This window comes from Candoia aspera, chromosome 2 (genome assembly GCF_035149785.1).
Source record: "Candoia aspera isolate rCanAsp1 chromosome 2, rCanAsp1.hap2, whole genome shotgun sequence".
In the NCBI taxonomy this organism is placed as follows: Eukaryota; Metazoa; Chordata; class Lepidosauria; order Squamata; family Boidae; genus Candoia; species Candoia aspera.
Genome location: NC_086154.1, coordinates 110,088,309 through 110,230,892, shown reverse-complemented (window position 1 = coordinate 110,230,892; position 142,584 = coordinate 110,088,309). Strand labels below are relative to the sequence as shown.

Below are 142,584 nucleotides of genomic sequence, written 5' to 3'. Positions count from 1 at the left end.
AGAAATTGGGGCACAGAACGGTCCTAGCATTGGCAATCAATTTCAAGGTTTTTCCAACACCAGTTTGCACTAATTCAGTCCCTCTTAGCAACCCAGAATATAAGAATATTAAATATTTCAGTAAAAGGTAAGATTGTGGTCTCATCCATTTTTAAGTTGCTAAAACCAAGACTGATATTAGAGTTGCTTATGTGACTTATCCAGGGACAGCCAATGGCCAGTTGAGAAAATTGCTATTTGTCTTCTGCTCTTTTCCCCAGCTGAGACCTCAGCTATTGTGAGGGTTGGATAGCTAGTTGCCTGAGGTTAATTCTGCTCCTATTTTTTTGTTTAAGTTGCATTTGGGCCCAGTTCATGTTGGAATCACCATGTAAATCATGGAAAAAGACTGATTTCCCACTCCCACCCTGTTCCCTGAGCCACTTTTATCTTCAACAATTCCCTATCAACTTCTGAAAGAAGAGTTCAGGACAGTGGCAGGACGGATTCTGGATAGCAGCCACTCCAGCTAACCTGTTTGACATCCGGAGCATGAGAGTTAGTTGCTATGATTTAACTCCACTTCACCATCCAGGTTTAATCAGCAATGGAATAATGGCTGAGGTACACCCCCTCACTGGTTGTGTATTATAGCTAAGATTCTGCCAAAACCAAAATCTTGGACCCAGGGGCCTCCCCTGTGTGGGAGGCTGAGATGGTGGCAAAAAAAGTCAAAATGGTGATTCTGGCCTGCAATCAAAAGCCCCCTGAGGTGCATAAAAAAGGAACAGGTTTCTATCACACAGCTGTGGCTGCCATTTTGACCATTTTTTTTCTCCTTTGACATTCCTGCTATAGTAGGTTTAGACAATCAGCTAAGCCTAGCCTTGGGATGATTTAGCAGGTTGTACGAATGGAATTTATGCTGGTCCTGGTAATGTTGTGTTATTTTACTACCTTTTCTTTTTACAGATTGATATGAAGAGGAGAGCCATTCTACATGAATTAGTTCTGATTCTGCCAACTTTTATTCTCTTCTTGCTGGACATGGCTATTTCTTATGCTTTTGCCTCTCCCACAGAAAAGATTGCCTTCAAAGTGACCATGATCTTGCAGGTCTCATTTTTGTCTATGATGCTTAATGACAAGCTACCAGCAACGTCAGATCATCCACCAATAATAGGTAACTACCTAACCGTGTGGAATACTCAGTAGTGGAAGCCTTGGAACAGTTAGGGGTAATCCATATTCTTTTCTTTTTCTTTTCGTAATTTGTATGCCCACCCCTTCCCTGGTTTGTTTGCAAACTCCATTTTTGTTTTGTTTTATATAGTTCGTTTTTATTTCCATTTCTCTTACTGTTAACATAGATAGCTGTCATTGTAAAAGCTTAATTTGTTGAGCAAAGCTTCTCTGGAAACTTCTTTAATTCTTCTTCTCTCTTTATCTCATCCAAAATAGCTTTTGTTTTTTCCTGACTCTTCTTTTTGAGTTCAGTACTATGTTGTATAAAATAACCTCTAATGAAAGCTTTGCTTGTGTCCCAAATCATTCTTAAATCAGTACCTTTATCTGAATTATTTTCAAAAACTTATTTTAATTTCTTTTTACAATCCCCCACTATTGCTTCTTTTTGTAGCAGCATTTCATTTAATCTCCATCCAAAAGAACATTTCCTTTTATAAACCAAACTCACAGGATACTTTATATGTGTTTGTATTCATTTCTGTCTGTCATCTATCACCTGTCATCATCATCTATCATCTCTGTCATCTGTCTGTATCTATCTTCTTGTTAGACAGATGATGCCTGTTTCTTGTTTTCTTCAAAGGGTAGAAGAAGAGTGGGGATCATTTACCAGAGCTGTTTCTTCTTCTCCACAGCAATGTTTTTTATCGGAATCTTCGCATTTATGGTCCTTGGCATCCTAGAGAATGCCTTTGTTGTGTATCTCAAGGAGCAGAAGTCAAAGCTCCCATCCTTCAAGACCAAAAACTTTATAAGTAGATTCTTGAGAAAGGAAAAAGAAAAAATAAAGGACTCTGTCATGGATGTAGGTAAGCATTAGCTGCCATGCAAACAAGTGGCAGATGGAGAAAGAAAGTGTGGGGGGACGCGGACAGGTCTATGAGGGCTAGGGGATCCATTTGGCAATGTGAGAATGGGTGTTCTCACAAAATGGGTGCCATAAGGTGGTTGCCCATGTCATTAATATTATTTATAATTTTTTAGATTTATATCTCGTCTTTCCTTTAGGAGTTCCCAGCTGTGCTCATAACCAGTCCTCCTCCCATTTCTCTCCACAACAAGCATTCAGTGAGAGGGTAGATTGAGAGAGATGTGGGTCTAAAGTCACCCTGTGAACTTCTGTGTCAGAGGGTGGATGTGAACCTGGATCTCCCCCTTCCTAGTCTAATATCTTAAGTACTACTTCACTAGTATTCAGAAATAATGGCCATATTGGGCATTTGCCAGATGGCAAACTGCTGAGGTTGCTCCCTCCACTGGTGAAGCGCTCCTCCCCAATTGCTTGCTTTCTGATGCCTCCCATGCAAACCAGGAAGTGAACATCACATCTTGGAGGCTGAAGAACAGTTGAAGAGCTTCCTTACTCCATGACCGTGGCATCTTTTGCAATGGGCACACCCACCAGAGCAAACTCCTTGTGAACAGACCAACCCTCTGGCATGTCAGCCATTTTGTGTGGCATGCAATTTGCTTTAAAAATGCTAGCTGTGGCCCCTGGCCTGGAAAGAATGGGTCCCCTGATTCTGTTTATCATTTATTTTATCACAATAATACTGTATGTCCTCTTTCCCATAAAGGGGATGAGATACTCATGGAGAACAAGCCAACTACGGCGCTTCCCTTGGCTGAAAATGACATCACAGACAGCCTTATGCTTCTGAAACAGCTGAACATGGAGCTGCAACAGATCAAGAAGCACCTGGCTCTGGAAGAAGGCAAGGAGATTCCTGGCCCTGCCAAACAGGACAAACTTATCCAGCTGGAGAAGTATCTTTATTATATCCGCTTGGTCTTATCCCTCAGTTTTATAGCCTTTATTATAATCGAGTGGAAAAGCTGAAGTTCTTTGCGGTATGGAACTAGCGCACTGTATTTGTTGGCCAAGTCATAGAATGTACATGTGCAGTACTATTGGGTTAATTCCTCCATCATCACAGTATGACAAACAGCCTCTGATCTGTGCTCACATCACACGTAGACTACTGTATTTTTAAAGATGAGCTTTCAAGCTTCAGCTTCTCCTACAGTTGAAACCCTATGCACTGGTGTACGTGACACTTAATTGCATTATAAACACTTTGCTGCCTTCATCAGTATATGCTCCCAATCTAGGATGAGGGGAAATGCTAGCCCAGCAATGCCTTTAAAAAATGGAATGGGTCTAACCTGTAGATCCTGTTCAGAAAAACTAAAGGCACCTCAGACTCCACTCAGACCTATACCTTTCTTCCTTTTCCTCTGAAGGTGCCCATTAATTCACAGTTCTCAGCCAATAAGCTCTTCTTCAAGAGTTCTTCCACCTAAATGTTCATAACATGAATGCCTAGGTATCTCTCTCCTGGTGTCTTGCCAGCCATCCTTGCAAGTTAATGCACATAAAAAATGGGCGGAGCTTTGATTGCACCATCATGCCCACATCTTGACTTTTTTTTTAACCATACCTTGTGGACACCCTTGTCCTTAACTAGCTTGAAAACTTTAGCCCCCTACTTGATTTCAGTGGCAAGACGTGAGGAAAGTATTATAAAGAAATAACTTGTATTTATATCTTCTGAATGCAAAACGCTGCAGGTATTGATATCTGTAACTGATCCTTGAGGATTTGAACTACTACTTCATCCTTCAGGCAGGGTCTGAGTGGCTTCTTTACTTCTTCTGACCATTTTTGGTGCTGCTCCCTTTTCTTTTTTGCTATTTCTTTAACTGCACATGAATATAAACCACATTATGAGGCATATGTGAGCATGTGGGTGTCTAATGCATGATTGAGGCAAATATAAAAGATCTCATCAATATCATGTAGAAATCATTTTAAAAATCTATTTGCTAACCTCAGTATCATTGTAGTTGTTTCAGGTGTATCACTGTTTCAGCTCAAACCATAAAGCCTTCAGGATGGACCACCTTTAGTAGATGAAGGTTATACAAACTGTGGCATTGGGGACCAAAACCCGCACTAGATAGGGCAATGTTATCAAAGAGTCTTGGCTATGCCCTCAAAGATGATGGGTGGGGTGAAGAGGAATTTTTTTAAATCCAAAAATTTCTCAAGGAACAGTAAGGGAAAAACACTGAATGTAAATGTAGGATAAAATATTAATACATATATAAGAAAATACATATGTAAGAAAAACAAGTCTTGTGCATATTTGCTTCCTAAGTGAACTTTTTTTTTCAGTAATATGTAGTTTATAGTTGAAACCTGACAGACTGAGGCTCAGGATAAGAGAGCTCCTTTCAGAAATCAATGAAGCTAATCAAGTAATAATCATTACAATGTGAAAACTCATTCAAATATGGGTACAGTGACCATATTTTCTTGGAAAAAATAAAGGACAAACCTGAAAAAGGGGCAAATCTGAAAGAGGTTCATAAGGATAAAAAAAAAATTGTTTGTGTTTATAACTGCTTTACAAAGAAAAATTCAAGAGCAAAACCAAGAAAATAAATAAATAAATAAATCTAAAGGACAGCTTTCTGAAATAAAGGACTGTCCTTTATAATAAAGGACATATGGTCACTGTACATATCATTGATAAACTATTTTGTCTAATGGTTTATTTAATTAATTAATTAATTTATCCCTGCCCATCTCCTCCCATCTGGGCAGTAATGATGTCAGGAATGTAGTCATTCTAGATTTAAATAAACTTTTCCTGAAATGTGTTTGTTGAGTTATTTTTTCCCTCAGAGCTTTATGAAATATATTGGGTTCTTTAATATGGTGTTCCACATTTTGTCTTTCCAGACTGATGACAAATTTGTGAAAACAGATTGCTTCTTGCAAAAAGAGGGTGGGAAAGTGGGTGTAGGAGAGGTTTCCATATTTTAATATGCTGTTGTTCAAGCATGCCCCAGAGGTCCTCAGAGACCTAGTGAATAATGATCGAGAGAGGATCTCTCAGCAGTGGTATCCATTCTCCGTTAATGCTTGGTTGGAACTGTTTCTCTGTCCCTACTTGTTCTCCCTTCTCTCAGTAACTGGAAGAGAAGGGATGTGGCCTTCCAATCATAGAAGAGTGAGGAGATTTTAGAATTTCCACCTTTTAATCCTTATTCTAGCCTAGAATCTCTTGGAAATAAGGGTTATCAGCAAGGTCCCTTTCAAACAGAAATCCAGCAATGCCATCAGCAACCCATGTCTAACTATAGCCTAACCAGTAGGATGTTAATAAGATAGTGAAGAGCAGATTTAATGTATTACAGTGAATTGAGGAATCAGATTCTATAAATGATTATGGCAAGTTTTCTTACCTGGCCAGAATGCTATTTGAATTATGGCACCTTTGTTACTTTGTTCTGCCCTTGTTGTCTCTGTGCGTGCATGTGTGGGTTGGCCAGAGCAGCAGCTGAGGTAACAGGTCATTATTTATTTAATGTTCAGCTTTTGTTCTTTTAACTCCAATTTAGTTCTTTCATCTTGATAAATAATAAAGATTTTAATTTGTATTGAATCATTGTCAGCCCCACTAGGTAGACCAGACCAAGAAATCAACGGTACAGGAAGACTAAAACCACATTTATTGAGATTGGCTATAACAAGACAATCCTGTGGGTCTAATTGTGCTGGATCTCCTTCCCTTTCTTATACTCCTGTGAGATAGGGAGGTGTCTGTCTGAGCCTCTTCCAAATGGTACCTGTGTGCTGTAGGCTTAAGACATGTTTCACCCTTTCTTGCTTTGATAGAGGAGCTCACATGTCAAAGTCATCTCCCTTTCTCTCTACAATCACTGACTCATTCTGAAAGCAATTTAACCTTAGCACATGCTTCAGCCCTCCCTGTTAAACTACTGAAAGGACAGAAAGCAGAGAAAGGAGTCTCCCAAGTAATTCAGCACCTATGAGGATTTCTCTGGGAAAAAGTTCCTGGTTACGGTTCTTACTGGAGGGGGTGAAGGGAGAAGGCTTAGAGACACTTTCTCATGTTGGTGGTTGGGGGGGCAGACCCACTACATCCCAGGCAGGCACATGCATGCACTCTGCTACATACACCAAACCAGTTAATGTTGTTAACAAATCTTGGCTTAAAATGATGAACAAAACCATCATGATTTAAAACATATCACACTATGGTGCTAGGCTTTTATACTGAAATTATTTTGCCCTTTCAGAATTTCACAGGAGACTGTTCTGCACTATTGCATTAGCATGGTCAGCTAAGCTGATCATTGTATAAAAAAAGGCAATCAAGTTGATTTGGCAAAACTTATTCTGGATAAGTTCATTCTGGCTCTTGAGAAGCAATGCATTCCTTTCCAAATCTTCACAAACTGACAGCTCAGTCATCTGTCCAGAGTTTTATATGGACATCAAGATGACCCGCCTGTAGTTTGCCAGGTCTGGGTCCCCCCCCTGCTCCTTTTTGAGGACAGGAAATCCTATCTCCAATTCTCTGGCACCATGCCAGTCCACTGTGATTTCTCTAAGTCCACAAAAAAGGGCTCCAAGATAACATCAGCAAGGTCCTCCAAGACTCTTGGCTGTCACTGGCCTGATCCTGGAGCCTTACATTCATTCCTGTTAGTCAAGTGCTCCTTACCTTTTGTCAGCTGCACTATATAATTCCATTTGGACCCAGTTCCCCTTTGGGAGAAAAGATCAAAGCAAAGGAGGAGTCAAGGAGTTCTGCCCTCTTCCAGTCACCTGCCTTTTTTCCTCTCCTCAGTTGAATTCCCCTGCAAAACTGTGTCTTCTCCTTTGTTAGCTCATTCAACTGGCCTGATTACAAACCTCATAATGTTGCTAGTAATTCAGAAAGCTGGTCCTGAGAGAGAGCGAAGTGCTATGAGATACTCTCTTTGAATTCTTCATTACACCACTTTTTCAATAGAAGCTGCACAAGCCTCTGTGCTTATGTTTTTTTTTTAAACAAACTTGCCCATGGATATCCAAACCACCCATTCTATATTGGGCTTCTGAAGAACCATGAAGACCTGGCACTTCAGGAGGGGGCTGGGGAATGCTGAGGATTAGCCCCACTGCGTTTGGTAGTACTTCTAGTTGATCTTTGTTATGACGAATGTTTGATAGTCACAATGTTTTTAACTCTATGTACTGGTTTATATCAGCCACTCAGACTCTTCAAGAATTGAGCAGCATAGATACCACAGTAAGTACTTTAAGTAAGTAAGTATATAATCTCTCACTGCACATGAGCTTGGTGCTTTATGAACCTGACTCTTTAGAAAAATAGGTTGGAATGACTGTTCCTCCTTGTTTTCAGCAACTAGTAAACTAGGTTTTCTATTGTTAGCTGAGTACTGTTTAGGGTCTTTTTGTTAGCAACGTGCCCCTTAAGGATGTTTCTAATAGCATAATATTTATAACAGCTACAGCATACAGACCCACAGTTATTAAATGCAGGGGAAGTGATACAGAGTAAAATGTTTATTATCTAAGAGACTTAGAGAAGTTCTGGGAGGTAAGCCCGGAAGTTAACAGCAATTTCCACTATAAAAAAGCAAGCTTGGCAGTGGCTAAATAGCAATTAACCTCAACAAAATTATACTGTTGAAGCTGAGGAAGTAAGTGGAGCACGCCTCCATTATCTCTTGCCATCTGATATGCTGCCTGTCCCTGATGGGAACTGAAGCTGCAGCAACGGCTGATGTATAAAAACCTTTGCCTTTTTTTACTGATGAAACAGGGGAAAGCACCTAGTTTGCCTATCAATGTGAGAAGTCAATTTTATGTGCTTTTTCAATTAAAAACACCCCAGAAGTAGTATTGAAAAGTTAGTACTGAAAACATAAGCTAAACTGGAACTGTTTTGGTGATTTAGACTGTAAAGGGTGGACTGTTTGCTGATTTAGCTTTTCCCAACTTGATCCCCTCCAAATACAACAGGACTACAATTTTCAGAAACTTTGCATATGCAGCTGGATAGGAATTCTTAAACGCAAAGTTGGAAAAGACTGCTCTTCTTTATAATAGGTACAGAAAGACATGTCCTCCTGGGTTCTTGCAATATGCTCTGTCTCAACTGTTTAGTGAAACCAAACTCAATTTTTTTCTCCTCCAGCAGGACTGGACAAAAAAGAAACTTGTTGCATCAATTTTTTGAGTGTTAGGATTCTTCTTCATGACTGCATCTGTGCTAAGGTGCATGCCTCCAGCCCTTGAGTCAGCTGAAAAGTATACAGCATAATTTGTGCTAACCTAACAACCAAGTTCTAATCTGCCTCTGTAACAAGACTGGCAAGTGGTCCTGTCTTTACAATTCTGTAAGGCAATTTCAAGGTAGCAACTGGTGGATCCAGTATCCCACCCAACTTCATCACCTGGTGGGAAAGCCACCACCAATAAGTTTCCTTGAAGTATGACGGGGCAGGGTTCAGCAAGAGTAGGGTGATGCCTAGGATGGAGACTTTCAAGCTGCCTGAGTTACCGGTCACCTGTATAGAGGTGTGCCATGCTGGAAATAGCCTGTCACTCAGGATATATCCAAACATAGGTCTACTGGTCTTCTGGAAGACAGGAAGAACTGTGTCCAGCTGACACGAGTGGAGCCAGGAAGACAGCAGAGACATGGGAAAGAGAAACCTCCAACCCAAAGACACGCACCTCAGCAGCAGACAGCGAGAGAAAATGGCAATTCTTGGAGCTGCAAGACCGGCTGAGAGGCATTGCTGAGAGACTGAAGAAGAGCCCATCCCAAGCAAGCCCATTGCATGCAGTAGCCCAGGTGCAGAGCGCCACAAACCAGCTCCAGAATGCTGGGGGGGGGGGGGGAAGGCTATAAAGGAGTGAAAAGGGTTTTCACATGTAAATGGACTGAGATTGGCTACAAGAGCTGAAGACCTAGGGGAAAAGGAAAGATTAAAAGAGCTAAGAACTAGTTAAGATAGGAAAACATAGTGGTACAAAACAAAGAGATAGGACATATGGACAGAAATTTATAGATTAAAGACAGACAGTAGAATAAGAAAGATAGGAAAATAGAAACAAGCATAGGATTAGCCTTAATTTTAGAAGGCTAGGAGTTTAATTTTGTATGATAAAACATTTTTTGTGGGAAAAACAAATGTGGTGTGATCTGTACCATATTTTTAAAAAAAACCTAATAGGGATATATTGCTAGGTTAAATATTCAAAGGGTTAAAGCCTCAATCCATAAAATATTGAGAGTTTTATATAAGCATATTTGGCTTTTTAATAGATTATAATCCATATTTACTATGAACAAATCCAGTATTATTGATCCCAGAATATACAAGATTAAGTCAAATCCAAAACCAGTAACTGAAATGCTCCAGCTTTTAGGACTCTAAAGCAGACATGTTAGAGGCAACAATCCCATACAATCTTGGTAGTGATTAGCTAAATTGCAGGATTCTTAGGGAAGAAGAGGCAGATTTCTAAGGCTCAGGTGCAATTACTTTATTTAATAGATTCCTGAAGAAGAATTGATGTTGCACAATGCTTTTGAACAGCCACTGCTTATACGTCAGAAATAAGCTTGTGCGGCCAGTAAGGATATTTTTCTGGGTTCAGTGTAGGATCCCGGAATTTTTCAGGTAGATCTTCGTAAGTCATATTTTCAAAAGGAATCATGTTTCTCAATTCCTGAAGCTTAAGAGAAAAAAACCCACCATAATTATTAACAGATGATAAAGAGAAATGCTGAAAACCAAAAGCACACAAGTTATTAGGAGAAAATACAGATCAATGCAAAAGCCTATTTGTACAAGTAAAATCACTAGCTTACCTCCTCCTCATATTTAACAATGCGGCTTTTAGAAGCCAGTATGAAGTCAGCAGCTTGCTTATCCTGAAAGAAGAGAGAGCAACCTTATGAGAAACTTTGGTTCCTGAGAAGCTATCCATGGATTTATGGGGGCAGAGATCTGATCACAGAACCTGCCTCCCAGTGCCTCTCAAAAGCTCCTCCCCTCATATTTCTTTGATACTTGTGGGGTGGGAATGCAGGGAGGAAGGAAAATGAATCAGTGGGCAGGATTGACTATTTTAGGGAACACTGGATTCACAGTATCAAAAACATCCCTCAATATGCTTTCAGCAAGCAATATATAACAGGCTGATCCCTTTCACTGCTTGTGAGAAGAAAGAAATAGCTTTAAAAAAAGAACAGCTAAAAAACAGCAAAGGATACAGAACAATAAACTAACTGACCCTGACATCTGGCCTCTAGAAGGAGCCAAGCAAGTCTTTAGATTCCTTGGCTATTCCATCATCCGAACTCTCCATGCTGAGAAAGCATCAGAAACTCTGGGTTTGGACTTCCGGTGGGGAACATGGCTGACTGAACAGCGTCGTCCATGAGCTCCATGGACAGAACTGACAACGCCAGGGTTTTTTTCGGGCTCAGCTTTTACCTGCAGCCCAGAGCTTTTTCATAAGTTAAAAAGCTTGGAATCATCCCATTTCGTCCTCCAAAATGTCGCCTTGCAGCCTGAGAATCGCAAGCAGCGAAGACCTGGTAAGAGACGACGGGAGGCTGGGGAAGCCATCATTTCCAACCCGCATTTGTAGCCTTAAAGGGACATTAGATCAAGCCCCTCCCTTTCTAAATCACTCAATTTATATTTTTAAGTTTTCTTACTCTAAGAGAGGCTTTCTACAACAAGAAAAAGCCGACTCTCTTGGTGCTTATCATTATTTCTGGATTAACTTCAAAAACTTTTTTTTAGTCTTTGGCTTACTTCCCATCTAAATTTTAAGGAGGACTGAGAATAATTAATCATCTCCCCGTTATGATTTCTGTATTTAATTTGAAGGACTTAATTTTTTCCTACACGTTGAACTTGCTGTTTTGAGTTTCCATTTTTCTGTTCACTTTCTGTAGCTGCTGATTAGCACATTTTTCTTTGTCTATTTCACTTAAAAGCTTCCCAAGCCTTTCATTAACTCATTAACACCTATCTGCTTTGTCAAGTATCCCGGGGGCGCCATAATCTACTGCCTGACATATGGACAACCTTAAGGAAATCTTCTCAGGGCTTTGTTCTGGGCTTCGTAGTGATTTCAAAGAGATTTTCCATGAGACCTGCCAAGCCATTCTGCAAGATATTTGGGATATTGCAGAAAGTATCAGTTCTAAAATGTGTCAACTGGCTGAAGATGTTCTGTGGGGGGAGAAAGAAGTTTATCAAGAGTGGGATTTTTTCCCTGACAGTGACAATGGATTCTCTGAAGAAATGCCAGGTGACGAACATACTTTGGTGAAGGAGTTAAAGTTTGACTTGCAAGATACTGACCAGGCTGTTTTCCTGAAGGATTGTTTTGAGAAAGAAATGGCTATGTTATGTGGGAGGATTTTTGCTAAGAAGTTTGGTTTATTAAGGGGGGCAGTTGAGCTATTTAATTTGTTTCATTTTTTTATGAAAAATGCCTTATGCATAATATGGAGACAAGTAAATGTTCTGGTATATTTCGATGTGGATAAGAAATTAAGAATGTGTATTTGGATAGATATTAAGGCTTGTATGATTCCATTTTTCTTTAATGACTTCAAGTTTGTTTGATCTTTTAAGATTTATAAGATATAAGAATAAGTGTTTGGTTTTAGGTTTAATAGAGTTAAGATTGTTATAGTATTCTTAAGTACAAAAGTAGACAATTTAAATGTATAGTGGCCAGAAATACATAGAATAGTGGTAGGAAGGAAAGATTTAAACAAATGGGTTCTTTTTGTGGGGGGGGGAGTTGATTTAGAGGTTTATATATTTGTTTATTTTTCTTCATATATAAGAGGAACAAGCAATTGTCTTTAGTGATTTTTATAATCTGTCTATGGAATGATTTATAGAAATGTGATCTTGGTTAGCTTTAGAATAAGGGATTCATTATGGAAATTGCTATATATTCTTGTTGTTGAAAGTTGTAAGTCATCTTGTAATCTCTTTTAAAAACCTCTTTTCATTTTCTGTTTTCTCACTTTTTTTTTTCTTTTTTGTAGTTTTTTTCTTTGCTTTAAACTTAATAAAATTCCTATTTAAAAAAAACTCTGGGTTTGATTCATTTTATAGTTCATTAGAACTTGATTTTGTTATACATTTTGATCATTAGTTCATAAAGTCATAATAAGGAATGATGAAAATGTTGAACGTATTTTAAAATTTGGAATATGCCTATAACAGGCCAGCAAAATGTAGATGCTGGAAATACATTCCTAGAAATCTGAATTTCTCCTGCACTTGGCATAAGAACAGTGCATGTTGTAGACTCCTACAGCCAGTAATAAAGTCAAGAATACCCTGCTCACAGTGGCACGGATTTACACATGCCATTGTAAATAAATATCAATGTGTACATAAAACATGTATTGGGTATAGCTAGTTCCCATAATCCTTAAAAAGGTAAAGGTAAAGGTTTCCCTTGACGTAAAGTCCAGTCGAATCCGACTCTAGGGGGCGGTGCTCATCTCCGTTTCTAAGCCTTGGAGCCGGCGTTGTCATAGACACTTCCAGGTCATGTGGCCAGCATGACGACTCGGAACGCCGTTACCTTCCCGCCGAAGCGGTACCTATTGATCTACTCACATTTGCATGTTTTCGAACTGCTAGGTGAGCAGGAGCTGGGATTAACAACGGGAGCTCACCCCGCCGCGCGGTTTCGAACCACCGACCTTCCGATCGACAGCTCAGCGGTTTAACCCGCAGCGCCACCGCTTCCCCCCATAATCCTTACCCTGCCTTTTTTGAGATTGAAAGACCAAAGCTACCAGATCTCTCAGACATTCATCCATCCCATATACTTTATCTGATGGGTGCAATAGCAAATAGATGGTCCCATAATCATTCTAAAAACCAGCTTGAGTCACTGCTGTTTAGAGCAGATAATTATATATAAAATAATTATACACGCAGCACAAATGAACTCTACAGCATTCTCAAAATAAGGAAATTTGTTCCTTTCCCTCATTTTTGCATCCATGTTTTAATTTTCTACTTTGCACCTCACAAAATGATATTTATTATTTCAGTTTTTGACCCTGGAAATGGAAGGTCTTCACCTTGTTCTTCCAGACAATTTAAGACCTCCAACTCTTGTAGTTAAAATTGGCCACTGTCAGTGCCACAGTTCCAGCAGTGAAATTCCTAAAGGTAGCAACCCATAAGCAGATGGAATGTGGGGAGCAGGGAATGATGTTCAACGTAATTTAACTAATGGCATTAGCAGGACACCATGAGTAAAGATTAAGACCAGGAGCAATCTGCTAAGATCCCAAGCTGATACCTCTGCAAACATCATTTAGGTGCAATGAAAAGATAACACATAACAGGATAGAGGAACACTTACAGTCTCTTTTTCTTGTGCATCCACTCTAGATGTTTCAGTATCCACAGGCTGAGGAATCTGCAGTGCCTTAAACTGTGAAAATTGAGGAAATAGTAATTGAAACGTGTAGCTTCTGGTTTCTAAACCTGTACCATGTGTACCTCCTTCCCTCTGTCAATGTTTCTAATTCAGCAGTAAAGTACATAATTTCCACTGTCTCTGGATTAGGCTCTTGTGCATTTATTGCACTGCTGTATAAACAGCTTTAAACCATAGGAACTGAGTTCTCATTTCAAATACTTATTGCGGACTAACCTCCTTAAATATCTAGACTCATGTATACATTATCTCCTACAAAAATGCACCATTTCATGGGATTTAATGGAACAAGCATGAAAAGTCTCAATCGAAGCTCCTTATGCTATTAGCTCACACCCTTCTCTTTCTCCATTAGTTCCCTAAACCACAGACAGTTTCAAAGTTTAGGAGTTATCCAGTGGGGGGGGGGGGAAAGCAGCCATTTTGTTGAGAAGATCTCGTATTTTTAAAATTTAGTTGATATTGCAGTCTAGTTTACAAGAAGAGACAACAAAGCACCAAGGCCAATTTTATAAAGCTAAAATCTTGTGGTATCACAAATCTTACACAAATGCAGTGTTCCTACATGGTATTTCACAAGAACCGTGGTTGAGAATGCTTACATTTCACCAGATCTATGGATCCAGAGTGTTTCTGTGGTTTTTCCACCCTTATTGCACTGGGTAGCCTGTCGTCTGGAGCCCAGGTTAGAGTGGCTAATTCCCTTCTAGGGAAGGGCCTACAGGTAGAACTCCTGCCTGGCTGCTGTGACCAATTAGTCCAGGATTTTGTCAATGAAGTTGCTCAGATTTGCATAAGTCTTGACTCTTCATAGGTAGAGTTCCCTGAGGTGACTGCAGCATTGTTGTGTCATGTTATCTGGACTCCTCCTGGTCTCTGAATGCGGATTAAGTGGATAGGGTACTCTCATCTGGCACAGGCTACTTGACACCTGACTCTTGCCCCTTCTGGCTCCTTTGGGGAATCAAGAGGAACATGGTTAACATGTCTCTCTGGGAGAGGGTGGTGCTGGCAGCCTTGAAGAGGCTGTGGTTCATCCCCTCCTAAGGAGGCCCTCCCTAGATCTGTCTGCATTTGACAACTGTCGCCCTATCTCTAACCTCCCCCTTTTAGGGAAGGTTATTAAGACTCTAGTCAGGATATGCCTACCAAGCACCCTAGAGGATGCTTTTCTATCAGGTTTCAGATCAAGGCATGATACTAAGACGGTAGAGGTCACTCTCACCACTGTTGTGATCTGGACATGGTACTGTAGTCTATCTTCCCTGGTCCTTTTGGACTTTTCAGCAGCCTTCAGTACCATCACCCGTGGTATCCTTCTGAACCATCTATAGAGGGTTGGGGATCAGGGGCATTTTTCTACGGTGGCTCCACTTCTTCCTCAGTAGGAGGAAAGGGAGGAGGAGAAGAGGATCAGTCAAGTAGTTGCTCACTTGTGGGATTCCACAGGGCTTGGCTTTTTTTTCCCCCGATTTTTAGCATTTACATGAAGTTATTGGGGTACAGTATCATCACACAGCTTTACATGGCTATCACAAGTTAGATAAAAGATACTGCCAATGTCTTGATCCACTATCCGGAGGCTGTGAGGATTTGGATAGGATGAAACAGACTGAAGCTGCACCCGAGAAAGATGAACTACTGTCTGTTCATCATGGTTCCCAAACATTTCCAGTACTTCCCTGCCCCAATGGAATGGGTCTGCTATTTGTGGAGATGGGTCTCCACAGCTACTACTTCATGGGCACGTGGAAGCCATGATCAGGGGAGCCTTTGCCCAGCTTCAGCTGGTGCACCAGCTGCATCTCTACTTGGAACAAGAAGACCTTGCAACAGTGATTCATGCCTAGACCCTCACTTATCTGAACAACTGTACTCCATTTTATACAGAGATACTTCTGAATATCCTTGAAAGGTTTGGTAGGCCCAAAATACAGTGGCCTGGTGCTGACAGGTCCTTGACATGATTACAGTACTTTGCTTTAGGCCTTGACGTGAGTACAGTAGCTTGCTATTAGTTTCTGAGTGCAATTCAAAGTGCTACATAGCTTGGGATGAGAGTACTTATAGGACCAATTTTTCCACCCATTTTTGACCTGCCAGACTTAAATATCTCAGGAAAACTTGCCAGATATGAAGTGTGGAGGCTCACAGGCACATCTTCTCTGTGGAAGCACTTACATCTTAGAACAGCATCCTCCCACAGATTTGATCTGCCCCTACTCTACTTGCTCTGTGTAAATTGTTTAAAAAATGGAGGTATTTTAGAAAAGCTGGGAGGGATAAATTGGTGCCATCAGACTGAGTAACACTGTAATATTATTTGTTTTTCATCTTTTTACTGAGAACTTTTTATTGTAGTTTTATTGATGTTCATGAACTGCCAAGTCTCTTTTGGTTGCAGTGGAATACACATCAAATAAACAAAAAATTAAAACTGCCTCACCTTCTTTTCAAATTCATCCACTAGGCTAGGATTCGCAACTGCAGTTCTGTAGAAAGACCAGTCAATGGCTGGTGGTGTCTCTGGCAAAGATGCAAGCCTATTTAGATAGAGACAAGAACATCAGAACTATTGGACACTTCAATATTCCTTCTTCTAAAGTTGTTTTTCATTCTTGTTCTTCAAAACAAGAAAAGTCAAACAAACGTCCAGGTATTCTTTGTTATCAAGGTAAAAATAAGTAGTTTTTCAAAACTACTCCAGGATGGGAAAGTGGGTTTGGCCAAGGAGCAAAATCTAGCCTTTTTATTTGACTCTACAGACCTCCAGATATCTTTCTCTGTGGAAGTTGACATGAGGAACCATCACTCCCCATGTTTTCTATCACAGAGAAAAAAGTTTTGTCCAACACATGCCTCAACCCATCAAGATGCATAGTGAATGAACTAGCAGGAGCACACAGCTCCTTCCCTGATCAGAGAACATGAAGGTCAACCTCTGACAATCCTGCCTACATCATCCATGCCTTGCTCTTCACTTGCAAGGACAAAATTGGGGTGAGGGGAGGGAGAGAATGAGAACAAGCTGAGCACTCCCTGGTGCTTTATTCAGAAGCTGGTACTCCCAGTGTTTCTCTGACACTATTGGCTACGCCTCATCATTCCCTTCTGATGACGTGGATGAATTAGAAGGTGAGGTGAAGGCAAATAGAACAAGGTCAAGTGGGCCTTGAGCAAGGAATGTTATGCTTAAAGAGCTGTGGGATGGACAGGATTACTGCCTGGGCCAAAGATTCCCATGCCTGGTGTAATCATATTTACTAACAATGACTGAGAGTCAACCAATATAGTCTCACTGTCATTTAGCTATTTAACTCTAGAATAGTAAAATCATAGAAACAGTTGTGACCAAATATAATAAAGAGATTTTATCAGATCTGCCTATTTGAATAAACTGAACACCTATGCCTTAAAATATGTATTTTACTACATTGATATAAGAAGCAAGAGAACAGTTTAGCAACACAGTCTGGAAACATGTGTTTATTAATGTAATCCAAATAATGCCACTGATGCATCCACCCATCAGAAAGATATTTTTAATGTCTAATGGTTTAATGTCACTCCTCTTCTTCCTACAGTGCTCTTTACACACTAAGAAATATACTCACTTGGCTGCAATAGCATCACTACGGGATTTAAAAGCATTAAACATAGATTTCTGATCAGCTGACACTCGTTCAGCAAATGCCGCCCAATCTATTGCTTTCAGAGCAGCCCTGCGGACAGCCATTGCTATCACCTAGAAAATGGGAAGAGATAAAGAGAGTAAGGAAAAAAGGAAGTCAACAAGAAAATAACATAGCAGGTGAGTTGTGAAGGAAGCAAAGGACAACATTTATAAAAACAGAAATTTTTGTCTAAGTGAAGTCAAGAACTACAACCTACAAACTACTATACATTTATTCAGGAGTAAACCTGAAGTTTGGTGTAGTGGTTAAGGCGCTGGGCTAGAAACCAGGAGATTGTGAGTTCTAGTCCCACCTTAGGCATGAAGCCAACTGGGTGACCTTGGGCCAGTCCCTCTCTCTCAGCTCTAAGAACGAAGCAAGGGAAAACCACTTTTGAAATCTTGCCAAGAAAACTGCAGGGACTTGTCCGGACAGTCACCAGGAGTCAACATCGACTCGAAGGCCCACGTGGGCGCGCTCGCTCGCTCGCTCACACACACACACACACACACACACACACAAACCCTACAGTCTCACTTGAAAATAAAAATAGACTGGAGATGTTTCAAAACCATGCAGTTTTGATTCCATTTTTTAAAAACTGATAAAAAATATAGCTTTTGTTACTGATAGGATCAGTTGCCCAAAGACATCAAGCAACGTTTTCATAATTATCCCAAACAAAACAAGCAACAAGCAAAGTTTAATGCTTTTAAACTCTCGATTTTAGCATCTACTTTCCTATCTAAGGGGAAGACAAATCAGAGAACAAATTTCTGTCCCTGGAGGGCTCCTTCAAAGAATCCCAACCCACGCCATAATGAAGTGAGAAGCATTACGGGCAAGAGAGGGAGGAGGAAAGCCAGTTAACAAGCAGGGGTTATTGCCAAGCTAGCCACCCTCCCAAAGGACGTCGGCTCCTCACCTTCAGCCACCGGGTAACCGCACCGCCGGAAAAGGCTCCCGGAACCAAAGCCTGACACTGACCAACGGGCCCAATCGGGGAGATTCTCTCCGGAAAAAGGGCGGCCCTCGCCGTCTCCTAGAGAGAGCAAAAGACAAGAGCACAGCCTGCTCTGCTCCGGGCGGCAAGCAGGGTCGGGCAAACTAATGGAGCAGCCTTAGGCGGAGCGGCGATACTTCGCTTCGCGCGGGCTTGGGACTGGCGGGGCTTCAGGGGTAAACCAATTGAGCTTTGCTGCGAATTGAAGTTTCGGGATCTGCCAGGTGCTTCCGGCGAGTAAGCCTGTCATCCCAATGAGTTTCCTCGAAATATCTTCCATTTCTGTCCTTCGCAGAACTCTATAATTGTATTACCCAACCCATAATCTCTCGACATTACCGAATATCCAGCCTGGGCGACTGTCTTCTGCTCGATGACACGGGCGCGCGTTTAGCTTTGCTGCAAAATCGGGTCTCTGCGCTGTTGCATTTCATCGATGACGACTGAGTAAGCTATTGCTCTTAAAAGGTTTTTATTAGAACTAAGATCATAATACGGAGTGTTTGCAAATAATATTGGGGGATGGCAATAACCCAACCTTCTGTGGAGGCATCTAAAAAAAAAGTCTACCTTTTTAGCCACCTCTATTCCTACCCGCCCTCCTCGCGATTGCAGAGCAGGTATAACGTAAGTCTCCCTTTTCCCTCTCTAGAGGACGGTACAAATCTTATTAAACCGATTTTTTTCCCTTCTCCGTGAAGCAAATTGGCAGCGCAATTTCCAAACATCGCCTCCAAAAGAGAAAGGATTTTTGGCTTCAAATAGTGTTTGTCCCACCAGCAAACTAACTAGAAATGTTATCTGCAAACCAAGAAGCGCCGATCTGGACTATTGATGTCTATGGCACTGCTGCCTATGTATTTCCTTCCGGCGGCTCTCTGGAACCTTTTCGAATGTTATTTTCATTTCTACTGATCGCATTTACTCGTTCCGATTCCCTTTAAGGGTGGAACGCCTGGAACGAAGCCGGGGCCAGGGGCAGTCCTTCGACTCGGAGAGGCGGTTGATGACCCGGAAGAAACTCTTCATCCCGGAAGTCCGGCGTTCACTGTCAGCGGGGACTGAGGGGATGGCTGTCGAGCCTCGACGGGAACAGCTCCAGCCTTTCCGCCCCGGCCGCTGAGCTGAAGCGGCCGCTGACTGACAAAGGGACCGCCGTCCACCCGCCCAGGGAAGAAGCCGCAGCCGAGCATGGCGGAGTTGGCGGCTGGGGAGGGGCCGCCACGAGGCCGCACGCCCAGCCCGCTCCCGATTTCGGGGCCGCCAAGCCCTCGTCCAGCCGCGGCTCCCGCCTGCCCAGCGCGCAGTCCGGAGCCTCCGGCGCCCGAGAAAGCTGTGGCCGGGAGCGGCAGTGGCGGGGGCTCCAAGTGGGTTCGGCTCAACGTGGGTGGCACTTACTTTGTGAGCACACGCCAGACCCTCTGCCGCGAGCCCAAGTCGTTTCTCTGCCGCCTCTGCTGCCAAGAGGGGCCTGAACTGGGCTCGGACAAGGTGAGCGGGCGCGGCTGCCGGGCGCTAAGTCGCCACTGGCCTTTAGGCCGTTGCGCCCAGAACGACGGGCATGCTCCTCCGGCGCTTTAACCCTCGCCCTTCCTTTCCTTTTGCTCTCCTAGCGGCCCTTCCTGCCTTTTTTGTGTAGTCGAATTTCTAGAGGGAGGCCAAGCTCCTTGCAGAACTCCAGTTCCACCATAACCACAGATGGAGCCTTTAAGTCTCTCTTGATAAAAAAGCGGGAGAGAGGACAGGGGATGGGCTGCTGTAAAGCTCAGTGACATTCATCTAGACTGCATGTAAAAATGGGGCATAGGCTCTTGGCTGTATATATGTATACAGAAAGAGAGAGTCCTTGATCTTGCTGTGCTGCTCTCTTCTGTACTGATGTTTACAGAAGATGCTGAGCCATTGTTAATAAGCAATACAGATTTATAGTATATATTAATGTGGTTGCTGCTCACAACATTTAAGGTATGACATGGTTTGTAATGATTTGTCTTAATCATTATGGCTGTAAATCATTATGTTTAGCATATTCTTTAAAACTTAGGCAAAGCTTGAACACAGAAACTATTAAAAGCACTGTGTTCGTATAGCTTTTGTATATAATCCTCTTAACTGGCCTGTTTATTTCCCTATCTAGATGTGAATATTAGTCTTCATTTCAACAAATGAAGATATTGTCTGTAAACATCTTGAATCTAGTCCATTTAAATGGGTGCAATGGCTATAGGAAATGGTTTATTAAAACAAAGCATATATACATTTATGTATAATGTTATACATAAATGGTATGTATTTATAACATGTGTATATAATGTATTCTGTATTCTGTATCTTTCTGAATCAAGATTCTGATAATTTTTACTTCATCCTTTTTAGCCTTTCAGTACTGTAAATGCATTGAATAGGATTTCAGTCCTAATGCTTGTAGAGGAGAGCTTCAGTTGTCCTTTACAGTTGTCCAAAGCCCTGTTGGTTCCACTTGCTAATTCTTGCTTTTTCTGCTGGCAAGGTTGAAGTGAATAGGGAGTAGGGGCTGTTTTCCCATCCTAGAATGTTTTAATCATTCTCTCTCCCTTTGAAACCAAGATGATGGGGCCTACAGTCAATACACCAAAAGAATTTGTTGTCTGGCCCTAGCATGCTTCCTTTCCTACCTTTCAGCATTAGAGCTAGACTATCAGAAAGAACCAGATTCAGAAATTCCATGAGGTTTAGAGAGGTCAGACCTGCTATGATATATGCTATGAACTTATGATTGCCAATTCAATGACCTCCCATTCCATTTTTCCCATTCCATCTCACTTCATCTCAGTAGTAGCAAGCACCCTTTCTATGTTGTCAGTATAGCCATAATATTTGCTAAACGATAAAATTAATCTTAACCATTCATATGGAAAAAAGTAGCATAAAATCATTGAAAGTTATGGGTGACAAAAAAGTATTTTAACCCTCTTCCTAAACAGTAGAAAGAAAAAAACAGCCTCATTTCCAACAGCAAATTGTTCCATAAGAGGCCTTTCCTGTTCTTTTATCCAGAGCTATCAAAAAGCTAGTTCAGTGCCTTGCCCACAGACCCTATAGATAAATTATATACTGTACTTAAGACCTAACGTTTTCTCTCATATGGCTTTCAGTTTCATGCTTGTAAAAGAAGTAATGATTTCTTTAAAAAAATCAATGTTTGTATACAAAGCAACTCCTTTCTCCAGTGCTTAAAGCTGTGTGCCAAGATAAAGTATATTTAGAGTGGTTGCTTTTAGCATATAATCACTTATAATGTCAATACAGAGGATTCTGAATGTCCTGTAAAAGATCTTACGTAATTGTGTTCCTTAGAATTTAATTTTAAATACAGCACTTTAGATGATAGTATAAAAGTTACAATAGTTATACAGAGATACCAGATTTGTGGTCTTTATTTACAGTTCTGCTGGGTGATACAATAAGTATCACTCAGTAAGTCCCATTGAGATCAACTGTTTTCACCAGAAATAGGCTGTATTTATACAGACTGCAAGTTTTCATAAGTGGAGTCTTGGGATCAGTCTCTCCAAGATGAGTAGCAACTCTGTTAGAATATCTACTGAGAAGTAGGTCCACTGAGTTCAGTAGGATATATTCCCAAGAATGTGGTGTATAGGATTGTAGCTTTAGTGAGTTTTCTAAAAATAAATTTGAGCCAGTAGATTAAATTTTTTTTAAATATTCTGCATTTATATTTGTGAAGAATGTTTTTTAGGCTACCAAAAAGCACTGATGTAATTTAGGCTCACATTCGTCAGACATACAGGATGAATTACATTTCAAGTGATAAAAATCTTTCCTAGGGATACAGTAATAATAATCAATGCGTTTATGCTTATTTTTACCTGTGCATTAATTTAATTTTGGTGAAAAGCCTGTGACGTAATATAAGAGCAGATAATTCCATGTAAATATATAATTTTCTAGTTAATTAGATAGCTGCCATGGTGTATAGGTCCTGAACTATCTTTTTTAATTATGTCATAGAATCAACTAATACAAGCAAATTAATATATCCAGTGATGTAAGAATTTGGACTCTTTCACAGAGAACCAAATTCTTAGATTCATGACAGTAGATGCCATGTCCAAATGTCTGAACTCCATTGGAATATCTTTCTTTAGCATTAGAACATAACAGAATTATGTCTCTAACAGGATGAAACGGGGGCATATCTCATTGATAGGGATCCCACATATTTTGGTCCAATCCTGAACTACCTCCGGCATGGAAAACTCATAATAAACAAGGAATTGGCAGAAGAAGGTAAGAAAAAAACACTTTGACAAATGTGTAAATCTCTATTCTTGAAAGCTAGGGGTGCTTAATTCCACCCAGAGTTGTTGAGAGTCGGGCAGCATACAAGTTTAATAAATTATTATTAGCATTAGTATTACAGTAGTAGTATTAATGGAGGTTGGTCTTGCCTGAGTCCAAAACTAAATGTATATAATTCCATTGATTTCATGATCTGTGTGTCTTTAAAATATTATTAGAAAGTATATGTTACTCCAGTTGATCTGTGGAAGAACAGTACAGAATCAACTTAGTTCATACAGGCATGTATCTGTGACCATACAGGGAGGTATCCTGTGATAGTGCTTTCTGTCTAGATCAGTGTTTCTCAACCTCAGCAACTTTAAGATGGGTGGACTTCAACTCCCAGAATTCCCCAGCCAACCTCACTCATCTTAAATTTGCTGAGGTTGAGCAACACTGATCTTGAGCATTCTGTTAGGGACTATTATATTAGCTTTTGCTTTCTAATGAAACATAGCCTACGAAAACAAATTTTCTTGAATTTCCAGGTTATCTTCATAAGAAGGACTATAAATTCTCAACATTTTATTCATGAGGTGCTTCTTGATTGTGTTCAGTTTTGTTGGATTTGTGCCTAACAACGTATTTTGATATAACATCTTTGTTGATTTCCAGATTAATTATTGAGTTAAAATAAGTGCACAGCACTTGAGTGTCATTTGACTGCCAAACAGCATAATCTGGAGATTATGCTTTTAGAATTTGGCAACAAGAATTATTCTGAGAAATTGGAAAAACAGTAATATTCCTGATATTAAGGATTGGTTTCAAGAGATATGTAACATCTGTTTTTAAAAAGGCAATTTTATCTACTAATAAAAAAATGACTCATTCTTTGGCATAGATTTTATGACATTTTATAATATTAGAGAACCATGATATTTTAAAACGTAAATTTAGAGTCTGGTTAGACATTTGATGAAAATGTGATATATGTCTATATACAATTTTCCCCTTCTTGTTTTTGATTTATTGTTAAGTTGGCCGTTGGGGTTCTTTTTTGTTTTTCATATATTTCTCTTTCTCTTTTTTCCTTTTTTCCCTACTTCTTGTTGTAAAACTTGTTAAAATAAAGCTAATTTAAAAAAAAAAAATTTGGTACCAAGATAATCAAATAATCAGCAGTGCAGTTTTGCCTCTGGGATGCTTCCTGTTCCCATCCTTAAAACCTCTAAAGGGCTGAAAAGCGTATTTTTCAAGGTCTTTGGTAGCTTTAAGGATGGAAATGGGAACATCTGCCTCTGAGAGGGTTCCTGTTTCCATCCCCACTTTTAGATTTTCGAAACACAAGCTGAAAAGATTCAGCTGCACCTATTCCACTAACATCACAACATCACTAGGTGTTCCTCAATGGCTTTTCAGAAAATAAAGAAGCTGTGGCATACAACTCTTCAAATACAGAATGTCCTGAATTAAATTATAAATTACGTATATTGCCCAATTCCAGACAGGCAGCAGGATCAGATCTGAAAGTTTTCTGATCAAGAGATTTTGCAGTTAACATGGGTGTATGGCAGTCTTTCCTTCTTATGAATCCTGAAATCGTGTTCTTCATTCTTATTCTTAGGTGTCCTGGAAGAAGCTGAATTTTACAACATTGCATCTCTAGTGAGGCTGGTGAAAGAGCGTATACGAGACAATGAAAGCAGAACTTCTCAAGTAATTCATATTAGAAAGAAATTTCATTTATTGTGTCCTTTATGCTTTAATCACGTCATAACATGTTACCATTTGATATGGTATGCCTGTATCTTCTCTGTGGCATAAGAGCCATGCTATATCAACCTGCTTCTCAGGATATTATTGGTTTCTAAGTCTTTCACAAAACAGACCACTTTCCCTTTCTAGCTTTTAACAACCATGGTGGCTAGAAGAATGCTTTTAAACATTTTTACAAATGTTTGTTTTCATGGGCCTGTTCCATCTTAATATAAAATAGTACTGTCCTTCATTTCAAAAAGATACCATTATTTAGAAAATTCACAATCCTGATTTCTAATTTGTTAGTTTCCCTCTTTTTACCCAGGGACCTGTCAAGCATGTTTATCGAGTTCTGCAGTGCCAAGAAGAAGAGCTCACCCAGATGGTGTCTACTATGTCTGATGGATGGAAATTTGAACAGGTATTTCATGTTAACAAATTCAGAAGTTGGGCCAACTCACTGGATATATCATAACAATTGCCTGTTGTATTACGTCCAATTGAAAAGAAGTAGAATATTTGAAACAGTGAATCGTGAGTGTATATGTTTCATTATTTTGCTGAAGTGTGAAGACTGATTTCTGAACTTGATCATTTTCTGCAGAAGCCTGATTTTTAGTCTTCTTTTGCATTCTTTTCTTCATTTTACCATATCAGTTGATCAATGCTATCAGTTTAGTGGCCATCAAATTCAGCACTATGTGTACATCTTATGACAATACTATATTGTAGAAAATCTACTTTGGTTTATGCTCCCTATCTTTAGATTGTTTTTATAGGGTTGACATTTGGTTTTGTACAGCCTGATTATTAGGTTTAATTTCCCCTTAATGAGGTAGAAATCTTTTTTTTTTTTCAGATTAGAACTATTATAGTGACTAACCTTAGGGGGTTTCATAGCACAAGAAAATGGATCTTTCAGGACAGTAGCCTCCCGTACTGTTTCATTCAAGTACAATAGGTCTTGTCTCTGAGCAGCATCCCAGGAAAAGACAAGTAATGATTTTCTCTCCTCCCTCTGATACATCATGCTTAACTCAGCCATCATATATTCAGTGATGGTTCCTATCTCCTGTGTCTTATTGAAGACCAGCATAACTTGAGTTGGGGAGCCAGCCTGTGGTATGGTGGCAGAATTCAGTATACTGAAACAGTTCATTTGGTTTATGTCTTCTGAGTTACACTTTTATCTAATTAAACTTTATGGGAAGACAAAATAAAAGTATTTTGATTCCTGTTTAACACATATAAGCAAACCATTCTTCATCAGTCTTACAATTTGCAGATACTAATGAAAGTTCTATTCCCTACAGTCTAAAACATTCTCTTGATTTTGTTTCAATCTGATATAACTGCTGGGTTCCTGTTTTTGTGGTTGTTAGAGCTGCACAAAGATGTGAATTCAAAGGGCAAAATATGTTTCAGAGCACATACAGTTGTAATCAAAATTATTCAACCCCCATTGCAAATCAGGTTGATTGTCAAAATGTACAGACTTTCAGCTGTTTGCAGTGAACAAGTAAAACAAAAGCAATTGAAATAGCTCAACACAATGAATTGTGAATAATTTCACAATTGAATAATTTCAAATACAACTGTATAAAGACGAATGTAGCACCTTCCAGGAACTTCTTACAGCAGCCCTACACAACTGCTACATGATCTCAGGAAAAGACATTTACTTGAAGGTGTTCCTGACTGGTATTGCATGCATGGCTGGTGCTGCAGCTATAGCCAAATCTCTGCAAAGCCCTGTTGTTTATTATCTTACCCTTTTCTAGTGTTTTTTTTTAACACTAGCATACATGAGCAGCTATTTACCCCACCAGCATGGTACATTCCTAAAGTTTAGTGTTTTACCCAGATGTTTCTGGAGCTCCTAGCCACATAATTGTTTTCTTTATTTTAAATAGTATTGATTTTGTAGAATGATACTATAATGCTTAAATAATGGTAGAAAGAAGGAGGGAATAATTAATATGGAAGTGATCAGTGCGGTATCTGCAAATAGAATCAACAGATGTACTGGGTGTATCAAAAATCAGGCTCCATAAACAGTTTATTATGTAAATCACATTCAGTGTTCAAATTGGTTGCCATTTTCTTCTAAACACACTCTTGCTCATTTGATGTATGATCTTTGAACATTCCTAAATACAGTAATATTTCTCCTAAAATAAGATTAATTAATAAAACATACTGTGATTGGCCTGTGAGGCCTGACCTCTGGAACACCCTGCATATAGCCGCATAGCAAAACTGAAAGTCTGCTTGATAGTATTTTGGTGTGGCAGACAAGTCACATGATACTTTCTGTACATCACAGTATTTTTAGAGTTCAAAGGCTTAATATGAGTGTTTTCACCTTGAAAATGTTAAGAAAGGAAGTTAAAAGATACTTAACTTTTGTAAATCTGTAACTCTCAGTTGTTGGAGACCAGACATAAGCTTAAATAATACTTTAGAATGAACTTATAAGACTGATCTTATAATGTTCATCTCATATTGCTATTTTTAACATTTACATTTTTTCCTTTTTAACAGTTGATTAGTATTGGATCTTCGTACAACTATGGAAATGAAGATCAGGCAGAATTTCTCTGTGTTGTATCACGAGAGCTCAATAACTCTACCAATGGCATTGTCATAGAGCCTAGTGAGAAAGCAAAGGTGAGAAGCCTGTTGTGCTTGGAACCCTTCAATCTTCCTATTTATTGAATGGCATAAAAATAGATAACAAGAGGATTTTTTAATAATAATTTTATTAAACATTATAGTTAAACAGATAAAAACGAATACAAACTACAAAAAAATAAAAGAATAAAAAAATAGAGTACAGGAAAAAATATAGGTAGAGAAATAAAAAAGAAAGAAAAAAAAAATATAGCAGAGGAAAAGAAAAGAAATACGTAAAGAAATGACTTCCCCCTTCATCACAACAAGTATAAACAATTTGAACAACTCGTCACCTTCTCTTGTTCCTGATAATTGAAAAGCAATTAATAAGCAATTTCCAAAAGTGATTAAGAGATGAGGCTCGGCAGAACATTGTGTCCATAAGGTTACATTGCAGTTATGAGCTTGGTGGATATCCTAGATTCCCAGCTGCTCAACTCACGGACTGGCTGCAGAAACCTCAGTCCCTGCAGTTTACTCATGAGGAGCAGCTGTCCGGAGTGCAAGTGAGCAATCTTGCCGCAACGCCACCTCCACTTCCTTGGAGACATCTAGTTCACCATGGGTCCTCACTGGAAGTCAAAACAAGTGGATTTTGACAGTTTGTAAATCCCCACTTCTAATAGAGCGTGTAGAAATGTAACAAATCATTGAAATAAAAGAAATAATCAGGTGTAGGTATGGCCAATATTTTGTAGTGTTTCAGTTTACTTCCAACATACAAAAAACCCAAACCCTGTTCAGAGTTACCTTTATGTTCTGTTAATGACTACCTTCAAAAATATTTCATCTCCTGTACTCCAAAATTTTAGGGTTAGACAGAGTTTTAAATGTTTGCAGTGCAATTCTATATATGCAGGTCTATTAATCCTACTCAGTTTAGTATGGCTTACTCTGAAATAAGCATGTTTATTAAATTATAGCCTTAGATTCAGTGAGGTTGATACGTTCTCTGGCATGGTGCTCTTTTGAATTTTGACACAGAAGAGCATATCTTCCTTTGATACTGTCAATATTGTTGCATAGAGGTCTAAACGTTTGTGAAAATATTTTGCTATAATCATTGTAGATAAATGTATAGTCGCACTTAAATCTTAGAAGTAATTTTGATAGAATAATGGATAAAAATGATATCTGTGACTGTATACAGGTAGTCCTCATTTAGTGACTGCAATTGGTTCTGGTGAAATGGTTGCTAAGCAAACCATGTGATTGAGAGACAGAGTGACACTGCAAAGATCGCTGGTTGCTGCTGTCTCATTCAGATAAAGTTCTGTCCTGCGCCTGACCTGTTTTTTTTTTCCCCTTTTTTTTTTGCCCCCTCGCAGGGTGGGGAGATTGCTTGAAGTGCAGTGCTTCCCTAAAAAATGCTAAGGGCAAGTTAACAAGCTCAGCTCTGTGACCTTAAAGTATTTTATTAGAACCCTAACCCTGCTGGCAGCTGCTACCTAAAACTGACCAGACCTTAATCAGTTTTACACTGAAGGCTTTCCTTGTCATAAATGCATGCATTGGCCAGAAAATGAATTTTTTATTATTGTTTATTACCTTTGTATTTGCAAATGGTCACTATCCAAGACAGTTGCTAAATGAGGACTACCTGTATACAGATTTGTTCAAGCCATACAGGGTTCTAGTGTAATAGCTGATGTATTCCCCCCTTGGCATATAACTCAGTTTCATCTATGACATCAAAACTTGAAATACCAGCCAGTATGTTATCTTTCTGATTGCCTGATTAGGATGGAACTTGGAGGCACTTTTATAGTGGCTTTGCTTATTTTTGGAGAAGCAGTTTTAGAAGTTGGCACTGGGGAACTCCTGTTCACTACCATGACTGAATCATGCCTCTGGGTTCCATCTTTTCTTATGCTATTTAATATACAGATAAAAACTGCTGAGAGAGGTTGTTTTTCCTGGTAAAATCCATGATTCTGAATTGGTGTCAGATGTCATTGTTAAACTACTTGAGAGCAAACAAAATGAAGTTTAATCCAGACAAGACAAAGGTATTCCTGGTTATTTGAAAAGCAAACCGCGGTCTAGAGATTCAGCTTGTGCTTTATAGGGTATGCTCCCCATGAAGGCTTGCATTCAAAATTCATGTATACTTCTGGATGCCCAAATATTGACAGTGGACTGGTGTGTTTGTATGGTTAAAATACCAATATCAGGCTATAATAACACATACAGGTAGTCCTCGAGTTACAACCACTTGTTCAGTGACCATTTGAAGTTATGACAGTGCTGAATGAAGGGACTCACAATTGGTCCTTGAAGTTCTGGCTGTTGCCCCTGTGGTCACATGAACAAAATTCGAGTGCTTGGCAACCAGCTTGCACTTACAACTGGTTGCAGCGTCCTGCAGTCACATTCTGTTGAATTTTTGGTGTTTCTGTTCACAATATGCTAGTCATGACATACAAAGGAAGCCCTTTATGATTTGGAATCAGGATATTAGAAATACCATAGGTTCTCATACAAACTTGCCTGTGCTTCAAATCTTGAGAGAGAGAGAGCATGTTTTCCAGCTCTCTTTTTCATTGTTGTAAGAAATGCTTCTAAAATGTTAAAGGAATGCTTTTCTTTTTTCAGATTCTTCAGGAGCGAGGATCACGGATGTAATCCAAGCATTTAACTTTAAAACTCCCAGATGTTAAAAGAGCAATTTTGCTGGGCAGAGCATTTCTCCTGCAGTCTAAGCTTGCTTTTGTACAGTAATAAAACTAACACAAAGCAAAGCTGAGCCTGTCCTGCCAGTGGAGAATTAAATCCTGGTAAAAACCAAAGGCTCATCCCACCCCAGTCACAGAAAGCTAAGAGAAAAGAAGAGAATCTTCCAGCTGGAGAGCACCTTTGCTCTGCTCTTTTTTTTTTTTTTTCTTGCTGTCTTGGCATTGACATTTGCTTGGAGGGAGATATCTATATATATACACTCTTTGAAGTCTTTTGTGAAGTCTACCCCTATTTCTGTGTTCTGGGTTATCTTAGCATCACGGGCCTGGATAAACAGCAGACGTTTGGTTTAATACTGCTATTTCTGATGCTTTAGTTAGGAAATTTGTCCTAGTTAGAGTCATTCAGATCCAGTGAAAGTGGATTGGAAAGTGAATAATTAAATATTCTTCCTCCATTCTTCCCTCACCAAACTTTTTTTTTTTTAATATGTTACTGGTTCAGAGCTGTTAAATAAGAAAGTTGAGTGAGGAAATCATGCACACTGTGCAACATTAGCTGAAGGGTTTTTCTTCTGATAACACTACAAATCTAACTCTAGGCATTTCTTGCAATGTAGTTTGGTCAGCATTCTTCATGCTTTTAAAGTGTCCAGTTACCTGTGAGTTTTAGATTTTGTTGTATTGTTTCTTATTCTTTGTGAAAAGAGAGAGAAAGAAAGAAGCTTATGCCCCATTTCTCCCACCAAAGCTAGAATGTGTCCTTTGGGTTACTTCAAATACAGTAGTTCTTTGATATGGAAGATTTGTTCCTGCCAAGTTCCACTTTGCCTTGTCTTCAACAGCATGAAATTATTCCCTTGTTCCCTTGCTGTCCTGCATTAAAGCAGGTTTTCATTTGTACTCTAATTATTTTGGTAGGCGTTACCAACTGTTACCCAATACATCCGGGGATAGAGAGTCTTTTATTTACACATTATGATTCTGTGCTGGAAACTTCTCACCCCTCCTTGTGTCCTCATACCCAAAATGACAAAGGAGCATTGCACAGGTTGGGGAGGGGGGTGGGGAAGGGAGGTGTAAAATGATGACAGTTGCCAAACTATTGTGATGTTTCTTGTCCAAAGTGATTTGTGAACCTCTGTATTTTTTTTTCCTGTTGGAATGCCTTGAATGGAAGTAACAATGTTGTGCCTCTCTGAATTCTAATCTTAGACAAACGGGACTTGCTGATTTTGTCAATAAATTTGTGCCATCCCTTATCAGCAAAATGTCCCTTCTAGTTGTTGGTAAATGGAATTCCTGAAGTATTTGCTCTACATTCTGGCTTTGTTTCTTGTTAGTCATCTTTGGCTTCTGGGCCTTTGAACTGAGCCCTGAACATAATGAATCAAAGTATCAAAGAAACGGCAATGCTTTGGTTTCCCCTAGGCAATAATTGAACCTCCCATATTAGTCTGTGATTAGAGTAGGATCCCTTATATTCCAACTGGTTAGCTTGGGATTTCTCAGCACGGAGTTGCACTCAGTGTCTTTTTCATGTTTCATGGTGTGTGGTAATGAGGCTTCCCATTTTATTTCTTCCTTGTCACAAAAGGAGTGGGAACAGAGAGGATAGTGAGTGGTTACTGAAAGCATGGAAGATATAATGCAGACGAAGCAAAAAAGTTTTAAAATGAAGTTTAACAGGGTACCAAATTATCCTGCCCCACATCCTCCATTACTCTTCAGTGTTTGTGTGCATATATCACTGAGCTTCCCCACCATTTTGCCAACATACCTCCAGTGAAGTTTTGGTGGGTTAGGGCTTGAATAATGTACAGTATTCAGTCCTTGTAGCAACAGACTGTACCAAAGGTCCTGAGGTCAGCTCCTGGCTGCTAAACTCAACTGGTTCCATACTGTATGGAATTCAAGCAACTTTCTTGTCCTCCTTCACCCTTGCTGTTTGTAATGTGTTGGTATTGGCATGGTCAGATAGTGTACGTCATGGCTGGATTTAACTAACACTGTGATGTGTACATAAATCTATGAGTATCTTGTTCTTTCAGCCATTATCAGTGTGTGTCCACAGCTGAGAAATAACCAGATGTGTGTGTGTGTGTGTGTGTACTGTGAGGAAGTATAAGAACCACAGATGTATAGCATTCGCACATATCCTCATAATCTCTCCTTTCAGGGAAGGGAGATTGTTGTGGCATGAACTAGTTGGAAGAAAAATCAGAGGATGCTGCCATTTCCAACTTGGCCTAACCCAACTCATTCCCCACCTTGCTGGGCACGTAGCAGTGTTAGGTTTGCTTGGAAGGAAATCTTAACTGTGTAGCTTTAGTCAACTAAAACAAATACCTCATTGATTTATGTTATGATCACCAGAAACACCATGCATGGGGAAGCCACATTAGAAGAGTGCCTGATGTCAAGATAATGAACTGGTAAAAGTAATCTCATTTTGTTGTACATGTAGTGCCGCTGCAAACAGCTCCATTTAAATCTGGAATAGAATCAGATTTGAGATGAGGCTGCTCTGTTACAGCAAGATTGGAGCTAAATGCAGAGAAAAACAGTGTTTCTGCTGAATAAATGGGGCCACTGTTGTCTATATTACACTTGCTGCTGGCAAGTAGTGAGAGATTTTCAGTAAATCTGGTTTTTCGTTGGAACATGATTGCCTTCTCTTTTCCTTCCCTTGTTAAATATTTCCAGTTCTAGTCATTACGGTTTGGGGGACCCTCCCTGAAGCAATGAGCAGTTTAGTTGGAGACAGAAACAGTATTAGGGATTGGGAAAGCTCTCAGCTTTCTTAATATAAGGGCTTGAATTCCAGCTACAGCAAGACACTATTCTAGCTCACCCACTGGGATGTTCTTTTCTCACGATGAGAGGCCACCTTCAGGCCCTGTTAAATTCAAGAACTGGCTTTCGTGTTCTCCACCAGTTGTAACTTTGCCTTCTTAGCAACAGGGCTCTTCCTTCCATTTGCCTTTATGTGGTTGAGTCTAAGCTAAAGCTGGAAAATGAATACAGATGCTATTTCCCCATGAAAGGCAGTAAATGGCAAAGGAAGTCAATGGCAGGATGGCTTTTCATCTGAGTGATGTGCATCTCTTGAGGTTTTTTTAAACCATTAGCTAGCCCCTGGGGACCAGTAACTGGCTCAGAAACCCAGTGGCCCAATTGTTCCGTTACAGCAAGGTTGGAGCTAACCTTCTCTTAAAAGTGTCTTTGTTTCTGCACATTTTTAATCAATTTTTCTCAGGGGTGACTGAATGGTCCGAGGGGGAGGGGGTTATTCACAAAGGGGTGGGGATGGCTCCTCAGACCTCCACAGCTGGGCCGTGGGCTCCTCACCCTCAGGTTTTGCTTGCAAGCCTAGAGGTTTTGTACAGTTTGTCACATGTCAGTGCCCTTTGCTACTGTTCCTCTTTGTTTATTAAATGTGTTTGAATAATAATGGAGATGCTGTGATGTTTTTTTCCAATAAAGATTCTGACATGACTTGAGCATCGATTTTTTTTTTCAATTTTATTTTGTATCTTCCTGCTTTGCTGATATTAAAGTTTGAGGGGTCTTTTATACAGAATTTATCTGGATGCACCCATGTTCTGTTCTTGTTTTTAATTAAAAATCCTTGTTATCAAAATAAAAGTATTTTTAGATATTATTTTTAGTGAAGACTTGCAGCTTCTTTTCACTGAAAAGGAGAATGAAGCCGATATATTGTATATGGTAATTATAGGTTTGTAACTAGAGTCTTAAATTTAAAAACCATCAGTGTATTCTGCAGCATGCATATAGTACATGTGTGTGTGGGGGGGTAATTTTTGGAAAATAGTTTTTACAAAGAGATCCCATAAGTTCAGCTAAGTATGTATGATGATTTTAGTTTATTCCTTGCTAACATAATAAAATTGCTGTTAGGAGTATTGTGGGCTAAGGGATTCTGTTTCAGAATAGCCACCTGTGATGGCAGTGATTCTGACCCTACAAACAATAGGTATGTAATATGGCCAAGCAGGCTGGTAAATAGGGCAAGTTACCATCGTACTGGAGATACAGTATAAGGCAGAATGATAAACCCATACAAAATGGGTTCTGCCATCAGAAAATGAAAGAAACCATGGGTAATTGATTTCTGTGTTTTTGAGACCAACGCAACAAGATGTTTCTGTGCGTGCATGCTATATTAAAAACCCTGCAGTAGTGTTGTTTCCTTTTATCTGGGATGCCTATAATCTTGAAAGGGCAGAGCAGATAGGTCCTTAATGTTTTTATTTAGATGAGCCCGCCAGTGACATCATAACCAAAGTGCTTTACTCCCTCCTCCTCTGTAGTTTGAACTGTGATGTCACCTAGCAAATTCAGACCCCATGATTGGCTATAAGCTAGTAGAAAGTCAAGGGGAGATGCTCTTTGGGGCAAGAAGACCACAGCTGAAAACCTGAAAACCTCTACTCACTGGAACTGTAGTGGAATACTATTACTATAGTTGCTAATTTACCAATGCAGCAACTGAATTTGACTTTTAACAGGTAAGTGCAGATAATAACACAGAGAGAAATCAGCAGAATTGTAGGGATTTAAGGAATGTAATGATCTAGATGAGCCCCCTCCCCATTGAGTATATTCTTTTTTTTCCAAATAATTTAAGTAATTATCTTGAATGTTCTAGTTTCTACTCACAACAATTCCTAAATAAATGTTTGCTTAAGTAATTACTCTGAGCTTGTTTTCTTACAAGGAGACATGCCAAAGGCAGAAGTCTGAAATGAGCCTTGCTAGTTGTAAGAACAAAACATACCTTCATACTGGGGAATATAGCTCCATGGTAGCACACATGATCAGAAAACTATAATATCACCCAGATATAGAAAATCAGTCCTGGCCTTGCACTCTTGAGCAAGTTGCATTCAGTTGGTGACAACAGAGGCAGTGGCAATGGGCTCTGGAGTTGGGGAATGTTACCATCCTTGCCATGGACAGATCACTCCCTGTTGGCTTTGGAGGTCTCTGGTGCTACATCTCCCTGCAGGGAGGCAGGACCTATTTGAATGGTCTGCCCAGGCATCAAATGGACCCTACTGGGAGCCTGGGGTTCTTCTTGGGGCTCTGGTTCATGGTTCGGCTGATGCTTGAAATGAGAGGGTAGCCACATCTACATAGCCTCTATGCGTGTGGATCCCAGAGAGCCCCATAATTTTCAGAGGAGCTCAGGGTGATGAAGCAGCATAAGAGGCAACTAGAATGCAACTGGGGGAAATGAAGAGCGTAACCAATCAAACACAGGTAAGAGCCTTTCTTAGATACTACCTCGTGGCAAGGGCAGCGAAGTAGTTGACACAGTGCCAACTGGTGGCCCTGTTCAGAGGTTTGACTTGTGCATCAATTGCACCAGTTTCTGAACTGGGAGGCTTTGCTCACAGTGACTCAGGCCTTCTCAGTCACCTCCCATTTGGATTACTGTTCTACGTGGGGCTGCCCTTGAAGAGCATTTGGAAGTTGCAGCTGGCCCAGAATGCAGCAGCGCAGGCAGTTTTTGGCGTCTATTAGCCTGTTAGAGCCTGTTCACCTTTCATAAGGCCCTGAAGACCTAGCTCTTTCCCTTAGGCCAGGAGGTTAGGCAAGCTCAGTTCTCGATGCAATTTTATGATTGGAAGGTATTTCGGTGACATGGCTTATTGTTTTTAATTGTTGTGTTTTTAATCTTTGTACACCGTAACAGAGTCACTGTTGTGAGATAGGCAGTCATATAAATTATTTAAAGAAAAATAAATAAGAGCAATGAAGAAATGTTCCATTGATTCATATACTGCAGTGGCTGTTCAAATAGACAATGCCATTTTGTGGCTGGGCTTTAATGTCAAAGGAGTATGGATTGTTAGAAGGCTGAGCATTCCCATATTGCTGAAATACATCACTTTTTAATTTTAAACTGGCAAAGCACAGGAAGGATAAGAACTCACCTCTGTATAAATGGGATTGAGCTGCTAGTGCTCTGAGCAATTGGGGTGACCACAGCCAAGCTCACATAGAGAAAAATAAAAACCTGTGGCTTGCCTTTGTTAGAATATATTTATTTCATCTACTAAAGATGCTCATAGGCAAGTAAGTTTTAATTGCTTATATTTAAGGTAATTGATAGTGCTGGGGATGGATAGCTAAACCTAACAGCTTGACATAAAAAGCATGGCTTGAAATCTTTATTTTTAATCCAAGTTTCAAAAATAAGTGGGGAGAGTACGTTATTTGTCACGGGGTTACGAAGATTCAGCAGACCAGATCCCTCATCAGCTGATCTAGGTCAAGGGGCCTAGTCTCCATCCCACTATTGTTGGTGCAGCCTGATGCACATTTATTATGATGTATTGGCTACAGTGAGATTTATTTCTGAATGTAAATAGAGGATTGTGGATTGAACTGTGAATCTTGCACAAAAAAAGATAATAGGTGACTTAATTAGCAAATAAAGCCTATTCTGATCTGAATTTGTTTTAGAAAATACATTTGTTTTTCTCATATGGCTTTAAATTACATTTTATCAATTCTTCAGATTGTGTTGATTCTATTTTCGGTAGCAGTAATGGGCTGTCTAAGACCCAAAGGCTACATAAAGCTCCTAGCCATAAAATATGGTCTACAGGGGTAACCAGAATCAAAGGAAAGAAACTCAGGCATTTCTAATGACCCTGTTCAAGGCTGCTGGTTTACCTCAATGAGCAGCCAACTGCCTGCATCACAGGGCTGGTTGGAAGATTCATAGCTTCCCTCTCAGCAAACCTACTCAAGACCATTGGAGGGGTAGAAGTAATGATTACAGTATGTACGGTAGATGTAAGATTGGAGAGCCACTACATCATAGTGGTTAAAGCACCAAGCTAGAAACTGGGAGATGGTGGGTTCCAGTTCTGCTTTAGGCATAAAGCCAGCTGGGGATTTTGGGCCAGTCACTTTCGCTCAGCCCTAGGAAGAAAGCAAGGGCAAACGACTTCTGAAAATCTCACCAGGAAAACTGCAGGGACTAGTTCACACACACACACACCCCAAAATAAGAATGGATTTGAGTGGCATCTGAATGTATAAGTATAAATTTGTGAGTCTCAGCTTGGTAACTAATGTGCCCTTTCAGGGCCAAAAGTCCCTGTTTTACAGATTCCTTTTTTAATAGGTGACTGACTTGGACATATCTGAAAGTTGTGGGTGAGCCTTTATACATAAGCTGAGTCCAAGCCAAGAATAGAATTTCCTGTTTCAATGCAGAAGATTGGCTTTCTTTTCCTTGAAGACAATATTGTTTGTCCAATATGCCTTGAGGTATTCAGAGATCCAGTCACCACAGCCTGTGGGCACAACTTCTGTATGGATTGCTTGCAGGTTTACTGTGATCACCAAGCTCTAGCTGGGGAACACCCTTATTGCCCTCAATGTCGGGAGCCCTTCAGTTCAAGACCTCAGCTCCGCAAAAATATAACCCTGGGAGAAATTGCTATGAGATTTTCACGGGAAGAGTCTCAAGGTCCACAGAAGCCGGCTAGTTCAAAGAATGTCCCATGTGATTTTTGTTCCCCGCGGAAGCTAAAAGCAGTCAAGTCTTGCTTGCAGTGCATAGCTTCCCTATGTGACAACCACATTCAGTCTCACTACAAAGACAAGATCTTCAAGAACCATCAGCTGGTGGAGCCACTCAGGGACTTGAAAGGCAACATGTGCTTAAAACATCGTAAGCTGCTGGAGCTATTCTGCAAAGTGGAAGGCAAATGTATTTGCCGAATCTGTGTCCAGGAAGAGCATAAGAACCATGAAGTCATCTCTCTGCAGAAGGAAAGAAGCAAGAAAGAAGTAAGCAATTTTCATATATGTGTGTGAGTGTTTGCATGTGGGTGTATACCATGTTTGCCCTTGTTTTTATGGAAGGCAACTTTGAGTAGTAGAAGTGAGTCAGGCTGAAACCTCAGCTGTTCAGCTGCTATAAAAGTAGCCCATCACAGGTAGAAAGTTTTTCATGCACATTATACTCCTCAGTTGATATGAACTGGGGGTTGTAAATAGATTTCATTCAACTGTTGGTGTTTACACACTGCTTTCCTTGTTTCCCTTTCATGCTTGCTATTTCTGTTCTTTTCTGCAGCAATCCGTTGCTCTGTAAGGTTCATTCATACATCAAGATTCCTCCCATGCTTTGTGGACTGTACTTTAATGTTTCTGGTTGTGCCATATTTTCACTACCAGCCACCCTGATATGTTGCTCAGCCACATTGCGGAGTGCCAGAATCAATCGCTGCAATGGGCTCTCTCTATGGCACTGGCCATTTTTTCTTTTAGCCTTAGGCCATGATTTATACAGCCTTATCTTTCAGTTTTCTGTATCCAAAGCACAAAGGGGAGGAAGAAAAAGAAAGCTGAAGACAAAAAGTATTCTCTCAGCTTGTTCTAGTGCTACAGCAGAGGCTGGGTTCTGCAAAGAGCCGCTAGTGAAGTTCTTTTTTATTTCCTAACTTTAAAGTCCTTAATTTGTATGAAAAACAGTCTTTGCTAGCCTGTTGCCCTACAGCTGTATTTGACTTCAACTTCCCGATCTGGAAATCTATTTGCAGGATCCTTTAGAAGGGAGATGGGCGGTAATAAAATTTGATAAATAAATATAAATAAAAATCCTAGACCAGGAAAAACAAAATAACAAACAAAATGTCATGGTATTTTGAAATAAGGAAGCCCCCTGCTGATTAACAATAAAGAAAAGCTTTTAAAAATTAAGACACGTTCTCACACTTATGAGAGAAAACTCATCTGATTTGCAATGTAAAGGCAAAATATGTACAGACGCTCTTACAGATGAGATTGGAAGTGTGGATTTTGGCAGCAGGAGCAATTGATCTAATGCAACTTTTTGGAAATATTTGTTACTTTGAGAACATGCCGTGGATTCTAAAAGAAATTTGCTGCCGCTAACTTCTTGCTCAGTCAAAATGGCTGCTTCAACAAAAGGGGTCCTAAACTTACATTTACCAAAAGGCAAACGTTGTTCTCTGCTACCTTCTCTTACCCCCTAGGATACTAGTAGCAGCCCCTGGATCAGCTTGGTCTTTTGGGTGGGCATATTGGCACATTGGTAAAAAAAATACCTATTAGGCTCTGCAGAATCCATGAGCATTCCTGGAGTAAAAATGATTCTGAAGACTGGTGCGATGCTTTGCAACCAGCTTTTTAAAACGTGTCTTTTGTTTAAAATGATTTTTTAAAGGAAGACAAAGATGAAAAAGGAGAGTTGGTGAATGCTAAGGAAAGTTTTTGCAACCACACTGGGCTCACAGACACCAGGTTGGCATGCTCGATAATACAATATGGTTTTTGTTTTGTTTTGTTTTTTGGCAATAGAAACTTAAATTGAGACCTTCCAGAAACTTTATGGCTGCTTGGCAAAAAGACATTTTCAAGTATGCAACTCAACTGATACTTTAACATATGAAGGAGCAGCTCAGCACCCTGCATTCTGTGTCCAATGTTGGCACTTCCACAGGCATCCCTGCATTTGGCATGAATTTCTATAGGAAAGGAAGCCTTTGCACAGTAGAGCCTACATACTGGGGAAACAGATTCTGCATATCTCTGATGGCTGTGGGATCACACGAGTCTTCTGTGTCGATTTTGACAGAGAAGTGTTTCTTTCCCAGGTGGAAGTCCAGAGAATACATGCTAATGTGGAAAACCAGACCCTGATGTTGGCAGAAGACCGTCAGAAGCACAGGGCAAGAGTGCATTACCTCATGGTGAGAAACAGCTTCAAGATGAGGAAAGTGGATGAAAAAAGTTGAGAGCCTCATAGTTGAGGGTGGGGGCAAGCAACCTCCCCAAGAGCAACAGAGGAGGAAATAGTAGAAGATAAGGTCAGAATTAGCATCTAGGCCAAAAGTGCATGTCTGACCACTAGGATGGCTGCTGCTGACCACAGCATTTTTTCACAGGCTTAGTATCAACAGATTGGCTAACCATGTATAGTATGGCATGGTGATGGTAATGATGAAGATGATAATGATTTAAGTATAGCAACTTTTTTAGAAGGCAAGGGTGTTATTTCCAGACAAAGGCATTTAGCATTCCAACAGGCAGAGTTTCTTTTGACAAGGTCTTTTTCCCCGTATCAGGGAATATAGAAGCACAAAATGGCAGGAGGTAGGATTGGGGAGGGGAGAAAAGAATATTAATAGTGGATTTTCACCCTGAAGTCATGTACATGGGTGTTTAAAAAGGATCTCCATAAAACCTTTCAGTCCTGGCTCTAAATCACCTAACTACTTACATAATAAGGCAGTATGTCAAATACTGTAGTACTTATTGCCATTCAGTATTGTCTCTCTCCCTGTGGTGGTGTCTCCTTACAGATTCTGAAGTCACTAGCTTCACAGGTGCCTTTGGATCCTGTAGACAAGACTTTAGCTAGCGATCCTGAGGCTAAAAGCCAGTGCTAAATATGCTCTACCTTGCTCTACCTGTTACTCTGTGGAAGGTCAATTGCTGCTTCCCAGATATTTTGGTCCTCAACCCACATCTTTGCCAGACAGCATGGCCAGTAGCAGAGGGAGAATTAGTTTTAACATGTAAGATCACCTGCTTCAACACTTATCTGCCTTTTATAAGAAATACAAATATACACCTGCATTTTGCAACTACTCTGAGAATTTCAGATGCATGTACTGTGAAAGCTGTTTTATACTGGATCAGAACTATGATCCATTAAGCCTGACATTGTCAACACTGGCTGGCAGTGACTTTATTTTTTCAGATTCCAGGATGGAGCTTCCCCAATAACCCTGGAGATGGCAGAGGCTGAACTTGGGACCTTCTCCATGCAAACCATGTGTTTTCCACCACTGAGAGAAAGCTGTCCCTTTTGAAGGGCTGTTCCAAATGGGCTAGAGATCTATCAGTGGAGCAAGTGGAGCCTTCTTCCCTCCGTTATCACACCACTGGGTGTGTGTGATCATGCCAGTTTCTGTCTATCTCTTGCTTCAGTTTAGGCAAATAAAAGTTATCAATTTCCCAAAAACCACAACAGGAGGAAGCTAGAATGTGGTGTAATCCCACACATCTGGTGATGAGACATAGGTACACCGGGAAGATAATCTCATTTCACTGATGGACCTACAGTTCATTCTGGAAGAGTCCTAAATCAAGATGGGCAATAGATGAACATATGCTATATTTTGTTTTTCCATTCTTTACAGAAAGTAGTGAACAGTGCCAGAGATGAAGTGAATTGGGCCTTTGCTGAGGTATTAAAAGAATTCAAGCGACTGCAGACCAAGGTGATGGACTTCATTGATCAAGAGGAAAGGTCAGCCTTACTTGGAATGGGGAATGCTATTCAGTGTAGGCAAGAGCAACTTGCAGAACTCCAGAAGCAGAACCTGTGGCTGACAAATCTGATGGATGATCCAACTGACCATCAATTCCTGCAGGTAAACTTCACTTTCCATGTTGTAACTGAGATCATGTATCATGGTCAACTGCAATTTGATTAACCATGGTGCATTGAATGAATCATGATTGATTGATTTCATACACTGCACTAAGCCATTTAATGAGCCAGTTTGGTAGTAGTTAAGGCATCAGGGTAGAAACTGGGAGACTGAGTTTTAGTCCTGCCTTGGGCACAAACCAGCTGGGGGACCTTGGGCCAGTTACTCACTCTCTCAGCCCCAGGAAAGCAATGGCCAACCACTTCTGAAACACTTTTCTAAGAAAACTGCAGTAACTAGTCCAGGCAGTCACCAGGAGTCAAAAAAATGACTTGAAGGCACACACATACAAACCCCTAAGCCAATAGTGAAAGTTATGCAATTTTCTTCTAAGTCTGATAATTGTACTAAATCTTTAAATAGTATATCATGAATCAGGAGTCCCAAAAGCAGATGGGATGGGTTAAAAAAAGTTAAAATGAATAATATTTCATTTATCCAGAATCATAGAGTTACTGTATAGATTTGAATTATAGGGTTGGGAACATTTAAGTAACCAAATCGAACTTCCCGCTCAATTTGATAATCCAAATTAAAGCATCCCCAGCAGATGGCTGTCTACCCTCAACTGGAACTTAACCAGTGAAGGGAGGCCCAGCACTTCAAGTAACTGGTCCCACCATTAAACTACTCATACCCTTAAGAAGTTTTTTCTAATGTTCTTTTGGACTCTGCCTTCCAGTAACTGAAAACCATTATTCCTGAGAAAAGACTTTGACTACCTTCTGGAGCTTATCTACATTGCCTCATTGACACATCACTAGAATGGGCTGGCAACTATTTCTGGAGGGGTGAAATAGATGACATTACCCTCTATTAATTCCCCATACACTGTTAAAGTAACTTCAGGGCATATTTTTCTGCTCTGCTTTTGATATAGACTTTCAATATAGACTTTCAATATAGAATTTCCATACTACCATATATCATCTCAAACCTCCTGTCTGTTTTTAGATAGTGCACCTCAGTTTGTTGCAGGATAACCCCAGCCATTCATTGGCTACTTTGAAGAGGCAGCAATGTCTCTTCAAGCAACTCAATGCTTACCATTCTCCCTAATATCTTTTAAAGCTGCCTTTTACCATGAATCCTTTAATAGCACAAGAGTTATAACCTTTGCCTTTGAAAAAGAAGGTTGCTAGGAGGATTGGCTTCTGGTGGGAATGGCGGACTGAATGGCTGAGCCCGCTGGATCAGCAAGTGAAGCGGACAACAGGTTAGCTTTTTTGGGGCTCAAGCAGGCTTTCCTGAAGCCCAGAAACGTTCTCTGGATTAAGGAGAATACTTGGAATCATCCCATTTGCCCTCAGGATGGTTGTTTGCAGCCAGAAGATCGCAACGTTTCAGGGTTGAAGGATAAGAGCAGCCCAGAGGCAGGGATTTTATTACTTTCCAAGCCGTGCTGTAGCCTTAAAGGAACACTAAGACCGTCCAGCCCATTTCTAAATCACCAATTTGCATTTTTTTAAAGTATATGTACCCCAAGAGAGGCTTTTTACAGCAAGGAGAAACTGGCTGTCTTGGTGCTTAACATTATTTTTGAGACTAAAATTCTGTTAAATTTTGGATTTCATTTTCCTTCCAAAGGAAATTCTAAAGATTGAGAGTAAACAATTGTCTTCCTGTTATTATTTTTGTGTTAAATTTGAAGATATTAGCATTTTCCTACATGTTGAATTGGCAGATTTGAACCTTCAGCTTTCTGTTCACTTTCCCTTGAGAACAGTCTGCTATTCTCTCTCACTTTAAGTAAGCAACTTTTGAATATCTTTGACTTTCACTGATTAAGCTCCTAGGGGGGCACCATAATTTACTGTGTGAGACATGGAGGAATTCAAACAGATAGTTTCTGACCTTCACCAGGATCTTAAACAGATTTCTTCTGACTTCTATCAAACTTTTATGCAAGACATCCAGGACACTGTGGAAAATATGAGATCTAAAATGTGCCATCAGGTTGAGGATGTGGAGGATGAAAATGCTCTGGTTTATTTTGAAATGGGAAAAGGGTTGAAGAATGTTCATTTGGTTTGCTTTAAGGATTTGACTGATGCTATTTGCCTTTAAAGATTTGGATTCACTGTTTTGAATGTTGAGATTATTATAATTGTTGTATTATTAAGTATAATAGCAGACAATTTATGTGCTTTTTAAATTGTTTGTTATTATAAGACAGAAATGTATAGAATAGTGGTAGGAAGGGAATAATTAAATAGGTTTTATCTTTTGGAGGGGAGAAAGATGTTCAGGGGGTTTATATGAATTTTCTTTTTTCTTCATTTTAATATAAGGGGGTGGAATAACTGTGCTTAGTGATTTTTATTATGTGTTAAAGTGGAATGACCTATAGAAATAATGTGGTGTTTTGGTTTAATAAGAGATTGGTTTAGTAAGAGATTGATTATGGAAATTTTCTATATCCTTGCTGTTGAAAGTCAGAAGCCATACCTTTCTGTAAATTAAAAAAAAATTCTCTTGTGTTTCTGCACTTTTTTAGTTCTTTTTTCTTTCTTTGTAGTCTTTTGTTTTTTGTAGTTTTTATTCTTTTCTTGAAATTTAATAAAATCCATTATAAAAAAAATAAATAGAAGGTTGCTGGTCCAAGCCTGGCAAAACTGTTTTTAATTACTATTTTTCTTTCTAAGAGCTTCCTGCTTTTCCTGTACCTTTTTCTTTAAAAAAACCCCAGTGGTACACCATTTCACTGCTTTTCCAGTCACCTTGGATAGAAGTTCCCAAATAGCCCAATAGAGACTTTGTGTTTGGCAGGCTATGAAAGCAGAGTTGGCACATTTCTGACTGGGGATTGGAAAGTGGAAATAGTGTCATGTAGAAGGGTCTTCTGAAAACAAAAAAGGCTAGTTTCCATGCTCCAATATCCAAATTCTCTGTTATAAAAAGATTTTGCTGGACTGTAATCTCTCCTCAACCTTGTTTGTTACCACAGGAATTCCCAAAGATAAAGGTCATGACAGGTTGCTCAGAAGCTTTGATTGGGCTGAAATGTGAGGAACTCACCAGTTTTGTGGGGATTAAACAGACACTGAGTGACTTGAAATCCCAAATCTCAATGATTGGACTCTGCTTCATCAATAAAATCCTTCAGAAAGGTGAGTAAACTGACCTGAAGGCCAGAAAGATCTTCTTGCATGTGGTATTCCTAAATTCAAATGAACTTATTCTCACCACATAATTCAGTCACTTCTGTCTCAAATTAAAAACAGGAAATCCTTCCAAATGATACTAGCAGGAAGAAAACACGAACATGGGACATCGCACTTTGAACACATGTGTTTAAATTACTGTATTTACCCCAAAGGAAAACAATCCTGACAATAGCTCCCAAGAACGAAAAGTTCGGAGAAAAACACATAAAAATAAACACAGGCAAAAATCCTATGCAGTGCTCAGCTTCTCTGCTTGACTACCTAGGATTGCTAAATTGAAACTGATCAGATTCCATCTGCCTTATAAATGTGTGCATGTGACACCCTTGTAAATGTGTATGAATATGTGTATGTATATGACCTTACTCAGTTTTTAAAGTCTGTGAGCCTATGGATGACAAAGAACAGGGCTCAGCATAACCCAAACAAAACTGTGTGGCTGTGGGTTTTAGGGCCCCTTGGATCTGAAGACTTTCCATCTTCAGTTTTGAATGGAATTGTGCTCCCCCAGACTGAACTATTGTACAGTTTGAGGGCTCTCTTGAAGTGCAGATGGCAATCACGCACAATTCCATCTTGTGCACCAACTTTTCCTGAACAGGGAGGCTCTGCTCACAGTCACTTGTGCCATAATCATCTCATCATAAAAAAATGTTTTTTACCACAGGCATTGGTCCAGGGTGATGGATGAAGCCATCTGGTAAATGGTTTTTGGAAAGTGAATATGCTGCCATTGGCCTCAGTTGTGATATATTGTGTTTCTGTGACTCTGTGTTCATAGGTTATTTTATTCTTTGTTTTTAATCTTATGTTAGACCCTCAGAGCCACTGGTCAAGTTGGGCAGCCGTATAAATTGATTAAATAAATAAGCTTATTTATTTATTTAGACAGACTGGAAAACTCAAGGTGGCCTACATTAAAAACTCAGTGAAAACAATCAGAATGTAAGAGGCATAAAAATTAAACAATGCTCTGCGTGAGTGTTGTGCCTTCAAGTCAATGCTGACTTCTGGCGACTACCTGAACTAATCCCTGCGGTTTTCTTGGCAAGATTTTGGAAGTGATTTGCCATGGCCTCTTTCCTAGCACTGAGAGAGAGGGACTGGCCCAAAGTCACCCAGCTGGCTTCATGCCTAAGGCAGGACTGGCATTCATAGTCTCCTGATTTCTAACCTTATGCCTTAACCATTAAACCAAACTGGCTCTCTAAACAATGCTATAAGGGAGATACATAAAAAACAGCTTTAGCCACCTCCGAGCAGGTTCACAAAACACTTTGGTCCATGGCCTATTAAAAATGCCAGGACTTCAATGCCTTTGTAAAGCAGAGCAGGGATGGGGCCAAACAGACCTCTGGGGAATGGTGTACCAGGAGGACAAGGGCAATGACAAAGAAGACATGACTCTGGGATGCCAGAAGGTGTCATTGTTTATTTGAAGGTGCCCATAGCGTGTTCATCCTGTCAGCTCTTCTGGGGCAAGTAGACATTTGGAGAAAAGTGGTGCCATTGGAAACTGGGCCTTCAGCCATACAGGGCTTTAATGTTGACAATAAGCATCTTGACTTGCACCCAGAATCCCACAGGTAACAGTGAATCTCGCATAGCTTAGGTGTTCCATGAGATGCACTCCTAACTGGTTGAGTGACTGTACTTTGGACCAGCAATAACTTCCAAGTGATCTTCAAGGGTGGCCCCATGTAGAGTGCCTTACAATAATCCAAACAAGAGGTGACAAGGCATGAGCAACCACAAGCAGGGTCTCTTAGTCCAGGAAAGGGTGAGCTGGAATTTGGGTAAAAGCCTTCCTGACCATGGCTACCACTTGCTCTTCAAGCAAAGCTGAGACCCATGAGGCCCCCCAAATTGCACACAGGTTCTATCTGGAGAATGCAACCCCATCTAGAATTAAAGATAGAAAATTCCTGAGCACAGTGGAGGATGGGATTGATATGCAGAAGGGGATTTCTTAAGCCAGCTTCATTTGCAGCCAGCTTACACATGGGAGAAAGAGCTTAAGCCTACAGTGCAGAAAAAGCCCTTTATCTTAATTTTCAACTAATGATACGTGATTATGTTTCCCCTGCTTAGTAGGCTACTTTTCAGGAGTGGCTCCTGGGAATTTAACACTTTAATGAACAGTCATCTGTTTGGATAGGCTTTCTACCCACTATAGCAACCCTTGGTAGAACCCAGCCTTTGCTCTGTAGAACAACCTCCTTGGCCTGGCTGTCTTCACTCCCCTCTATGTTTCACAGTTGACAGGCAATTGTGTACTGAAAAAAGCAGGGTAAGGCTGCATCAGTCATGGCCTGGGCATGAAAAATGGCTGGTGTCCTGAGGACAGGAATGTAAAATTGGAGTTGCCACAGCCAGTCCGTTCCAGATGTGTCATAAATAACTCATGAAGAAAGGCTCTTTAAAAAGATGATGGCTCTTGAGCTGAGCTTAGCAACTAGTGACTACATGGACATAGAAATTGGGGCGGGGGGCAACAATACATAAGTGATTAACCATTGCCACTTTCTGGTTTGTTTGTTTGTTTACCTCCCTGTCTAATTTATAGCCTTGTGTCCTGTTCAGACTATGCAACCAGGCAGAGTAATATCAAAAATATTCTTTATTAAATAACTATTTACAATTCAGTAAGAAAGTCCTTGAAGTACAAAGAGCTGGATTCAACAAGCCCAACTGGGCCACAACTAGGTAGTGGAACAGGACTTTCTAATGGGAACTGGGAGACTGGAAGAGACTGGCACACAAGGTGCTACTGAAGCTGAGGACTCAAGACTCGAACTAGAAATGAGGCTGGACTCAACTAGGAACTCTAGACTAGGCTGGAGACTTGGAGCAAGCCTGGAACTCGAAGCAAGGCTGGACTCGATTGGGAACCCTGGGCTAGGCTGGATCCTCTGGACTGCAGACTTGAAGCAGGGCTGGGAACTCGGAGCAAGGCTGGACTCGGCTGGAAGCCCTGGACTGGGCTGGATTCTCTGGACTGGAGACTTGAAGCAAGGCTGGCAACTCAGAGCAAGGCTAGACTCGGCTGGAAGCCCTGGACTGGGCTGGATTCTCTGGACTGGAGACTTGAAGCGGGCTGGGAACTCGGAGCAAGGCTGGACTCGACTGGAAGCCCTGGACTGGACTGGATTCTCTGGACTGGAGACTTGAAGCAGGGCTGGGAACTCGGAGCAAGGCTGGACTCGACTGGAAGCCCTGGACTGGACTGGATTCTCTGGACTGGAGACTTGAAGCGGGCTGGGAACTCGGAGCAAGGCTAGACTTGGCTGGAAGCCCTGGACTGGACTGGATTCTCTGGACTGGAGACTTGAAGCGGGCTGGGAACTCGGAGCAAGGCTGGACTCAGCTGGAAGCCCTGGACTGGACTGGATTCTCTGGACTGGAGACTTGAAGCAGGGCTGGGAACTCGGAGCAAGGCTGGACTCAGCTGGAAGCCCTGGACTGGACTGGATTCTCTGGACTGGAGACTTGAAGCAGGGCTGGGAACTCGGAGCAAGGCTGGACTCAGCTGGAAGCCCTGGACTGGACTGGATTCTCTGGACTGGAGACTTGAAGCGGGCTGGGAACTCGGAGCAAGGCTGGACTCAGCTGGAAGCCCTGGACTGGACTGGATTCTCTGGACTGGAGACTTGAAGCAGGGCTGGGAACTCGGAGCAAGGCTGGACTCGACTGGAAGCCCTGGACTGGACTGGATTATCTGGACTGGAGACTTGAAGCAGGGCTGGGAACTCGGAGCAAGGCTGGACTCAGCTGGAAGCCCTGGACTGGACTGGATTCTCTGGACTGGAGACTTGAAGCAGGGCTGGGAACTCGGAGCAAGGCTGGACTCAGCTGGAAGCCCTGGACTGGACTGGATTCTCTGGACTGGAGACTTGAAGCAGGGCTGGGAACTCGGAGCAAGGCTGGACTCAGCTGGAAGCCCTGGACTGGGCTGGATTCTCTGGACTGGAGACTTGAAGCGGGCTGGGAACTCGGAGCAAGGCTGGACTCGACTGGAAGCCCTGGACTGGACTGGATTCTCTGGACTGGAGACGTGAAGCAGGCTGGGAACTCGGAGCAAGGCTGGACTCAGCTGGAAGCCCTGGACTGGACTGGATTCTCTGGACTGGAGACTTGAAGCGGGCTGGGAACTCGGAGCAAGGCTGGACTCAGCTGGAAGCCCTGGACTGGACTGGATTCTCTGGACTGGAGACTTGAAGCAGGGCTGGGAACTCGGAGCAAGGCTGGACTTGGCTGGAAGCCCTGGACTGCACTGGATTCTCTGGACTGGAGACTTGAAGCAAGGCTGGGAACCCGAGCAAGGCTGGACTCGGCTGGAAGCCCTGGACTGCACTGGATTCTCTGGACTGGAGACTTGAAGCGGGCTGGGAACTCGAGCAAGGCTGGACTCGACTGGAAGCCCTGGACTGGGCTGGATTCTCTGGACTGGAGACTTGAAGCGGGCTGGGAACTCGGAGCAAGGCTGGACTCAGCTGGAAGCCCTGGACTGGACTGGATTCTCTGGACTGGAGACTTGAAGCGGGCTGGGAACTCGGAGCAAGGCTGGACTTGGCTGGAAGCCCTGGACTGCACTGGATTCTCTGGACTGGAGACTTGAAGCAAGGCTGGGAACTCGGAGCAAGGCTAGACTGGGATACGGGTTCACAAAAAGATAAGTGTAAAACTCCTGAGCAATGCTGAACATCTGAAGTATGGTTGGACTGCACTGAAGGCAAGCCACGGAACTGCAAATCAAAGGCACCAAGAAGTTGCGCAGCAAAACACAGCACTTCAAGGCTGGAGGCAAGACTGAGATCGCTGGGCACGGTGAATGCAGAATCCTTGATGACTGCAGAGGCAGGATTGAAGTCTTCTTCAGAGCAGAAAGAAGGTGCTGATTCCTCTTCAGCAACAGATGCTGTCTCCAATGCAGGTAGGGACTCTTCTGCTGAAGCTGCAGGCTTGGAGGATCAGTTGTCTCCAGCAGCTTGCTTTTTGCACGTCTGCCTTTTATCCCGATCCTTCACGTGCCTGGACCCTTTTGCAGCCAATCAGGCTGCCTTTTCTTTTGCATGCTTTTTCTGCCTGTCGTTGGCGTGTGCTGATTGGAGGATTCAAATCCTCCCTCAAATCCAGGCCAATCAGCGCCTTGGACTCTTCCCACGGTGCTGACTCATCCTCGAGTTTCATTTTCCCAGTTTCACCCCAGTAAGTTTCTATTTCCTCCTCTGACTCAGAAGTAGTTTCGCTTTCTGAGTCAGAGGCAGGCTTGACTCTGACACCATCCCCCCAGGATCCCCCTCCCTCACAGTTTTCGGGCCTGGTTTCAGGGGGTAGCGTGAATGAAACTGAGCTACCTTCCTTGGGGCATGTACATTGGAAACCAATTCCCAAGAATTTTCCTTGGGACCATATCCCTTCCATAACATGAAGTCTACCTCGTCTCCTTCGAGAATCTAGAATTGTGAAACTTCATACTCTGGTTCCCCATTAATGTATACAGGTAGCAGAACCAGCTTGGATCTTTGCAATGGACTCGGAGCAGCGGCAGGAACCAACCCAAAATGGCCCGCAGCTGGGTTGTCATGACACCAATGAAGTATTCTTTCACGAAGTTCCCTAGAGGGAACATAATATTGACCTCGGAAGCATAGCAAGTCGTGGTTCCAATTCCATAATGCTGCTTGTTCAGCTGGAAGTTTGGGTAATTCTTTTCTTTGTTTCTTTACAAAGGGGTCGTTCTCTTGCTGTTTCTGGAGTTGTAAGAGCAAATCTCCACCATCTTGAGTTGCAGCGAATTTTTCTACACAGATTATTGGATGAGGAGGTAGGGGGCAGGCCCCCCTCTCATACTCAGGCTTCCTAGATAAGGCGCCAGCTCTCTGATTCTGCCCGCGAGGAATATACGTGACTCTGAAGTTGAAGCGTGAAAAGAACAACGACCAACAAATTTGGCACTGGTTCAGGTTCCGTGCCATTTTCAAGTGCTCCAAGTTTCAGTGATCAGTCCTCACCTCTACTATGTGACGAACACCCTCTAAATGATGCCGCCATATTTCAAATGCGATCTTAATGGTTGACAATTCTTTTTTCCAAATAATATAGGACCCTTCCACCTGTGATAATTTCCTTGAATAATATGCACAGGGGCACAATATGTCAGTCTGGGCATCTTTTTGCAGAAGGATGGCCCCAGTCACCACCTCAGAAGCATCTGTTGCTATGACAATGGGTTTATCTGGATCAGGATGTCTAAGTATAGGCTGGGTCAGGAAGGCAGCCTTGAGTTGTTGGAAGGCCTGTTCTTCAACGTCGCCCCAATGAAATCGGGATCTTTTCCTAAGTAGGTCCAAAAGCGGAGCGGTAAGCTTCGCAAACTGAAGAATGAACCTTTTATAATAGTTCACAAACCCCAACAACCTCTGAATGTTCTTAGCCTTACGAGGAGGTTGCCAGGGTTGCAAGGCCTTGACTTTTTCTGGTTCCATTGCCAAACCAGCAAAAGAGATTCAATGTCCCAAGAAATCTTTGGCGAACTGACATTTCTCCAATTTGGCATATAAGCGATTCGCCCAAAGCTGTCGCTAAACTGCATATACATGCTGATAATGTTCTGACAGGGAGGAAGAGAAGATTAAGATGTCATCAAGATAGATGATTAGGTTATGATCTAGCAAATCCCAGAACACATCACTCATGAAGTGCATAAACACATCAGGAGTGTTCGACAACCTGAAAGGCATGACCGTATATTCGTAATGTCCATACTGGGTGCAAAATGCAGTCTTCCACTCATCACTCTTCTTTATCCAAATGAGGTTGTATGCCCCACGTAGGTCCAACTTCGTAAAGACTCATGCCCCTTTAATTCTTTCTGATAGTTCCGAGATCAAGGGCAGCAGGTACCGATTCTTGACAGTGATTTCATTCAAACATCGATAGTCACAACAAAGACACAGCTCACCAGATTTCTTTTTGACAAAGAGAACTGGGGCAGCTAAGGGAGAGGTGGAAGGCTGAATGAATCCCCTTTTCAGATTAGTATCTAGGAACTCTCTCAGGGTGGCTCTTTCAGGCTCTGACAAGGAGTTGATGCTCCCTATAGGGAGCTTGGCACCTTCAATCAGGTCGATGGCACAATCATACAGGCAGTGAGGCGACAACTGATCTGCCTCCTCATCAAAAACGTCTGCAAAATCTGGCAGTTGAGGCAGAATCAAAGGATTCAGAGGCTGTATTCTACTAGACACCAAGGTACTGGGAACATGAGAAGGGCAACAAGGGCTTGGAAATGAAATTGCAGTCTTAGCCCACTCTATGCAGGGCTCGTGAGCCTTCAACCATTCCATTCCCAACATGATAGGAAACTGGGTGGTGGCAGCAAGGAGAAATTCGATTTCTTCTGAATGATCTCCAATGCTCATGATTAGACCAGTGGTCGCATTGGAGACAGGACCAGAACTCAACAGATGACCATCAATAGTATCTACGAGCAGAGGAGGACAAACAGGTTTCTGAGGAACTCCCCATTGTCTAGTGAATTCAAGGTCTATGAAATTCATGGTGGCTCTGGAATCTATCATGGCGTGAGCTTGGATATCCAAAGCCTGAGGTAGATGCAATGACGCTTCTACAACAAGATGCCTGGAAGAAGGGAGTCGGGGCAGCTGAGTTTTATCTGAAGCAGATTTAGCCCAAACTAACTGCCCCTCTAAGTTGGGTGAGGCTCATTTCCCGGTGGCAGCTGTGCTTTCTGCTTAGCAGGACAATTTCTGGCCAAATGACCAGTCCCAACACAGTACAAACACAGGACTTCACGTCTTCGCTGATCCTTTTCTGAGGAGGTCAGTTTAGACCTGGCTCCCCCTAGTTGCATCGACTCTTCTGACATCACAGCACAGGCTTGATGAGAGCCTATAGGCAGGCCTCTCCAAGCAAGCTGAAATGCCTTCCTCTGTTGGAGGTGCTCATCATTTTTTAGGCATAGCTGCATAAGAGCAGGGAGTGAAGGATAATCTGTGTGCATGAGTTCATCCAAGATTTCCACCGACAGGCCTTGTTGGAATTGGTCTAATAACGCATCGTCGTTCCATGAAGGTCCTGGGCGAGTATGTGAAAATCATTGATGTATTCAGCTACGGGTTGCCTTCCCTGCCTCAATTCACGCAGCTGCCTACTGGAGGTTTGAATCTTAACTGAGTCTTCAAACATCATTTTTAGTTGTTGACAAAACCCGTCAAAATTGTCCAGCAAAGGGTTGAGTAATAAGAGGGGAGACCCACTTGGCTGCAGAGAGATGACTAATGATGAACCCAACCTTATGGTGATCTGCTGGAAAATCTGCTCAGAGGCTTAGGTATAACTGGCATTGGTCAATGAAAGCTGGGAAGTCTTTCAATGTTCCAGTGAACTTCTCAGGTGTGGCAACTGGACATTTGTGACAAGAAACTGACTGCAGTGGCAGCAGGTTGCTGGTTTTGTAGTTGGTTTAGTTGGGCAGTCAGCAGGGCAACTTGCTGCACTAATTGCACATGGTCCATGCTGGCTGCTCCCTCAGCTGGAAACCATCTGTCCTGTTCAGACTATGCAACCAGGCGGAGTAATATCAAAATACTCCTTATTAAATAACTATTCACAATAAGTAAGTCTTTGAAGTACGAAGAACTGGATTCAACAAGCCCAACTGGGCCACAACTAGGCAGCGGAACAGGATTTTCTAACGGGAACTGGGAGACTGGAAGAGACTGGCATGCAAGGTGCTACCGAAGCTGAGGACTCAGGTCTTGAACTGGAAACGAGGCTGGACTCAACTAGGAACTCTAGACTAGGCTGGAGACTTGGAGCAAGCCTGGAACTCGAAGCAAGGCTGGACTTGACTGGGAACCCTGGACTAGGCTGGACCCTCTCGACTGGAGACTTGGAGCGAGGACAGAAACTCGAAGCAAGGCTGGACTTGGCTGGAAGCCCTGGGCTGGGCTGGATCCTCTGGACTGGAGACTTGAAGCAAGGCTGGCAGCTCGGAGCAAGGCTAGACTGGGATAAGGTTGAAACAAGATAAGTGTGAAACTCCTGCGCAATGCTGAACATCTAAAGCACGGTTGGACTGCACCAAAGGCAAGCTGCAGAACTGCAAATCAAAGGCACCAAGAAGTCACATGGCAAAACACGGTGCTTCAAGGCTGGAGGCAAGACTGAGATCGCTGGGCACAGTGAATGCAGAATCCTCAACCACACAGGCAGGATTCAAGTCTTCTTCAGAGTGGAGCGAAGGCGCTGATTCCTCTTCGGCAACAGACGCTGTCTCCAATGCAGGTAGGGGCTCTTCCGCTGAAGCTGCAGGCTTGGAGGATCGGTTGTCTCCAGCAGCTTGCTTTCTGCGTGTCTGCCTTTTATCCCGATCCTTCACGCGCCTGGACCCTTCTGCAGCCAATCAGGCTGCCTTTTCTTTTGCATGCTTTTCTGCCTGTCGTTGGCGTGTGCTGATTGGAGGATTCAAATCCTCCCTCGAATCCAGGCCAATCATTGCCTTGGACTCTTCCCACGCTGCTGACTCATCCTCGAGTTTCATTTTCCCAGTTTCAGCCCAGTTTCAGTAAGTTTCTATTTCCTCCTCTGACTCAGAATTAGCTTCGCTTTCTGAGTCAGAGGCAGGCTGACACCTTGGTATTCCCTGCTGGTTTCCTATCAGAGTACTTACCAGATCTGATCATGTTTAGCTTTCAAGATTATCAAGGTTGACTAGAGGCTGTCACCTGTTGGACTGAAAGATTGGAACTGTGGTCACCTCATCTATGCAGGTTTCTTGGCATTGTCACCTTCTTTTGGATAACTACCAATCTAGCAACAGATAATCCCCTACCCAAGTACTCAACCTCCTTAGTCTCCAGAACCAGCCAAAGTTAGCTAGGTACTGTAATCTGCTGAAGTGAAGGCTCTTGGTTAAGAGTAAAAATGATTCAAGATCATGGCTATGCCTGCCATTGAAGGCATTCTTGTTCTTTAATATCAAACAGAGATGATTCTGGGTCCAGTCACTCAAGCAGTGTCAACTGATGGGACCCAGGAGATGTGTCTTTTCAGATGCCACACCTGCCTTATGGAATAGCATTCCTCCCAAAATCCAGATGGCCCTGCCCCTGTCTGCTCTCTGAAGGGCTCTGAAAACCTGGCTTTTCCCACAGTCACTCTGTTTGGAGGTTTTATGAGCCTGTCTGAATTGTTCCAGTTGTTTGAATTGTCTGTGGCTCATTATATTTTATTTTATTTTATGCCTTGTTAGTTGTTATTTGTTGCTTTTAGTCATATAAAGCATATGCCAGGTGGGTGTATATATACGCTGAATGAATGAATAAATAAATAAATACATTTTAAAAACATGCACCAAATAAATAATTCAAATATCTTTAATCTTTCAGGAATCACAATGGTGCCATATGAAGTGATACCCACACCCGCAGATCGGAAGAGTCTCCTAAAGTGTAGGTGCCCTTAGTTACATTTGTTTCCCCAATATTGCCCTCTGGAATGCTGTTGGCTGTCAGATCTTGGCAAGTGAGCCTTGTTAAGAAAGTATCTCCTCAGATGACCAGAATGCCTAAGGTGGATGGACATTGTACGAAGAGACCCATGTTAGTCCATGGTAGCCAAAATTCAAACTAGTTTTATTAAAAGGCATAAGCTTTTGTGAGATATCTTATGCCTTTTAATAATATTTGTTAGTCTGCAAGGTGCCACCAGACTCCTGAATTTAGGGTTAGAGGAATCTTCTAGGATGGTAAAGAATGGATTCTTTCACAGAATCTAATTTCAGGGTGTGAAAGACAATGAACATGGAAAGTGAGGGAAGTCAGTCGGTCAGTCCTAGTTTGGTCATAACATAAAATTAAAATAATACTTCAAGTTAGGAAACATGCTCATGCTTAGTGAAACCTGCTCTGATTTATACTGCTGCTAAGGCAAGGAAAGCATGTATAGAAAAAGCCAGCATGGCCAAATTAACCTTACTCTAGAATCAACTAATCCAGCAGTTCTTGGATTTTTTTAACAATAGTTTTATTAAAGTTTACCCATACAAAGAAAAAAACTAATACAAACTAAGAAGATATAAAAAGAAAAGGAAAAGGAAAAAAGGAACACAAAAAATAGAGAGAAGATATATAAAAGATGACCTCCCTTCCCCTCCAGACAAGTACAAACAATTTCAGTAACTTAACACCTTCTCTAGTAAGAAAAGAAGAAAATAAACTTAATCTCTTCTTCTCATATCACATCCCTTCTTAATAATCAAAATGTAAGAAATCATCATTTAATCCTAATTAGCAAAGATCTGTTAAAAGCTACCAGAGCTAGCGTACAAAATTTTAACCTTAATAAAAAAAATCCATTTTATAATCCAACTTATCTCTTTCTCTAAAAAATAACGCTCTCTTCATTTATAGACAAATCCATAAAGCCTTGTCATACAGTCCTGATAAAAAAAAGACCCATTAATAACTACCAGATAGCACAACATATACAGTTTAACCCTGATCAGATAAATTTATAGAGCTTCTGTTTACTTTTAAAAGGCTTAATCCTTAACCCTGTCAAATAATGTCCCCCACGTTCATTTCTTATCATGTCTTTGTTTCCTTTCAGGAACAGTTCCAATAATTTCTGTTTGTCGTGGGTTTTTAATGGCAGGGAAAACATAGTTGCTATGTTTTCCTCATTCCTGCTCTCAGCTGTTCTCTCCAGTCCCCAAAAATATATTAACAACTGATCCTCTGCCTGCAGGCTCCACGTGGTTGACTTGACATCACCAGTAACAGGAAAGTACCCAAAAGGAGATTCCAAACACGGCCAGCTGAAGCTGTAAACCAGCTGTTTGGTTCAATTTCCTGGTATGGGACTTGAGCTATTTGTGCATTGTTACATTATAGTCCAGGAGCACCAGAACCATTGTCATCCCAAGCTTCTGACAAATGTGTACTCTAATTATATGCCAAAGTTTAAATTAATGTTCTAATAATAGGCTGACCATACATCCCGTTTTGAACGGGACAGTCCCATTTTTTTCACATTTCCAGACGGTCCTGTCATTTTAATATAAATGTCCATTTTGTCTTGTTTTCTTAAAAACCTTACTTAAAAATTTGAAAGTTCCTGCGAACGTGTCAGAATGCAGTCTGACTTTGAATGGAAGGAGGGGTTCCTCAGCAGAAATGGCAGGAAAAAAGCCGCAGAGCTCAACCTGGCAGAAAACCTAAAAAGAAAAAAACAGGATCAGCTGATAGGCGGTGATCAAAGGGCAAGCCGATTGGCTCCTGCCTTGAAATGGCAGGAAGAAAAGAATGTAAAAGCACAGCCAGAGGAGGAACGGCTTGTCAGGGACAACCGTTCACTAGACTCTCCAGCCCAGCCTTGCCTCTTGCAAACGAAGGAATCCAAAGATTCCCAGCCCAAGAAAACCGGAGAAGTTCCTGCCTGCCGATCCAGCCCGTTGCCCAGCCCTGCCCCGTTTTGCCATCCCAATGTCCTGTTTTTGACCCCATCCCATTTTGCCATCCCAATGTCCCATTTTTGTCTCAAGGAAATATGGTCAGCCGATCTAATAACCCTCTCTAGGCAGTCACTTTGAGAGACAGAACCAACAACAACATCTGTTATCGAACTGCAAGAGCCAAAAAGGGAAGAGTTTACTCACCTTTACTCACCTTCAAAATGTATGAAACGTTACCAGGAGGAGCAGGAAAACAATAATGGGCAAATTGGGATGAGCAAATGAAGACTTGCAGCTAGCTAGCATTATTCTGGTGACAGAGCCATGCGTTGAATAGTTGGGCAGTTCTTTGGCACTTTAATGGTATAGAGATTGCATTGCAGTAATCAGCTACTCCCATTTGGGTTCCTGATTTCAAAGATCAGCATTTGGGATGTAAAATGTTTGAGGGATGGGGATGCAGACAATAGAGAGCCAGCTTAGTGTGGTAGTGAAGGTGCTGGGCTGGAAACCAGGAGAGCATGACTTCCAGCCCTCCCTTAAGCATGAAAGCCATCTGTGGGACTTTGGGCCAGTTAATCTCTCTCAGCCCAACCCACCTCACAGGGTGGTTGTTGTGGGGAAACTAGGAGCAGAAAACATGTTTATCACCTTGAGTTGTCAAAAAATAAAGGTGGAATATAAATCTAATAAAATATTAGCTGCCAGGCCAGCTGCATGTCCTGCTCTGCTTACCTAGGCATTAGCTCCTCATAATGTGGTAGGGCTTGGATAGTTCAGAATAAACCATGTTCTGCAGGGTGGTGATCAAGGGCAAACTCCTTGACTACTGTTTCAAAAGACTCGTTTCCCACACTGAATTGAACTGGATTTTCAGCTGGATCTAGGTGTAACTAAGGTCACCAGACTCCATTATCCTCATCCTGGTGCCTTCTGAAGTGATGGGTACTATAATTCCCAGGATTCCTAACCTGCATGAGGATACCAAGTGCTACACTGATCAACCGAATCATTTTCCTTTGTTTTTCCTTTCCCTCCTGCTGACTTTTAAAGATTATTTGATTTATTATGTTTTATCCACGAACTTTAATAGGGTGTTTTATTTGTAAACTGCTTTGAGATGACTACTGTACTTAGGAAGTGGTATTAAAAAATGATTTAATATCTTTGCACTCCCTGAACTCTGAGTCTCTGAACTGGCTTTTTTTTTTAATCAGGAAAAAGCTGGACAATATGATTCTGTATGGTCAAGGTTTAACTTGCTTAAAAATTGAGGTGTAGTAATTTTTAGATAAATGTCATTATATTTGTAATGTAGTACTGCACAACAATTCAGACATTTTGCTTCTGTTTTTCTTTATATTCGGGTTAGTTTTTAGCTTGTTTTATCAAGCCATTTCTATTTTGTTTTGTATGTATTTACATACTATGGATTTTAAAAGTTTGCTTGTAGTTGTAGGCAAAGCAAGACCTCTATTCTTTTTACTGGTTTTACATTTTCCACTTCTGTGCCTCTTACCTGCATTCAAGCAAATTAAATGAATGGCTGACCAAGGAGGTGAAGGCGGCAGGGCAGACCCACCTTGGGACATAAAATGGCATGACAGGACACATTTCCTCATTGTCATGCACTGCCTACCGCAGAGTAAAACACTGACGCTGATTCATGCGAGAGCAGGTTCAGGTTTATTTCTTTACGTAGTAACAGTTGCGAAAAAAGCTGAGAGTGAGAGGAGCGCGCCGGTGCGGGGTTTAAATACCCCGCGCCGGTCAGTGCCCCCTCACCCTGGGTTACGTCATCCCCCCTTTGACCTGCATGCTGTCTTGCCGGTAGGTGAAGGGTTGCGAGGCCCCAGCTGGTGCCTCGGGATCGCCCATCATCGGTTTCCTCATTCAGCCGGTGATTGCTGTCAGCTGGGCGATCTCCGTTGTGCTTGTGCTATCAGCTTGGGTGTGCCTCGCGATCCGCTTAGCCTTTGTCTTTTCTTCTCTCTCCTTTGTGAGCTGATGGCTGCTTCCTCCGGCTAGAGTCTGTGGCTGTTGTTGTGCGTGCTATGCTTATCTTGTGCCCCTTCCTCTGCTTCCTCGTTATTGTCATGTGTGCCGTTGTGCTGATGTCTTCAGCTCAACGGCACTCATGACACTCATCCCCTTCCATGCCTTGGGCGAACATGTGCATACTGATCTCTAGCTCCTCTTTGCAAATAATCATGATGGCTAATACTAAGGCTACATTTCTTAACCATGGCTCCCTGAATGAGTCATTATGGCTTAGTCTGCAATCAACAGCCACAATGGGTGGGATCACAAATCACATTTAACCACATGATGGCTTAGCAAGACATATGAACCACACCAGGATGTAATTTTTAAAAATATTTATCCATTCCTAACACTCCCTACCTACCTCCCCCTACACATACATACATGAGCCAGTATCGTGTAATAGTTAAGGTGCTGGACTAGGAGTAGGGAAAGTGGTTCTAGTCCAGGGATCCCCAAACTCTTCAGCTCATCAACCCCTTCATGATGTTTCAGGTGGTTCATTGACCCCAAAACATTGTATTATATGAAAATAATTTAATAAATACTACTTTAACTAATAGTACTATGACTAATGACAACAACAACATCGATCCCTTGGATAGTCCCATTGACCTTTGGGGGTCAGTACTGACCACTTTGGAGAACCCTGTTCTAGTCCTTGCTTAGGAACAGAAACTGGCTAGGTGACTTCGGCCAGTCACTTTGTCAGCCCTAGATTGGGAAGATGAAAAACATCTACCTACCAACCCGCACCGGACCAACGTACTAGATCACAGTCCGTAACCTTCAGTGAAGAGTCCTTCATCCTGCAGTGGGTTGATTCAGGCTGATAATAATTATTACTTTCTGCCTTTCTGCTCAGTGCAGGTTCAAGTTTTCATTTGCCCAATGAGGTCCTTGGTCAAGTAGGGACCCTTGATTTTTTGTGTGTCCATCATTCTAGCTGCTACATTGCACTGGCTCATCACAGCTGGCAAAAGTATGAAATGCATTCTGAAAGTCTTATTTCCCAGCTTCATCAGTATCTACATGTACTATTCAAGAAGAAATGGAAGTTCTCTCTGTTATAGTTTAACCTTGTTATAACTAAACCTCTGTTTAGGTATAATCTTGCATTCTAGTCTACCCAAATCTTCCTGGCATTCTCATCCTTCTTCTGGATTGAACTAGACTGACAAAATTTAATGTTTCCCTCTTTTCTTTTTTGCTTCCCATGAAACAGACTACTGTGCCCTGAATTTTGATGCCACCACTGCCAACGAAGAGCTCTTCCTGTTTAAAGAGACTCACTCCGTGCTGAACATGGGGATCTTGCTGGAGACCTATTCAAAGCCCACCCCTGGATTCAACCACTGGCCCCAGCTGCTTGGTACCCGCAGCCTCTGTGAGGGCTGCTATTATTGGGAGGCTGAAATTTCAAATGCCTGGCTGTGCTTAGGTGTTGCTTACAGCTACCGGCATAGGACTGAAAAGTCATGCATCTTGTACCTGCTTGGCAGAAATAATTATTCATGGTGCTTGGAGTGGGACTCAGTGAATTTCTCTGTCTGGCATAACAATATCCAGACTGTGCTGCAAGGTGATTACTACAGAACCATTGGGGTTCTGCTGGACTATGCTGCAGGCTCCTTGACCTTCTACGGCATCGCCAGTTCCGTAAACCTCATTTACCGTTTCTTAACCACATTCACTGAGCCACTGTACCCAGCTGCCATGGTAAGCAGTGGGGCTTCTATTACTTTGAAACAACACCCTGAATAGAGGCCAAAAAGCGGGGGGAGGGGAATCCCATCCTGAAAGCCAAGAGAGCTTTTACAGTTGCTGATAAAATTAACTTTTATCTCATGACTGCTGCAGCAAGATTCTTTTTTTTTGAGGTTCTTCCCTAGAACATTCTGGGAATGGCTGGGCAAGTGTTGAGGCTTCTTTTTTTAGATACATGCTCTTCAATTCCATCTCAAGAATGAAAAACTTAAACTAGTTATAGTTAACAATCCTGGAAAGCATCCCCAAAACCCACTGGATGGATTGGATCTCCTTATCTTAGGGCAGAGGTGCCTTTGACTGCAAATGGGGAGATCCAACCACAGGCCCTGCATGAAGGTCTGTAGTTAATACACTGTACCTGTGTTGCAAAAATACTGGAACCATTAGATGGAAGACTCTAACTCTTTTCTGCCATCTGGTGGTCAAACCCCACCCCCCTTTTTTTTTTGCAGATTTATTAGCCCTACCTTTACTTTTTGGTTTTCTCTTTCTTTGGGATGTATTTTGTTGCTGCCTCCTGAACAATGTTGCGAACTTCTGTCCATAGTTCTTCCAGGACCCTATCTACTAAGTCCAGTCCCTTAAATCTATTCTTCACCTCCACTGCATATTCCTTAGGGATATTAGTGAGCTCATATCTAGCTGATCTGTGGGTCTTCCCTAATCACTTTAGTCTGATCCGAAATTGTGCAATAAGAAGTTCGTGATCTGAACTACAGTCAGCTCCAGGTCTTGATGCTGTCAAGGTAATGCATGCTATATGCCAGCAAATTTGGAAAACACAAGAATGGCCATCAGATTGGAAAAAATCAACTTACATCCCCATACCAAAAAAGGGAAACACTAAAGAATGTTCAAACTATCGAACAGTAGCACTCATCTCACATGCCAGTAAGGTAATGCTCAAGATCCTCCAAGGTAGACTTCAGCAATTCATGGAGCGAGAATTGCCAGATGCACAAGCTGGGTTTAGAAAAGGCAGAGGAACTAGGGACCAAATTGCCAATATCCACTGGATAATGGACAAAGCCAGGGAGTTTCAGAAAAACATCTATTTCTGTTTTATTGACTATTCTAAAGCCTTTGACTGTGTGGACCATAACAAATTGTGGCAAGTTCTTAGCGGTATGGGGATACCAAGTCATCTTGTATGCCTCCTGAGGAATCTGTATAACGACCAAGTAGCAATGGTAAGAACAGACCACGGAACAACGGACTGGTTTAAGATTGGGAAAGGAGTACGGCAGGGCTGTATACTCTCACCCTACCTATTCAACTTGTACACAGAACACATCATGCGACATGCTGGGCTTGAGGAATCCAAGGCTGGAGTTAAAATCGCTGGAAGAAACATTAACAATCTCAGATATGCAGATGATACCACTTTGATGGCTGAAAGCGAAGAGGAACTGAGGAGCCTTATGATGAAGGTGAAAGAAGAAAGTGCAAAAGCTGGCTTGCAGCTAAACCTCAAAAAAACCAAGATTATGGCAACCAGCTTGATTGATAACTGGCAAATAGAGGGAGAAAACATAGAGGCAGTGAAAGACTTTGTATTTCTAGGTGCAAAGATTACTGCAGATGCTGACTGCAGTCAGGAAATCAGAAGACTTTTAATCCTTGGGAGAAGAGCAATGACAAATCTCGATAAAATAGTTAAGAGCAGAGACATCACACTGACAACAAAGGTCCGCATAGTTAAAGCAATGATATTCCCAGTAGTAGCATATGGCTGCGAGAGCTGGACCATAAGGAAGGCGCTGAGAAGGAAGATCGATGCCTTGGAACTGTGGTGTTGGAGGAAAATTCTGAGAGTGCCTTGGACTGCAAGATCAAACCAGTCCATACTCCAGGAAATGAAGCCAGACTGCTCACTTGAGGGAATGATATTAAAGGCAAAAGTGAAATACTTTGGCCACATCATGAGAAGACAGGACACCCTGGAGAAGATGCTGATGCTAGGGAGAGTGGAGGGCAAAAGGAAGAGGGGCCGACCAAGGGCAAGGTGGATGGATGATATTCTAGAGGTGATGGACCCGTCCCTGGGGGATCTGGGGGTATTGACGACTGACAGGAAGCTCTGGCGTGGGCTGGTCCATGAAGTCACGAAGAGTCGGAAGCGACAGAATGAATAAACAACAAACACCTTTACTTTTCCAACACTGGAGTTAAAATTAAATTACTTTAATCTGACTAGTTTATACAGGTTGGCTTCCTGGGAGAACATTGGATTAGCTGCACAGAACATGCATAGTCTTGGCTCTTTCCTCTCCTCTCCTAAATCAGGCTTGATTCCTGGTGACTACATGGATAAGTCTATGCAGTTTTCTAGGTAGCATATTTGGAAGTAGTTTACCATTGCTTTTTTCCTAGGGCTGAGAGAGAGTGACTAGACAAAGTCATCCAGCTGGCTCTTGTGCCCAAGGTAGGACTAGCACTCAGGTTTCCCTGCTCTTAGTCCAACATCTTGACCACTAGATTTTTGAGGGTCCCAGGTTACCCCTTCCCTCAGCCTGTGTGCAGCCAAACTCCTAAAAGCGAATGGCTAGTCTGAAAAGCATTTCCAAAACAACAGTCAGTCACATATTATTCTTAGAGATGGAATCCTTCCCTTGGCTGTGTAATCAATATGCTTCCCTGAGTAACTGGATGAACTTTACAGTCATTAGAACCTCTTAATGGGCTCTTTTGAGTTAAATTTTAAGATCCTGTTATTGTTAACGATTCCTTGTTGGCAATGACTGCCCATAATTAGCCTTGGTTGACAACCCTGGTAACACACCAGAATCTCCATGGCTGCATTCCAAGGCGCTCCCAAGAGCCTGACAGCTCTACCACCCAGGAAAGTTCATAGCCCCTTGATCCAGGGTCTATTCAGCAGGCACTTGAAAACCATCTGTTCGCTTTAGCCTCGGTCCACATGGTCCACTATCTGCTCCTGGCTGATTTCCAAGGAGTCCAGCTGCATATGGTTTGGGGCTGCCATCTTGGTCTGTAATCTTGCATCTCTATTAGCATCATTTCATCCTTGGAGCCACTACTGAGATCAGTGCACCAGGCAGTGAAAATCCTGTGCTGGAGGGAGGGTGGGTGCTGCCCATGACCAGGCTGGGCTCACATGGTGAGGTACGAATAGGACAGCTTTCCTTTAAAGAAAGATTGGATCTCACATAGTCTCAACAGATGATACAGTTTATATTTTTCAAATTTATCGTCATATAATTATCGTTCTCCATTTGTAATAGCGCTTTTGATGACGAACTGAGGAGCCAGGTTTCAAAACCTCACTCATCTACTTTGTGATATTGGGCCCATCACTTTCTTCTCTAGCCTATCTCACAGATGCTATGGTCGCTCAGGTATCTTCTTGGAGGGAGGCAAGGTAGAAATATGATAAATCAGAAATATATATTTTCACACTTATATATTTTGATAGATTAGAGATGGAAGTAATGAAATGTTTTCAATTCCTGCTAAATTTGAGAATAGGCCAATTTGGTGAAATTTGAAAATATTGTTACATAGTAGAACACTTACCTATTTTTGCATGAGGCCATAATTAGAACTGTCACCCTTCTTTTTCTTTTCTCTTTGTTTGAAATTTGCTTTTATTAATTATAAAATAGGCATTTCATCATTTAGCACACTCATGATGCAGTTCATCAACTGACCCTTGCATGGCTCCCTATGAGACTCAAAAGTATTAGAGGGAATGAACTACATATGCATTTCAGATCACATGCATGTGATCGTTGCTCAAGATCATTTATGTCTGACCAACTCACTTTCTAGTATTATAACACTAATACAGTTGGTTTGTTTTTGGTCTAATAGTATATTTGGTGAAATCCATCTCAAGGCCACTCCCCCTTTTAAGACTCTGTGGTGGATGGTCTGTACATTACATAAAGGAAAAGGAAGCAAGCCACACTATGACTGTCATGTGTGAATTAGGTGCATAGTTCTAAATAATGAAAGGGCCTATGTTTTAGATATGCATGCCCAAACCACAAACCCTTTCCTCAAAGAAGTTTGCCTGATCTACATCAATTACAATGCTAGCATTATGGCTTAGTCAAAGATGATGAAATTATTTTATTATGAGGGGAATGCACATGAACGCAATTTCAATATCTTTTTTTTTCTTTTGTGCCTTTGAGTCAGTGTTGACTCCTTGCAACTGCCTGGACAAGTTTTCTTGGCAAGAGTTTTCAGCAACAGTTTGCCCTTACCTGCTTCCTAGGACTGGGATAGAGGGACTGGCCCAGGTCACCCAGCTGGATTTGTGCCTAAGGTGGAACTAGTATTCACGGTTTCTAGCCTGATGCCTTAATTGCTACACCACACTGACTCTCCTATATATCATTTACATGAGTTAAAAACCACCTCTTCCTGGTTCATTTGTATGAATCAGTGCTGGGTTTCTTCTTTTGTGAGACTGATGTAATTACAACATTGCCATGACCAATCCTTAACAAACTACAGGTAGTCCTCAGGTTATGATGGCAGTTGGGACCTGGAACTCTGTCGCTAAGTGATGCAGTTGTAAAGCATGATGTCATGTGACTGCATCACTTAGCAACAGCAATTCCAGCAGTCCCAGTTGCCATCGTTAAACGAGGACCACGCAGGTCATTAAGCGAGGAGCTCACATGAACGCGACTTCTGACTTCCTGCTGGCTTCCCCATTGACTTTGTTTGTGGGAAGCTGATGGGGAACATTGGAAATCACAATCATATGACCACAGGATGTTATGATGGGCAGAACTCCAAGGACTGGTCATAAGTCTCCCTCATTCAGTGCTGTTGTAACTTTGAACAGTTGCTGAATGAATGGTTGTAACCGGAGGACTACCTGTACTTCTGACTCCAACCTCTCTGTAGAAACTTCCCTCAGATGAGATTAAGGACTGGAACAGTCAGTTAGGAAATGGGCTGAGAGCCTAGTACGTTCTTGACCACTGAAAGGGCAATTGAGATGCAGGATTTTTAGTTAATGTAGTCCAGATGTGCCCAGGGGCATTATCATTTTGCATATCTAATTACTGTTCTTGGCTGCAAACAGGAAAAAAAACCCCAAACAATCTGAGGCTGATTGCCTGGGAAGCCAGCCTTTTTTAAAATGTTCCCTGAAAGAAAAAGGACCTGGAAAAGATCTATCTATGTGGTCACTAAGAGTTGACACCAACTTGATGGCACAGAATCAATCAATCAAAACAGAAAAGGGGAGGAATCTTAAATCCATAATCTGACCCTATCAGAACACCAGAATGAGTTTCTGAAATTCTTTATTATGAATGGTTTATAATAAGTAAGTGCAATTGATTGGGGGTCTGGGGAGAAATAAATCAATTAGCCATCACAAAACAGTTTCGCTATACACAGCAATATTCCTTATTCTACATTAGCTCATTTTTAAAAAGAGGAGCACCACTAACCTTAAGGAAGTTCTTTTGAAACATGGAATCCATATGATTCATCACTAGGGCGAGGATTTCTATGACATGTCATATTTTTTCTGGAACCTTTATTTGAATTTATAAGTAAGTTAAAGCATGTTTTAGAGTAATCTGGTGAGAATTAGATGCTTTTTATTTTGCCTGAAAAGTCATATTTTGACTTTTTAAAGATGTTATGTCATATTTCTGCTTAAATTTGTAACAAATGTCATATTTTGATCATATTTTGGTCATTGGCAACCCTCTTGATAAGCCAGCAAGTTTGAGCCAGCAAAGAAAGTGAGAATTTGCCTGTTTTTTTTCTTTTTCTTATTTGCTCCCCAACTCAGGGAGATGTGTGTGTGTGTGTGTGTGTGTGAGAGAGAGAGAGAGAGAGAGAGGTGGGAACAAAGGCTTCTCCCTTGACCAGGCCTGAAAAAAAAGGTGAGAATTTGCCTGTTTTGTTTTATTTTTCTTATTTGCTCCCCAACTCAGGGCTCTGTGTGTGTTTGTGTGTGTGTGTAAGAGAGGGAAAGCAACCTTTTTTAAAATGACTTCAGCAGGCAGAGGCTTCTCCCCTGACCAGGCCTGAAAATAAGAGTGAGACGGCCTATTTTTTTTTTTTCTCATTTGCTCCCCAACTCAGGTGTATGTGTGTGTTTGAGGTGGTGGAGTCACATGAGAGCTGCAATCTGGTTTCAACATGCCTAAAAGTAGATGTTCAGCGAGTGTGAAATTACAGTGTCTTGTTCAAGAATTTGGGGAGCAGATTTCCAGTAGCAATGGTGATATTTTGTTTTGTAAACTGTGTGAAGTTAAGATATTGGCCCAAAAGCATTGTAATATTCAACGACATTGTGACACTGAGAAACACAAGAGCTGTTTAGCAAGATTTACCTTAATTGAGAACAGGCAATGTCTCCTTTTCGAGAGAGCTTCTTCTTCAACTGCAGGTTCATCAAATACCCAGTCAGAATTTTGTAAGAATCTCTGTACAATGATGGTTATTTCAAATATTCCCTTAAGGAAATTAGGTAGTGGTAGCCTCAGGCATTTCTTGGAGAAGTACACCAGTCACCCGATTCCAAATGAATCAACTGTAAGGAAAAATTCCATCTCTGCCTGCTATGAAGATGTGTTAGTAAAGATAAAATCTGCTGTTGACGACAGTAAGATACGGGTTTCAGTAGATGAAACAAATGATGTAAACGGAAGACATGTAGCCAATGTTATTATTGGTACTCTGAAATGTGACAAGCCTGGTGAAGTATTTCTTCTAACATGTGAAACTCTACAAAAAGTAAACAATTTCACTATTGCTATGCTCTTTGATGATTCTATGAAAACACTCTGGCCAGATGGTGTAAAAAGGGGAAATATCCTTCTCTTTGTAACAGATGCTGCTCCATACATGACTAAAGCAGCCAAGGGACTTAAACTTCTTTATCCAAAAATGATCCATATCACATGCCTTGCACATGGTTTACACAGAGTTGCCAAAGAGATTCAAAGCAACTATCCTGATGTAGATAATTTTGAATGGGGAAAAAATGTTCATTAAAGCTCCACTTTGAGTACAAAAAATCAAATACTTTGGCTCTCCCTCCCCAACCTTTCATGACATGTTGGGGGACTTGGCTGGATGCGGCTATGTACTATTTCACAAATTATGCTTCCTTGCAGTGGATAGTTAAAGAATTTGACTGTTGTGAATCTTCATCAAGATTGTGCAAGATTCCTTTTCTGAAACCTTGGCTGGAAACTTAGCATATATAAGATCTAACTTCAGTGGATTATCAAAAGCAATCACCCACCTTGAAACTGTAGGAATGGAACTTAGTGATTCACTGAACATTGTAAAACAAACTGAGAGTGATTTAAAGGAAGCAAAGGGGAAAGTGCCTGAAAAAAGTAATGATAAACTGCAAAGAGTGCTGCATTCTAACCTGGGTTATTCAATACTTTGCAAAATAAGTAACATTCTAAATGGACTCAAAGCAAAATTTGAAGACTTCGAGCCAGGATTTTCTCCAGATGAGTTTGCTTTTTTCAAATTTCCTATAACCTCTTGTGATGTCAAACGGAGTTTCTCCAGATACAAGAACATACTGGTGGACAACAGAAGAAGTTTTGAGTTTGATAACCTCAAGATGCATGTGATCATCCAATGCAATTCTGCTATTAATGAAAACTAATCCAGGGATGACCATTTTACTCTCAAAATGTTCATTTGATTCCTTCAGTACTAGCACTTCTGCACTGGAAGTGAAGAAGAATAAACCTTTTAATTTGTGTGTGTGTATGTCTGTGTGTGTGTGTAAGCACAGGTTTTTAAAAATTGGGTGCTAATTTCAGAAAAATTGTAAAGTCATATTTTTGCTTTAAAATTCATATTTTTGGTTTAATTGGTCATATTGGTCACAGTTTTAAGGTCATAAATGATTGCATATTTCTAACGTTTAGGTCATACAAATCCTCGCCCTATTCATCACCATCTGGAAGTGAAAATAAATTAAAATCCCACTAGCAAACCCCTTTTTCCAGAAGTTCCCCAATAAAAGAGCCACTTTGGTGTAGTGGTTAAGGCAACGGGCTAGAAACCAGGAGACTGAGTGTTCTAGTCCTGCCTTAGGCATGAAAGTTGGCTGGGTGACTTTGGGCCAGTTACCCTCTCTCAGCCCAATCCACCTCACAGGGTTGTTTTCGGGAAGTTTTTATTTTAGTTTTATTTTTATCACGCCTTTATTATTTTTATAAATAACTCAAGGCGGCGAACATACCTAATACTCCTTCCTCCTCCTGTTTTCCCCACAACAACAACCCTGTGAGGTGAGTCGGGCTGAGAGAGAGGGACTGGCCCAAGGTCACCCAGCCGGCTTTCATGCCTAAGGCTGGACTAGAACTCCAGAAGACTTTCTGGTTTCTAGCCCAACACCTGAACCACTAGACCAAACTGGCTAGGAGGAGGAAGGAGTAATAGGTATGTTTGCTGCCTTGAGTTATTTATAAAAAAATAATAAAGCAGCGTCCCCCCAAAGGGTCAGACATGGCTCAATGCTTGCACAGGGGACCTTTCACAATAAAGGCGGGATAGAAAATACATACATACATACATACATACATACATACATACATACATACATACATAAAAGGCATTGGCTACAATTTGTCCTGCCATAACATTGTCTGGTTAGCTGTGAGCTTCTGAGCCCATCCACGGTGAATTCATGCCTTTTGTCATGCCTTTTATCATGAGATCTACATGCCAGATGCTTTAGGGAATGCTCTTGGCCCATATAAAAAACAAGAGGTTTGTCATCTGGTTATATCTGAGGAGGAAAAATTTCTGATCTCCAAGCTGCTTAAATGGTATTTAAGAACAAAAATCATAGCAAAGATTTTTTTCATTAGAACCAAATGCTGTAACACATTTTTTTTTCCTCTTTAAAGGAGATATATACACCCACAAATCTGATAGGCAGGCCATATGCAGGTAAAGTTGCTCATTGCATACTGCCATCTGATCCTAACTCATAAAGCAGAAGAATACTGTTATTCTAAGAATTAGACATAAGCTGTGTTTGCCCCTGGCAACATGGTACATAAGGTACATAAGGTGTAGTGGTGCTGGGGTCTGTGAATGTGTGAATTTTTGTACTGCTTTCACCCAGCTATCCCAATATTTCACCTCTAAAGATGTATGCTCACAAACACTAGATATAAATAACTCCCTTTTGTAGCATATAACATGTAACATATAACTCTAGTATAATGTGATTTATTTGATTTTGGCTTAGTCTGGCAACTCAGCTATCATGTGTAAACTATGGCTAATGACTTACAGTACTTTGTGAATCCAATTAATTATCTTTACTGAAGAAACTATGAATTGGCTTCCACATTAACTGCAAATAGAATGCTGCCTGTTATATAAATAAGATCACAGATCAATCCATTCTTCTGTAACGTCCTTGGAATTCATAGACTGAATCGATTAAGCCACTGAATACACACACACACACACACACACTCAGAACAGGAATTCAGTTTAAGCAGCACCAACAGGTGGCTGATTAGTTTTTGCTTCACCCCACTATGGGAAGAGGAGCCCATCACCTCCCTTAGTGATCCGTTTTATAGTTGAACCACCCATGCTCTTACAAAATGGAACTTACCATTCAACCAGAATCTGTCTTCATATAACAAGGCCATTATTTTGTGTCCTGCCTTCCAAAGCTTTGGCTTCCTTCCGTGAATTTGAAGTATGCCTAACTTCCATAAAGATTTGGACAGCTCCATTTGTCTTCAGTCTCCATCTTCCTAGCGCTGTAGTCTGAATCCTGTGAAATTATTGCTTGGATCAGCACTACCCTTCTCCCTAAGCGGTTGCCTAATAGCTTGTGTTGATCTAGGTCTACATTGTTCTTGAGCTGTCTTGGTTGCCAAATATGTGATCACCTGATTTCTCTACCTCTGATTATCCAGGTAATTATTGCTAGCTGAAGAATGAAATTCAAAGCATTGTACCTGAAGGCCGATAATAAAGGTTAGGCTGTATTCTTAGTTCAGGAGCAGATACTTTTACAGATTTTCCAGGGGGAGAAAGACAGAAAGTCAGTATCATTTACAGCACAATGAATAATCCATAATTCACATGTAGACGCAGACTTAGCAATAGATAGGTGCCCACTGAGCTATGCATGGATTGTCTCCTTTTTCTCACCAGCTAGATGATCCACTGGCTGATCAGCCAGTGAATTAAACAATTATTTAAACTAGCTAGAGATAAAAGAAGGAGTATTAAACTAAAGCTGAAGAGATCAAAATATTATAGCAACCAGGTATCTCTTGGGTTTTGGGTTTTGGGGATATCTAGATATCTGTATATGTTGAAGGAGCTGCAGCATACTCACACATCAGCCCAACTGATTTCTAGTTTCTTACCTCACATGCCCTCAAGAGAGACATAAATCTTCAGGGCATCCAAATGTGTCCACAACTGATCCAATTTCTAGTCTCACCCTGTGCCAGGAAACCTAATGACTCATGAGCAAAGGAAGCCAAATGTACAATTTCCCTCCCTCTTGTTTGGGAGAGGAGTTGGAAAGGAAGGGCTTATCATAGGTTTTACTCTTCTGAAACTGAATAGTATTTATCGAGGGATATTACAGTACCAGTCGAAGAGAATATTTGTAGCTCAGGGTTGAAGTGTGGAGTCCTTGGTGCCCTCTGAGCCTCGTTGTTTTCTTGCAGACGTTTCATTGCCAGACTAGGCAACATCTTCAGTGTGAAAATGGGGAGTGGGCCTTGCTCTCTGTTTATATACAGTGGCTTGCCCTGCTTGTGTTGGTGAGGGTGCTGTTCTCTCCTTGGTAATTCCTTGATTAGGCTGTTGTTTGCTGCTTGGTTGATTGAGTTAATAGTTCCTTGATTAGGGTATTGGATACTGTTTGATTGTTCATCTGGTGTTAATCTTTGCATATCTGGGTGTTGATTGCTGACAAGGAGGTATTCTGGTCTTTTAGCTTTTCTAGCTTTTGCAGTTTTTGGATTTGGCTTGGTCTAGGATGCTCACAGGTTCCCAGCACACAAACCAACCATAGATGTACTGCAATCCAATTTGCATGTACATTGTGTGGATGAGCTATGATATCATCCCTGATCACTCCTTATGCAACATGTATCATTGCATACATCATGGCTGGGGAGCTGGTCAGACTACTGGCCCAGGCCTCCCAGTTTGAGTGCACACAGCAAAATACTATGTGCATTCCCATTTGAGCAAACACTTGGCCACAATAATAAAACATGAGGGATTTCACCCAGATTGTGAAATATAATCTACAACTGGAAGTTTGGGAGCAACACACAAAGCATCAGCTAGTCCCAAACTCAACATCAAGAGGGCTGTAGCAATGAAACATGTTTGCAGTTCCTCTCGTAAAGGTACAGGGATCTGTTCTCCATCCTATCTTAGAAGACACTGCAATAAAACTAGCCAACTTATGGAAAGAAATGTGTCTTAATTTCAAGGCCTTATCTGACCTGTAGTTGATTGTTTTTGGCATGTGGTAATGGTGGCCTGGTTCTTGCATTTAACATTTGAGGTGAAAAGGTTAAGAGTCAGAGTCAATTTGGAGTAAGGCAGCATCAAAGTCACATCAATCAATCTCTGGTTTATGGCTACCACAATGTGATAGTACATGTGACTGTGTGTTGAATCTCTGAAAAACATTAAAACAAAAATGTGGATTTTTCAATTTTTAGAAATTAATAAGAGATCTAAGTTTGGGTTGTATCATTTCAAGTGTGGATGGATATTTATTTTATTTTGTTTTTCTATCCCGCCTTTATTATTTTCATAAACAACTCAAGGCGGGGAACATACCTAACACTCCTTCCTCCTCCTATTTTCCCCACAACAACAACCCTGTGAGATGAGTTGGGCTGAGAGAGAGGGACTGGCCCAAGGTCACCCAGCCAGCTTTCATGCATGCTTTAGGCGGGACTAGAACTCTCAGTCTCCTGGTTTCTAGCCCCTTGCCTTAACACAGCCTGTTCTAACTCTCTCCAATTTAAAAAAAAAAGTGTTAGAAGACTCCTTTCTGATATGGTTGTCTTCTACATTTTCGTTTTGATTTGGAAGATCCAGTGCGATGCAGTGGTTACTGCTGGACTATGTCTAGGAAGACATGGGTTCAAAAGTCTCATCAGCCACTTGGTTCATTAAATGACTTTGGACCAGTAATTCTCTCTCAGGCTACCTAACTTTACTGGCGAAGAAACTAGAGGGTGTTAACAGTGCATCACGTCATCCTAAACTCAGTGACAGGTGGCTCAGAAGAAAAATACAACCAACATATCCACCTGAGACCCACCTGGAGCCTGAAAAACAACGCGTAGCACGGACACATTTATCACCTCAGCGAGAACCAAGACCTTGAAAATAATAAAACAGACCACTGACTTATCATGACCAAAAACGAACCAAGTCAAGGTGCCCAAGCTCATCTTTACTCCTTGATCGCGCGATCTCCGGGAAACGGTATCGACCGTTTCCTCTTCTTCGACAAACAAGACACCTGGGAGCCCCACAGTGCTCCTCGTTTGACCTATGTCATCCCAGGCTGATCCAGCAACTAGAGATAATCTGTGCTCTCTGAGCCCGAGTCTCCGCCTCCTCTGCCGCCGCCGCCGCCGCCGGCAGTCAGGGCAGCCAAAGTAAAAAGCTTCGTCGCCCGGCGGCCCCGCTGGGAAGAGGAGCGGGAGAAGGGAAAGGAAGGCGCCCCGGGGACTCCCTGCCAGGGAGGGAACCCTCAGCCCCGCGCCCCTCCCCCTGGCCTGGCTGAGCAGGTAAGAGGCAGCCGAGCGGCTGGGACCCTGAGCCGGAGTCGCTTCGGCGACATTTTTTGAGGGGGGCCGCGGAATCTTGAAGCTAAGACCCATCCCCACGCCCTGCCTTTCCCTTCCTTTTCGCTTCCCCGGCAATGGAGCCGGAGGCGCGTAGTCAGCGGAGAAGGGGGCGGGGGTCCACCAACACGCGTCTGGGACAGCAGACTTCCCTTTCTTCTCAAAGGGCAGGCGGCGGGGCTTGAGCTTCCCGGTTTACACCAGAAAGGAGCTATCTTCTGCAATACTGCCTGGGGCCCGGCCTGAAACTTAAATCAGCCCCTCCTCGGAGGCAGTTTGGCCGATTCTCTAAGGCCGTCGCTTAGGACGGAGACGGGAATTCCCTAGATGTAGCTGGACTGTGACTGGACCAGCCTTAGCCCCTGGCCGCGTTGTCTGGAGGAAGGGCTCCCACCCCCGCGCTAAAACAGAGGCCTCTTTCCATTATGGTCCCATGGTGGGCTCCGAAAACCACGTGCAAAGATCCAGACTAAACAGGAGTCGTGATTACCATTTTATCCAAAGAAAGCCGAAGACGGCACAGGTCTCTGTTCCAGCAGGAAGTTAGCACTGTTTTTGCTTCTTGGAGAGGCAGTTGACTTGTGAAATGCTGTCGTGCTGAGAGTAGCTGAGAGATCTGTGCACCTGATTCTCCCTTCAGATATGAACTAACTGGGGAAATACACCTTATAGCAGAGTTTGTCCAACTGCCTTCCTGGAATCCTAGAGTCTCAGGAGAACTTGATGGTGTTCCATGAAAGATTTAAGGGAAAAAAATAACATTCACTTTAATGATGTCAGTATTTTCTGGCTAGAATTTTGCCTCTGGATCAGGGGTTCCAGGATTTTTTTTTCCTTAACCATTTCCACAACCTGAAAAAGTTTGAAAACCCCTGCTTTACAGGATCATGATGTAAGCTTTCACAGGGCAGAGATCTGGAATACTAAGTGCTTCCAAATGAAGACTTGTCAGATCACTAAGGAATTATTGCACAATTTTATGCACTCAAGAAATCCATTGAAAGTCGTCATTTGTTTTTCCAGCACATTTTTGCCCATGTTTTTCTTTTTTTACTGTGGGAAGTTCTAGTTGTTTTTTTTAAGGATGGGGGAGTAATATAGCCCCTTTGTGCTATTATCCTGACTTTTTAAAAGAAGCTTTTTTATGTCAGACAGAGGAACTTGTCATTGTTCTGTGCATATTCAATATTTCCCTTTGTAGGTACCATCACTTTTCTCTTTTCAGCACTTTTTGTGGTATTAAAACAGTGTGTGCTTTCTTAAAATATTAAAGGAACAATTAAACACCAGTTAAATGAGTGTGTTATACCATTATATTTGTATACATCTATAATATAACACACAAATTTTACAAAGGTGAAAAAAAATTCTCATATTGTTTCACTGTAATAAGATAGCTAATGAACATGACCAAGTAGGTATTTGTTTAAATGTTATTTAAATGATACTTATTGTTATCATTGTAAGGGTGAGTGCTTGTAAAAAAAATTAAGTGGTGTTGTATATACTGTACTAATGACAATATAATAAAAGAAGCCAGACAGTGTGCTAGCACTATATTAAAAAATGGGTTTCAGTTGTTCAAATAAGGTGATAAAATTCGCTCCTACTGCAAAGGGCATAGGCTGTGATAGGATAGAAATGGCTGCCCAATAAATCAGTGCCTAAAGTATGTCAAAATGATACTCCTTTAAAAAGTTGGATAAGGGCTGGAACATGGATAGGTGGAATGTATATCCAGAAAATGCACAATATTTCTAGATAGTATGGAAAGTCAGTTACAATTCTACCCATTGCTATGCAAGGGCAATTCTTTGCATTAGCCATAGGAATTCTTTGGAAGCGCCTGGAGGTTTTTTCTACCTAGTATTTTGAAAACTTCATGTGAGTTATATAAAGATAGCAAGGGTAAGAAAAATCCAGCTGTAAAGTAAGGAAGAAGAGTGCACAGGGTAGTAACCCATTTAAAGAGTTGCGGCAGAAGAAAGTAAGGCGGCTTGCTAGGATGAACCAAGAGGCCCAGCACCTGTGCTGCCAGCAGCAGTAGAGCCAATGCTTGCCTGCCGGCCAGCCTGTAAGAAACATTCTGAGGGGGGGCCTCAGAGCACTAATTATGGTATAGTGGCCATAGCAGCTGCCTGTGCAGGCAAATGCCACAGACACCTGTGAGGTGTCTTTAGCGGGACAGCCCCTCTGGGCTCAATGAATCAGCTGCAGGTGGGAGTGGAGGGGCCCCAGGTCTATCTGTGTGGACTACTGGCTGGAGCAGCTGTTTCACTGGGCCTAATGGTAGGCGGCAGTATTGCAACCAAAACTCTCCCCATGACCCAGGTTCAATCCCAGTGGAAGCTGGATTCTCGGGTAGCCGGCTCAGGCCGACTCAGCCTTCCATCCTTCCGAGGTCAGTAAAATGAGCACCCAGCTTGCTGGGGAAGGTGACGACTGGGGAAGGCAATGGCAAACCACCCCGCTATAGTCAGCCAAGAAAATGTCGCAAAAGCAGCGTCCCCCCAAAGGGTCAGACATGACTCGGTGCTTGCAGAGGGGACCTTTCACCTTTCCACCCCTGGCTCTTGCAGTGCTTTAGTCTTAACAAGTGCTTTCTGAGGCCACATTTTTTGCAGATCACGGTTCATTACCCTGTATCAATTGCCTGAAATGCTAGCCTGAGCATTAAATATGTGGGCACGTGGTTGCAGGTAGGGTGAGTCAGAAGTGATATAATGCAGGAAGTGTATTTACATGGACGTTCATAAAACACTTGCTGCTGATAGTAAAAATTTGCCCACAGTGGGTGAGCTAATGAATACATGTAATGGTGATGAAAACCTTTATCCCATTTCAAGATGCCTGAGTCACAACTAGAGTTTTCCAGGTTAATTTGGTGGCTTCTTGCTCAAATCTCCCTTTGAAGTTTGGTCAAGAATGGACTCTTTAAGGTCGGTCACAGTATGTCCTGGCATGGAGAAAGAAATGTTCCCCAACTGATTTCTTAATGTTGCACTTTCTGATGTCAGATTTATGGCTGCTTATCTTGTGGGACTGAGCAGAACAGGCAATTTTTTTTATGGCCCGGTGCCACATTTCATACATATCAAGTAGCCACAGATGGCTTGGCGATGTGATAGTTATCTCACACCTATTTATAAGAATGATTTTGGAGTGGTGGGGGAGATGAACTCCGTTCCTGGTGATTGCATCCATGCAGTTTTCTATAATGGATGTAGTTTGCCTTTTGTACTTTCTTCTGGGGTATTTTTTTTTACTTCCTAGACTAGAAAACAGTCTTAGAAATTCTAATCAAGACCAACACTACTTCGCTTCTAAAATAAATCTGGGCAAAGTACACTTTGTGTTCTGTTTTGTTTTTTGGTCCAATCCAATCTGTGAGTAGATAGGCTCTGGGGTCCACAAAAAGCAGTTTTGGGTACCACATGCATTTACCGACTGAGGATTTCAACCATTGTCTAGAGATGGTCTCCTTTGTCTCATGTAGAATACTGAACAGCCTTGTTGGCATATATCATATGGAAGATGAACAGATGTCTAAACTCCTGATCTTGTGAGTGACATTATAAAGTTCATAGTAGAATTGCGAGAGTAGAGAGGGGCAGTATCTTGAGCTTGGTTACAGAGTCTGGATCCAGTGCTTGTGCCAGTTACTCTCTGCTATTGCTAGTGTTGAAGGTTGTCTATAAGCAAGCACCAGACTATAATCCAACTCCAGTGAAAGGGAATAGTCTTTATTCCTCATTAAAAGAACATCTGAATATTTCCCAAATAAACTACCTAAATCAAAAACCTCATATATTAATCTTCCTGCTAATATTATTGTAAAGTTCATAGGTCAGTGCTTATGCATGTGTGTTTGTCATGATCGCCGTTGCGATGTTTGCGACATCGTAACGGCTCGCATGACAAAGCGCGGAGGCGTGTCAATGACTGGAGAGGTGTGGGCGATAAACCGGACAAAGAAGGTAATGGGTTTGGGAGATCTACAAGGTCTCATCGCCCGGTAATCGACCATTGACATCATTGTCAAAGAAATGATCAGGGCGAGGTTCGGAAGGGCGCGTCCGGGCTTTCGAGGAATATCGAAGTCTAATCGCCCGGTAATGGACCATTACCTCACAGGAAGATAAACAGGGTGACGCCCAGGGCGAATGGGGCTGGACGACCTCTCACCTATCAAGTATTGATGACCTGTCACTCCGTGGAACTCGTGGGGCACACCCGGGGAGTGTGGGGGTGGAGCGCTGTTTGGTGCGAGACTATTTAATTCAACTTTTGGCGCGCTTCCCTCACTCTCAGCTTTTTACTGGTGTGCGTTCTATTCTAAATAAAAGCCAGAGCTTAAACTTGATTTAGAGTCTGAGTCTTTTATTTAGTCTTAGGCATTCCTTACAGTGTTCTTGCATGCATCTAGGATGTTTATAAAATAACCAGAATGATTTAGGATCAACCTGCTAAGTATGACTATACTACTGAAATGGACTGCCCTATTGCCATTATGATCCATTCCTGTAATAAAGAAAGAAGTTGTCCTGTGTCTATTATGATTCCTCCACTCCGTCTAGAATTCTAGGTTGTGACTGCAAAGGGCACCTAAGAAACCAGTTGCACAAATACCTTTCATGACAGAGCCCAGAGCACACGTTCTCCAATCAGTTTACTCAGTGAATCTGGAGTGGAAAGTGATTTTCTGAAAAATGCACAGATTCAAAGGAGTTGCTTTTGGCCCTCACATTGGAACTGGTTGGATTCTGCAGTTCCACATTCTTTGTTCAGCATTAAACTTACTATGAAGCAATAAGGAACACATACTTCAAGTAGCAAATTTGGTATAGGGCTGTTCCTATCTTCAGTTTATTGTGATCTTAATTTTACTTCCAAGCTGGACTAGGGTGTGGCTGGGTCGTTTCTTATATGCAGTATCTGAAAATGCCCTAAGATCAGCACAGTCTTTACTAATGGAATTCTCTTCCAGATCCAGAAGGTCAGTTAAAAGACACACAAGCACTACTGCTGCTTTCGGTGGGATTTGGGGGTTCGAAAACAGACTGCTGCTGCCAGCATTTCCCCCCATTAGCCCTAGTTGCCTAATAGAAAGGGCACTGGGCTGAGATTGTGGATTCCCACCCTATCTGGCGTGGTGGCAATGGTATTTGCAGCAGGCTGCAGCAAAAGGACCTGAGATGGGAGAAGGGTCCATCATCAACATGCCAGCCTCCATCAGGCTTTTCCATTCCCTGTATCCAGCTTAATTATGCAATAATTATTCTTTAATTCTTAGAAAGAATATTAAAGTGCAATCCTGTTCCTGAAGAATACCAAAATATGTGTGTGCTTGCTTTTCTTGGCCATTTGTGGCCGGGTAAAATGATAGCCCTATGCATTTCTCCCTGCAGAAGAATCTTATTATTTCTTTGTCTCCATTGCACGTAAAGTGTGTGACATTTCTAGAAAAACTCATGGTGCTTTGCACTTATGAACTCCTGTACCTGTCAAATTATGCGCGGCCTTCATGAAACCACAAGTCTTTCTTATCTTCACAAGTAACATCAAAAAACATTGGGAAGGGGGGTTTTCTTATAGTTTTTTCAATAGATAGGTAATAGAAGGTATCAATAAAACTTTCCAACCCCTACAGATATTATATGGATTGGGGGTGGGGGGGAGTTAATGGATGCATGTTTGAATATGTCAAAATGCATAATGGCATAGTAGAAGGGATTCAAAATTTAAAACCTGCTATCCAAACACCTGAAATTACACACAAAAACAGCAGAACTTGTGCAAGAGCATTCATTACAAGTCTGGTTGTGAAAAACAAATAATTGAGATTTACAAGCTTTGCCTTTTCCTGACACAAAACATTTATGATATTCAGTTGAGATGGTGAGGAGACTCCATGGGCCAAAAGCAGGTGAAAGGGAAAAGGTAGTGAGGACAGAATGCCAAATGATGCTTTTTAGCCACTGGAGGTGTGCCTAACCCAATACCTAATGGCATTTACAATCTTGTGATAAAAAAACAAAAGCCTGCCAAATAGGCTGGTTGTAGTTCCAAGAGATTGTGACAAAGGCTGGGAAGCTTTCTAGAGAAACTGAACATTCTGCATGAACTGTAGGTCAATCATCTTTGCACTGATCCAGCTGTGGTTCCTCTCCTCATTTGCTTGCTGTCTCCCAGTTAGGTATCGTATGAAAAAGCACCTTGAAAAGATGCCCCAAGAAGGTGAAGCAGCCCCAAAGGTCTCCAAAGACCAGGATCGAGGATGGGCTTGGATGGTCTTAGTAGCCACCGTGCTTGTTCAGGCTCTAACACTGGGTTTTCCTTCCTGCGTTGGAGTCTTCTTCAAGGATCTGCAGCATGATTTCCAGGCTACCAATAGTGAGACATCATGGTTCCCTTCCATCATGACAGCTGTCCTCCATGCAGGTGGTGAGTATTTTTTTTTTATTCATATGCTTTCTTCTTAAAAGTTATCTAAGGTGATTTATGGTCCATAGAAAATATCAGAAAAGAGCTCAAGAAGATGAATTGCTAACTAGAAAATAATGTTCTACTAAAAAGATCTACTAGTGGAATGTTTTTCTGTTCAAGCCTTGCCATATGATTCTACTTCTGGACAGAGAAATGGATCTTCCTCCCTAATCTCCAATAGTATCTTCCTCTTCCCCCCAAAACCACTTTGTTTCTATCTGACATCTACAATCTCATGAACAATCAAAAGGGTTTCCTAGATACATTACTGGGTTCTGACTGAGTTCTATATGGTAATTGCTGCTTTTTCAAGTAGGGTTAGACCAGAAAGCTGAGAATGTTGAGTCCATACTAACTGGGTTGATATATGCATATTTTATCATATATTTGAGAGCCAGTTTGGTGTAGAGATTAAAGCACCAAAAACTAGATTGTGAGTTCTAGTCTCACCTTAGGCACAAAGCCAGCTGGGTGACCTTGGGCCAGTCACTGTCTCTCAGTCCTAAGAAGGAGGCAGTGGCAAATACACACACACACACACACACACACACACAGAGAGTCAACTCTTTCTCTCTCCCTCTCTCTCTATTTCAAAGTTGTTTCAAAGAAAATAAATCTATTGGCTTTCTTTTCAAGGCCACTCTGTGCTCTGAGCTTGGGAGTACTGAGAGTTTCAGCCAAAAGACACCACCCCTCACATGCCCTTGAGTTAAAAGGGAGAGTATTAAGCCAACTAAAATCATCTGAGCATTTTTTTTGTATCAGTCAAATCTTTATTACAGTCATTGACCAATCCAAAATAAGAAACAAAGCAAGAAAAAAAAACATAGGCATAAAAACCCATTGGCTAGATCCAGATAAACCTCAGAGCCTGAATCACCAACCCAATGCTTTAATAATCATTTGATGCACTCAACCATCTGCAGCACCAAATTGGGCCACATTAAGGGCATATCCACACAACCATTTTGCTGAGCTTTTCTCCCGTATTAGAGGTGGAAGAAAATCGTATCAACTTAAATTGTGTGGTTCCCACAGCCTGCCCTTAATGTACACCCAGAACAGTGCTGTGCTGTGCTGTTGTGCCACAGCAGACCTACTAGGCTAGTTGAACAGAACCAAGCTTGACTACATTATCCCAAGGCTCTCCTTCTACGCATCCTAGATTGTCCACTTGAGGACTTTTGTGTCAGCATAAGAGGGAAAACACTACTTGCATTTCAGAATACCTAAAATGAGTCCAGACTGCCTTAGCAGTTGGCTAGCAATGAGATGGAGGCAACATTAGAAGGAATGTCCTCTGTGAACAGTTAGTGTGGTATCCTTGTGCTGTGGCAAGCAGGACATGTGGATGAGCCCTAAGAATAACATTTATCTGACAATAAGATACATCTGGTTTGTCAGTCAAAACCAGAGTGATATGATTGATACAAATACCTGAATAGAATGAGCAGTATAGCAAAAGATGATACTGTAGAATATCCCCTGAGCCACAAGGGCAGATCCAGTCTTCTTAATTGTGAAAATTATTCTCCAAGACTGCTGAGGAGAAAATATTAAGGCCCTACACTACCTCAAAGTGGTTAGATATAAAACTTAACTCATAGGTTGGAAAATATTCTTTTGTATTTTTATTTGCTGGGGGTGGGGGAAGGAATTCATGAACTTAACTAGATGGGGTTCTCTACTAAGAGACTAAAGACTCATTATTCTTTGTAGAAATTAAGTGTATTTAAAGTACAGTTGATATCCAGGTTTATACAAAATAACTTCAGTTGTAGTCCAGCAGCTTCCAGCCTTTTCCTTTACATAGACCACAACACTGTCATCAAAAGCTTTTGCAAAGCACCATGTAGGAAAGCCATTTTTAACATAGTTAATAGATCTCCCTCCCCACAGGACCACTGGATAGACTACTAGTGGTCCATAGACACAATTGCTCCACAGTTCTAGCTTTATGGTACAAGCAGTTAAAAATTATTTAAAATAACTTCAAAACGAAAAGAGAAAATGTGGATAAGCATAAGTTAACTTTTAAATGATTTTTTTTGCATTTTTATTGAGAGTGTAGAGTTGGAAAAAATGAACATTGTCTCAGGAAAGCAGTGTTAGCAGCATCAAAACTAGGAAGACAGGATGGAGAAAGGCAAGAATGGAACTTCAGCTGCATCAAAATGGATTCCCTGCCCACTACTGGGATGGAACCCAGAGCACATACAACAAGATGCGTATTTGCGCACATTGAAAAGCAGTAGACTTGCTAGAATGTAGATGGTCAATTGCAGTTCTTGTTTGTAGCTTATTATTATTATCATTATTATTGTTGTTACTTGTATGCTGCCCAACTCTCAACGACTCTGAGCAGCTCACAACAATCAAAGAAAGAAACTGCAATAAAATTTAAAAACCGTACAAAATAAAGTTTGCAGCACTTAAGATCTTTCCATCTGGAAGCATGCCTATATGGCTTTATTCCTACGCCTATAATTGTCTTAAAGGTTGGTTGGGTCCTGAATATTTCAACAGTGTATTTTGCACACCTGCAAGATTTCATTAGCTTAGTATTCCCTCAGGTACCAGGTACACCTGGGTATTATCTCTTTTGTAAGTGGGCCTGTGATAATATTGCATCAGATTTTTAATCTCTGGTGTTGTACCAGCAAGGAAAGGATTATGTTCTCTACTGAGTTGGGAAATTTAGTCAGACACTTCATTTGGTCATGATTTCTTTTGCCAATAATAGGCTTTGCTTGGTCTTATATAATGCATGTATTATATCATTAGTAAACAATTGTCAGGAATTCTAATAGTACAATGTGAGCTGTTTCTATTGACAGGTATACTTCATTGCCCACTGCCACAAAGTACCATGCAATGTTCTTGATGAATCTGCACCTTACTTTAATTTGTATACTCTTGATCTGTAAACAATATTCAGATATCAAACATTAATATTTATGGCAACTTTGCTTACTGAATGGGATACAGGTGGTAAAACCTGTATGAAATTTCCACCACACAAAACTTTTTGGCCAACCCTGTGGCCTAGCCACCTGCTCAGACAGAGCTAGGCAAACCTGTGGACCCTCCTCCAACCCCATCCTATGCATTTTTACAGGTACAGGTGTGGCAGCAGCCCCCAGATTTTCCATCTTAGACTCCTCCTTCTCTCTCTCTCTTTTCTGGCTTTCATGTTTTCTCTGTTTATTTTGACAGGTTATAAGTTTCTGGGGAGTAGGCTTATGCCTGTCATGCCAAAACTAAAATTTGATGGCTTATCTTGAAGTCCACCGATATCCCAAATGTCACCCTCCTTTTATCATGAACTTCTGGAAGCTCTACAGCTGTTCAGACTCTCTTTTGCAGTTAGTAAGATGGACAGATAGATAAAGAAGAGAAAGGAAGTTTTCTGAGTAGAAACTGCCCAGAATCACTGAGAGTCAGGTGGCAAATACATTTAAATAATAATATTTAAACAAGCAGCAATATAATGGAGAAATAGGATCTGAATATCAATCACCAACCTTAAAGATCCAGTCTTTCTAAGTGTTTGAATTATAGTGGATCAGCCTTGCCTTTGGTTGACCCCTAACTCACAGTCAATACATCTTGTCTTGTACATGTGCCTCCAGAACTCACATGACTGACTTGATTATATAAACTATTGAGAAGGAGGAAGAGCTATTTAAGCTCCACACTGATTAATCATGCAACTGGATAATGCTAAGTTGTGCAGGGGAAAACGAGATTCTTAGATTTCTCTGAACAATAATCTAAACAGACAGTCTCATGACCCTTTAACGTTTAATAGTAAAAAAGTAGAGAGGTGTATCAGAAAAAATCCTGGGCATTCAGAGTGCAACACAGTTATTGACCTGAACGGTTGACTAAAATGTAACACTGTTTAAGATAAGTATATATTGACTATATTAATCTAGGATTGCCAGCTAGCCAGAACAAAGCATTGGTTAGTTCTTGCACCATGACAACCCTAGGTTAAACAGCAAGCGTATCTATAACAAATGCTGAACAACTTATATTAATTTTGTCATTATCTGCATTAGGAGAGGAGTACTTCACTGTTATTCTCATGCCATAATCATATTAGAGAAACATTTAACATTTCTACATTTTAAATGTCTCTAATTGGGAAAAAGTAATTTGGATCATTGCCTCTTTGAGAGTGGAAGAAATACTGCCTGCCACAAATGAGCCAAAAAGGACTCTTTCTGAAAGTATCATATCTCAGTTTTGGACAACATCCGATCTTCAGTGTTTGTTTTTGGGAAGGTTTTGGAAAAGGTGATGGGATTCCAGCTACAGAAAACCCTAGAGGAAATTGATTATTTGAACCACTTTTATTCTGGATTCAGATCTGGGCATTATACATTTTATGAATGTATAATCTGTCCTAGCACTTTCAAAGTTCAGGATCAAGCTTCTTGTGATCAAGGGCAAAAAAACCCAACCCTGCCCTGGAACATTCACCCTTCTTTGTTCTGATGAATTTTTGTTAATTACAGTATATGCCTGGCTGCTTCTGTCTCTTGTGCTCACTCTATAAACAACATGAAAGTAGGGGAAAGGAGCAGGGTGTCACCATGGGCTGAACTGACCAACCACACCACAGATGGGGAAACATAAGCAGTTAAGAAATTCACTATCGTGTTGTTCTCAAGGACAGAGAGAAAAAACAGGCTGACTTTGATTTGCCCCAAGTAAGGCCTACAGCTGACAAATTTATGAGGTTGTCAAGATAGAAAGGACAAGGGGTTACAGGAGAATCCTCTACACCAATGTTTCTCAACCTTGGCAACCTGAAGATGTGTGGACTTCAACTCCCAGAATTCCCCAGCCCACAAGCTGGCTGGGGAATTCTGGGAGTTGAAGGCCACACATCTTCAAGCTGCCAAAGATGAGAAACACTGCTCTATACTGTATGACTATATCTAGCTCCACCTCATGAAAAATATAATCTGGCCCAGCTCTTTTCAAGGCAAGTCTACCTGTAGCACTATAAACAAGGAGGACATTTCAGATTTCATCTGCGTATATTAAATGTTGCCAGCACTTGTTTGGGAGAGCTCATGCATCTTTAAGAAGCACACGTTCATGGAGGGAAACAATTCTTGTCCATTCCAAGAACTTTCCAGGTACAGGGCATTCCCTGCTCTCTCCAATCTGATGCAACAGGAAGACAAAAGGATCTGAACTTCTGAGGTCTTGGGCCTCTCGTCTGAATTTCAGAGCTCAGAACAGCACTGGCTACCAGGGTGTCTCGCATGGTTCTGGTTGCCATCTTGACCCTACACCCCCATAGGCAACTATGCCCCCCCCCCAATTTTATGAAGTAAAAATTGGCTGCCCTTAGAATGTGCCTGAGAAAATGCAGGTTTAAAACAGAGAGCAGGTCTGCAGCCTCAGACAACACGTAAAATTCTACCTTTATTTCCATAAAGCAGTAACTCGAGCACAGCCTTGTCTCATGAAATGGCATCCAAGAAGGCTGTGTAGGCAAAGAGGACCGGGCTCTACTATCATACGCTTCTGAGCAGGGGCTCCACCTCACACTAGTGGCAGACGAGGTGGCAGGTGGCATTAGCTGGTGTGCCCTTATGATCTCCAGCTGGAAGGACATCTCTTTTCTCAGAGAAAGATACCTCGTTCACCCAAAAAGGACAAGGGTACAAAAAGCAGCCACTTTGGCTTATTACAAATTATTATTACACTTCGCTTCCTATTCACTCCTCCTCTTGCTGGGGGTAACTTCCTAAGACAATCATACACAGAAGGAAAACTGAATGTTGTTAAACTACCTCTCTATGAAAAAAAAATTATCCTTGGGGTACTTGTAAAGAAAATAAACTATGATATCTTTGTACACTGCTGTAAACATGTGCCTAGGTAGTTCACAGCTAGATTACATTTGTAATAAATTACCCAGTAGCAAATATTAGTAGTGAGAATTTCTCCACAGCAACCCACTGTTTACGGTTTCTTCTCCTCCATCTCAGGAGCACACTTCTCTTAGTTTTACATTCTTGTTACACAAAGTGTCTTTATTCATATTATTTTCCTGCTTCATCTCAAGTGTTTACAGACTTGAACACTCCTTATGTCAGTTATACTGACCTCGTTCCTTGTTTGCCGCAAGATACTCAGATTGAGATTATGTTCACATCCCCTTCCCTGCCCTCAGAGAAAACCATGCTTTTTTTTTTTACACGGGAGTCATTTGTCTTCTGAACAGCTTCTGAAACTGGTGTCCACACCGTTCTTCTTTCTTCTCCACATATGGCCACTTTTTCAAGTTTATTTATTTAGTTTATAAATTTATTCACCGCCCATCTGCCCCCTACGGGGGGACTCTGGGTGGCTTACAATAAAACAGTAAAAGTTCATATTCCCAAATGCCTTAACATTCAGGTAGGCCATACATGGATTGAGAATAGTCATGCCAATACTCTGTAAAATACAAAATACTTTCGTTTTTTCAAATGCAGGATTATTTTGTCTTCCTTCAAAATTCCATGTTTATGTAACATAGTCTTGACCATGGCGGCAGCAGCGGCAGCAATTGTACAAGGAGGAGCATGGCGCAAAATGTGGAAGTGTTGGGCAAGGATTGGGAAGACCCTGGTTTGAGCTTGCTCTTCACTATGGAAACTCACTGGGTAACTAGACTAGTCATACTTTCTCAGCCCAACCTACCTTCCAGGTGGTTGTTGCTGTAGAGGTAAAATGAAGGGAGATTCCCATAGAAATAGGGTATATATCTAACAAATAACGTTATTTGACTATGCTGGTCACAGTACTTCTGAATCTGAAATTTGTACTCTGATGTTCACTTTTCAGGTCCTCTTTGTAGCATTTTGGTGGAGCGATTTGGCTGCAGGATAACTGTCATGCTCGGAGGCCTTCTCAGTGGGGTGGGCATGGTTGCCAGTGCTTTCTCCAAGTCTCTTAGTGAGCTCTACGTAACAGCTGGATTCATCACTGGTGAGTATAGTAGAAGTACAGTGGGATGGTTTGTATGATTTCCTGCTTGGTTCCTTCTCAGTGTTTACACTCCTACATAACAGGAATCCAAGTTGCAAATGGTGATAGATCCCATACGTACAGATTGTGATGCTGATTCACATTCTTTCTCAGGAGCCTCAGTTGTTGGAGTCTGGAATGTGAGTAACAGAACTCCAGGTCGCGTTTTTAGCAATTGTAGCAGAGTAGAATCATCTCAGAAAAAAAAAAAAGGACTTGCACAGAAAAGGCTTGATTAGCATTCAGAAAAATAAAAGTCTTCACACATTGGTTAGTGTAAAAACAAAGTAAAGGTTGCCTACATTTTATTTTGTAAATCTTGGTTACAAGTAGAGATAGATTAACACTGAAGAGAGAAAAGAGCTCCAGTGCATGCATGCGAGGTACTTTTGGATCAGAGCCACATCGCCATGTGGCTCTGCTGCATGCACATCTGCTCAGGAGGAAACAAAATGGAGAACTGGCCACCAGGGGCCCAAGAGGAGGAGGAAACAGGAAGTCAGGTGACCAGCACTCCCCATGAACACAGCAGAGACACACTTCATAATAAAAGTCACATTTCAACAGAAGAGTCCCTCCCCTTTATGTTTATGAGACGATGCATAGCTGAAACCTGATTTTCCCAACATCAGTAACATTAAAAAAGTTCATCTCAGTTATCTACAATGTGGTGATACTAATGCTGGCTTGCATTATTCATGGTTGCTACTTCAAATTTCATCAGGGGAATAGAGTTTTTAATAGGATGTGGGGTAAGATTCAGTAAATTCTAATTGTTAGACATGTTCTTACTGGAATTAATATTAACTAATGTGGATTAAGAATACTTGTTGATATCCTACCTTTGTTCTAAGTGGTGCCCTGAGATAATTCATTTAATATACTTTCAGCACATGTGCTAGATGAATTCTGATAATATAAACATGCACACATGGACATGAATAAAACAAATGTCATCACTGCAGATTCATATTCTTTCATTTTTCTTTATTTAAAGGCCTGGGATCATCTTTTAGCTTCCAAGCAGGAGTCACAGTACTTGGTTACTATTTTATACAACGGCGAGCACTAGCCAATGCCCTGGCCTCCACGGGTGTCTCCATTGGCCTCACACTGTGGCCATTGATTTCCCAATATCTGCTTGATGAGATGGGCTGGAGAAACACATTTCTAATCTTTGGGGGAGTGCTGTTGAACTGCTGCGTATGTGGGGCTGTGATGAGGCCAGTCCCGGTCAAGCAACCTGCCCTTTCATTGAAATCTTTTTCTGAACAGTCCACTGAAGGAATATACCTGCCTAATGGTAACACTTTGCATCATAAAGTACAGTGTCAGTCAAAATTTGCTGCGTGTTTCCAGACCCTGAAGAAGTACCTAGCTTTTGATATCTTCTGCAAGAACAAAGGCTACCAAATCTATACCCTTGGAGTTACCTGGATGGTGATGGGTTTTGTGCTGCCCCTTGTTTACTTGGTACCCTATGCCATCTTGAATGGAGTGGAGGAGCAGAAAGCAGCTCTCCTCATTTCCATTATCGGGTTCATCAACATATTTATGCGCCCAATGGCAGGCCTTCTCTCAGGCCTTAGTGTCTTCACTGGCAGGAGGATCTACCTCTTTAGCTTAGCTGTGATGCTCAATGGCTTCAGCAACCTCATCTGTGCTGCTTCAGCTGAGTACAGTATTCTTGTCCTCTACTGCTTGGTCTATAGTGTCTCCATGAGTGTCATCGGTGCACTTATCTTCCAAGTGTTAATGGATGTGGTGGAAATGGACAGGTTCTCCAGTGCCTTGGGTCTTTTCACCATCTTGGAAAGTATCACCATTCTTATTGGACCCCCTCTTGCAGGTAAGAGGTGTACATGAATTGGGCCAAGAGGTACTGTTGGTACAGATATTGCATGTAATCAAAATTCATAGTATTGTAGCATTTAAGAGGCCATTTATGCCATCAAATCCCAATCAGATGGCTGTCTAGCCTCCACTTGAACACATCCAGTGAAAGGGAGTCAACCTTATCTCTTGGTTCCACACTCCTTTTAGCATTTGTGGTACAATTCTCTGCAGAATTACTACAGCTTTAAAATGGCTAGTATTAAGATGGCAAGTATTAAGGTTTTAGAGATTTAAGATTATGGCAGTCATTATAAAAAACAAGGGATTATGTAGGCATAGCAACCCAGCAATTTGCAAATAACTTTCCTTGATAGACAATCTAGCCTTTAATTTATCTTCTTTTGCTTTCAACTCTGATACCTATCTTCTTGTTCTTCCTAATCCTTGCCGAGCTGAATTTTACTCCAGTAAATCTCCTTATCCATCTTTCAAATGTTGCCAAATAATTTAAAGCCTACAGTAATCCAGGTTTGGCAGACAGATGTGAGGAAAACAAGCCTCAAACTGGCATGGAAATACAGGAAGGAAAAAGAGTTAACTCCCCTCCTTGCCACTTCTCTGATCCCAGTTGCTTGCTGAGGCATAAGTAATTAATATATATCCTTATATCAGGTAAAATTTGATGCAAATATACTGTATGGTGTTTGCTATAGGGAAAATGTGAATTTCCACAAGATGAAGTATCCTCAATCACATATTCCAGGGAGTCTCAATTAAACATGGCTCCCTGGTATATATCCACTGTTTCAACCAAAAACAAGAGAATCATATGCACAGGAGTTATAAAAGATGGCTTTAAAATTGACATAGCATATTTTGAATGCAAAAATAAAAACATTCTGATTACAGTGGAATAAATCACCAAATATCAATTGCAATGAGTCTCCCTCGCTCCCTCCCTTCCCAAAATGGGTGCAACTGTATTCTTTGGCTCACCCAAAAAATCTTCTAAAAAACAATATAACATCAGTTCTTGAAAATTTATAGTGGCAAAACCTTAAGCATTTTTACTCACAAGTGAGTTCTGAGGAATTCAGTGAGTCTTTCTCCCTAGTGAGTATGCTGATACTCACAAATATATTACAAATCTTAGACAAAAAGTATGTATTAATTAAATAGACAGAGATAAAAATTAAAGAACAACACATGAAATGCATTCTTTTCCTTTCTACCTATATGGATTAACTGTTAAACCCATTTGGGAGTTTAAGTTAGTTTAAATATCTTCCAAGCATGTTTAATAAATATTTTATATCATTTAAAGATGTTTGTATTTTGCAAAACAGTAGAGATCCATAAATCCATTATAATTAATCAGTTGGATCCAGAGTTTTGAATCTATTTAGAGCGTCTGTTAACAGAAGAGGCAGGTGATTTTCACCAATTCTTCCTACTTGTATTAACTCCAATGCCCATTAGGAGTCTATCCAAACTCTCTAGAATAGATTTTTATACTTCTTATATTTCATTAGTGGATGCTGAGAAACACTTTTTCTGATGTCTGGGCAATTTCAATATCTTAACACTTTTGGAAAGCAGAATTTTAAATCCATATGCAGCAAACCATTTTTAAAACATTCTTAAAATACAGTTGACTCATCATTAGCAAATGATGATATGCTTTTATTAAAATATACTGGAAATGATGGAAAGCAAGTACAGTATTAAATTACCTGCAAGGACCAAACCAACATCTAAAGGGATCTGAGATCTGCTTCAGGTAAGAAGCAGATGTGGTTTTCTCTTAGAACAGATTGTGGAAAGAGGATTGTTGAATATTGTCCTTCTTACTTCTTATTCTTTATTATATTTACAACAGAGAGTTAATACGTTACACTGATTAAATTTCTTATTTGTTTAAACGGGACACATAGTAACTGAATAAATAAGCTCAGAATAAAACTAGTTGGCAGTTGCAGAAGCTTTGTATACTGTCAGCTAATACATATGGTACAAGAGTTAGGGGTGGCAAAAAGCATTTGAAAGTAGAGGAAAGCAAAGATAATTAGAATCACAATGATTCTGGGTCAACAGTTATACAGTATTGAGTTTCTTATCTTTGTTGATACTCCTCTGCCAAATGTAGGAAGCCAGTTACTGACTTCATGGGTTGTGCTAGCTCTAGACCAGTCTTCATAGAGCATTTTAGGTATTGATCCATTGGCAGCTGAGTATTCAAATATCCTGAATCTACATTTGATCCCCAAATAGTATATATGCCTCGCCTGCATATGCGTTTCTTATCTGTTATCTTTTCTGTTTCAGGTCTTCTTGTGGATGTTACAGGACACTTTAGTTATGTCTTCTATGCTTCCAGCTTCTTCATGGTATCAGCTGCTCTCTTCATAGGTTTTAGCTTCTGCACAATGGAGGCCAAGAACAAATCAAAAGAAATTAATAAGCTACTGCCTGAAGATCCCTCCAAGGGAAAATACACAGAAGTGCCAACTGAATTTGGGCCTGTGAAGAATGGTCCTCCTGAAGTAATCTATGTAACAAGCATCTGAATGCAAAGGAGCTGGAGGAATATTGTATTATGCAAAAATGCAAAAGGTGGGGGAGGGACATGACACAGAGAGAAGTGCCTCTTTTCTCGTGCTCACCTCCTTCCTGCTACAATGGTCTATTCAACTGGGTTGGGTTCAGATTTCTAGATTGTCCAGATGAGAAAATACAAATCCAAAGCCACCCAGACATCTAAGGAGCACTTTAAACAACATGTACAGGATGCAAGTCTTATTATAGCATCTGATGTTACTTGAAGCATAACAACTGCTGTTATCAGGTTTTCTTACAGACTCTTAGTAACCTTTTGGTTATGAACTGCCTTGCTCTCTAAAAAAAGCAAACCCAGCATATTGCTTATACAGGATGCTTGGTTTTGGAGAGGCCAATTTGTTGTAGTTAAGCTTGTACTGAAGTCAACTGGCTGACTTCTCTCCAAGCATAAGTGCAGATTTTTTATTTATTGATCTTTACTGCTAGTTTCTTGAACGTTAAGCAGAATTGTTCATCCCTGTTTTATAATTTGAGGGCATTTTCTAGAGGACTATATCATGCCACTTAAAGCAGCCTGAGTGGAATTATATGCACTGCTGTAACCAAAGTGAGTCTTTCCTGAATTTCAAGGCCTTTTTGTGGAGACGATGAAGTCTCAACTCTGAAACTGCAACTTAGAGTGAAAGTGGATAGCTCCAAAGTGCCTATACATTAACCAACAGTGTCTTAAATTTCTTTTCTTCTTTGAATACATGTTGCTGCAAAGAAAGTGTCATGACCATGTTAAGATGGTCATTTCATTTTTCCAAGAATAGTTCTTGTGACCAGTAGACCATATCACTTTCAAAATGTCAGTACAGTACAGGAAGTCATCTGTGTTCTTGTCTTTAGTGGGGTATAGCAGGCTTGCATAGTCTCTATGGAACCAACTCTATACGTACGTAATATGAGTAAAAAGGTCATCTTGTAAATTTAAAGGAACATTAGGGCTGAGAAATGCTGCTTCTCTAAAGCAATAGGTGAAATCAAGACCATCTCTGTTTTGGACTGAAATTCTCAACAAAACTATATTGTTCAGAGGATGGTACTTCTCTGAAATATGTTTCTTAGAGGGACTGTTTTACTCTGAACTTGTTCTGCTTTGCCTAGTTTCTTTAAAATAGCAGTATTTATATTGGAACATGAGTTTCAGTCCAGGTTGGCTGGCTGGCTTGCTTTTGGCAATTCAGACATTTCACATTCTGCTCTTCCAGTTCTAATCTCTCTGTAAACATTCACCTTATTTAACCCTTCTGAAGTCCAAAGTGGCTTTTAATGAAAGAGAATACTGGCTAGGAACTCAAGCACTTTAAAACATACAGTTTTAAAAGAGTGGATGTTTAAAGGAAGTAAGAATGAAGTCACAGCCCTACTGATCAACCTAAAGTTGATCTACATGAATTGAGATAACAGGAATGCAGGATTGGCCCAAAGCATTTTGGTGCCCTGAAGCATTAAAATTAATTTTAGCATTAAGATTACTTTGTGCTTCAAAGAATTGCCAGGGGGTAGGAGAGGAGGAGAAAAGGAACTTACCCTAGCTGAATGAGTGAAGTTGAACATGCAGATGGCATGCCCACAAACATGGCTTAGAAAACCCCTATTCTAAAAGCCAGACTTCTAAACTTTTTAAGACTGGATGTTTTTTCAACACGATACAGTGAAAATAATCTTGAAACTCTTTCGTTTGAAAATATTTGTGAACGTAGTCAATACCAGGTAGAAAGTAGAAGAGATAACTTAAATATAAAAATCTATCTGCATAGGACAGACAAAATATGTTTTCAATTTTAAGCACACTTCAGTTATTAAAAAGCTGCTAACAAGGCTGGAGTTTGACAAATCATGAAGATACTTTGATCAATTGTCTATAACACTAAGTGGAAATTTTAAGTATACTTCCAGCTACCAGATTGGTAGCAGAAAGAGGTTGCTGCTATCTTTATGCCCATTTTTTAAAAGATGTCTTAGGGTCATCTGGCTGGCTAGTGTATTGGAAATGGAAATTACACTAGGTAAACTTCAGTCCACTGTAACCTCCTAGGTTTCTTACATTATACAAAACTAAATATCCAAAAAATATAATGGAAAAATTAATTTAGTAATAAAAGTTATTCAATATTAAATACCCCTCATCCACTGAATGGAGCCTTTCTTTTGAAAGGTGTAAGTTACCTGATAGGCAGACAGGCAGGGAAGTTAGATGGATTGGAGCAGAAAAGTGACACCTAGATAGACTTCTGTCTTAAATTAATTTGCAATGTCTTTGTTTCAGGACTGTGGTCAGTTTATTACTAGATTGCTGCATTATTTACTGGAAATCTTATGAGAAGCCTTTCAAATATCTATGTAAGTCAAATGCACTCAGTAACATTTGCAAACTTGAAAGCACTAAAGTGTTATCTGCAGACAAGCTTTTGAAATGTAACAAACAGCCATTGTGCTTGTTTCAGGATTAAGAAACATCTTGTAATTTCTTTTCTCAGAATACACCATTTGAAAAAGGGTCCAAGTCTGCTTGTTTCTATTCTTTTTGAATAAAGCATCTATATATAAAGATTTTTGAAGACTCTGTTTCAGTTTTGCATACGATCACTAATATATATTTTATGGTGATGTTCTATCATTTCGTTTCCACTGAAATTTCAAACAAAAGTTGGTAATCATGTCTCTGGGAAAGCAGAGGCGGTATAATACAGCTTTTACTGGAACAGGTCAAACCAATAGCCAAACCTTTCTAAGACTTTTGTATTTCCTTGCTTGTCAATCATATCTGTTCTTTTGACCCTGTTAGAAATGGAGTCTTTATTTTCCTCACTGAGGCAGGAATACTAACTTATCTGGCCCCAGAACAAACTGATGGTCTCATGGCATTTTAGTGCTGTTAATTATTCAATAAATTAAAACTGGGAGAGTTGGGAGATAATACCTAAGGCCAAATTTAGCCCTTCAAAGACATGCCTGCCTCTTCCCTTACATCCATCCTGTAGCTGTTTGGAATACTATCCCGGAGACATTATGTAGGGCTTTGCATTAATTTATAGTTTCCTAGTTCCATCTTGCAGTATCATCATTCACCTCTTTGTCCATACCTCAATTCTACCTTTACCACCATGTTTTTTTGTTTTAGCTCTGTATCTCATTATGCAATTTTTCTTTTCTATTTGATCACCCAGTCCTGAAGCAGAACTGGTTTCCTCAGGCTTTCTAAGTTGAAAGGCAGGAGCACTCTGCTTTAATTAAATTCCTAAGCCAGAGAATACAACACAACTAGTTTTATTATACAACATAGAAACCTGGCAAAACTGAAGCAACAAGCCCACAAGAAGCTATTCCCATTCCCCTTGATCTTTCATTATCACTACTCCATAATCCTAGCTAGCAGCTAGATTGCTTTTAGAGAAGATATTTATCAAATGACAGGAGTAAAGTTAGTTTCAAAAAAGATACTTATGAGTCACTCTGTGCTGAGAAAGTAGAGTGCCAAACATCCTCCTCCTGATCCTCTAAGCTGCTGGTGTGTGGAGGAAGAGGATTTATAAATATCCAACTTTTCCCTTTACTTTATTGCCAGGCTAAGCCTGTCCTCATGACTGCTTCTTTGGCACAAGAGTTGGCTATTCTAAAAGTTGCTATAATTACTCCACAGAAACAGGTGACACAATAAACCTGCAGATTGTTTATCTGCGTTTTTCTAAGCCACCCAATAGTTTTTATTCTGTAAACACCTTGCAAGATATTACAAGTTTAAAATCATCAGATGATACAGGTTTATGATTTTAGCTGGTCTTATGATGCCCCAATTTTGAACAAAGAGAAATTCAGAGGAAAACTAGTTATATACAGGAAACATGTGCATCATGCAAGCAACCTATCTGATATCTCTTCCATGGTCATGATGAATATTTCCATGCTTTCCATAATCAAATCTGTACTCTTAATTTCTCCGGCAGTCTTAATTTTGTCCCGCTCCTGATTCAAAGTTTTGACCATTGGGGCCGTGGATGGAGTACACCTATATAAATTTAATACACTTGCTTGTTATTTGGAGCATAGGATACAATAACCCCCTAGTAGTCTATTTCATTTACACTGACGTTTATTTACTAGAGCTAATATACTACTCAAAACCAGAAGGATGCTAGTGACCTGCATTCCATTCTTTCAGTAAAAAGATTAAAATAGTAAAACAATATAACAAAAGAGCAATAGCAAATTAAATAAAAATTATTGTTCCTCAATGGCCATAAACACAATCCAGGGCGGGGATTCCCAATTTAGACCAGATCATTGCTTTTATGGCTTGCCTAAAACTCAACAGGCTGTCATTTTCTGTAATAAGATATAAAGTGGAAAGGGAAAGTAAGAGTTAAGAAATTCTCATCCCACAACTATTTATTTCATTAAAGTAATTCTTTATCCCGATGTGGTGCAATCCCAGCATGACTGTATTCCTCATTTTGAAAAATGGTAAGGCTAGCTGTAAACCAAGTATTAGTTCTGGGCCAGATCACCCCAAAATTAGTTTCTGGCGCCCCTGCGGGGTAGTTCCTGGTATTTCTCTCGTAATACTGGAATTCGGAGTTTCTCCGGGTCTAGAAGTAAACTCCATGGGATGAAACAGCCAGATTTCTCTCCCGCTCATCAGCAAAAATGCCTGGGGGGGAGGGGAGGAAGCGGGGATGGTTTTAAATAAAGCAAGAAAGGATACACAGAACGCTTTTAAAACAAAACTTTTTGTGCCCAATCAAGCTCTATAACGTCAACAAAGGACCGCAATTGTCGGGTTGGGAAGACCTCGGAAAAAAAACTAGGCAGGGTCGGACCTAATTAATACGGTAGTAAGCGCCCACAAGGACATCGTCAGCTAAACTGTTGCCAAGAAAAGTATTCGAAGTCGCCAGAAGCTACGCTCTAATGAAGGAGCCTTTACCTTGGGCCTCATCCCAGCGCCAGCCTATACACTTTCACCTATTTCTGCCACGCCCAGTGGGTTCACTCCCAAACGCGCTCATTGGGTGGACGCCTTTATGCAGGCCCTTGTCTCGTGGTGCTCGGAATAAGTGTCTCCCAGGGGTACGGCCCGGGCAATTTCCAGCGAAAGTCGAGGTCAATTTTATTTCAAAGCATCGCAGCCCCCAACTTCCTCCCGCTGGGCCGGGGTGCCCGTTCCGACCCGCCAGCCGTGCACGAAAGCGACCACCAGAGCATCAGTGATGCTCCCCGTAACAAAGGCTGAACGAGTCCCTCCATCGTCGAGACACGAGACACAGCCACTACTCCATTCTTCGGGGGCTCCCGCGCCAAACTCGGAACCACAGCACGTGGGAACGGGGCTCTTTGCCGTCCGGACGCCTTTTTCCCGTGTCCCTATACGTAACTTCCGGCTTCCTGTTTCGCGAGTTTTAATTTTGTGGGTCATGCCTGAGTACTGTTTTGATTTCTGGCTCCAGGAGCTTGATGGAAATTGGGGCACAAAATTGGAGAAACGAAGGACTCCCCAACCTCAGGTAATCCAGCGGGTGGGAGACGGTCACTCCGTTGCCTTTTCGGTCGGTTTTGGTGGCGTCGTTTGGACGAAGACCTGGTTATTAGCATTGCACTCCAGAATTTAATGATATTGACCAGTTACTGGTCAGCATCATTTTATGGAAATGGAAACAATGCAAACGAAGGTAAATATTATTAGCTAGTTACGTGTATGAAGAAATAAAATCCTTAACTTTTAACACATTAGGTTACAAACGAACGCAATTCTCTTGTTTTTTGAATGCTTGACTATGTTACTAAAAATTGGAGCTGAAAATGAAATTTCATTTGCCATGGACACAAAAGGAACGCCATTAGAAACATGCTAATTTGTGGTAAATTTATAGAATTGCCATGTAAACAACATGCGGCAATGTTTGTATTTTAAGTGGAATATTGGAATGGAAACATTCATCAATGGCTGTTTCCGGAGCAAGTAAATTAATCCCCCTGAAATTACTGCACATCTTTGTAAGATGGATGCTGTAAACGAGGCAGAGGTTTCACTTCCATGCTCAGCTTGTGAGTGCCTGATGCTTTTGGATGAATAATATTGAAAAAAGAATACCCCATTAAATAAATTGTGCTCTCCTTAAAGTTTAGGAGTTATTATTTTATTTATCGTATGACACATTCACATCGCAGTTCAATAGAATAAAAGCACAGAAGATAAAATACAAGATATAAAATATAGAATATAAAATTATAGACATATGTCTAGATTACAAATATAATTTTTTGCTTCATTTGTCACAGCCAGGAAATCAGCGAAATCTCCACTATATGCTCTGTTTTGGCACTTTGTCACTATATATTGGATAGTTTGTTTTTCAGCCCCACAGTCACAGTTCGGTGATGCCATTTTGCCCCACTTATAAAGGACATCAGCACATCTACCACGGCCCATGCGTATTCTGTTCAATGTTGTCCATATCACACAGAGCTGATCAAATCCAGATGGTTCTCTGAGATGCAGGGTGAGCTTCGACATTGTGGAGGACAATTTTCTAGCTAATACTGTTTCCACATATTGTGGATGTTGAAGTCATCTTCTACAAGTGATTTAGCAGTTGAAATGGCTGGATGTCTAGATCTCAGCCTATTTCTTTCCAGGCAGGTTATGTCACTCAATATTGGCAGTTTAGGAGTTTCTTCTTTTAATAGGAGGCAACGCAAACAAAAGCCTTAGGGCTATATGCTGTGCCCACAAAACCTTGGATGTGCCCCCCCCCGTTAATTTAATAAATTAAATCATATTTGGTTTTTGATTTAGGCATGCCCACTTATTACAGGATGGCCTTGGCATGCAGCTCAAAGACCGGGTCTGTTCCTAAGCACTCCCCCAAAAGTGCAGACCATAACAGCTCTATCTTGAACAGAAGTTTAGGTGAACTTTTCTGCACAAGAACCTTGTACGTTTAATGACAACTTGTAATCTGCTGCAAACAGACGAACTCTGCCCGGAGAGTATTTTCCCCATGATGAGAAGGGCAAGGGTATTCACATCATGATTCAATAAGTTGCATATCAGATATGGCAAATACTAGAAAAGTGACTATTGCTTGGATAATTTTACCTAGAAAAAATACAGTTCTGCAAAATAGTAAGTTTCAAAGGTTGGTTTATTTTGCTGGGAGCATTGAAACCTTTGCATAGTTATGGTAAAGGAGAGTAAGGTTGAAATCTTGGGAGTTTGTAACATAGATTTAATTTCTTATCTAGTGACTGTTTCACACATACCCAACTGTTTTAGTTTATAGAACTATGGTTCATGATTTAGTGTATTTTGTAAACCCTGCCAACTGTGAATTATTCAGTAAAAATAAAGCAAATAATTGTCTAGCAGTGGGAGTGAATCCAGGCATCTTGACCCAATTAATTAATGTTTACAAAGGAAAAGTAGATTTAAAATTAGCTGAGTAAATAAAATATAGGATCTAATGACTGGAGTGCTTAAAGAATTTTATGCAAACAGATTTGGAGGTTGCATGGAGTGCTGGGTGAGGGGTAGAGAGGAGAGCAAATTGCTACTCACAGCTTGGAACATCACTAGCATAATCAAATGCTCAACGTGTGGCTTTCTGATTCATTGGAATCCAGAGTTCTGTAAAGCATACATTTACAACCATATTTTAAAACAGCGATAAAAGTTTAGGGCAGAATTATTCTTCACATTACAACAGTGCAGCTAGTTTAGGGAAAATGTGCTATATGCTAGGATTTGGCCAATTCAACTTTACTGTCTTTCCAAGTGCAAGGAAGATTTAATCAAGACATTAAATTTTTAAAAAATCTAGAGTTTTCTAAATCTGGAGAAAATAATTAAATTTAGACCCTAAACAAAAGCAAATGGTAATTAGAAACCCTACTCCAAGAATGAAATAAAATCAGACAAATGCCATCAAATAGTCACATGAACTTGCTGGAAAAGAAGTGTTAAAATCTTTCAGTCAAAGTTGTTACTAAGAGCATTGTTGTGCCCGGCTACTTAGCAATGCTTTTATATACCACTCTGGTATTTTTGAAGATGGAATTGAAAAACATACATTTGGGATAACTGGAATGCATATATTTATAATAAGTATTGGTACCTACCATAACACCAGCTGATGTTGTTCATAGGGTTTTGTCTTCTGTTTCTTAGCGGCTATGTCCCAGAATCAGAAGGAGTTGCTAGGCCTGGGTCGGCTTGAGTACCTGCAAGCCCTAGTCACTGAATTCCAAGTGACAGAGAGCTCAGGTGAGTATGATTTATTGGTCAGTTCTTACTTTCACTTTGACCTTTACAGGTGCCTTTCTAACATTAAGAGTTCTTTTATTTGTGTTGCAGAAGCCAAGGAGCAGGTGTTGGCTAATCTGGCTAATTTTGCTTATGACCCCAGAAATTATGAATATCTTCGGCAGCTCAAGGTCTTGGATTTGTTTCTGGACATGCTCACTGAGGACAATGAAACTCTTGTGGAATTTGCACTTGGTAAAGCCTGGATTTCAATGTTTACTTTCCATGAATTAGCATAATTTCCCAACAGTTATGGGACATAGGAGAAGCTAGGATGTTAGCCTGTTCCTTTGCAATTCAACTCCCATCTTCAGTTTAGGCTGTGGAGAAGAACCTCTAATTACATAATTTCAAGTTACTGCTGAACTAAAACTTCCAGCAGCCTCACCCTGTATAAACAATGATCAGAGAAGTTGGAGGTCCAGTTTCCTCATCCCTGGCTTAAGAACTACATGGTAAAGGTGTGCAAAATATCTTAAGGTCAAACTCTCCTAATCTAAAAAGGGTTTGCACACCTCTGCATTGCGGCAATTGTAGCACTAGTTATTATAGAGAGTCCAAGGTCAGAAAAAATACCTCAGAGCAGTCCTGCACTTCGCCTCACAGCAGTGCAGTGCAACGTTGATGCCGTGCAGTGATTGTGACCACAGGTCAGGAATCCTCAGGGCTGTAATTTTGTAAAGGAATTACTGAAATATGTGTGAAATATTAAACACTAAAGCATAGTGTAAGTGTTATAGCGGTTATAAAAATTTTAACTCTAGGAGCAAAGTAACATCTTCATGACTGAATGAAACCTGATCTAGGCAGATCAAACTGCACTTTCAGGAAAGAAGTAGTATATTATGATACTACCTGGTGAGAACCCCACCTGAATAAGTTGATCCCACAGTGTAGGAATAATTGCTTATTTTATACGTGCAGCTGGGTGGCAGGATATGAATATCCGGCATCCAAATTAACAAATCAAATAATTGGTATTATCTCTGGAACTCAAGGCAAATCAGCCTGCCTTACTGGGTTCCTGTGCTGTGCCAGGCAGTCTACATTCTGGCAGGGCCTAGTTGGCTAGCTGTGGAAGAGGAGGCTAAAGAGCAGGTAGGATATTACATAGAATTGATTTTGAAAATGAAGGCCAGAGGACACTAGCAAAACACACAAGCAAACACAAGCCAGAGCACAGCTGAGAGCAGTAATATAAAGTGTAACTTTCTCTTGTGCAATGACTGTCGCAGACTGAATTTTCTAGGGTTGTTTAAGATCAGCCTGATTGGTTTACTTTAAAGAAAAGATTTTCATAACAAAACAAGTGCAGTTGAAACTAAATATATAGACTACTTAATTGTTTTATAAAACATCTGCATGTTATAAGATTCCAACTTCAGAAAAATCAGTATAGGGTTTTTTAAGAGGAAACCATGTATTTAACTACATTTTTGACAGAGGAACCTTTGGCGGTGGCTAAATAGTTAAACATAAACTAATATTGGCACTCAGAGAGTGCTTGTCAACTCTGCATCATTTCCCTTACCTGCCTTTCTTCCTTCTTTGCCAAAAAATTGCAAAAGTATAGGCTATTTTGCAAATGGAATACAAGGTTTTCCAAATTGGTGTGATACTTTGTCATAATTCTAGTGTTTTAAAAACCAGTAAAGATTTCTAATTCATGAGGTATACTGTTTTGTTCTTTCTCCCCAACGTTTGCACAAGTTCATAGTCTCTATATAAAATCTACAAGCAGTATTTTATGAATTTTAAGACCCTGACTGTATCTTTGTTATAAGCTGGTCATTTGTACTGAGGAAACTTGGTCCTTCTCTGCTGTGTCTTCCCCATTTGACAGGACAGTACATGTGACTGGCTTTACTAGCAGGTATGACCGCATTGTGACCTGTGGGTAATGGTTATCTCAATTTAGCTCTTAGCGTGCTCATTCCAGCTTTCCAATGTAAGGATTCTGCAGATTAAGAGGCCTGTTTTGCACCTCCTGAAAGGTATTCTTGATAGACAGTGTTCATATAAATAGTTTGCAAGTCTGCTTACACTATACAAGTAGGCCTCACCTACCAATTGCAACTGGGACCAGCAACTCTGTCACTAAGCAACACAGTTGTAAAATGAAACATCACGTGACTGTGCTGACCTACAACATCAGTTCTGGCTGCGGTCAAGCAAATCACCCACAGTTGTTTAGCACAATACCACATGACCATGACTTGTGACTCCCTGCCAGCTTCCTCATTGACTTTGCTTGTCAGAAGCTGGCTGTGAAGGTCACAAATGTTGATCACACACTGTAAATTTACACTGGTTGCCAAGCGCCTGAATCGCAATCATGTGACTTCAGGACACTGCAATGGCTGCAACTTCAAGGACTGGTCATAAATCTCCTTTTTCAAAGCTGCCATAAGTTTGAATGGTCAATGAATGAGTGGTCAGTAAGCGAGGACTACCTGTATTGGATTTAGCCTATGGACAGAATCAAGAGACCAAGTTGTCTCAGAGCTACTGAACTATACATTATTATTAAGACGAAGTGGACCAAACAACCCTGTTACTATCTTCATTCACCTCATTCTCTAATTTTTCAGGAGGACTTTGCAATCTCTGCCTGGACAAAATCAACAAAGACTATATACTGGAGGCCGGTGGAGTGACAGCTGTTGTCAACTGCCTGGCCAATGCCAACGAAGAGACTGTTCTGTCTGCAGTTACGACTCTGATGTACTTGACCACACCCCAGTCCCGCCAAGAGATCACCACTCTCCCCGTGATTGAGTGTATGCTGCGCTTCTCCCTCTCAACCAACAGAAGGCTGCGAAACTTGGCCACTATTTTCCTGGAGGATTATTGCAGCCCCCTTCAGGTGGACGAGGCCAGGACCCTGACCAGGCACACAGCGGTCGGGATTCCACTGCCCAAGGATGAATGCAGCCCAGCAGGCAGCCAGGAATGAGGAGCAGATTCCTTCCTGTCACATCCCAGAGGAAAAGAGAAAGGAGTTATGACAAGTATTCTGCTTTAAAAATGACTGTAAATGGCCTTGAGAGTTCCTTGGGAAACATACTGTGGACTCTCAGAATGGATGGGTTCCTTTCGTTTTCTGATGTGCTTTTCAATTCATTCTCACATTACTTGGAAATACAAACCAGTTGCTGAGGGGCCTTGGTAACTATTATACTAGACCGGTTACAGAGGAGCCAGGAGAATAGAAATACAGATTCTTTGAGATTTATTTTTCAGTAAGTAGCAGGAAAAAAGAGATAATGGCCCAAAGGGCTGTCCTAAATTTTTAGAGCTCTTCTGCTCATTTTATTAATGGACAAACATAACATTCCATCCAGGGATTTACCATTTTAATCACTCAAACACATTTAGAGTTAGATACAATCCTATTCACATTTGGACCATTTGACTGGAGGAACATGTTTCTCTTTCCAGTGGGGGATTGATGATCAGCTAATACTTCCCAGAACCTTTGATGATAGTTGAAATAAATGTTTTTCTCTTTATGCATCACCTGGAACGTTTGCTCTCCAGTATTGCCTTCCAGTCATCAGTCCAAGATTCAAGCCGCCTCTGTGGCGGCTGTAGCTTTAGATGTTTGTTGTGACAGCAAGAGAACAAGATGTGCTCCCATCTTGGATTTGGCTCTGCCCCTGAGAAGAATTGGAAAGGGACATTAAAGATACAACCATATAATACAGGACTTTGATGTGGAAGTTGTACCTCAGATTCTCATACCTTTAATTATGTCCTTGTCATCAAAGAGCAGATCAGCTGAAACAACCGTCTTATCTCTGGTCAGAATTAGTCGCTCCGCAAATTGAGGACCCAAGTGTTTATCAACCCATCTGTACTGTCAGGTGATAAGGAAGCAGTATTAGAAGAAATTTAATTACAGCCTTCAAGCAAGCTTTTTCTACTGTAAGACATTAATAGACATATCCTGCGTAGCTTTTTGACAGAGTGCTTGGAGTGTATCTCAGACTGTTGATACTCTCCAAACCTTCAAAGACCTTTGCTCATTTTGCAAATCACTGTATTATAAATCTTTACACAGTTCCTGGGAACTAAGTTCCAGTGAACACAGTGAACCTTATTTTTGAGTAAACGTGCATAGGCCAGTAATGTGGCTCCAAGAACAGATCTGGGTGATTTCCTTTAAAATTGAAAACTTGGCCTTAATGGTGAAAATACTTCAGGTTAACAATACATTTTCCTCACAGAATAAAGGTTCTCACTATATGGTTCACAAAAAAGGGGTATTGAAATTTATAGTGGTTAAGAGATCAAAATTACCAAAAGGGAACTCCCCTCCCCCCAAAATAGTATTTTTCTTCCATGCAGGAATCAAAACACAGTCTTACACATTATTAGTTAGATATGGGTCACACTGGAACAAATGGGATTTATTCCTTGGTTCTTCAAAATTTTATTTTCAACCATATATGTGATTGTGTAAAGCACAAATGGGAGACTTATTTGGCTGGGGGTTGCAAAAATATATTTTTAATTTTTTTTCCATATTTTTCGGCCTAAAGTAGAAAATTGCATTGCTTAAAAAAAAAAAAAAGGCTTATGCCCAATTATGAGCCTGAGATAGCCTAGCCCTGTCCTTAAGGAATACTATATTTGTTTATTATCACAATTGTGACATGCCTTCTGTTACCTTTTCCACTGTTTTAGCTTTTAAATCCACTGTATTCTTAACAAAATTAGGGAAGATGTGGCTTCTGGATTTCCCAAACCCTTAAAAATCTCCACTCTAGATCACATGACCAGGAAGAGATAGTGCTTAGAACAGACCAGTCACCCCTCTTCAAAGTCGCTACCCAACTGCCTCTCCCATAGGGATACACTAGGGGCATTGTGTGTGAGGGTTGTTTTTCTGCAGAGACTCAAGCCAGATCTGGCCCATTCTTGAATTCAGATTTGCCTTCTGCTCCAGATGCTGGCCTGCAGCTCCTATAATCCCTTATAATAGGCTCTGCTGGCTAGGGCTGATAGAAGCTGTAATCCAGCAACAATTGGAGAGCCACACACTGAAAGATTTCCAGACAATAATTACTCTTATATAGTTAGTATATGATACCATTCTGTTGTCCTGACAATTTTGATTGAAGGTGGCATGAAACTCTTCATAATAAATTGATAAATATGGAGAAAAAATAAAGCATGTCTTTCATTTCTAGGTGGCAGTGACAAACTTAGGAAACTGCATGTATTTGATGAAGTAGGCTTTTAAGCTACAGCATCTTAACTATGCAAGTTTTATAAGATGCGTATGTAGAACTAAACATGCATCTCTTTGAAATATTGGAAATAGTATGACCCTTTCTAAAATACCGCTTACAAGTTTTAAAATAAATAGCAGTAGCCTTTGAGGTTGACAAAGGCCTGTGCTGATTTGAAAGAGCCACTCCTTCTGGTTAGTATGTATTATTTAAATATTTTGATGAATAGAGTGCATATTTTGTTTAGTAAGAAGTAGATATATTTGATATTTTTTCCTTCAGACTATTTAGTGGATTTGTGCTGGCAAGATTTCAGTTTGTAAAGGGCAATGAAGGATTTGGGTTTTAATGGATAGTAATCTTCTTAAAAGTTCAGTATCCTAGACTAAGACAGAACTTTTCTGTAATCTCAGAGGAACTAAGGCAGAGGCATGGTATGAAATCCACCCAAGCCTGTTGTGACATTTTCTTGTATCAGCCACTGACCAGGAATGAGGCAAGGAGCAAAAGCCAAAGAAAGAAAAGGGTTTTATTAACATACAGAATCCATCATCCTGACTGATGGGTGCTTTGCATTTTAAGACTGAAGAAAGGAAGAATGACAACTGCCAACCTTTTCTGTAACGCAGTGTTCATATTTCCGTATAGGACTTGTGCAAATAAAAACTTCAGTGCTGAAAAGACATGATACTCTTCATTAGAAGAAGAAAAGGTATGCTTATGCCAAAATGTTGTTAATGTTAAATGGTCCTTACTTGGGCATTTGAATCATCTCATGCATTGCCTCAACAGCTCCTGGGATGGGCGGCAGACTCAGAAAGAAGCCAGGTGACTCATAGACACTGGCTACTTTCTCCTAAAAACCACACACTTAGAATTATGCTTCTTACTGTACGGTGATACTCTTAAGACAATTTAGTTAATGTTTAAGATTCATTTAGCTTAAATCAAATAAAGAAACCAGACATAATGTTTTCATTTCATTTCATTTCAAAACCGTATTCCACACCATCAGGTAAGTAGTAAAGTAGTACTAAAGGCAAAGCTGCTTTTTAAAGTAAGACGTTAAGAATGGGTCACTGATGCAAGGTGTTTTTTGAAATAGCTAGTGCTACTGTCATGGTTATATTTCTACCTTGTTTATTCTTTTCCAAATAAAATTAATTGTATACTCTTGAGTCTCTTCCTTGCTCTAAAACTCAAAAAAGTGAAGAACATTGTCCTAATTTAGGGATGGCACTAAAATTCTCAAACCTTGCAAAATACTTCTTAGGTAAATAGTAGTACCTGCTTTGGAGTTACCAGACTGAATAAGCAGTGGGAGGAATCTGCTAGAGGGGTCTTCTCTTTCTAGTAATACATGCATGGGCTGCATCAAACTGCATTCACAAATGCAAACCATGACGGGGCAGGGAATTCCTCACACTTTCCTTGCTGTCTAGGTGATGCTGCCATTTATGCCAGAAAATGCAGGAGCTTGGTCCCTGCCAGCCAGGTGAGCAACTGATTGGCAATGCCACTTCTGAGGACTGCAGACAATCAGTGATCTGCATCAAGGCATTGGGAGAAAGGAGAAAGCCTCTTCCTATTCCCTTCCTCTGAGCAAAACAGCTCAGGATTGCTGGAAGGAAGGGAGGGGGCAGATATGTATAAAAGGGGGTATCCCTGTCCCAGCAATTTGTGTGGCTCTTCACTTCTCCCCTTGACTCTGAGAAAAGCTGCCATTTGCTTTTCAGGATGTGACTTCAAACTCCTTTACTTTCTGGTCTTGAGGGCTTCAGGGAGGAATTATACTATAAACCTGTTGTAGTTCATGACCCTTTCTATTTCAGTACAAAGGCAAACAGTGCAGCCCCCTGGCAGAAACTAGAACATGGGAGAACACCCAAGAACCCACAAGTATGTCTCCTTGACATAAAAGCAGGAGATAATAGGCAAAGCCATCCTCAAATCAAACTCAACTCCTGGGCAGTTTTGAAAAGCAGTTTGCCGTTACCACCTTCTGGGGTGATTCTTGACTTCCCAGTTTAGCTACAGCCCTGGGAACCCCTGATTCAAGTCCTAAGCCAGGCTTTCTCAACCTTGGCAACTTTACTTCAACTCCCAGAATTTCCCAGCCAACGTGGCTGCAACCTGCTGAGGTTGGAAGGGAAGGGTTATGGCAGATAAATTGTAACATGCCATCAGTGAAGCAGCTTCCTTTATCAGTTCTCAAGCAAGAGAGGAGAGTTTTCTGTATCTGATGCTGTGCTTTTAAAAATGACACATGGTTGCATTCATAAGTCTTCCACCGATGAAAAGCTCACAATGTAAAGCAGATTCATAATGCTACAACTAAAACTCTATTTCAGCAACTGTATATATAGCGTGTGATGAGTACACGGCAAGAGAAAGGCAAATATATACACACAGTCTACCCAATTATATACAGAACTTCTGAAGGGTTACAGTAGTAGCCTCATAACTTGGATTTCAGCAACTGAAATCTCTACCTGGAAAGCTGCAGACTTTACACGTACTGCAGAAATGCTCTTCCCTGCCTCATAGTAACAGTTGTAGTCATTTATAGGCAGAAGTGCTTCAGGTGCTGTTTAGGAATGAATGAAGCATTGCACCAATCTGCTGCTCATTAGAGCAGCCCAAACTTTTCCAGGCTTCCTGCCAGCTTTAAAAAAAAAGGCTGCTCCTTTAACAGGTGCATTAACTTTAGTGAGTGGGTTCTTAAAACAGCTGTATCTTTTTAAAAAAAAAAAGTTTGTGGAAGCCTGAAAAAAGTTGGGCCGCATTAATGAACACCAAATCTGTGCTTTGCTTGCATGTGACTTCTTCCAAATCATTTTCAAAGCACATACAGGTACATTTTTGAGAAAGCCTTTTAACGTTTCTCTGTTTATCTCAACATGAACAGAAACTGCAGGTTTAAAAAATGGAGGACACTTCATCTTAGTGATAGGGAGAAAACCGTCTGAGATCTGCCCCCTATTTCTGCCCTATAGTTTCCCGATCTCCATTAGCTGCAGGAATAACCAAGCGGTGGGAAGGAAATCCAGAAATCTGCAGACATCAGAAGCTCACCCCCAGGTCTTCCCGCAGGCGCCGGTACTGATCCAGCGCTGAAAAGCCCTTTCTTTGCGCCAGTTCCACGTGGGGCTCTCCGGGGTAGGAAGCGGCAAAGCCGCGCAGCAGCCCGCCCTCGAAATCGCTCAAGACCCCATCCATGTCCACCAGCACCCGAAGCGGGGCAGCAGCCCCACCGGCCATGTCTTTCAAGTGGCAGAGAGACCTGGGCGTGGGGGGTGGGGTGGGGTGGGGTGGGGGGGGGGCTGCCGCACCGCCTCCAAGTCCACAACGGAGGCCAGCGCGTGGAGGAGGGAGGCGGAGTCGAGGCTTTTCCGGGCCGAGAGGAGTCGGCGGTACGGAAGCGTAAGAGGGCTTCACAAGTGCGGGGTCACAAACCAGGGCTAGCTAAAGCGGAAAGAGCTGAAAGGAAGGAGCGGCCGGAAACCTCGTGTGAAGGAGCTAAAGCCTTCATCGACGACAGAGAACCGGCCTCGCTCCGCTTGCGGTGTCTTCAGGACAGCAGTCCCGTTTTGCGATTCATTTATTGAGCCTTTTTAAGATCGCAGGCTTCCTCGAGACTTTAAATATAGTATATAAAGACCTGGATTAGGAAGCCCTGCTAGTTTCAAGCGAGTGTTAATAGCAGCACCAAAAGGTAAGGATTTCCGTTTTAACCCTAAAATGTTATTAATATTTTTTTCCTTACCTAAAAATTCAGCGGGTATCAACCAGTAAACAATTCGGCTTAAAGCAGATGCTAAACATTTATTTTGTGATATAGTATTGCAGTTTGATTTGGCTGATTCTGCTAAGATCTGGGTTTGATCCCTGAAGTCAAACATGGATTTTCTTGATTTCGTATGGGGTCCATCTGAAACCACAATTGTCTGGGTTAGCACAAAAACTGAACCAAAGGCCACAGGGTTTAAGTTCACAGAGCCACAAACTGGTCAGCCACATGTGTGAGATCAGCCACGGAAAGAATCCCTATGCAGAATAGTGCATTATTTTGCCCTAATCCGTATACAGCTCCTTCATCCTTGGTCTATATCAGTGTTCTTCAAACTTGGCAACTTTAAGATGTGTGGACTTCAACTCCCAGAACTCCCCCTGCTGGCTGAGGAATTCTGGGAGATGAAGTCCACACATCTTAAAGTTGCCAAGTTTGAAAAACACTAGTCTATATAATACAGTTTCATCATATTCAAAGTACAGCCACTGCATAATCCAGATATTCGGAGTTAGCACATTCTATGATGGATGCTGTAGCAGTGAACCAATATTTGCAATAGATCACACAAGGATGACTAAGTCTGGACAAACACAGCTCCCAAATTGGTATACTGTAGTTGCCAATCTGGGAACTACTGATATAGAACCCTACTCCCCCACCCAGAAAGGTTTGCTTTCTGGAATACTTCTGGGTCCAGTCTTCAGCCTGAATGCCCAGATGTAGCACTGCCCAACTGAAGAGTTCTCTGTCTACTTCTAGATACATTTCTAAAGACAGATGTGACCCTAGAGACTGGGAGCTAGTAGTTACCGTTTTTGTCATCAGAAAAGGTAGGAGTATGATCCAGCAAACTGGATTTGTTAGCCTACTCAGCACAGAGTAAGTGCTACTCCAGACACCTATACTGAAAACTAAAGGATCCGCCTGATCAAGAAAACCATCTAGCAAATAAAAACAGGCTGGACTCAGAGAGGTCCTGTTGGCAAGGTCACTTGCACCAACTCCAACCCCTCAGAACGTATCGTGTTGGCAGCTTCTGTACAGTGGCAGGCAACTGACTGCCAGCTAGTCAGGCTCAACACACCTTATATTGCTTGTTTTTAGCCTCCAGTTATTCAGTTGTGCAGTACAACTTTTGTTGCCACAGCTGCTGCTTTCTAGATTGTGGAACTTTTTCCCTTTTTCCTAGCTTCTCTTCTTTGATACCCATACAAATTCTGGCTTTTTCGTATGGTAAAAGCAGAATATGTAGGTTAGGTTCATTTAATGTTTTGATGTATTTTTGAGAAAAATCACTATAAAACCCCTCTATTTTTTAAAAAATTGCCTTCTCCGCACCTGTACACAGATGTATTTTTAGTAACAAATGTAGAGACACAACATTACTTGGACTATGCCAATTGTGGGAAAGGATCTAGCTGCATACCAGTATTACTTCCATTGATACAGCAATGTCTGACTGTATTTTAAAACATTTTAAAAGCCCACATATTTTCTGTGTGTTGGTTTTCATTTCAGAAATTGTTCAAGCAGCAAACCAAGTAAATTTGAAAATAAAGCTCTGACACTGATTCAAAATTTCTATATCCTTTATTTTTAAGCAACAATCCAGCTTTCAAGATACAACACACATTTAGAAGGATGAGATTTTCCACCTTCTGTTTAAGCACCAGCATGATCCTGCATAGTACTGGAGTCATTTGGACTAGGAATGTATCCCAAAAGTTTTATCCACCCAATACTTAGTTTTGTAAGATGCATTCCATCATCACTTACAATTGGGCCTGATACTCAGAGAACAGTCATAATCTCACATCTTTAGCTTTATCTTCAGCCTCATCCTGTCATGGCTGAACCAAGATCCCACTTGTTGAAGGCAGCATGGTTAATTACTAGCATCACAACTTGACAGTTCTGCAATGCACAACAGGGCTTCAAACATTTACCAATTATTGAATGGTACCTTGGAAAACCAGTACGTGTTGCAGAGATGGGTGCAGAAAGAGTACATTTGTCACTCATCCTCTGCCTGTACAATCCCAGTGTCCAACCCTTCTAAGTCAACTTAAGACTGTTCTACAAGTTTTAGGACAAAAATGCCACTTAGCACACTCAGAATTAATCCAGCTTAGTTTTAGACACTACTATACACCTCAGAAATCCTTTGTCAGCCATGGGCTGTATAGCAAATACCACTGTCTACCATTACAAAAAAAAATTACACATGTCACTTCCGTTAGACTCAAGAGAGACAAGACAAGAAGTTGGGGGAAAGACTTCCTGAAAAACAAACAAAACAAAGCAAAAATATGAAGTACATAAAGTGCTCCTTTAATGATAGTTTTAGAAGTACAGTCAAGCTCAAGCTGTGCAGTTCACAAGCATGGAAGAAAAACAGAGATGACAGATATGAGTTCCAAGTAGTTAGGAGTGAAGGAAAATTGAGCTTAACCAAGCACTAGACTAGACTTCCCACCCGGTGGATTTCTCCTAGATGGTGCAGGTGCTGGAGCTACTGGACTAGGAACAGGTGCAGCTGGCAGGGGCTTTTCTTCACTTGGGCCTGAAGCAGCTTCTATTTCAACTTCTGTGTTTTCTGAGAAAAAAACAAGATAATGACTGTATAGAAACAGAAAAATTCCCCCTCTCATCTGAGCAATTTCTACTTTTGGCAGGAAATAAGGAAGACCTCAGATCTAAAGTAAGTAGGAATCACATTAGGTCTACTATCTTGAATCTTACATATGCTATATGCATGTTTCCTCCCTCTTCCAGAACCCAAGGTATCAGAGCTATTCTCTTGAAATAATAATGCTTATAGGAACAGGAACGCTAACTGAAATCTCTATCCCACAGATATGTATTAGCTTAATTGCAATCTTCTGCAAAACTAATTTGTGCAGAACACTGTCTGAAAGAAAGCTATTCTGAATTTTTGGCTTCTTGTGACCCTCCATTTGTGAGTAGGTCTGCCTTGTCATGGCAATTTTTGTTAAAGAGCCACTTTAAGGCAGATTTTTTGTTTTTAATTTTACAGGTACCTAATATTGACCAAGCAAGCATACAGGTGTGTGTGGTAACAATATAAGAAACCTTGTTTCCAGCATTTACTTAATTCAAGGAGCTGTTCGTTGAAAATGCACCTATCGAACAGAATATTTTATGTAGCAGAGATTAATACTGTGTTATGAAACTGAATGCAAGCAGCAGGTCTAACACTATGGCAAAAATAGCCTAAGGAGTCAAGGAAGGAGAAAATTGTGTCAACAAATGACTAAATCTAGAGCCTTTCAAGCTGATGCTAAGAAATACAGCTGTATGTTTTTCTAGTTTGTTTTCTGTCATAACAAACTTTTGAAGCTGTAACTGAACTCAGGCAATTTTGGACAGATTTATATTCATTAAGGTGGGGTGAATGGCTCTAACATGCCCTTTGCCACTTCAAAAATCTCTACAAAGTTGTGGTACCAATGCAGTTGTTCAGTGATGAGAAATCTAAAGCATTTTTTGCTTGTTTGTACAAAATACCTTGGAGGGATATAGAGGGGAATACTAGATTAAATTATTAACAATTCTTAAAACAATTTTAAGTCATGGGAAAACCTAACTCATCTCTTATTTCTCTTCAGATAAACTGACTATGGATAGATGTTGCTCTGCTCCACAACTAGTGAAATGGGACAATGTGTTTAGCTTGTTGCAGACGTTTTTCATTCTGCTAATAAATGTCAAGGAGCACAGTGAAAAAAATGCGACTAAAATTAAATATAAAGAATACCAAGCTAATGACAACAGGTACAACAACCAGCCTTAGAACTGACAGCAAAGACACTGAAGTGGTGGATAGCTTCTGCCTTTTGGGATCAACCATCAACAGTAAAGGAAGAAACAGTGAAGAAATACACTACAGACTAGCATTTGATAGAGCAGCCCTGAAGGCCTTAGAAAAGATATTCAGATGCGGGACTTCCGGGTGAGGCAATGGCAAACTAAGATGTCTCCAGAGGAGTGGAGATGATATGGCCAAGACCACTGGACTGCCAACAAATCCGATCCATTGGAACCTCTCCACACAAGGAAAGGAGAAATCAAGAGATCACCCACTTGTGCTCCAGATGGCTGCTCCTTGTGAGGAGACTGCAGGATAGGGGTTGACCTGCAGATCTGAGTGCCAGGAGGTGAGGGAAACCATCAAGCTCTCAGCTGTGGTGGAGCCTTTACTGACTCTGAGTTTGTCTAACCTCACTTTCTAAACACTTTCAGATAATTATTTTAACGCTGAAAGAGGTCTCCCAAGCAAGAAGTTTGAAAAACTACCTGGTGAGTAAAACTTCATCCCAAAATAGAGGAAAAACTAATAGCATAAAGAATTTAAAGAATATAAAAAAATGGCAAAAAGCTAAACAAGAATTTAATTCAAGAAAGCTTTAAATGAATTAAGGGACCAGACAAATTTGGAATATTAGGACTTTTGCTAAGACTTGGGAAATAACTAAATAAACCAATTTCTTTGTGGGAATATAAATTGTTTAGTCTATTAGGAAAGAGATGATTGGTTGAAATTTGAAAATAAATTTGAGACTTTGTGATTATAGAAATGGGACACTAAAGGGGACTAAAGTTCCAGGCAGAAATAAGGGGGGGGGGGGGACCTGTCTTTTATTCTTGAACTAAAAGAGGAGCAGTGAAATTTATAAAAGGACACATAAAGGTATGACACTTGAGACATTTCAAAGGATTTTTGAAGAACTGGGAAAGAAATGTATAGTTAAATTGAAAGTAATTTCTGCACCTAATGCTAATGTATTTTTTGAAGAAGACTCTAAAGAAGAAACAAAAGATGGGAAAGAACAACGTGAAAGAAGTTATAGACCAACAGGATGAAGAGGGGAAACAAATTCCACCTGATGTAGAAATATTGGAAAATAAAGGAATTATGGATTATAAGGCAGAGATGACAGCCAGAATAGAAATACAAATGATAAGCTAAAAGATTAAAAAAATCATCTGGGGCAAAGATTTATTATTGGATTTACAAAAAAGGGGTTTCTAAAGCCTTGAAGAAATCTCTGACATGGGAGGAGGAAAGTTTGAAAGGAGATTCAATCGTACAACAGGAGCTTGATGAATTAAAGACCAAGATTGTCAGAAGCAGAAGAAAGGAATATAAAGTTCACTTGTTTGATCAGGGTTAAATTAAGAAATATTTCTATAAAATTCTGGAAACCCTTATGGACTTTTTGCCAATATTTAGACAGAAATAACAGATTTTGGCTTGCAAATGGATAAGGGTAGATTATGGGAAGAAGTGAATTATGTACGTGATCTTATAGGGGTGGAGAAATATTAAATTTGCCTGCACTTGTTGCAAGGAAGATCATGAGTCACTTCTTTAAATATTCTTTTTTCTTTCCTTTTCATTTTGCACTTGGTATTTCTTTTCTATTTTCTTTTTTCTTTCTAATTTCAGTTTGTATTATTTTTAGTATTATTAAACTCAATAAAAAGTATTTTAAAAAAAAGTATGGAAAAGGTATTGAGATGCTGTGATGTGTCTATACCTACAAAGATCAGAATAGTGCAAGCAATAATATATTCCCTGCAACTCTCTATGGAAGCTAAAGTTAGACTTTGGAAGAGGATAGAAAGAATATTGACACTTTTGAACTTTGGTGCTGGAGAAGACTCCTGTGAATACTGTGAATGGCCAAGAAAAAAACTAATGGATCACTGAACAAATCAATCCAGAGATCTCACTCCAGGCATAAATTATCCTATTTTTGAACACAATATGTGGAGACCTAGCTCTTTGGAGAGCTTCTGATGTTGGGAAAGGTGGAAGAAAGGAGAAGCAGCTGACAACCAGCAGCAAACTGGATGGACTGTTACAGTGGCGATGAGTTGGAAGATCTGAAGGACAGCTTAGGCACAGATCACCACACAGAAAATCTGTCTATGTGGTCACTAAGTATCAACATCAACTTGATGACACATAATCACCCTATTCAAGGAATCCAAGCACGCAACAAGATGAAACATTAATACTATGCATTAAAGAATTCTGTAAGTAATGAGTTGAGCTGATAACACTAAGTTTTATTGTTAAGCAGCCTGATCAGGCACCAAACCTTAGTTCCAGTAACCAACTTATGGTCAAGTGTCCCTCATACTATAGTTTGAAGAAGCAACAGCAGGCTTTTTTTCCTGTCTAAAGAATCTTCATGAATATGTGAAGAAAAATTATACCTTTTTCCAGCCCGAGTTTGCTAGGTGGCTCAAGGAAATCAGAGACTAGAAAACATGACTAGTAAACTTTTATATTTATGGACCCTTAATAGATCAGTAAAACAGAAACCAACACAGTAAGTGGGTGAATATTAACAAATAGCCTTCTGTCGAGGATGGAGGTAATATGAATTGCAGGTTCCGGATATTGGGAACATACTATTTTTGAGCTACACTTACCATTAAAAATTATTCACTCATAAAACAAATAGTTGTTTGCATCATCATCATTATGTATTGCCTTTCCTTACAACAATTTAAAAATGATTTTACCTTTCCACAATGGAATAAACAGCCTGTATGTCATGTTCACCGTTTCAATGTGTCTGGTACATCGTAACGCCTCGCATGCCATTTCCTTGGAGGGGGCTGACTCTCAGGAGCGGGTGGGTAATTCCACTCTGCTGAGCTGTTATCTCTTGGCTGCTGTATTGGAATGTGTTTGGGTTAGGTCATGGATTCAAGGTTGCTTTCCCAGGCTGAGGCTAATGGTTTCTAGCACCTGGGAAGGGGCGGTTGATATGGCCGGGCGAGGGAGGGGTTCTCCTCAAGCAAGGGGATTTAGTTTGTATTTTCGCGCACTTTTGCTCATTCTCAGCTTTCTCTGTATCTGCCATAATTTCCCCAATAAATCAGATTTCATTTAAGTAACCTCTTGTGAGTCTGAGTGTTTGGGGTAGGCAACCATTACATAAAGCTGAGAATTCAAAACTTCAAATCCCGCTGGCCCCTATCCAGGAAAAGAAAGGTTCTTTCAATCCTGTGAGGGAGATTGCTGGCGATGACCGATCCAAGTGTGCTACTCGTGGAGAGTGATGGGTCGAGCGAGGGAGAGCCCGACTCTACCATGATGCGACCCGACAGAGCCCCCCTGGGAGAACTCTCAGCGATTTGGGAGGAGGCGAGTTCAGGGTCTGAAGGCGAAGCTGCAGGCATGAAAACCGCGCCAGAGACCACGGTCACGACCCCAGGCGAACTGGTCACCTGGGACGACAGTCGTGGGGACTTCTCGAAGGCGAGGGGCTCGTCCTGGAGGCAGAGATACCCGCTGTCCCCAACGGTGGTACAGGTGCCACCGAGGGGGGACTCCCCCACTCCAGACTGGATTCGGGTACTGGAGTCGAAGATGGACTCCCTGGAGCTCATTCTGCAGAAAATGAGCATGGACTTGAGTTCGCTGAAAGAAGTGCGGGAGGGGTCAAGCCAGCGGCATTCGACCCCTTCCAGACACAGTCTCCGGAACGAAGAAGGGGAGCTCGCCCGAGAGAGGGGGACCGGGCTCCCAGGGTGGAACTAGCGCCGCCGCTCGTCCCTGAGCGGAGGCAGCCAGGAGCTGTCAAAGCAGCTGAACCGCCAGTGGGGGGGTGCGGCCTGCCGGGCGGAGGACTGAGGGACTTCTCTGTCAATTTCGATGGAGACCCGACAAAACTCTCGTTCTTTCGGACGAATGCCAAGGCTTACATGGAAGAGTGGGGGTCGCTCTTTTGCTCAGAAAAAGCAAAAATCATCACCATTGCCACCAAGCTTAAGGGAAGGGCAGCGGACTGGTACGTACAGATGTGCCAGTCAGAAGCCCCTGAACTGGAGAAATTTGACAAATTCCTCTGGGCCCTACAGCACCATTTCGAAGATCCACTAGCTAAGGAGCGGGCAAAGTGTGCCTTGAAAGAACTCAAGCAGGGATAGAGAACCGTGGCTGACTACGCGCTGGAGTTTAAAGCGCTAGCGGGGAAGGTGGAAGACTGGTTGCAGGCAACTGTAATAGAGTTGTTCAAGGATGGTTTAAACGCCGAAGTGCTGCGCTGGTCGCTGGGACGAGATGATCCTGACAGCTTGTACGGGTGGATCCAGCTCGCTGGAAAGGCTGAGCATACCCACGAGGTGTTCGCGCAGAGACGGGCGACGAAGTCGGGGCGGGATGGAAAACCCACCCGCCCTTCAGGCTCCTTAGGAAGATCCGGACAACGTTTGTGGGAAGAGAAGGAGCGCCGCTATGCGAAGGAGCAGTGCCTGCACTGCGGCAAAGAGGGGCACCACGCGGCGGCGTGCCCGAGGGTGAAGGGCGAGGACCGGCAGGGAAAGTCGACGGCGAAGTCCCCCTCTCTGCCGAGAAAAATGAAAGCAGCGGTGGCTGACAGCGAGATCGAAAGTGTGCCGTTTTACGGGGACGAGGGTGAGCCCGAATTGCTGCAGTCGGCGGGAAACACCAGCCACCTGCCCTAAAGGGCGCCGCAGGGCAGGTGGTAGAGGAGGGGCGCGAGCCTGTGTCGGTGAGTGGCAACTATCGCATTCTCACTGTGAAAGTAAAGTTGGGATCACGCACGAAGACGATAGAAGTGTGGGCAATGATTGATTCTGGGTGCTCACGGTGCTTAATGCATCCCGTGGTGGCTGCCTTGGAGTTGCCCACCTTTCCGTTGCAACGCCCCATGGTTTTCACCCAATTGGACGGATCAATGGCAGGGGGCAAACCGGTCACGCATTTCACCGGTTTGGTAGCCTTGCAAATGGGTAGCCACCGGGAAGGGTTGTCATTTGTAGTAGCTCCGGTGGGGGATCCTTTGGTGGTTTTGGGTGTCCCATGGTTGGTCCAGCAAAATCCTCAGATAAATTGGGTCTATCGGACTGTAACCTTTAGGGACGGATTTTATTAAGCACCAGAGGGGAATGAAGCCCCAGAGGTGGTGGTGGGGGTAGCGGCAGCTGCGACTCCGCAGTACCCAACCCCTCCTCTTGAGGGTCTACCGGAGGAATGCCAGGCATTTGCTGATGTGTTTGGGGAGAAAGAAGCGGATCAACTTCCCCCATCATAAAACTGACTGTGCCATTGAGCTGGTGCCTAACACCCAATTGCCTAAGCCAAAGATTTACTCAATGACTCAGAAGGAACTTTGTTACGGGAGTTTGTGGACAAAAACGTGGCAAGAGGGTTCATTGAACCAGCTAGTTCGCCAGTGGGGGCACCGGTTCTCTTCCGCCCGAAGAAAGATGGGACATTAAGACTCTGTACCGATTTCTGTGGGCTCAATGCGGTCTTGATATCAAATAAATATCCTCTGCCCTTGATAAAAGATATGTTGTCACATCTGGCTAAGGGAAAAATCTTCTCGAAACTGGATTTAAGGGAAGCTTATTACCGTGTGAGGATCCGGGAGGGGGATGAATGGAAAACGGCATTCAATTGCCCGTTGGGAGCTTTTCAATATAAGGTTTTGCCGTTTGGTTTGGCTGGGGCACCTGGAGTGTTTATGCAATTGATCAATGAAGTATTACATGAACATCTGTTTAAAGGGGTATTGGTCTATTTGGATGATGTATTGATTTATACTGAAACTCTGGAGGAACATGTACAGTTGGTTAAGCAGGTGCTTCGCAAGCTAAGGAAAGCTGAGTTGTATGCCAAACTGCCCAAATGTGCATTTCATCAAACACAAATTACCTGGAGTACAGGATCTCAGATAAAGGCATAGAGATGGATCCTGCTAAGATCCAGGCCATCCTGGAATGGGAGAGACCCCGCACCCACAGGCAACTTCGAAGTTTCCTGGGGTTCAGCAATTACTACCGGCTATTCATAAAGGGGTTCGCAGAGATAACTTTGCCCGACAGATTTGCTTCGGACGAAGGGGGTGGGAGAAACCCGCCAGGTAAAAAACCCAGGCGCGCTGCTTAGATGGACTCCGGCTTGTCAGGCGGCGTTCGATAAGCTGAAGGGAGTCTTTTACACAGGAGCCTATTTTACAACACCCTGACCCCTCCAAGCCTTTTGTTGTTCAAGTAGATGCCTCTGATTATTCTATTGGAGCCCTGTTGTTGCAAGCAGATGGGGCGGGTTGTTTAAAGTCATGTGCCTACCTGTTGCGCAAATTCTCTGAGACGGAGAGACGTTGGCATATGTGGGAAAAGGAGGCTTTTGCAGTCAAAGCGGCTTTGGACTCTTGGCGCCACTTGCTGGAAGGGGCTAATCACCCATTTGAGGTGTGGACTGACCATAAGAACTTGGAAGCCCTTAGTACCCCTCGCAAGCTGAGCCCTAAACAAGTTCGCTCGGCTCAGTTCTTTTAACCGTTTCAACTTCAAACTGAAGTTTATCCCAGGAAAAAAGAACTTCTTAGCAGACGCACTGTCCAGGCAGCCCCAGGACTCCAGCTCAGCGCCAGAGGTGGTCAGTACGCTGTGGACACAGCCACAACTGGGAATGCCGGCTGTGACCCGTAGTCAAGCCCGTGCGCAGCAGCCTGCCAGCAGTGATTCGGCCCCGCAGGGCACCTTGTCCATTTCATCTCAATTGCAACAAAAGTTTCTAAAGGAGCTAAAAACTGACACTTGGTTGCTAGCAAATAGAATGTTACTTTTGACCGGGGATTCGCTTGGAACACCAATCGTCTCTATGTCCCGGACGCCTTGCGAAAGGAGGTGTTACTCCGTTCGCACGATGATAAGGTTGCTGGGCATTTTGGCTTTGTAAAGACTTTGCACCTGGTTCTCAGAGAGTTTTGGTGGCCTGCGTTGCGCAAGGATGTAAAAGACTATGTTGCGTCCTGTTCTGTTTGTGATATGTCTAAACGCAAGGTGGGGAAGCCTCAAGGCTTGTTGCAACCAGTGGCCAGTCCTGCTTGCCCGTGGGAGGAGGTTTCTATGGATTTCATAGTGGAGTTACCTCCCAGCCAACGAAAAACTGTTATTTGGGTAGTAAAAGACTTTCTCCAAGCAAGCTCATTTCATCCCATGTGTCTCCATTCCTTCGGCGCGACAGTTAGCCCGCCTATTCCTTGTACACGTGTACAGGTTACATGGATGTCCCTCCCGCTTAATTTCTCACAGGGGCACAGTTCACCTCTCAGTTTTGGCGGGCATTTTTAAAACTTTTGGGCACTAAACAGGCATTGTCCACAGTGTGGCATCCTGAGACTGACGGGGCCACAGAGGCGCTAAATTCAACACTAGAGCAGTATTTGCCTGCTTTCGTGAATTAACAAGATGACTGGGTTGACCTCCTTCCCTTTGCTGAGGTTGCCTACGCCGCCATTCATCAAAGCACCGGTCAAACCCCTTTTCGCACCGTTCATGGCAGGGATTTTGTCCCCATCCCTGACTTGCCGCAGCCACCTGTCCCGCCTGCTTCACCATCCAAATGGGCAACGCAGCTGGTGGACTCTTGGCCGGTCATTCAGCAGGCACTAGCGGACAGAGTCTGCTTACAAACAGCATGCTGATAAGCGTGCCCCTCACTCTTCGTTCCAAGTGGGGGACATGGCGTACCTGTCTACCAAGTTCATCAAGTCCTCTCAACCATCGAAAAAATTGGCTCCTAAATTTGTGGGTCCATTTCCTATTGTGGCACAAATTAACCCAGTGACTTTTAAACTTGACTTGCCACATAATCTGAAACGCTTACACCCTGTCTTTCATTGCAGTTTGCTCAAACCCCTTACTCGCTCTGACCGCTGGCATGATCAACCTCTGCTGCCTCCTCCCATCATGATTGACGGGCAACAGCATTTTGAAGTAAAAGAAATTCTTGACTCTCGCCGGCTTCGCAACACACTGCAGTTCCTAGTTCGCTGGAAACATTTCCCCCACCCGGAATGAGTGACGCCACGATGTGGCTTCCCCTATTCTTGTTCGATTCCATAATGCTTATCCCTCCAAACCCAGTCCTTAGTTTTTTTTGGGGGGGCAGTATGTCATGTTCACCGTTTCAATGTGTCTGGTACATCATAACGCCTTGCATGCCATTTCCTTGGAGGGGGCTGACTCTCAGGAGCGGGTGGGTAATTCCACTCTGCTGAGCTGTTATCTCTTGGCTGCTGTATTGGAATGTGTTTGGGTTAGGTCATGGATTCAAGGTTGCTTTCCCAGGCTGAGGCTAACGGTTTCTAGCACCTGGGAAGGGGCGGTTGATATGGCCGGGCGAGGGAGGGGTTCTCCTCAAGCAAGGGGATTTAGTTTGTATTTTCGCGCGCTTTTGCTCATTCTCAGCTCTCTCTGTATCTGCCATAATTTCCCCTATAAATCAGATTTCATTTAAGTAACCTCTTGTGAGTCTGAGTGTTTGGGGTAGGCAACCATTACACTGTATAATCCTTCATAGTCAAGAATGTTGTCAAAAGTTAGGATCTTGATTAAGTTTCACTTGGGGGAATCTTCCTAAAAGATGCTAAGTATTTGAAACTCCTCAGTTATGAGGGCAGAATAATGTCTGAAAATGCTAATGTCATCTTTAGTCTAAAGAAAGACCATACAAACAGTAATCTGTTCTGGAACCTAGCGCGCAGTACAATACCACTCCTTTCAGGTTGGGCAAGTTGGCAATTCATCTTCCTAGCTCTTCCCTGACCTATATTGGCTGAATATAAACTGTTCCCCATTCTACCATCAGCCTTAATCTAATACTAATGGTCAATGATATAGATCTGCCCTTCCTGTAGCATTTAAAATCCCATTCTTATATAGTAACTATGTCTGTGAATTTGATATCAGAATGCTGAGATGAAGTATTTCATACATAAAATGAATTTGATCCTACAAATTTATCACCAAGTCAGGTTGCCTTTCGGACCTTAATTTAAAAAACTACCTTCAGCTGTAAATTTCTGGCTGGTAAGTCAGAAAGTTCTATACAGCTTTGAAAGAAATATTTTGCCTGAATACATAGAAAACGAAGTCAGTTGTGTTTGGTTTGAATGAGACAAAGAAACTGACCAAATCTATCTGCTAGAATGTGGAAAATCAGTTATTTTGGAAAGGCATTCCTACATGTACACTCCGTGCACAATTATTAGGCAAGTTGTATTTTGGGGGATGAATTTCATTATTGAACAACTACAGCGCTCTCGGTCAATCCAAAATGTTAATAAACCTCAACCCTGAATATTTAAGAAAGTAAAAGTGAGGGTTTGGCTTTCTTAGGAGCATATCTATGTGTGCACAATTATTGGGCAACTATTAGTGTGCAGAATTATTATGCAACTAAATGAAAAATGAAAATTCCCCCATCTCACTTATTTTCATCTGTTAGAGAATAATAAACAACTCAAAATTTACAAACAAACATTTCTGACATTGCAAACAAAAAATCAGTGACCAATATAGCCACCCTTCTTTGCAATAACAGTCATAAGCCTTCCATTCATGGAGTCTGTCAGTTTCTTGATCTGTTGACGATCAACGTTTTGTGCAGCAGCAGCAACAGCCTCCCAGACACTGTTCAGAGAGGTGTACTGTTTTCCTTCACCGTAAATCTCCCGTTTGAGAAGGGCCCACAAGTTCTCAATAGGGTTTAGGTCAGGTGAGCAAGGGGGCCATGTCATTATTCTTTCATCTTCGAGGCCTGTACTGGCTAGCCACGCAGTGGAGTACTTCGATGCATGCGATGGAGCATTGTCCTGCATAAACATCATGGTCTTCTTGAGAGATGCAGACTTTTTCCTGTACCACTGCTTGAAGAAAGTGTCTTCTAAAAACTGGCAGTAGGTTTGGGAGTTGATTTGGAGTCCATCTTCAACCCGAAAAGGTCCAACTAGCTCATCTTTAATAATACCAGACCATATCAGTACCCCACCTCCACCTTGCTGGCGTCTGAGTCGAAGTGGAGCTCTGTGCCTGTTACTGATCCAGCCACGGACCCATCCATCTGGTCTGTCAAGAGTCACTCTCATCAGTCCATAAAACCTTAGAAAACTCTGTCTTCAGATATTTCTTGGCCCAGTCTTGCCGTTTCAACTTATGTGTCTTGTTCAGTGGTGGTCGAGTTTCAGCCTCCCTTACCTTGGCCATGTCTCTGAGCACTGAAGACTTTGTACTTCTGGGCACTCCAGGTAGGTTGCAGTTCTGGAATATGACAGCACTGGAGGATAATAGGTTCCTGGTAGCTTCACGTTTGATTCTTCTCAAATCTTTGGCAGTTAATTTGCATCTTTTTTTCTCAACACGTTTCTTGCGACCCTGTTGACTATTTGCAACAAAACGTTTGATGGTTCCGTGGTCACGCCCCAATATCTTAGCAATTTCAAAAGTTCTGCATCCCTCTGACTTTTTCCAATTTTTGACTTTTCAGAGTCAGTCAAATCTCTTTTTTGGCCCATTTTGCCTGAGGAAAAGAAGCTGCCTAGTAATTATGCACACCTTGATCTCCATAGGCCACACCCTCCCACATTAAACAAATACGCATCACCTGATATGCTTATATCCAATAAGCATTCAGGTTTATACAGCTTGGAGATGGAAAATATGCATTAAAATGATATGGTCAAAATACTCACCTGCCTAATAATTGTGCACACAGTGTAAAAACCAACCAAGAGTAGACCTATAGGGGGACTAAGTGAATAATGGTAAATGCCTGCCAGAAGGAAAGTGTGCTATTTCACATCTGACAAAAGCACCCAAGTGCATAAGTCGTTACATTTCATCAATAGATGTTCTCCTTCATAAAAAACCGAGCTAATTCAGTTCTATCCACTCTATCATAAAAATGGGTGTGCTAATTTGGATTTAGCATAGCCCACAATCTTTTTCCACTGTGACATGACTATATTTTCTGTTATTCAACTACTGATAGCATTGCAGATTTAAACACAGTTTATTAAACACCCAAATAGTTCCTTCCTTCAGCAAAAGATCGCTACCTTGTCATGGTGCTGGAGCTTGAGCACCTCAATGATGCCATGAGCTAAACCATGAAGGGCCACCCAAGACGGGAAGGTCATGACAGAGAGGTCAGACTAAATGCGATCCCTGGGGAAGGTAATGGCAACCCACCCCAGTATTCTTGCCGTGAAAACTCAATGGATCAGTACAACCAGAGATATGTCGGTATACCATCGGAAGATGAGACTCCCAGGTCGGAAGATGGTCAAAATGCTACTGGGGAGGAACAGAGGATGAGCTCAACTAGCCCCAGACGTGATGACGCAGCTAGCTCAAAGCCAAAAGGACGGCTAGCAGCCGACGGTGCTGGTGGTGAACGGCGAATCCGATGTTCTAAGGATCAACACACCATTGGAACCTGGAATGTAAGATCTATGAGCCAGGGCAAATTGGATGTGGTTATCGGTGAGATGTCAAGATTAAAGATAGACATTTTGGGCGTCAGTGAACTGAAATGGACTGGAATGGGCCACTTCACATCAAATGACCACCAGATCTACTACTGTGGACAAGAGGACCACAGAAGAAATGGAGTAGCCTTCATAATTAATCGTAAAGTGGCTAAAGCAGTGCTTGGATACAATCCAAAAAACGACAAAATGATCTCAGTTCGAATTCAGGGCAAGCCATCTAACATCACAGTGATCCAAACATATGCCCCAACCACAGATGCTGAAGAAGCTGAAGTAGAGCAGTTCTATGAGGATCTGCAGCACCTACTGGACAACACGCCTAAAATAGATGTTATTTTCATCACGGGAGACTAGAATGCTAAGGTGGGCAGTCAAATGACACCTGGAATTACAGGTAAGCATGGCCTGGGAGAACAAAACGAAGCAGGACATAGGCTGATAGAATTTTGCTAAGACAACTCACTCTGCATAACAAACACTCTCTTCCAACAACCTAAGAGACGGCTTTATACATGGACTTCACCAGATGGACAACACCGAAACCAGATTGACTACATCCTTTGCAGACAAAGGTGGCGGACATCTATCCAGTCGGTAAAAACAAGACCTGGAGCTGACTGTAGTTCAGATCATGAACTTATTGCACAATTTAGGATCAGACATTCTGAGAGTGCCTTGTACTGCAAGAAGGTCAAACCAGTCCATCTCCAGGAAATAAAGCCAGACTGCTCACGTGAGGGAATATTAAAGGCAAAACTGAAATACTTTGGCCACATAATGAGAGGACAGGAGACCCTGGAGAAGATGCTGATGCTAGGGAGAGTGGAAGGCAAAAGGAAGAGGGGCCGACCAAGGGCAAGATGGACGGATGATATTCTAGAAGTGACGGATTCGTCCCTGGGGGAGCTGGGGGTGTTGACTGACAGGAAGCTCTGGCGTGGGCTGGTCCATGAAGTCACAAAGAGTCGGAAGCGACTGAACAAATAAAAATAGTTCCTTCTTGCAAGAAGGATTTGAATACTTGCTATATTATAAAAGATGCAAATAACCTCTTGCATTCCTCCAAATCTTTTATTTCTGCTTATTCCCCTTATTCTTTAGGCCAGGGTATCTCAACCAGGGTACTGTGGAACTCTAGGGGTTCCCTGGGAGATCACGATTTACTTAAAAAATTATTTCAGATTCGGGCAACTTCACATTAAAGAGGTAAGTTTCATTATTTTAGTTTAGGAACACTCTTAATGCATATATTGTTGTAATTCGTTTAGTCGCTTCCGACTCTTCGTGACTTCATGGACCAGCCCACACCAGAGCTTCCTGTCGGTCGTCAACACCCCCAGCTCCCCCAGGGACGAGTCCATCACCTCTAGAATATTATCCATCCACCTTTCCTTTGGTCGGCCCCTCTTCCTTTTGCCCTCCACTCTCCCTAGCATCAGCATCTTCTCCAGGGTCTCCTGTCTTCTCATTATGTGGCCAAAGTATTTCAGTTTTGCCTTTAATATCATTCCCTCAAGTGAGCAGTCTGGCTTCATTTCCTGGGGGATGGACTGGTTTGATCTTCTTGCAGTACAAGGCACTCTCAGAATTTTCCTCCAGCACCACAGTTCCAAAGCATCGATCTTCCTTCTCTCAGCCTTCCTTATGGTCCAGCTCTCGCAGCCATGTTACTACGGGGAACACCATTGTTTAACTATGCGGACCTTTGTTGTCAGTGTGAGGTCTCTGCTCTTAACTATTTTATTGAGATTTGTCATTGCTCTTCTCCCAAGGATTAAGCGTCTTCTGATTTCCTGACTGCAGTCAGCATCTGCAGTAATCTTTGCACCTAGAAATACAAAGTCTTTCACTGCCTCTGTGTTTTCTCTCTCTATTTGCCAGTTATCAATCAAGCTGGTTGCCTTAATCTTGGTTTTGAGGTTTAGCTGCAAGCCAGCTTTTGCACTTTCTTCTTTCACCTTCATCATAAGGCTCCTCAGTTCCTCTTCGCTTTCAGCCATCAAAGTGGTATCATCTGCATATCTGAGATTGTTAATGTTTCTTCCAGCGATTTTAACTCCAGCCCTGGATTCCTCAAGCCCAGCTTGTCGCATGATGTGTTCTGCGTACAAGTTGAATAGGTAGGGTGAGAGTATACAGCCCTGCCGTACTCCTTTCCCAATCTTAAACCAGTCCGTTGTTCCGTGGTCTGTTCTTACTGTTGCTACTTGGTTGTTATACAGATTCTTCAGGAGGCATACAAGATGACTTGGTATCCCCATACCACTAAGAACTTGCCACAATTTGTTATGGTCCACACAGTCAAAGGCTTTAGAATAGTCAATAAAACAGAAATAGATGTTTTTCTGAAACTCCCTGGCTTTGTCCATTATCTGGCGGATATTGGCAATTTGGTTCCTAGTTCCTCTGCCTTTTCTAAACCCAGCTTGTGCATCTGGCAATTCTCGCTCCATGAATTGCTGAAGTCTACCTTGCAGGATCTTGAGCATTACCTTACTGGCATGTGAAATGAGTGCCACTGTTCGATAGTTTGAACATTCTTTAGTGTTTCCCTTTTTTGGTATGGGGATATAAGTTGATTTTTTCCAATCTGATGGCCATTCCTGTATTTTCCAAATTTGCTGGCATATAGCATGCATTACCTTGACAGCATCATCTTGCAAGATTTTGAACAGTTCAGCTGGGATGCCGTCGTCTCCTGCTGCCTTGTTATTAGCAATGCTTCTTAAGGCCCACTCAACCTCACTCTTCAGGATGTCTGGCTCTAGCTCACTGACCACACCGTCAAAGCTATCCCCGATATTGTTATCCTTCCTATACAGGTCTTCCGTATATTCTTGCCACCTTTTCTTGATCTCGTCTTCTTCTGTTAGGTCCTTGCCATCTTTTCTTTTTCATCATACCCGTTTTGGCCTGGAATTTACCTCCAATGTTTCTAATTTTCTGGAAGAGGTCTCTTGTCCTTCCTATTCTATTGTCTTCTTCCACTTCCACGCATTGCTTGTTTAAAAATAACTCATCTCTTCCGGCTAACCTCTGGAATTTTGCATTTAATTGGGCATATCTCCCCCTATCACTGTTGCCTTTTGCTTTCCTTTCTTGGGCTACTTCTAGTGTCTCAGCAAACAGCCATTTTGCCTTCTTGGTTTTCTCTTTCTTTGGGATATATTTTGTTGCCGCTTCCTGAACAATGTTGCAAACTTCTGTCCATAGTTCTTCTGGGACCCTATCTACTAAGTCCAGTCTCTTAAATCTATTCTTCACCTCCACTGCATATTCCTTAGGAATATTAGTGAGCTCATATCTAGCTGATCTGTGGGTCTTCCCTAATCTCTTTAGTCTGATCCTAAATTGTGCAAGAAGTAGTTCGTGATCGGAACTACAGTCAGCTCCAGGTCTTGTTTTTACCGACTGTACAGATGTCCGCCACCTCTGACTGCAAAGGATGTAGTCAATCTGATTTCGGTGTTGTCCATCTGGTGAAGTCCACGTATAAAGCCGTCTCTTAGGTTGTTGGAAGAGAGTGTTTGTTATGCAGAGTGAGTTGTCTTGGCAAAATTCTATCAGCCTATGTCCTGCTTCGTTTTGTTCTCCCAGGCCATGCTTACCTGTAATTCCAGATGTCATTTGACTGCCCACCTTAGCATTCCAGTCTCCCGCGATGAACATAACATCTCTTTTAGGCGTGTTGTCCAGTAGGTGCTGCAGATCCTCACAGAACTGCTCTACTTCAGCTTCTTCAGCATCTGTGGTTGGAGCATATGTTTGGATCACTGTGATGTTAGATGGCTTGCCCTGAATTCAAATTGAGATCATTCTGTCGTTTTTTGGATTGTATCCAAGCACTGCTTTAGCCACTTTACGATTAATTATGAAGGCTACTCCATTTCTTCTGTGGTCCTCTTGTCCACAGTAGTAGATCTGGTGGTCATTTGATGTGAAGTGGCCCATTCCAGTCCATTTCAGTTCACTGACGCCCAAAATGTCTATCTTTAATCTTGACATCTCACCGATAACCACATCCAATTTGCCCTGGCTCATAGATCTTACATTCCAGGTTCCAATGGTGTGTTGATCCTTAGAACATCGGATTCGCCGTTCACCACCAGCACCGTCGGCTGCTAGCCGTCCTTTTGGCTTTGAGCTAGCTGCGTCATCACGTCTGGGGCTAGTTGAGCTCATCCTCTGTTCCTCCCCAGTAGCATTTTGACCATCTTCCGACCTGGGAGTCTCATCTTCCGATGGTATACCGACATATCTCTGGTTGTACTGATCCATTGAGTTTTCACGGCAAGAATACTGGGGTGGGTTGCCATTACCTTCCCCAGGGATCGCATTTAGTCTGACCTCTCTGTCATGACCTTCCCGTCTTGGGTGGCCCTTCACGGTTTAGCTCATGGCATCATTGAGGTGCTCAAGCTCCAGCACCACAAGGTAACGATCCTTTGCTGAAGATGCATATATACAGGCCTAGAAATGAAACAAATATAAGAATTTTTAAAGTTCTGGCCTATATTTGAGCCTGAATGTGCAGGGGTTCCCTGAGGCCTGAAAAATATTTCAAGGGTTCCTCTAGGGTCAAGAAATTGAGAAAGGCTGCTTTTAAGCAAAAGAATAGAAATCTGAGGTATCACTTCTTTACATATTATCTATGATGGCAAAACTGCCCCTGAAACTTCCATTTAATGACTTGGTCTTCAAATCTTACATAATGAAAGACCAAGGGGCCAGAGAGCTGACAGGCAGCACTGCAATACTGCAGCACCAATCTTTAGAATCCTGTCTAGACTCTCACAATATCCCACGTTATTCTTTGAGGCTCAAATACAGTCCTTGCATTCAGTCAGTGCGTCCTTCTTCAAGCTGGAAATAACTTTTAAAAAGCTTAGAAAGGGAGAAAAAAGTACTTACCAGGAGCCTCACTTTCCACACCCTGCAAATAAAACAATGTCTTGAGTTTTGTAAGACCAGCTATTAATTCTGTTGCAAAGCGAAAGAGACTGTTTACAGTTGAATGCCTTATATTCTAACACAACACCAAAGTGCATTCAGAGGTTTTGTGCAAATAACATAAAACAGACTTTTTTTTTTCAATTTCTTAGCCTACTAACTCTAAAACTGTGTGTTGAGGCAGACAGGAAAGCTGCTTGTATTCACAGAATAAATAGTATGTTTGAATACTGAGGCTTATAGAACTTGTTGCCCGTTGGGCCTCTGTACAATTGACTGCTTTGGTCTTGCCTTCTTATAGTCAATTCTTTAAGAGCAACAGAGGCTCTCAGGAATCAGTGGATCATACAGTCACTGCTAAGCACATTACTATTTTCAAAGATATGCTCCTCAGAGCTATGCAACCACCATCACCACTAGCATGAAATGATTTCCTAAAGGGAGGTCTTCTGCACTCATAAATAGTTTCAAGTGCATTGTCTGGGGATTATGGGAGACACAATACTAGACTTTTGCTGCTTACAGGATTCAACTATATAGCAAAATTCTAGGCCATGGTCATATGTGGCTATATTCAAGGAATCCTAGTGTATTGTCCTGAATCTGGAATAGCAGATGCCTCATTTAATAGGAATGACTTAATATTTATAACTTAAAGAGCAGAGGGAAATCAATAATCTATATATCACATTTTCATAATATATTGCTCAGTTTGAATTAGCATATAAAACAAATTTAATAAGCATTACAAAAAAGAATTACATAATAAAAGCAAGCAATCTAGCTTTAAATAAAACATATACACACTTGATTTAATCAACATTTTAAAACTGAACATGAGGGGGGATAAAGTCTAAATGTATAACTGAGGATCTACAATATACAGATTCAGTTTAGATAATATTCAATCTCTCACAAGCAACCGCCCTTCAAGGTTTCTAGATGAGCGCATGGGAGTGGTGGAGAGTGTGATGGCAATTATTTTTTCTTTTATGCTAGCTGATTCATTAAAGACTTGAAGAGTCCACACAGATACTCAAAATGTATAAATTATGGCAACTGGAAGTTGGGATAGCCGAAGGAACACTAGTTTCAGAAAAGATATGGAACAACTGGACATCAGACTGACATCCAAATAGCAACCATGGTAAATCCAATTCTTAATTGCTTCTCTAGTTTGAGGAATATTAAACATGTGTTGCCAATTGTTCTGATTTTATCAATTCAGGTTGCTAAATGTACAGTATAGAGGCATGATATTTGTCAAAAATTAGTGGTCTTAGAAGGATGCAAAGCAACATGTTTAACTGACCAATGTGCCACTTCTATTTTTGTTCCCCAAAGTCAAATCCTAATAAAAAGATACAAAACTGGTGGACAACTGGTGGCCTCCAGATTTTACGGAACTGCAATTCCCAGCAGCAAAGCCAGCATGCTCAATGGTGAGGGAGCAACATCTAGTGAACCAGAAATTCTCCATTCCTACTCTTTTTTGACAAAAGTGTTAAAGCTCATAGTAAAAACATACACTAATTCAAGTCAGAACAAGGAATGTGCTAACAGCACACAAATTAGCTACTGCAGTACACCTCAGTATTATTCATAATTAAAGGAAAGTAGCCCTTACCTTTGTAGTTATATAGTCACCAGAGTTTGCATCAGAAGAATCTCTCCTTTCGGATCCCACTGCTTCAGAATTATCCCTGACCTCGGTGGACTTGGCTGCCACAAGTAGATTTATCATTGGATGAGATACAGCAAGTATATAAAGCATAATAAAAAGCATTCAGCTACTTTTTATTTATTTGCTGTATGGTCATGGTCCAAAAGTTCACATAAAAATCAGAACAGTGTATGTGAACACAGCTTAACAAAGACAAGCATTCTACTAAGGGAAGAAATTAGCTCTGAATGCCAGTTAAGATATAAAGGGTAGCTCAGTGTAACACGTACAGCTGTCTCAACCTTTACCTTCATGCACACATATAGGCATTTCTGGTAAAGGATATTATTAAACCTTCCCTCCATGATATTCAAGAGTAGAGCATCAAAACTTGCCAATATGAATGCCACTCCATGAGGAGCAAAGAGAATATAACAATATTTAGAGGTGGCATAAAGAATACCACCAAGGTCCCTGTAGCAGGGATATAAAGTTTTAGATTTGTTTTAAAAATCTAAATGAAGCACACTCTGCTTAACTTCAATCACAGCTTTTTCTGGACTCAAGATGGATATGGTATGGGCTCAGAGCCCACCATAGGCCAGATCAGAAGCTATACACTCCTTCCAGACAAAGCATACTTACCTGCTAGGATAAGCTAGCCAAAGACATACCTCCAGATATTTGTTTCAAACAATACTTCAAAAAGCAGAATCTTATATTGGCCTCTAATGAGGTACAGCCAAATTCTAGCTGACAAAATGCATCTGCACCCAAAGAGGGAACACAGAGCTTAGTGATAAAAAATGTATACCGAATTGCTTCTAAGGCAGTTATATCTTTGAAAATGCAGAAGCAAAAGGCTTAATGGATCTGGTATAATATTTCCAAGCAGTGACATTTAACCTGACCAAAATTTCATTAGGACTGTAGTTTAGTATAAGTGTGCAGTTGTTGACTTCCGGGGCAGGCATGGTGAACTAGCACGTCTCCAAAAGAGCAGAGACAACAACTGCGGCAAACACCAAAGAACTGGCCAATAGACTGGTGCTGTGGAACCTCTCTGGATAAGGAGAGGACGGGAGATTACCCATATGTGCTCTGGATGGCTGCTCCTCATGAGGAAACCACAGCACAGCCTTTTGAAGAACACTGTGTTCGCTAACCTCACTTCATAATCACTTTTGGAAATTGCCCATTTAAAACCAAGATTATGGCAACCAGCTTGATTGACAACTGGCAAATAGAGGGAGAAAATGTAGAAGCAGTGAAAGACTTTGTATTTCTAGGTGCGAAGATTACTGCAGATGCTGACTGCAGTCAGGAAATCAGAAGACGCTTAATCCTTGGGAGAAGAGCAATGACAAATCTCGATAAAATAGTTAAGAGCAGAGACATCACACTGACAACAAAGGTCCACATAGTTAAAGCAATGGTGTTCCCTGTAGTAACATATGGCTGCGAGAGCTGGACCATAAGGAAGGCTGAGAGAAGGAAGATCGATGCTTTTGAACTGTGGTGTTGGAGGAAAATTCTGAGAGTGCTTGGACTGCAAGAAGATCAAACCAGTCCATCCTCCAGGAAATAAAGCCAGACTGCTCACTTGAGGGAATGATATTAAAGGCAAAGCTGAAGTACTTTGGCCACATAATGAGAAGACAGGACACCCTGGAGAAGATGCTGATGCTAGGGAGAGTGGGGGGCAAAAGGAAGAGGGGCCGACCAAGGGCAAGGTGGATGGATAATATTCTAGAGGTGACAGACTCGTCCCTGGGGGAGCTGGGGGTGCTGACAACCAACAGGAAGCTCTGGCGTGGGCTGGTCCATGAAGTCACGAAGAGTCGGAAGCGACTAAACAAATAAACAACAAGGCTATTACAGATTTTCACTGTTACAAGTTTGAAAAGCCATCTGATGAGTTTACCTTCATTCTTTTATAAAATAAAAATTAACCATAAGTTTAAGAATTTCATGAATTGGAAATAAATGGCAAAAAGCTAAATAAGACTTTGATCCCAGGAAGTTATAAACAAATTAAGAGTCCAAACAAATTTGGAATATTGAGACTTTTACTATAAGACTTTGGAAATTATATGAACAGTTTTGTTGGTACCAAATATCTTAATTCATAATAGAGATTTGAGACTTTGATTCAGAAATTCAACACTAGAGGGGACTAAAGATTCCAGGCAGAAAAGGGGGAAAAAAGTGACGCCTTGCCTTTGGTTTTTGGTTAGTATGGGGATTTATAAAATAACACAAAATGTTGTAACATCTGAAATACTCCCGGAGATTTTTGAAGAATGGGATCAGAAATTAGCAGCTAAAATGTCACCAATGATGTCTGCTTCTGTGGATAGACTATGTCCAAAAGATGTTAATGAAGGAATGACAGATGTGAAACAAATTTTGCCTGGTGTAGAAATATTAGAACCAGAAATACTGGATAATAAAAAGAAAGTGTGGATTGTAAGACAGAGAAGCAGCTAAAGTGGAAACACAAATGACAAGCCAAGAGAAGGACCCGCATAAGGGGAGATATATATATATATATATATATAATTTAAAATACAAGTTACAAAACAACCAACAAAAAATAAAATAATTCAATCAAGCAACCAAAACATAACACATATAACTATAACTTGACTTCTATGTGCACCCATCACCCGTGGGACCTATAACCCTCATCTCTTTACTTTTTATCACACATTTTTATTAATAATTCTTAATAAGCCCTCTTCTCCAAAAAGGTAATATATATTGATCCGATTTTACTCCCTTCAACAAAAACATATTCCAGAAATTCACCCCATATAGCATCAAAGTCATTCCTTTTCACCAAACCCTTTTTATATTTTAGTTCACACGTCAATTTATCATTAATAGCAATATTCCATACTTGTTTAAACCAATCTTCAAGCTCATACTCATAATCCACTTTCCATTTTTTAACTATTATTAATCTTAAGGCAGTAACAAAAATTATCATCTTTCTTTCACCTCTCTAATTTTGTATTTCCAAAATTAACAATAATGCAATTTTTGGACTTATTTGCAAATTAATAGATAGTATTTCATTAATCTCAACAAAAACCTTTTCCATTTTTTTTAATCTTTTCACATTCCCACCAAGTCCCAATTTCTTTTTTACACCTCCAGCAACTTTTTGAATTATTTCTATTATAGTGGTTTAGCATTATTGGAGTCATATACCATTTCCAAACTGTCTTATAACAATTCTCTTTAATTCTAATAGACATATTTTTCATAATTCTGTGTCCAAATTTTTGACCATTCCTCTTCTGTAATATTAATACCTAAATCACTCTCCCAACTAAATTTCATTCCTTCTTGTGCTAAATAAATTTCATTCTATCAGTATTTTATAAATTTTACTTACCAACCCTTTTATTACGTTGCCTATACCGTTCTGCTTTAACTATATTATTAATTCCTCAAATTTTGTTAATTGTCTACATTTCCCATATTGTTTTACCCAATTCTTAGTCCATGACTCCAATTGCAGTACATTATACCAAGATATTTTACTCTGTCCAAATATTCCCTTTATATCCTCTGTACTAGAAACTTTACTTAACCAATCCTTCAATCTTAATACTCCAGCTCATTCCATATCTTTTGTTAATCCTGCCTTAAGATTCTCTGGGAATGTTTCTAAATCTACAATTTGAGTCAGTGGTGATATTCCAGGACTAAGTATTTTTTTTATTTTTATGCCAAATCTGTAAAGTAGCATTTCTTACTGGGTTTTTTATTTCACTAAAACATGTTTTGTTTTGTATAAAAAGAAAACAGTCTTTATCACTTATCTCCCCTAACTTCATTTCTCCCCAGATCAATTTTTCTAGTCATATTGAGAACTTCTCATTTGATTAGCTATATAGTACATATTAATATTTGGAATACCTAACCCTCCTTTCTGGGATACATACCATAACTTTTTATTTATTCTTGATTTTTTATCTCCATTACAAAAATTATTTATAATATTTTGCCATTGTTTTAACTCCTCCTGTGATAATTTTATTGGTAGCATCCAAAATAAAAAAATTATTTCAGGTAAAATCTTCATTTTGCATAGCGTATGGCGCTGCGGGTTAAACCACTGAGCTGCTGACCTTGCCGATCGGAAGGTTGGCGGTTCGAATCCACGTGACGGGGTGAGCTCCCGTTGCTAGTCCCAGCTCCTGCCAACCTAACAGTTCGAAAACATGCCAATGTGAGTAGATTAATAGGTACCGCTTTGGCGGGCAGGTAACAGCGTTCCATTTAGTCATGCCGGCCACATGACCATGGACGTCTCTACTGACAAACGCCGGCTCTTCGGCTTTGAAACGGAGATGAGCACCGCCCCCTAGAGTCGGACACAACTGGACTTTGTCAAGGGAAACCTTTACCTTTACTCTCCCAAACCATGACAATTTCAATTTTTTTATATCCAAGTATTTTATTTCTTCCTTCAATTTATCAAAATGCAGTGTTTTTAAATCCTGTAAATTTTTAGCTATATTTATCCTCAAATATTTAAAACTCTCCGTAACTTTAATCTTATTATTTCTTTTTCTATTTCTCCTCTACTGTTAACATCATCTCAGATTTATTCCAATTTATTTTCAAACCTGTTGCTTCTTCAAAAACTTCGAAATGTTTCTGAATGTTACTTAAAGCTTCTAATGGTTCTACAATAGTTAATAAAGTAGCATAAGGACTTTCTACTGGATATAGAAAAGAAGTTAGTTAAATCTTTGAAAATTAAACTGGAAATACAAATGATAAACCAAGAGAATGACCTGGATAATGACTTTTTACTGGACTTACAAAAGAGGTTTGCTAAAGCCTCAAAGAATGGGATGGGAAAGGATGGGAAAAAGAAAAATTGAAGGGCGATCAAATCCTACAACAACATCTGAATAAATTAAAGATCAAGATTGTTAGAAGTAAAATGAAGGAATATAAAGTTGGTTTGTTTGATCAAGATTAAAATAAGATGTTTCTATAAAGCACCTTTACAGACTTTTTGCTGACACCAGGACTGAAAAGTTGATGATTTATAGATTTGCACTCAGATAAGAGACAGGTTATGGGAAGAAGAGGTTGTTTGTAACCTTATGGGGGTGAAGAGTTATTAAGTTTGTCTATACTTGTTGCAATGAAGATCATAAATCACACACACGTGTGTGTGTGTGTATACTTTATCTTACTTTCTCTTTTTTCTTTCTTTTCTTGCACTTTTTATTTTTTTCTCTCCAAAGTTTAGTTTGAATTTGCTTTTACTATTGTAATCAAAATCTTCAATAAAAATTATTTTGACAAAGTGTAAGTGTGCAATTGTCGATTAGTTTCAGCAAGTTACTCTCAAAACATCAGTCTTCTTCATTAATATGAAGAAGCCGCATGAAGATCAAGTGACCAATAAGGTACTCTAGAAGGAGCATTTTGCAAGGAATAAATGTTTACTATAACATTTTTCCATGTTATGCAGAATATATACAACTAGTTCTTCAGCTAGTTTCACAATGTGAAACTACATAAAGGCTTAGGACTGGGCTGGCAGTGGTTAGTATATATTCAGGTTAGAACTTGTCACTATATAACAGAATTAAGAATGAGGCAAGCTGGAGCAGACAATTGCTTATTATCTGCTACAGGTTGGAGCAATATCTGATCATTTAGGTCCCAAAAAGAAGGAAGAAGGAAGTAGCATAGCTTCTACTTGATCCAGTTGCAACCATTCTGATAAAAAAGCTTTAAATTACAAGTTCTCTTCTTTCCATTTATTACTTATTATTTAAATCCTCTGAACTGGTTCAAGATGTTTTAGCCCATTTCATCTGGAATACCCATTTCATCTACTTTTAATAGAAGAGCTAAACCCAAATTTAGATATTTATGTATCCACGATCGCCTTAAGAAAGAAATCTTTACCTGTTGACTTAGCCCAAGACAGTGGATCTTCTTCTGGAGTCCCAAAGATGGTAGATGCCATCTTGTTCCTTTTTCCTCCTTGCTGGTCTTTTGGCAAATCAAATCCTAAGCTGAAATTTGAACCACCGCCTGGGGGGCGAAGAACCCTAGAAAAAGAATAAAGAATTTTAGTTGTCAAGGTTTGGGGGAGAATTTATATATAACTTAGAAAATATGGTATAGTCCATTACCACTCATTTTAAACTAGTTTCTTGGCTTATTGGAAGGATATGGCCAGGAACCAGAAATTCCTTTTTCCTCCAACCAAATGACTGGAATACTGCTTTACAATCACATGTGAAGGAAAGAGATAAGGGCCCATGATCCTAGTTCATTTTCAGGGAAAACTGAAAAACAAAAATCAATTAATGGAATTTCCCACATGAATTATTACTATCTATGGTTAAGAAAGGAAAGGAGGAAGATCAAATGAAAAGGGGGAAACTTTTACAGGGATTGCTACAGGTACCAGATTTTATTTCCAGCAGGACTGAACTTGATGGACAAATGGCCTGAGTGTAGAGGACAACACCTCCCTTGGTGCTTACCAGACTTTCAATCTCATCAGACATCTTTAAATAAATTATAGTACCAGCCTCTGGTGCCCAATTTATTTCCAGGAGTACCTTTAGGCCCAACAGTGGGATGAGGGAGGTGGGGCTAATTCAGCCTCTGATACATGGATGTCTGTGACTAGACATGCCTATTGTCAGCCATTTTGTGAATAGCCAAGTCTGATGGTTGCCATTTCATGAATGCACCCCTACATGCTTTCAACACACTAGATGCATGTGCCAAAATCTTATATTTCCTTTTTTTTTAACAACAGTCTACAGCCATTCAAGATGATGTCAATGTTCATTTCCTTCTTGCAGATAAGGCTGATTATATAATCACAAAGTTTTGTTACCTACCTTTAAGACTATGGCAGAGAATCCACAGGAAAAATAAATTGAATGTCTAAATACAGGTGCTTTTTTTGTCCTTGTGGGAATGCCTGCAAGACTTCCTTTTCAGCAACTGGAAAGAAAGATCCTCTAATTCCTATGGCCCCAGAACACTCTCTCTGGGATCATACAATCACATCTTGATACACTGCATAATTACAGTGATAGATATGCTCCAATATATTTTTTCACTACATAGGTTGTGGTCTTTAGTAATGCTCAAACAGGTGTACAAGTTGCAAACAGTTGCTTTTAATTTAGACTCAGAATATCACTGACATTTTGTAAAAATGCAACATCTCTTAATCATAAGAAAGTTTTTAAAAAAACATTTAATAATTCTTTGGGCAGAAAGACGGGAACACTGTAATAGCTGATTTCATTATGGCAACACTTACACTAAGCAGTAAAAAGCATGGTAGCAACCACAAACCTTTTGGATTGGTCATGAGCTGCACTATTACAAACCATGTCTGGAAATCTGAAAATCACCCACATTTCTCACACACAGCTTATTCTTACATTTAAAATAAAATAGGAGCTGAATATTAAAATTCAGGGCCATCTTAGCTGACAGGCAGATTGTAGACTTCCACCACTTGTGCACAGGGAGCAAATCCAAAAGCAGCAGGTTCTATATGTGACTCCAGGTTTCCATCACCACTGTGTAGCAGTACACTGAAGAAACTTCATATATGTGCAGTTGACATAGGTGCACATTAACAAAAAATTGTGGGGATACTGAGACCCACAAATAAGATGCAGAAATCCCAACATTTAACCCACTTGTTACACTAAAACTTTTCATGCTGAAGTAGAAATGGCTGAATACAGCCTGAAGAGGTATATGAACAGAAAGGCTATTCCTTATGCTTGATTCCTCTGGGGGGAAAAAACACAAACCTGGTCAATAATCAACTGCAAGATCTAAAAAAGTTCCTAATTATACATTTTATTAGCTTAATAATGATCACCAGACTCAGAAAAAAAAGAATTTATAGACTGAAGTTTATTAAGTAACAATTCAGTCTTGCAAATGTTTCTACTGAACTTTCTATTTCATGGGATTACTTATATGAGTGGAATCCAATAATGGTTCTGTTAGCAGAAAGAAATCTTAATCAGAACAAAGAGTGGACAATTCTCACCCTATCCAGCCTTTCCAAATGTAGAGGCTTGGAGAAGCCTCAGGAGAGGGGGGTGGGAAAGGCAGGGAGGTGGCAGGAGAAAATCTGCATACACAAAACTGTATTTTACTATATCTACAACTGATATAATATATACCTACTTGCTCACATTATGTCATATGGTGCAAAGGTAGGATACATGGTAGAAACAAAAACAATATTTTCTGGCTTTGTTGCCTAGAGCTGTTTTCATCCTATTTGTCATAGTTGCCTTTAAACCAAGTATTGCTTCCGTTAGCTCCCAAATGATGGCACTAGTATAATATGAGGCCAATCATTCTTCAAAAACCAAAGTAGGACCATGAAAATTTGAACACTTGCTCATAATTCACAAGCTTCTATTTATGAAAACACTCCTTCCAATTTTCTAGATTCATTTCAATATAACCTCAATTAATTAGTGCCAACCATATTTGGGTATTCTTGACACTATATAATAGTCTGATTCACCACCCAAAAGACCTGTAAACAGATGCTTCAGATTTCTGGCAGTCTTCAAAGTCCTTGCTATTGCACACTGAGACATGCAAGGTGGACATTCCTGCCAATACATGTGGAAATTTGCAAGAACAGACATTCCTCTTTGCTCAGGAATCAGTATGGGAAACCTCTGTTATCCAGACGACAGATGGTTACCCTAGGCTTCAACTCTCACCATTCCTGATCACCTACAATGCTAATTAGAATTGTTACTGTTGTACAACAGCATCTAGACAGACACAGGTCCCCCCCTCTGCACTAAATTATTGCCTTTTGGACATTACTATAACAGAAGAAGTCGATTTCAAGGCAATTCCTTATGAAAACTTGATGTGACATCCATTCAGACTAAGGCCACTTGGTATAATTATGGTTACTACTCTTGTATCCATGATTCTTTGTTACATGCTTCTATACTACAGTGATATATACTCAAAATACTTGAACCTTTCTTCGTTCCAAACCAAGTCATTCATTGGCTAGCTACAAAAACCCAAATTGAAACATTCACCCTACTTTCCCACAATCCCAAGGAAAACCACTGCAACACCCACAATGTAGTTTAGTGTATTGTGTATTGTTGTTGAGTGGTGTCTGACTCTTCATGACCCCATGGCCCATGGCACACCAGGCCTTCCTGTCCTCCACAGTCCCCCGGAGTTTACTCAAATTCATTTATTGTGTGTAAGAGATGACAAATATAAACAACACCAGAACCAGATTGTACTTAAACTCTAATCCCTTTAAAGTAATAATGCTCAATAAGCTTAGTAAGCCTTTACTTCTAACAAGTCTTGCTTGAAGTTCCACCGACTGGCAGAAGTTGGACCAAGGAAGTAACACCTTTTCAAGGATGCCTGAAGTTGCTGACCTAATCACAGCCCCAAAGGGTTACGTTAACAGGTAGAGGCAGCGATAGACACAAGACAAAAGAAGTGTGGCTAGCCCCACCCAGTGAGAAGAACCACTTACAGAAATCGTAGCCAGACTAAGACATTAGCAGCAAGACAAAAAGGGAAGCCGGTAACTGCCGGGCTGAAAGCCCCTAATTCAACTACAAGGAGTAGATTCTCCTTTGTTCCGTTGAGAGGCGAAGGCGTTCTGTGCTAAGGAACAGCGCCGAGACTCGTAGCACGCCCCCAGCATCCCGCAGCTGTGTCTCTAAGCAGGAGGAAGCCAGAACGATGAAGGCGGGCACAGCCCTCCCAAGCCCCAGAGCAGACGTCGAAAAAGGCGAAGTCTCCCGTTCGTCCGCTAAAGGTTCCATTCTCCCCGCAAGGGCCGGCAACGGAGCGCGGCTTGCTCCTAACTACCGAAATCTACGAAGGATCGGAAAAAAGGGGACGCACGAAAAGCCACAGGTTCGGAGGAGTCCAAGGCCTAAGCGGAAGCGGGGTGCAGCTGACTCCTCGCCTGCCTTCGAGGCTTCCTGACGGATACCAGGAAGGCGGCGGCTCTCGCCTCACCTACTCAACAGATGGAGGCGCCGGGCGTGTGCCGGCAGCGCCAGTGTGACAATAGTCCCGGCCTCTCCTCCCTCGCGGCAGGAGCCCTTCGCGCTCCCCTCCGCGCCCATTAAGCCCGCAGCGGCGGGGAGACGGAGCTGCCAGTGGGAACTGTTTCTTCAGGCCACAATCCCACGAAAGGGAACCCTCCCTGCAGGAGAAGAAATCCCACCCAGGGTTTCCGGGGAAATTTCTTCACGTCTCCCCCGGCGGCAAGCCGGGAATCGAGGAAATCTGTCCGAGAGCCAGCCAAGCACCGCGCCTCCCCCAAATCCAGGGCGTTTCGCTACACAGCCCTTTCCCGGAGGTTCCGCGCCGTAGAAACGGGAGCAATCGGCGAAGACAGCCCCGTGTCGGGGAAGGCAGGATGGGAACGAACAGCAACTTCTTGCGCACAGGCGCTTTCCCACCCACGAACCTGGAGCTATTTCGGCCACTGGGGTCCATCCCCGTGTAAGTAGTAGTGGTGGTCATGGTGGGGAAGAACTTGGAGGAAACCGCCCGGAGACGAATCCAGCGGAAGATGATATTCCCGCACCTCCGTACCCAGCTCCTGCCGACTACAACTGCAGTAGTCAGCCGGCACGGGAAGCTCCTTTTATAGGATTCGTTCCTTCGATCAATTCATTGGATAGTTCAAAAGCTCTGTCCCAACTTGATTGGTGAGCCTCGTGCCACTCCAGACATTGCCCCTCCTCCAAGCCCAGCGACATATACTCGCCGCCGTTTAAAGTGGATTCGCCGAGAGCTACTGTTACTTCGAGTGTATTGGTCGCTACTATCTGTCCCGCCTCTTGGTATATGATTTAACAACGAGGCTGTCATTCAAATAAAGTGGGCTAGCATTGGCTGGACTACACATGAGGCAGCAACAACTTCTCAGTCTTTCTTTATGGAGTAGCAATTTGAGGAGATCCGGTCAAAGGGAGTGGCATAGCTTAGCGAACCTCACCGGCGAGTGATCTCCGGTCTCTCCTAGAAACCGTGTGGAATCAAATGAAACTTAACGCCAATAAAATACGAAATGTACCACAGATGTATTTAAAAATATACCATGTAACATACCACTACCAAATCGCTGCTTTAGCACGATGCCTCAAATCATTATCTCCTACAGATTGATGCCCTTTACCCCTGACTAACTATAGTATTTATACACCATGAATGGGAAAAATACACAGGAATCCTATACTGTACACCACCGATGACTTTTGATGTGCAGGAGTTCAACCTTGAACCCTAAGCTGCCATTTAAAGCTATCTGGCAGGAGACCCCATGAAACAAAGGCAATTTTTCAGTTGTGTAGTAGAAATGGCACTTTTTTTATCAGAGAACATTAATTCTTACATACCAGGCTGTTTTTACAAACATCCTTATTTTTAAAATATGCAGCTGGTTTTAAAAAATGCTTAAATGTTTAAAATATGCATTCTACTACTTGCACAGTAATCCAAACATATTTACCAGGGAGTAACTCTCAATGAATTCAGCAAGTCTTACTTCTGAATAGAAATGTATATAGCTGCAATATTAATTATTGTGCTTGGACAAGACTGTACAAATTATTTCTATTTTACTGAAGGAGATTAATTTTTCTACATCTTTTACTTGAGAATTTACACATACAAACATGTTATGCTCTACACCCCCGAGAACTGATGATCAAAACAAAAGAGCAGTATTATCCATACCTTCACACGAACTTTACTCTATATACTTGAGACAGTGTGTGTATGTGTAATAAAGCAATATATT

At 41.3% G+C, this 142,584-nt stretch overlaps 8 protein-coding genes across 11 annotated transcripts in view; 5 read left to right on the top strand and 3 right to left on the bottom strand.

Annotated features, from left to right (window-relative positions):
* LOC134492408 (5-hydroxytryptamine receptor 3A-like) overlaps positions 1-4,236 on the top strand; it is a 9,917-nt gene extending 5,681 nt beyond the window's left edge. Inside the window, exons 7-9 of the mRNA XM_063296578.1 lie at positions 952-1,162; positions 1,863-2,036; positions 2,805-4,236. Of these exons, the coding sequence (XP_063152648.1) occupies positions 952-1,162; positions 1,863-2,036; positions 2,805-3,067 (648 nt within the window). The 3' untranslated portion in view covers positions 3,068-4,236. The remainder of the gene's footprint in view (positions 1-951; positions 1,163-1,862; positions 2,037-2,804) is intronic.
* Positions 4,237-9,592: 5,356 nt separating this feature from the next.
* On the bottom strand, positions 9,593-18,268 carry ATP5PD (ATP synthase peripheral stalk subunit d). Of its 2 annotated transcripts, none has more exons than XM_063293156.1 (6): positions 18,167-18,268; positions 17,182-17,312; positions 16,014-16,110; positions 13,490-13,561; positions 9,936-9,998; positions 9,593-9,799 (listed from the first exon to the last, which is right to left on the bottom strand). In XM_063293156.1, exons 2-6 carry the CDS (start codon positions 17,301-17,303, stop codon positions 9,668-9,670), a joined length of 486 nt encoding a protein of 161 aa, XP_063149226.1. In that variant the 5' UTR covers positions 17,304-17,312; positions 18,167-18,268; the 3' UTR covers positions 9,593-9,667. The 2 variants fall into 2 exon arrangements, with proteins under 2 accessions (XP_063149226.1, XP_063149227.1); XM_063293157.1 differs by lacking the exon at positions 18,167-18,268 and adding an exon at positions 18,081-18,146.
* Positions 18,269-18,387: 119 nt separating this feature from the next.
* KCTD2 (potassium channel tetramerization domain containing 2) lies at positions 18,388-33,138 on the top strand. Of its 2 annotated transcripts, XM_063293153.1 has the most exons (7): positions 18,388-18,691; positions 19,190-19,735; positions 22,426-22,534; positions 24,156-24,247; positions 24,615-24,710; positions 26,834-26,959; positions 29,561-33,138. In XM_063293153.1, the coding sequence occupies exons 2-7, from the start codon at positions 19,436-19,438 to the stop codon at positions 29,588-29,590; spliced, it is 753 nt and encodes a 250-aa protein (XP_063149223.1). In that variant the 5' UTR covers positions 18,388-18,691; positions 19,190-19,435; the 3' UTR covers positions 29,591-33,138. The 2 variants fall into 2 exon arrangements, with proteins under 2 accessions (XP_063149223.1, XP_063149224.1); XM_063293154.1 differs by lacking the exon at positions 18,388-18,691 and having other exon boundaries at positions 19,159-19,735.
* A 3,039-nt stretch (positions 33,139-36,177) lies between these two features.
* Positions 36,178-60,703, top strand: LOC134490241 (E3 ubiquitin/ISG15 ligase TRIM25-like). The gene is made up of 6 exons (XM_063293152.1): positions 36,178-37,476; positions 39,309-39,404; positions 40,860-41,093; positions 44,101-44,263; positions 54,736-54,798; positions 60,070-60,703. The coding sequence occupies exons 1-6, from the start codon at positions 36,892-36,894 to the stop codon at positions 60,606-60,608; spliced, it is 1,680 nt and encodes a 559-aa protein (XP_063149222.1). The 5' UTR covers positions 36,178-36,891; the 3' UTR covers positions 60,609-60,703.
* A 12,578-nt stretch (positions 60,704-73,281) lies between these two features.
* SLC16A5 (solute carrier family 16 member 5) lies at positions 73,282-93,979 on the top strand. 2 transcript variants are annotated; one of them, XM_063293151.1, is made up of 5 exons: positions 73,282-73,405; positions 79,659-79,906; positions 86,804-86,947; positions 87,984-88,835; positions 91,148-93,979. In XM_063293151.1, exons 2-5 carry the CDS (start codon positions 79,666-79,668, stop codon positions 91,387-91,389), a joined length of 1,479 nt encoding a protein of 492 aa, XP_063149221.1. In that variant the 5' UTR covers positions 73,282-73,405; positions 79,659-79,665; the 3' UTR covers positions 91,390-93,979. The 2 variants fall into 2 exon arrangements, with proteins under 2 accessions (XP_063149221.1, XP_063149220.1); XM_063293150.1 differs by lacking the exon at positions 73,282-73,405 and having other exon boundaries at positions 79,357-79,906.
* Positions 93,980-96,849: 2,870 nt separating this feature from the next.
* Positions 96,850-105,646, top strand: ARMC7 (armadillo repeat containing 7). Its single transcript, XM_063293148.1, has 4 exons — positions 96,850-96,930; positions 99,594-99,689; positions 99,780-99,923; positions 102,320-105,646. The coding sequence occupies exons 2-4, from the start codon at positions 99,599-99,601 to the stop codon at positions 102,682-102,684; spliced, it is 600 nt and encodes a 199-aa protein (XP_063149218.1). The 5' UTR covers positions 96,850-96,930; positions 99,594-99,598; the 3' UTR covers positions 102,685-105,646.
* Positions 103,068-108,253, bottom strand: NT5C (5', 3'-nucleotidase, cytosolic). Its single transcript, XM_063293147.1, has 5 exons — positions 108,041-108,253; positions 105,721-105,821; positions 105,579-105,639; positions 103,473-103,587; positions 103,068-103,387 (listed from the first exon to the last, which is right to left on the bottom strand). The coding sequence occupies exons 1-5, from the start codon at positions 108,224-108,226 to the stop codon at positions 103,245-103,247; spliced, it is 606 nt and encodes a 201-aa protein (XP_063149217.1). The 5' UTR covers positions 108,227-108,253; the 3' UTR covers positions 103,068-103,244.
* A 2,076-nt stretch (positions 108,254-110,329) lies between these two features.
* JPT1 (Jupiter microtubule associated homolog 1) lies at positions 110,330-141,416 on the bottom strand. Its single transcript, XM_063293158.1, has 5 exons — positions 141,247-141,416; positions 136,671-136,816; positions 130,686-130,780; positions 129,020-129,041; positions 110,330-111,354 (listed from the first exon to the last, which is right to left on the bottom strand). Exons 1-5 carry the CDS (start codon positions 141,300-141,302, stop codon positions 111,206-111,208), a joined length of 468 nt encoding a protein of 155 aa, XP_063149228.1. The 5' UTR covers positions 141,303-141,416; the 3' UTR covers positions 110,330-111,205.
* Positions 141,417-142,584: the final 1,168 nt, after the last annotated feature.

Excerpts from the sequence above, each read along its gene's own strand:
- ATP5PD (XM_063293156.1), bottom strand. The coding sequence starts at position 17,303 with ATGGCTGTCCGCAGGGCTGCTCTGAAAGCAATAGATTGGGCGGCATTT. Across the intron at positions 16,111-17,181 it reads AGTGATGCTATTGCAGCCAA|GCTTGCATCTTTGCCAGAGA; the intron begins GTGAGTATATTT and ends CTATCTAAATAG. Across the intron at positions 9,999-13,489 it reads ATGCACAAGAAAAAGAGACT|GATAAGCAAGCTGCTGACTT; the intron begins GTAAGTGTTCCT and ends CTCTTCTTTCAG.
- KCTD2 (XM_063293153.1), top strand. The coding sequence starts at position 19,436 with ATGGCGGAGTTGGCGGCTGGGGAGGGGCCGCCACGAGGCCGCACGCCC. Across the intron at positions 22,535-24,155 it reads CAAGGAATTGGCAGAAGAAG|GTGTCCTGGAAGAAGCTGAA; the intron begins GTAAGAAAAAAA and ends TCTTATTCTTAG. Across the intron at positions 26,960-29,560 it reads AGCCTAGTGAGAAAGCAAAG|ATTCTTCAGGAGCGAGGATC; the intron begins GTGAGAAGCCTG and ends TTCTTTTTTCAG.
- LOC134490241 (XM_063293152.1), top strand. The coding sequence starts at position 36,892 with ATGCAGAAGATTGGCTTTCTTTTCCTTGAAGACAATATTGTTTGTCCA. Across the intron at positions 37,477-39,308 it reads AGGAAAGAAGCAAGAAAGAA|GTGGAAGTCCAGAGAATACA; the intron begins GTAAGCAATTTT and ends TTTCTTTCCCAG. Across the intron at positions 39,405-40,859 it reads CAAGAGTGCATTACCTCATG|AAAGTAGTGAACAGTGCCAG; the intron begins GTGAGAAACAGC and ends CATTCTTTACAG.
- SLC16A5 (XM_063293150.1), top strand. The coding sequence starts at position 79,582 with ATGAACTGTAGGTCAATCATCTTTGCACTGATCCAGCTGTGGTTCCTC. Across the intron at positions 79,907-86,803 it reads AGCTGTCCTCCATGCAGGTG|GTCCTCTTTGTAGCATTTTG; the intron begins GTGAGTATTTTT and ends TTCACTTTTCAG. Across the intron at positions 86,948-87,983 it reads AACAGCTGGATTCATCACTG|GCCTGGGATCATCTTTTAGC; the intron begins GTGAGTATAGTA and ends CTTTATTTAAAG.
- ARMC7 (XM_063293148.1), top strand. The coding sequence starts at position 99,599 with ATGTCCCAGAATCAGAAGGAGTTGCTAGGCCTGGGTCGGCTTGAGTAC. Across the intron at positions 99,690-99,779 it reads CCAAGTGACAGAGAGCTCAG|AAGCCAAGGAGCAGGTGTTG; the intron begins GTGAGTATGATT and ends TTTGTGTTGCAG. Across the intron at positions 99,924-102,319 it reads TCTTGTGGAATTTGCACTTG|GAGGACTTTGCAATCTCTGC; the intron begins GTAAAGCCTGGA and ends CTAATTTTTCAG.
- NT5C (XM_063293147.1), bottom strand. The coding sequence starts at position 108,226 with ATGGCCGGTGGGGCTGCTGCCCCGCTTCGGGTGCTGGTGGACATGGAT. Across the intron at positions 105,822-108,040 it reads GCCTGCGGGAAGACCTGGGG|GAGAAAGTAGCCAGTGTCTA; the intron begins GTGAGCTTCTGA and ends TGTGGTTTTTAG. Across the intron at positions 105,640-105,720 it reads GAGATGATTCAAATGCCCAA|CACTGAAGTTTTTATTTGCA; the intron begins GTAAGGACCATT and ends ATGTCTTTTCAG.
- JPT1 (XM_063293158.1), bottom strand. The coding sequence starts at position 141,302 with ATGACCACCACTACTACTTACACGGGGATGGACCCCAGTGGCCGAAAT. Across the intron at positions 136,817-141,246 it reads AGTGGCCGAAATAGCTCCAG|GGTTCTTCGCCCCCCAGGCG; the intron begins GTTCGTGGGTGG and ends TTCTTTTTCTAG. Across the intron at positions 129,042-130,685 it reads GTGACTATATAACTACAAAG|GGTGTGGAAAGTGAGGCTCC; the intron begins GTAAGGGCTACT and ends TTTTATTTGCAG.